We start from the raw sequence: 121,896 nt of genomic DNA, 5'->3' as shown, positions 1-121,896 counted from the left end.
AATGTCAAAGAATTGAAGATACTCTAGGGCTATGCACTGAAGCTGAGTAGCCAGAGCAGGTGGGACCTTGTTAGGGGTCTGTTCAATATGGCTCTGACGTGATGACTCATTTCACGCTGTTGAACCTATAGGCTGTTGCTATGTTGATGCACGACTGGGCCAATAATCAGTTTCGCTTGGACGTTTTTGATGTGTAAAATACATGTGTTAAGAGATTCATTAAAAAAGACAATAGACCAGCATTGATGATTTTTTCATTTTAATTTACAATAATAAATATATTTAATCTGAGGCAAGGTTAGTCTCTCAATAGACTTGGATTGATGTGCATCAATAGGCCTACATTCGAAATATTTAGTGACATATCATATTAATCGTATTACAATGTATAACAATTGTGTACTAGTAGAAATACAGATATGTTTTTAGATTGATCCCACAGATAAAAACAATTGAATATAGCCCTATAGTACCGACAGGTACATACTGCCCTACTAAACATTATGTACTAGTTGGATCATGTACAGACATGATAGGAAATATAATATATATCATGACAACAGCAGTAGTTTCAGCGTTCTCCACACAATATCTACTGTAATCCCAGTTATTAAGACATTCAGTACAATTTGATCCTCCCAAGTTCCCACAATCACTATTAAAATAAGTACCAGGCTCCCCTATCAACGTAGCTCCACTGTCATCACTGGCAGAGCCAAGCCAGACACAGATTCTAATTAAACCAGTGTAATCACACTAATTGCATTAAAACAAATGCCTAATCAAGACCCTGAACATCTGTTTATCAATCAACTGGTCAGCATAATGAGAGCCTTGACAGAAGAAGGAGGAGGAGGAGGAGGAGGAGGAGGAGGAGGAGGAGGAGGGTGGACACAGATGTCTGCTTGGGGAAGCAGATTCGGAGGGGAAGCAGATCTGTCATGTGAATATCATCTGCGTAGGAGCCACTTCAGGGTTATGTTCATTCAGGACGTGCAATGGAAAGTCTTTTCAAACATTTTCTAACGGATAATAATATCAAGCAAAAATCTATATCGAGCATTGATGATCAACTATTGTAAATAGTATTAACATATGTATCTACTACTATAGATTGGATAAATTATTAATGTTGTCAGAAATATGTGATGTTTGACAGGAGATAGGAAATATTTGCAAACAAATAAATAACAAGATTTGTGTATCACTGTAACTCAATGCTAATTGGAAATGCATACTCATTCCTCCAGACTTCAGAGATAAGAGCAGAACACTTAAAATAACCTACATTGTACAACACACTGATTTTACAAGTTGTCTGTCAAGAGGGGGAGAAAGAGAGATAGAGAGAGAGATGGAGAAAGGGGGGAGATCAAAATAGGTACAGTAGAACAAGCACTTCTATGTTCAAGTATGGTTTGTTCAAGAATGCTGAATCCAATTGTCATCAATAACAATTTCAATAAATACAAAGCCCCTTTGTATAGCAATACGTTACACCCTGCCGATATCTTGTGCAGTAGAATAGCACATTGGAATTGTACGTTTCAAGATGAGAACATTTTGCGATATAAGATTCATAAATAGACAGTATTCTTATCTGAAGGTTCTATAGAACTAGAATCTGCCAGAGATTCATTTTGAGTAAGTGCTTGTCTGTGGTCCCTTCTCCTGGCTAGGTGTTGTGTCAGTTTGTGCTCCCTTGTTCAAACTAGCCTCCACCTCCTTTGTTCGTGCTTGGTCGTCCTGCTTAACGGTGGGTGTTTGTCTCCTCTTTGGGGCTTGGGTTCTCTGGTTTGGGTCCTTCTGTGTCTAGTTTGGGCCCAGTCTGGTCCACTTTTGGCCCTGTCTGGTCCACTTTGGGCCCTAATTTCTCCACTTCAGGCTCTGTAGTCGTATCCTGTTTTGGAGTAAACATCCATGCGAGGGCGGCGTTAGCCGTGCCGTCCCCACTCTGACGTGAGAAACACAGGAAGGTGGCCCAGACGAAGGCACAGCACCCTGTGAAGGTGGTTCGCATGTACAGAGGCACCATGGAAAAGTTCAGGAACTAGGAGAGAGGGGAAGGAAGAGATGAGGGGAGAGGAGGAAGAGTGGGAGGTAGGTGAGAGAGCAAAGTCTTGTTCATTGTACATTTGTAAATGTTCATGGGATAGAGTAAATATATCATGAAACCATAATGATTGACATTGTTCAAGTTAGTAGTACTGGGTGGACAGGATGTGCGTTGTTCAAGGCTTTCATATACACTAAGATATGATTATACAAAGACAGTAATTTACCTGCATGAATGGCCAGAACATGAGTCCAGTCTGCAAGAGAAAAGCGTAGCAACCATTACAAGATCAGACTTTGTCCATGTTTTTAGACTTTGGGCTGTTTTTAGACATCCCAAAGGCACTGCATCGCATCACTACAGATCCAGGTTTGATCCCTGGCTGTGTCGCAGCTGACTGTGACCGGGAGACCTATGAGGCAGTGCACTATTGGCCCAGCGTCGTCCGGGTTAGGGGAGGGTTGGCGGCTGGGAAGTCCTTGTCCCATCGCGCTCTAGCGACTCCTTGTGGAGGGCCGGGCGCATGCACGCTGACTTTGGTCGCCAGCTGTACGGTGTTTCCTCCAACACATTGGTGCGGCTGGCTTCCGGGTTAAGCGAGCAGTGTGTCAAGAAGCAGGTCGGCTTGGCGGGGTCGTGTTTCATAGGACGCATGGCTCTCGACCGTCGCCTCTCCCGAGTCCATATGGGAGTTGCAGCGATGGGACAAGACTGTAACTACCAATTGGATATCACAAAATTTGGGCGAAAAAGGCGTGAAAAGTACCCCCCCCCCCCAAAAAAAAAGGAAAAAAAGAAGGGGGGCTGACTATATGTGATAAAGTGAAAATCTAACACGCAAATATAGAAAATGCATTGTAGGCTACAGTCAAAGATGGGCGGAAACAATTTTTGGACAGTTTGTGCAGGATTCTTTTGTTGCATGGTTTAGATATGTTTCTGCTTATAATTTTCAACATTTTGGTAGACTATTTGTTAGTCAACTTGTCTATAATTAGATACATTCAGCTTCTCTTCTGTCATTATATGTTGCCCTAGAAGACTAAATAAATCCTTGCTCACCAGAATGTCATAAATCGATAGAATGAATGCTTCAATCTAGTTGACATCGGTAAAGTTTTCTCTGACATCTTCTTTCACGGAGCAAAGATGTTTAGGGACCGGGGAGAAAACGCAATAACTCAACAAAAAACTAAATGGGAATGATTTTCTGTGCGAAATGTCCAAATGGTATCAGTTTGACTGGTTGTAAGGAAATAGAAAGCTGTGAAAACGACCCAACATGTTTCTGATAAGATTTCAGTTAGGCTTGCATATTTTATGTGGTTGAAATACTAAGATGTTATGATGCTGATAAAGATACCACCTCTACAGATGATATCTAACTGAGCATTCTCATTCTCTCAAGATGCTGAAAAAAATAAATCATATTTCTCCACTCCTGTTCCCAAGTCAACATTTTGCCTACATTCGGTGTATTATTTTACTGCAAGGTTATCAGTGGTGTAAAGTACTTAAATAAAAATACTTGAAAGTAATACTTGTGTAGTTTTTTGGGGCATCTGTACTTTACATATTTTTGACTACTTTCACTTTTACTTCACTACATTCTTACAGAAAATAATGTACTTTTTCTCTATACATTTTCCTTGACACTCAAAAGTACTTATTACATTTTGAATGCTTAGCAGGACAGGAAAATTGTCAAATTCACGCACTTATCAACAGAACATCCCTGGTCATCCCTACTGCCTCTGATCTGGCAGACTCACTAAACACACATGCTTCATTTGTAAATTATGTTGGAATGTGCCTCTGGTGGCTATCTGTAAATAAATACAAAATTAGAAAATGGTACTATCTGGTTTGCTTATTAAAAGGAATTTTAAAGGATTTATACTTTTATTTTGATACTTAAGTAATTACATTTACTTTGATACTTAAGTATATTCTAAACCAAATACTTTTACTCAAGTAGAGTTTTACTCAAGTATGACAACTGGGTACTTTTTCAACCACTGGAGGTTATAGACCTACAGTCAGTGTCCAGATTCTTTTTTTACCTTTATTTAACCAGACAAGTCAGTTGAGAACAAACTCTTATTTTCAATGATGGCCTCGGAACAGTGCCTTGTTCAGGGGCAGAATGACAGATGTTTACCTTGTCAGCTCGGGGATTCGAGCTTCCAAACTTTCAGTCACTAGTCCAACGCTCTAACCACTAGGCTACCTGCCGCCCCGATTTCAGCTTCCATTTAACCCATCTGAACAGCAGGCTATAGTTCCCTTGAACTTCCCTATTTAAAGTCCCCGTCTTGTGACTATCGAATTTGTATAGCGCCTCTCAATCATCACGCATAACATAGCAGGCACTGCGGGTTATGAGTCAACCTGCGCATGACACACCAGGGTATTTCCTAACCAACTCACTGACCTGACCAGTAAAATAGGACCCTATAACGGCAGGCATGATTGGAATTTCTCTTCAGACTATAGACTCACCTTATATGTATTCAGGAACTTCTCCCTCCAGTCCTGGAAAATGTCCTCTTTGCCCTCCAAGAAACTCACCCCTAAGGGAGAACACAGCTCAGTGTGTTTGGTCTAATATCTATTAGCCTACATTTAGAGACAACAATTGACTTGAATGGCTACTTTATTTAGTTGAAACCAGCATTAGTAGGTTTTAAATATCAGATATGTCATATATGGAGCTCACATCTGTTCAAGTATTTCACGTGACCTCAGTTAGGCCTACATACAGACAGAGTGAACTTTGCGAATAGATTACCAATTACAGAATGAACAGTTTAAGGTCCAATTGTTACATATTCACAGAAAGGGCCTAGAACACGTGCTGGAAGTGAACAATTAACTGTCAAGAATATATCACATAGGCTAGCTATGCGGAATTGTTTGTTAATCATCAAATCAAATCAAATGTATTTATATAGCCCTTCTTACATCAGCTGAAATCTCAAAGTGCTGTACAGAAACCCAGCCTAAAACCCCAAACAGCAAGCAATGCAGGCGTAGAAGCACGGAGTGTTCTCGATCGTTCTGACTAACCTGTGTAGAATACACTAGTGGCCAGAGGAGCGGCTGTGGTCTGGTCCAAGAAAAGTTTACGCACAACCATCCTGACCGAATTCCCGGGAAATCTGCGCTCCAAAAACCGCATCCAGAAGAAGTTAAAGTTGCCATGGAAACTGAAAGCGACCACTGCCACATTGCGTGTGTGCCTCCAGTCCATTTTGTCATTCCGCGAGAACAACTGGTGAACGAAATCCCCACCGGCAAACAAGCAACCGTAGAGTGTTACGTTGGTAAGCCACGGAAACCTTTTGACGTGTTTTATGAATGCCTTTCTCATGTTGTCGACATCAGAATAAAGAACCTTGAATAGAATATGACAAATGGAACGAGGTCGATTTCAAGCAGTAGGTGGATGGGGTCTTCGCCGTCTTCTGTCTGAAAAGCCCATTTGGTATCATCTCTCACTCACACATAGGCATTTCGAATGTAACATACATTTCAAATCAATTATATTTTGACAAAATATCAACGAATTCCACTAAATAAGGCTAAATTAATCTAAAGCAAGAACATAATACTGGTGAAACCAGCAGAGGGGTTTCGTGCGTAAAATCCGAAACGTCAAGTGACACCATAGCGCCGTACTGAATTATGCATAAAATGGGAACGCCCCCCGTGACGTAAAATCAGAGCAGAATACGCCATATTCAGGTGGAGCTTATTGGCCACTGTATTACAGTCCAGTACACAGATCTCAAGCAGACGATCATTTAAAGATGATATCTTTATTATACAATGAACCTTTATAATATAATTAGATTTTTATCTTAAATGTAAAAAAATGCACAAAGCCCATAATGTGCACAGTGCAAAGCCAACTGAGTTTTTCAATGCTATACAACACCAGTCTCCACTGTAAAATGTGCAGAATAAAAATATAGACAACAGGAACTTCAGGATTAAATAGTTACAAAAAACGGAAATATTCTGCATAAATGTGACTTTTTGCTAATCTTTACTTTTGTCTCCTTCTGTTCCTGAAACAGTCTTTCAAACTCAGCTTTCAGCTCGTACTGCTTCTGCACACCACTGTCCACCTCTGCTTTCAGCTCATATTGTTTTTGCATGTCCACCTCTGCTTTCAGCTCATTTAGTTCCTGGTTCTGCTTAGGTCTGCTTTCAGCTCATTTAGTTCCTGGTTCTGCTTAGGTCTGCTTTCAGCTCATGTAGTTCCTGGTTCTGTTTAGGTCTGCTTTCAGCTCATGTAGTTCCTGGTTCTGTTTAGGTCTGCTTTCAGCTCATTTAGTTCCTGGTTCTGTTTAGAACCAGTTCCTCTTTTAGCCTCTTAAACGTGTCTTCTGCATCTTCAGTCACTTAAAATGGGAAAAAACACAGACAACATACATGAATACAGAAACTACTATATTAATATAAATGAAGTTTATAATGGTACAGCCAGAAAAGGACTGGCAACCCTCTGAGCCTGGTTTTCTGCCCACTGTGCTTCTGCTTCTGCATTGCTTGCTCTTTGGGGTTTTAGACTGGGCATCTGTAAAGCACCGTGTGACTACTGCTGATGTAAAAAGGACTTTATAAAGGAATAAAATATAAATCATTTGATTGATTGATTGCAATACTCATCCATCATTATTGGACTGTTTCAACAGAACAACATTTGTATGCAGAGCTCAGGGAGTTGCCCCAAGCCACATTAGTTGGGATTTATTGTAACGTTACCTCTGTATTTAGCTAGTGTCATTAATTCATATGCACATTTGGGGGGAGCAACCCGTACCTTCCCGCCTCTTCAATCCAGGTTTCCATGTTGACCCCCCACTATGACCCCCAGACTCAGCCATGTTTTGACCCCCCACTATGACCCCCAGACTCAGCCATGTTTTGACCCCCCACTATGACCCAGCTATGTTTCGACCCCACACTATGACCCCTAGACCCAGCTATGTTTCGACCCCCCACTATGACCCCTAGACTCAGCTATGTTTCGACCCCCCACTATGACCCCTAGACTCAGCTATGTTTCGACCCCCCACTATGACCCCCAGACTCAGCTATGTTTCGACCCCCCACTATGACCCCCAGACTCAGCTATGTTTCGACCCCCCACTATGACCCCTAGACTCAGCTATGTTTCGACCCCCCACTATGACCCCTAGACTCAGCTATGTTTCGACCCCCCACTATGACCCCCAGACTCAGCCATGTTTCAATCTAATTTCACCCCCTTTATATCTTCTTACCAGTGGTTGCTGTTTATGGCCTGCTGTTTATGGCCTGCTGTTTATGGCCTGCTGTTTATGGCCTGCTGTCGGCCGTTTCCTTGCGTGCCATGTTTCTTTGTTTTGTCCTCATTACACCAGTGCCCTACGATCCTGTGCTCGAGATTGGCACCTGCACGGACCGAAAGGTGAAAATATTTATTTTGGATTATCATACAGGTTTGAGCATGAATTGGAATAATAGTATGACCAACAGAAGTTCAAGATCAAGAATGATGTTGCAGTGCAATGTGAGGAGCAAGCTGCACATGTGTTCTGCTACATTTTTGGTTAGAGTATATTTTCTTTAAAAAAAAAATCTGATTATGTATATAATTTTTTAAAACATATTGTCAGATGAGAAAAAAGAAGGAACCCGCACAATGCTCTTGCTAGTATCACTACTCTTTATTAAGCTTTACGTAACGACCTCACGGCCTTCCTCAGAGCTTTTGTGAGTTTTTTTTATTAGCACCCTTATGTAGACATAGCTCCACCCGCATTGCATAGAATGGGGTTGTAGTCGATGGAAAATAAGTGTTACCAAATATAACAATGTGCATTTCATAAGTATTCGAATAAAGGGTGTACATATAACATATTAAACACGTCTGTAACATATTGTGAGCAAATGTGTTAATTTAAACAATCATAATATGAAAACATTTAATTTAATTTAGAGAAAACATTCAAACAAAGACACATAGGCTTCTTATTTATTTAAAAAAAAAAACTTTTCTCATTGAGATAATACCTTTTTTCCAAGAGAGACCTGGTCCAATAGCAGCAGGGGGAACAATGTTTCAGACAAAACAACTTACATACACTAACACAACATTAAACAAAACTATAAACACACATACAGTACAACACTTACATATTACATTAAAAACACAAACATCTTGACTTCTATATTAGGATTTGTGTTTTTTTTTAATATCAGAAATAACAAAAAGAAAAAACATTTATAGCTCAATAAATCATATTAAAGATGAATTAAATTTAGAATAGAATGTCCAGTGCAGTCCTGGTTAGCTGGGTACCAGGGTGCACTGTGATAAGGTGGGTCTAGTGAGCGACTGAGTGCAGACTTTTGAGTGAACAAATACAGTATGGGAAAACTGTGGGTCAACAGAGGAAATTCTGTGGTGATACATATTTGAAATAAAGTACAATATGAAAACAGAACCGTTTTGAATTCATCCTTACAATGTATATCACCTTTTGTTTTTACTGCAAAAGAGTATATGTATACTGCTCAAAAAAATAAAGGGAACACTTAAACAACACATCCTAGATCTGAATGAAAGAAATAATCTTATTAAATACTGTTTTCTTTACATAGTTGAATGTGCTGACAACAAAATCACACAAAAATAATCAATGGAAATCCAATTTATCAACCCATGGAGGTCTGGATTTGGAGTCACACTCAAAATTAAAGTGGAAAACCACACTACAGGCTGATCCAACTTTGATGTAATGTCCTTAAAACAAGTCAAAATGAGGCTCAGTAGTGTGTGTGGCCTCCACGAGCCTGTATGACCTCCCTACAACGCCTGGGCATGCTCCTGATGAGGTGGCGGATGGTCTCCTGAGGGATCTCCTCCCAGACCTGGACTAAAGCATCCGCCAACTCCTGGACAGTCTGTGGTGCAACGTGGCGTTGGTGGATGGAGCGAGACATGATGTCCCAGATGTGCTCAATTGGATTCAGGTCTGGGGAACGGGCGGGCCAGTCCATAGCATCAATGCCTTCCTCTTGCAGGAACTGCTGACACACTCCAGCCACATGAGGTCTAGCATTGTCTTGCATTAGGAGGAACCCAGGGCCAACCACACCAGCATATGGTCTCACAAGGGTTCTGAGGATCTCATCTTGGTACCTAATGGCAGTCAGGCTACCTCTGGTGAGCACATGGAGGGCTGTGCGGCCCCCCAAAGAAATGCCACCCCACACCATGACTGACCCACCGCCAAACCGGTCATGCTGGAGGATGTTGCAGGCAGCAGAACGTTCTCCACGGCGTCTCCAGACTCTGTCACGTCTGTCACATGTGCTCAGTGTGAACCTGCTTCATCTGTGAAGAGCACAGGGCGCCAGTGGCGAATTTGCCAATCTTGGTGTTCTCTGTCAAATGCCAAACGTCCTGCACGGTGTTGGGCTGTAAGCACAAGCCCCACCTGTGGACGTCGGGCCCTCATACCACCCTCATGGAGTCTGTTTCTGACCGTTTGAGCAGACACATGCACATTTGTGGCCTGCTGGAGGTCATTTTGCAGGGCTCTGGCAGTGCTTCTCCTGCTCCTCCTTGCACAAAGGCGGAGGTAGCGGTCCTGCTGCTGAGTTGTTGCCCTCCTACGGCCTCCTCCACGTCTCCTGATGTACTGGCCTGTCTCCTGGTAGCGCCTCCATGCTCTGGACACGACGCTGACAGACACAGCAAACCTTCTTGCCACAGCTCGCATTGATGTGCCATCCTGGATGAGCTGCACTACCTGAGCCACTTGTGTGGGTTGTAGACTCCGTCTCATGCTACCACTAGAGTGAACGCACCGCCAGCATTCAAAAGTGACCAAAACATCAGCCAGGAAGCATAGGAACTGAGAAGTGGTCTGTGGTCCCCACCTGCAGAACCACTCCTTTATTTGGGGTGTCTTGCTAATTGCCTATAATTTCCACCTGCTGTCTATTCCATTTTCACAACAGCATGTGAAATTTATTGTCAATCAGTGTTGCTTCCTAAGTGGACAGTTTGATTTCACAGAAGTGTGATTGACTTGGAGTTACATTGTGTTGTTTAAGTGTTCCCTTTATTTTTTTGAGCAGTATATTTGTGTGTATCATACTGTACTGGAGTTGGTGAAACGTGAGGTTTCACTCACTTTTTCAGGAAGGCTTTCTCATGTGATTGACAGTGATGTAGTTTGGCAGCATGCCTTGCTCCTGATGAGTCAGGAACTCTCTGATGAGCTTTCTCTGTAAGACAGGCCATCATTAGCTCTGGAACCAGTGAGCAGAGAGCGAACAGGCAATTCATTTGAACACATGGATGTCGCTGGCTACTGTAGAGCACAGCATTAATTCAATACTAATCAAGGTAACACTACCCATGTAGAATCGTTCATATTTGCTCCAAAATGTAACCAGGAGACCAGTAAAAACACAAGCTTTCTCTAGAGAAAACTAAACTAAAACGGCAGTAACTGGGCTGAAAACTGCTAAGTCACAAATAAGACCTATACATCAACAAATACAAGCAACACAAGCGGTGTGAATAGCAGTCAATGTAAAATGTATTTGAAACTCAAAATTAGAGTCCAGTAATTTACGCAATAATCGACATTGACTCGTTTGTATTATGACATCACCACTAGATGGCGCGCGTTGACAATAAATAAAATACATTCACTGCTGAAGGACAGCGTTGTATTCTTCATCTCTTTCCGTTAAGGTAGACTACCCTGTGTGACAGAAATAGAAAAACGCTGCATAATGTGAAATCTTATCCAAAATATCCACCTAAAAAAACCACATTGGTTGGAAACATCAAGTTTATTCAATTTTCGTCCAATAGCTTCGTTTCATACTAATGAAAACAAGTTGATTACGAAACCCAAGTGAATTAATTGTACACAGATAGCCTGGACAAACAATAATTCATAATCAATTGCAAAACAAACTGTCGTAAGTCTACATAAAACAATCAGCTGTTCAAATAAATTCTCTCTTGAATGTAGGCCAACCCCAAATAGGTTACATGTTCGTGATTAACAGTGATCAAATAAACTATCTGCACGAACATTTACACGCTGTAACCACAGGATAAGGCACCTGCCTCCACAAACACTTTCTGCCTGCAACACCTGTCCCCACCACCACAGTCTCCCTGTCGATCCCGGCCATCCCTCTTAACCCATCCCCGCCTCTCTCTTCGCTGCTCCAGCAGTGCCAGGCTAGTATCTTTATCTGTGTGGTTTGGGCCTGCCGGCATGCCATCCCGCTGGGGAAAGAGCAACTCCGCGAGCCACCAGATTTTTCACAGTCGGTGTGGCGTAACCAGCGGGGCCAGAACACTGGAGCTAACTTTACCCACTGGTAGCGCATTCCACAGGTGGCCGAGCGGACCAGCCAGTCACGCAGAGTGCTGGCAACGTCTGCAGGAAGTTCACTCAAGTCCAAATCCTCTGCGTCGTTTTGTAGTTTTCGTTGGTAGCGCGCTGCACCCTCTGTCAGCTCTGGAGACGCGCCGAAGTTGAACCCCTCGTTGGTGGTGTAGTTTGGTAAGGCGGGAGGAGCGGGCGGGTCACCACGAGACGCAGTTTGACCAGCAGACGCATCGGTGTCGACCCTTGCTTCGGCTGGGCGTTCTATGGACATCCAGAACGGATCGAAAGACGAGCCCAAAATGCGCAGGAGCCGGTTGTGCCGCAGGTGTTTGGGTTTCGGCGCGTAATGGTAATCCCCCTCATTCATCGAGAGTGAATATGGCCGAATCGGCTGCGAGGAAGATACGAAACTACTTGATCTGGTCCGTAGAAAGGATACATCATCGAAATCCGTGTCCTTTTGGCCCACAGGGGTTTCACTGCGCACCTGCTCCTGGTTGGGAATCATTGAAGTTGCGCGGGTGAGAAAGACAACCAGATATGTCCAGAACAGTAAAACGCTCCTTAACCAATTTATCAATACATTCATTTTCCAAAGAATGGATGTCTAAAGTGAACTCAATCACAGTTGTAATAGGCTTAGGGCATTGAATCAATAGGTACAAAGGACTGTCCCACTTCACTGGCTCCTCTCCATTAGCTCCGGCAAGTCTAATGTGGTTTCTCCTTCTTCCTCTCATAATACATGGTTGTTTTGTAGTCTTCATGAACCCATCCAGTCAGTGTATCAGTGCACACATCCTTGAACAAGGACACAACAATACACAAATAGAGCTGATGTCAATAAAGTAGGAGCTGGGAGGAGTCTCTCTTATCACCTGAACAGGGATTTTATCGGCTATGGCTGGAACAGGCAATACTGTCCACACAGTCTCTCTCTCTGGTATGATCACTCAGTCAAAGACCTAGTGTTGAAACACCATAGGCAGGAAAGGAGAGAGAACGCTAGAGTGGCGATGGTTTGCAGTGGTGAGAAGCGTGAAGGAAAGGTGTGAGTTGTTGACCTTCATTTTATCACAATGGCCTTACAGTACTGGAAACAGTAGATAATTCCTCATACCATCCCATGTATGTAGCTACAGTAGGCTACTAGGAACAGGTGGGAAACCCTGTGGCCAGGGGAGTGTCATGCGAGGTCATAATCACACAAGTTCCTGATACATCACAAACATAACTAGTATCTGCAACGTGTGGATCACCCTGAGTCTGAGAGACTGAAACATAAACAAACTGGCAGCCCAGACCAAATATGTTTGTCAGGACAAGAGCCCCTTTCATTTACGGTTCCTGGAATCACCTCTTCATGGTCAAAGCCACACAATAGCACAACAACATAACATATCAAGACTGAGGTTTCACTATAATAAATAATAATACTGTACTATTGTTTTCAAATATCAATTTATTTTATTTTCATTCATAATACTAGGCATATATATATATATATACACATATACACACACATACACACACACACATACACAGTGCAGTATATGAACTATCAAACTTCAGAATTAGAATTAACTGTGAATCTCCATTAAAAAGGTTGATATTGCTTTCTGCATTGATTCAACTGGTCTCAGCATTCAGGAAATCTACATAGTGTATATTTACAATCTGTGCTGAGTGTACAAAACATTAAGAACACCTGCTCTTTCCCTGAGACTGACCAGGTGAAAGCTATGATCCCTTATTGAGGTCACTTGTTAAATCAAATCAGTGTAGATGAAGGGGAGGAGTCAGGTTAAATAAGGGTTTTTAAGCCTTGAGACAATTGAGACATGGATTGCGTATGTGTGCCATTCAGAGAGTGAATGGGTAAGACAAAATATTTAAGTGCATTTGAATGGGCTATGGTAGTAGGTACCAGGCGCATCGGTTTGAGTGTGTCAAGAAGTGCAACACTGTTGGGTTTTTCACACTCAACAGTTTCCTGTGTGTATCAATGGTCCACCACCCAAAGGACACCATCCAACTTGACACAACTGTGGGAAGCATTGGAGTCAACATGGACAGCATCCCTGTTGAACGCTTTCGACACCTTGTAGAGTCCATGCCCTGACGAATTGACGCTGTTCAGGGGGATCAATATTAGGAAGGTGTTCTTAATGTTTTGTACCCTCAGTGTATAGGCTTTGAATGATGTGATACCCGAGTGGGGGCTCCCAAGTGGCGCAGCGGTCTAAGGCACTGCATCTCAGCCCTCGAGGCGTCATTAGACACCCTGGTTTGAATCCAGACTGTATCACAACCGGCTGTGATTGGGAGTCCCAATTAGGCCGGTGTAGGCCATCATTGAAAATAAGAATTTGTTCTTAACTGACTTGCCTAATTAAATAAAGATTCAATATTTTTTTTTTTAAATACCACCACGCAGTGTGTGTGTAACCAAGCACGCATACTCAGGTGATATATATATATATATATACATACACCTTGATAAGGTAAAGTAAAGTGCCACCACAGCATAACCGATTGTCATCATGTCATAGACTTTAACTACAGCAACAGCACAAAGTGAAGACTGAAAAAGATCTTCATTTCAAAGTAGAAGCACTATGATTAAAAAGGTAGCAAGGCACTGTGCGTGTTCATCCTATGTGTTGGCTAGAACTGTGCGTCCACCTGTGAGTCCACCTCTGCTGTGCGTGTGCCGTTCTCTCAGAGTGAGAAAAGCTGGTCATGGGAGCTCTCCTGTGGCCGGGCGGATTGTGGCGGGGGCCTGGACGAGACGGGGGGCAGGCTGCGTGTTGAGGGAATGTGGTCGGCCACCTTCGCCCTTTCCTCCAGAAACTTGTCAAACTCTGAGAGGGAGGGACAGAGAGAGAGTTAATGGTGTGGGTATTTTGCAACACTGATTTCTACTGGCACAGGATGAAATAGGATCTTGGCAATGAAGATGGTTAAAAAGGGAAGAAGGAAAAAAGACTTACCCTCACAGGGCAGCCCTTCCCTGTCCCCAGCCTCTGGTTGCTGTAACATGAAACAGGTTCACGTAGCAACTCATGGCAACCCATTCATGTTTGTTGAAACGTCAAGAAAACACACCACATTAAAAAGTCACCGTCTTACCGTTTCTGTGTCCGCAGACAGCAATCTGTCAATGTCTTCCAGGGTGGAGTTCTTAGGGCTAGGCTTAGACGAAGGAATCTGAGGGGGAGGGAGAGAAACAAAACAAAGAAGAAGGGTAGAAAGGAAACAGAGGAATGTTTGAGTCTTAGTAGAACGGCACAAGGCAGATGTTTCTAGTGGGGTCTAGTCCTCAGGGCCTCAGTGTGTGAATGCATGTTTTCATTCAAACCCATTTCTGCATCATCGCTAATAGAGTAGCTCCTTAACTGTTATTTAACTGGGACTGTGTGTTGGACATTGGCTCATTGCTGTTGTCTGCATTGAAACAGTCCCTTCCGGAAAGTTACACCCTTATTGCTGACAATAACAGTATGATTCAGAATGTAAATCAACAGTAAATTGAAGGCCTTTAAGTCAGTATTTTTAGACCAAAATATATATATCCTACCCTGTGATTTCCGTAGGATATGTTATGTTGACCGTAGATAATGAATGAGAAACATTACCGCTCCAGTGACCTGTAACCTGGTGTCCAGGGCTCCAGCCAGTCCTTCCACTGCTCCTGGGTCCTCGTACCGCATACTGGACACACACAAGACTACATCAGTGGAGGCTGCTGAGGGGAGGACGGCTTATAATAATGGCTGGAACGGCGCAAATGGAATGGCATCAAACACATGGAAACCATGTGTTTGGTGTATTTGTTACCATTCCACTGATTCCGCTCCAGTCATTACCACGAGCCTGTCCTCCCCAATTAAGGTGCCACCAACTTCCTGTGGACTACATACCATAATATGTATAATAGTTGCCCTTGGTGTACATTTCTTCGGTGTGTTTCGATATTTGTATACTGATAGAACACCCTACAGCACTACAGTGAAGGTGTCTCACCTCTTCCTCTGATCGGCCAGAGAGCTGCCCCTGGTCTGGGCAAACATGTCAAACTCATCCTCCTCTGGTGCACCTGACACACAGAGACAGGCTGTGAGACAGAAACCAACATCACCTTCTCTTATTCAATGACCACGGCCTCAGAGTAGGAATGCTGATCTAGGGTCTGTTTTGCCTTTTAGATCATAATGAATACCATTATATGGACAGGGAGGATCTGATCCTGGATCAGCACTCCTACTCTTGAGACTTTTTGAATACGTGCTCTGTTTTTTTGTGTAGATGCTTTTTGTCAATGTTTTTTCATACTTTGGTAATGTTAAAGAGAGATTAAGACATGGAGTCCGACAAGCCTTGAGTTTTAATGCAAAACAGATGCTACTCACTGTGGTTGGCTGCCTGCCTCTGATCGGAGGGAGCGCTGAATGCGGGTTGGCTGGCGGCCGCAGAGGTGGTTGCTGGTTGGCTGAGGGACTGGGGCACAGGGCTGAGGTCAATGAGGTTGGCCCTGGCAGGAGTCTGCTATAGGGCAGAGGGAGAGGACACATTGGGTCGTGTTCAGGATGGTGCAGCGGATTGAACGTTGCAATTAAAGAGAGCTGAAATTACTGCTTACTGTACACGTCAGTGAGGCATGTCTGAACATTGTGCCCTACTGAACTAGATGTAAAACACAAAAACAAAAGATGACTGTACCTGCTCTGTAGCTGTTCTCTGGGCCTTATTGAGTCTGTCAAACCTAAACAACATGGGAGAAAAAGAGAAAGTACAGACTTCAGAACATGGACACTCTGTACTGTGTAATACATGTGCCTCATTTTCAATGTCTTTCTGACTGCAAGTAGCCGAGTATGTGTGTGTGTCAGACCTAGGTTCAAATAATATTTAGGGTATTTCAATTATTTTCAAAGATATTTGGAAGTAAGTACCTGGATATTTGAAAAGACAAGTAGTTGAATATTGGAATGTACAGCATTTGGAAATACACTTAGAAAGTATTGGCATGCATTTGAAAATACTCATATACAGTAGTTCTCTGACTCAAATACAATCCCATGCATTTAACACATGTATTTGAAAATAGTATTCGAAATAAGTATTTGAAAATACTTCCAAGAGAAGTAGTTGATTCGAGCCACATTATTTCAAAATACTCAAATACACAGAACATAAGTAACCCAAGTCTGGTGTGTGTGTGTGCGCGCACGTATTTGTGTGTGTGTCCCCGCCTTACCTGTCGTAGCGGATGAAGGCATTGTTTAAGTCATCGTTGACGACCAGCAGCTCCTCTATGAGGCCCTCGTCCACCAGCCTGGGGATCAGCTCCACCACACGGCTCTGCATCTCCCTACACACCTGGTACAACTGCTGCTCACACAAACAGAGGGGGTTAGAGGGAGAAGAAGAGAGAAAAAGACAGTGCGGCAGATGGGGGGGGGGGGGGGGGGGGGGGGTCAGAGAACATCCAGGATTCACTCCCTGATAACACTGAATTGGAATATATGACAGAGGCGCATTTGAATACATGAAAGCAATAACCAGGGAAAGAGACCGCAAGAAGAAACAGAGCGAGAGAAAGAGAGGGAGTAGAGAGGCAGGAGAGGAAGAAAGACATGCAGACAGACCTGCAGTAGCTCAGAGTCCTCCTGCTGGCTCTGTCCAGGCGTCAATTGGTTCAACATCTCAGTCATCACAGTCAGGTTCCCCCTGACCAGAGCCAGGTCAACTCTCAGCTTCTGGGCCTGAAAGTTCATCAACAGTAGCATCCTTAGGCTCTTTGTCAATGCTTTCTCAAATGAGGCTTTGGGGAAAGACATGAGGAGAGGAGGCAAAGAATCATAGAGGCTACGGAGTTGTCATGGATGGCCTTACCTCTTTAACCACGATGGTACATACAGAAGTTTCCCCTAGGCTCTTTTTCCAACAATTTGAAGAGATAAGTCAAAAGTGGTCTTAAACAGAACCAACACTTTAAACACAGGTAACCACTGTTTAACTGTAGCTAGTACTTACTCACACTGTGTGTACATGAGTATTACCACAATATCAAAAGGGTAATGCGTTTATGATCTATTCAGTACCTGTTCAGGTGAGATGGAGATGGGTCCATCGCTGAGTTGTGGGGGCACGGCAGCCAATGCAGCCTGGGTAGGGGACGGGGCAGCAGGGCCACGGGGAGTCTGACCCTGAGGTGGTGGAGCTGGCACTGTAACAGAGGAGTGGTTCTCTGGAATGCTCTAGGAAACAACAGAAATAGAGCCACGTAATAATAGAGCCAGTTAGCACATGATCTGATCCAAAACAGCAGACGTGTGGCTCATGCAGAAATGCAAACATCATGCTCCAACCAACTGAGCTATCGGAGCCTCAACATAGTAAAGAGTATGTTTTGTGGGAAGGCGGTGTGTGTGTGTGTAAGATAAATAGTGGTCTATCCAGAGATAAGACATGGAAGGTCAAAGTTCACCATAGAATTACATAACAAATCACCAATAAATTATAGGATCTCTATGAGCCTTACCCTGAGGGGGGTGTGGATGGGGGAGAGGGCGTCCAGGTCGGTCATAGGGAACTCCAGGCCCCGCCTCCTCAGATCCTCGTACACACAGACCACACCTCCCAGAGAGGGAGAGCTACGGAACGCATCGGCCCACGCCTGAGAGACAGAGAGAGAAACAGAGAGATAGAGACAGAGATAGATAGAAAGACAGACAGAGAGGCAGGGAGATAAAGAGAGGACAATAGTTTGAGAGGGGAGGAGCAAAAGAAGATACTTTATGAATGAACAGAGAAAACGTGCATTTGTCTACCATAAAGCTCTGAGTTTGTAATGAATGTTGTCATTCCAACCAATTTCTCCATCATCTTTAATTGATCAATGACTTTATATTATGTATGAATGACCATAGACGATTGACGTGATAATTAACTCACTGCATTAACCCCATCATAGCCTATAACAAGGGACTCTACAGTCTTGCAATAGTGGGATAATATCCAAGCTAAATCAACAGTCAATAAACAGCGGAGTGGTACAGTGCCTGTATATGATCCAAATGGATCGTTAGAAATGACCCCCTATTCACCAGAGCCCAAACGTGGTGCACTATATACGTAGGGAAAAGGATGCCATTTCACACTCTACCTGTGAGATGCAACCCACCTGTATGAGGCTCAGCACCCGGTCGTGCAGGGTGGTGGGAGGGTTGTTCTTGGGCAGGATGGCTCGGACCAGAATCCCCTCCACAAAGTCCTGGGACGCCACTAGAACATGGAACCGGTGGCCACAGTTCTTTACACATGCCTCCAGAACCTAAAGATAGATACAGGAGGAACGACTGAGAACACACCTCGCAGTATGTACTGTATATAACCCCATTTAGTTCAGTCACTCCCTGAAGTCACTCAGTTCCCGTTTTCTTCAATCCCCAGTGAGAGACCCAGATGATTCAACATTCCCCATCAAGAGAACTCCAAAAATAACACTCACTGTCAGAGCCAACATGATCTCCCTGAAGCTCTTATTACCAACAATCCTCTTCTTTATGGCTTTGACTGCATCTTTGGGTCTAGGGAGGAAAACCACACATACGCACTTCCAGCATCAACTCCCAGAAAGACTGTATTTATTGTCATCATATTATCAGTATGGCTAACTGTTTGACATCGAAAATGACACAGTACAAAACAGTCATCAATATAAACACCATAGAAAACAAAATGGCCTATGTGACTCCATCCATAGTTACCCTTCGTCTGTCTCGTTGATGATGTCACATATCTCCATGTTAAGGGCCCAGTCCTCTGAATGCAGCGCGGCGCTGGTGGCTCGTTCTGTCAACATCAACAGGAGATATTATCCCCTTATTATGACTGTCTGAGACGACAAACAATATGATATTATACTCTTATTATGACTGTCTGAGACGACAAACAATATGATATTATACTCTTATTATGACTGTCTGAGACGACAAACAATATGATATTATACTCTTATTATGACTGTCTGAGACGACAAACAATATGAATATTATACTCTTATTATGACTGTCTGAGACGACAAACAATATGATATTATACTCTTATTATGACTGTCTGAGACGACAAACAATATGATATTATACTCTTATTATGACCGTCTGAGACGACAAACAATATGATATTATACTCTTATTATGACTGTCTGAGACGACAAACAATATGGATATTATACTCTTATTATGACTGTCTGAGACGACAAACAATATGATATTATACTCTTATTATGACTGTCTGAGACGACAAACAATATGAATATTATACTCTTATTATGACTGTCTGAGACGACAAACAATATGATATTATACTCTTATTATGACTGTCTGAGACAACAAACAATATGATATTATACTCTTATTATGACTGTCTGAGACGACAAACAATATGATATTATACTCTTATTATGACTGTCTGAGACAACAAACAATATGATATTATACTCTTATTATGACTGTCTGAGACAACAAAGAACATGGATGATTAATCATGCCTAATGTATGCAGATAGACACACAACATGGATGATTATGCAGATAGGCAGACTACAAAGTCACATTTTATAACCCAGCATTATCGATTCTTATCAATACAGCTCGGTATCAAGATAACACATAGAATACCACCTAGCCTATTAGCGACCGTAAACATAGGCCTACTGTAAAATCTATTCAGCAGGCATTGACCTACATGTAATTGTTAAACAAATGCTGGTTGATTTTAATTGAATAATGATTCAGTTTAAAGTATTTACAATCCAGCAAATGATCTAAACTCAGCTAAATGGCATTTATTGAGGAATGTTTGTTCCCATTTCATCCTCTTCGTACTCCTCTGTGTGGCCTCTTGAGTTGGTCCTTATAATTCTCTGCTAATCTCCCTCTCAATCTCTCACCCACACCTTCCCCCACTCAATTCAATTCAAGGGGCTTTATTGGCATGGGAAACACATGTTAACATTGCCAAAGCAAGCCACTCTCTCTCTCCCCCTATTTCATGTGACTGTCAACTGCTTCTGTTCGCATTCCTTCCAGGGTAGTCTATGCATATATGCCATGTGAGAGAGAGGGCAAAGTGGATGAAGTAAGAGGAGTGTGTGTGATGTCAGGAACATAAGGTCAGCAAGGATGTCAACACTTTCACTAGACTGGACTGTAGACATAACTTTCCATAGCTCATCTCCATCAAAACACCTGTGACACAAAAACATGATCTGCATTTGATATAGACAGTTTGTTGATATCAATGACATAATCTGTTTATGTATGCCATAAAGGCCCTTCAAGACATGATGTGGAAGTTGACCAACTTTGACTGCAATAATGCTATGTCAGTTAAGAAACCAGATATCTAGGATTTAAATTCTTTGGGCATAAATTGTGAAATGTTCATTGGTTTGGCTGATAATAATTTCAGTCTTGAAATGGAGCCTAGTTTAAACGGTTTGTGAGCCAAGGTTTTGAATAAGGAACTAATCAACAACTTCTATGCCCCTAAACCCACCCATTGGCATCAGTGATTCGTCAATATTGCTGTCATGTCACCATAGATTACGAATCACATGAGCGATAAGAGTAATTTAGGCTGCTTCTAGTATTTTATTGGTTTGAGAACACATCTTTCAAGGCAGATATCGACCATAAGTTCACATTAACGTTCGTATATAGTACTAATGCAAATAAAAGTAGCTGAAATTCCTATTTTTCTGTCTGAACCTCTATAACAAAACAGCCCTGTAACTTTCACAAAATGTATTAAACGTTTGAACAGAAATAAATAGCTAGCTGGATAGATACAATTTGCAAGTTTCTAAAGTTTAGTTGCGATGTCATTCAACGTTGCAGATCGAAAGACGCATAATTAGCTTGATGGCTCCGCTTTGAACAACTTTCTGCAATATTTCTCCCGACTTACCAATTCGTTGTCCAACAGGAGAAGAGAAGGGGCTTCCTATGAGAAACTCCATATTTTCCACGAAGTCGTAATTCCAAAACGGTACTTTTTTCACTCCCAATTCCCCGTTATTTCCCCGTTCGTAAGTAGACCTGTATGACGCTAGACATAATAAGGATTAGCCACAATAGTGGATTTTAGTGGCCTTCAAAATAAAGGTTCCCCCTGGAAAGTAATGTAAACGGATACAAACAGTGTAATCATGCCATATTTGGACTAGATAATGCTAAACAAGGTTATCATTTTGTTACATAATTTAAAATGAAGTGAAATAATGCATTATTTGTGTCAATAAACATATATATATATATTTAAGTCCCGCTGTGGCTGTATTCGACCACATAATTGCCTTTGGTGCATACTAATATGCACTGTACAGCCTAAACTAGAGATTGTGCTCCCTTGAAATGGGGTGTTAGCCTACTCAGTGACACCCACAGAAAACAACTTTGCTCTTATTAGGGAACTTTAACTGTGGGAAATCAGCTCACTATACAGCCTATTGAACATTCATATTGGACTGTGCAAGAGCTAAGACACAACTATTTGTGTAAAGTCTACACATTTGTGTTCGGTGAGTGTCAGTGAGTTGGCTGATACCCCATTTCATGGGTGCACAATCTATAGGTTACGCTGTACAGTGTAATATGAATGTCCAATATGCACAATAGACTCACAGATCACTGCACCTGTACATAGCCCATCTGTAAACAGCCCATCTATCTACCTACCTCATCCTCATCCCCATACTGTATTTATTTATTTATCTTGCTCCTTTACACCCCAGTATCTCTACTTGCACATTCATCTTCTGCACATCTACCATTCCAGTGTTTAATTGCTATATTGTAATTACTTCGCCACCATGGCCTATTTATTGCCTTAACTCCCTTATCCTACCTAATTTGCACTCACTGTATATAGACTTTTTGTTTTCTTTTGTTCTACTGTATTATTGACTGTATGTTTTGTTTATTCCATGTGTAACTCTGTGTTGTTGAATGTGTCGAACTGCTTTGCTTTATCTTGGCCAGGTCGCAGTTGCAAATGAGAACTTGTTCTCAACTAGCCTACCTGGTTAAATAAAGGTGAAATAAAAATAAATGAAAAAATACTGACTGGAAAGGTGATTTCCCTCAGTCAAGTCCTGCAATAAGAGCAAAGATGTGAATATTTGTGTAAACTCTACACAGTTGTGTTCTGTGAGTGTCACTGAGCAGGCTGATACCCCATTTCATGGTCCCAATATCCATATGTTAGGCTGTACAGTGCATGTAAGTATACCACCAGTGCTATTCTAAAGTCTAATACATACACAGTGCGATTTCAACTGAATTTAACTTTTTGGTGTGAAATTAACAAATTATTGTATTTAAAAAAAAAAGTATAATACAACATTCCGACCTTGTTTAGCATGATCTAGTCCAAATATGGCATGAATCAACGATTTGTATTGTTTTGAATCACTTTCAATGGGGGACATTTATTTTGAAGGCAAACCGCAAATTCCCCTATTGTGGCTAGCTTCACACAGATTGTAGGTTGATCTTTGGACGCGCGGTCACGTGAATACCACCAGGCCAGGCTATGGTTATAAATAAGAAGGATTACATACTATACTGTATTATAAAGTGGATGTGTGGACAGGACAGAATACACACTCTTTTCACAGCACTTCGATACAAAGTGATTTTCGTAGCAGGCTAAGAGAGCATTTTTGCTAACCCTAACCCTTTCCCCAACCTTTAACCTCGGTCTTCTAACCTGTTACGCATATTCTCCTAACCTGTTAAGTTTTCCTAGCCTCTACTAAAAAGTAACTTTGGAATCGAAGTGTCATGAAAATAGTTTTTCCCGCGTGGACACTCAGCAGTTGAAGGGCTGTTGAAGGGAGGACGGCTCATAATAATGGCTGGAACATTCCATTCATTCTTCTCCGTCCATTACCACGAGCCCGTCCTCCCCAATCAAGGTGCCACCAACCTCCCGTGGTGGACAGTCTGCAGAAGCAGTGATGACAGTCAGTGAGCTATGCCCTCATGTGTTAATATCTTGTCTTTAGGTATAAAAAAAGACTTATTCAAACAAATACCGAAGAGGGCAATTGAGACAGACTGGTATAGAAGCCTACATGGCCTAGGTCCCAATACTGTACTCAATTTCCTATAAAGAAAACACCCAAACACAAAATATTAAAATGTTCTCCACTTTATTCAGCACTTATGTGCAAGACAGTAGTCAAAGTGGTATCAACAAGGTTTGTTTGCATACAAACTGTGATGTCCTCACTCTTTCTAAACCCCTCCTTGGAAGATTGTTATCATCACTAAATCAATCAATACAAATCTATGACAGTATTGACTATCAGCAATAGTTACACTACGAACAGGAAACAATAATTTAATATTTATGGCTATAATACATTGCAGATAAATGATAATGTGCGCTTTAGCCTACCTAATACTACAAAACGGATAAAGATTAATACATTTATGATACAATACATTTGCGGTTTTAGCACCATTCTTTGTGATATTGTGTTGAGCAATTTACATTAGCAGGCCCCTATAACCACAGGACTCAGTTCCTATATGCGTCTAGCTTCTCCTCAATATTACAAAAGCTTTGATCAGACATGCCTTTTCTTACATTACCCAAAACATATAGTTACAGCCGGCACTATGAGTACTGTAGCTACCAATTTCACTTGTGGCTGGTCTCGCAAAGTCCCATAACTCGGTCTGCTCCCTAAAACGTGGACGAAACCTGTTTGTGTTTGTTTTCTATGCCCTTATAAGGACACTGTTGGGAGTGGTTGATCCCTTCTCAAGAATGTAGCTTCATGATGGTGAAATGGAAGAGAGTATATTCTCTCTCTCCAGTTTACATAGTAAAGAGTCTGTTTAGAAGGGAGGTGGTCCATAGTATGCGGTGTATGCTGCAACGATGCCTGCTGTCTCCGCCATGTGCTCACAGGCCAGGTTGAGCTCGCACACCTCACTCAGACTGGACGAGAGAGAGAGAGAAAGTTGGGGTTAATTGACTTCTCATCAATTACACATAACTGTAGGATAAATGTACTTTATCAATTTGTTTCATGTGATTTTTTTTACAAAACAGCAGTGATATTCTGCATATTTGGCTCCAGTCATTTGGCTTGTATGAAGTACAGTAAGAGTGTTGCCTAAATGTAAACATGTGTAGGGTAAAATGTAAACAGATTATTTTTCTTCTTGGCGGTGACGATGCAATTAACATTCCACACACGTTTTCCCAAGTATCATTGCAACGTCACACATTCTAACACCAAATCATGTGAGGTAACACCCTTGACTGTTAAATGACTAAATGAGGCATTCAGGAAAAGCGAACATTTATAATAGGTCACATTTGACATGGTTGTGACAGCTGTTTGCTGGCAGATAGCCATAGTAGAGTGTGTGTAGTGTAGTGTTGAGTTATGGTAGCAAAAAGCTTGAGTAAAAGTGCTGTAGTATTGAAGTAGTGTACAGTATTGGTAGGGCATTTGTCTATTTGCTATAGAGAATGTTGTCTTAATGTAGAATAGTCTATTAGCTTGTACATTTGCTATAGAGCAATATTAGAGTAGTTCTGTGATGTGTTCTAAAAGTGTGTGTGTTCTAGAATTTCGAGTTCGAAAAGTGTATTGGAGCCTACCTCTCCACCTGGGTGAGGGTGAAGGCAGCAGCTGCAGGTCCAGTCGCTCTCTTCCTCCTCAGCAGCACTGAGGCCAGGTCTCTCTTCATAATCACGTCTGGCTCTGTAGCTGCAGTTGGGTCCTCTGCCGTAGCTGGAATACACACACGCACGCACGCACACACACACACACACACACACACACACACACACACACACACTTCAACCCTTACACAGTACAAATGTGGTTTTGCTTCCTTTTTCAGAGCCTATATTTATGAACAGTTTTACTTCCCATTTTTTGTAAATGTCAACACAAACCTGTACACATACTCTTACACATTTCCTTAAACTGACACCATTACAAATACAAACACAAAGAAGGCTACCCTCTTCCGTTTCCATGCAGATCTGCATACACTGCATACACTATCTGCTAGTATCAATGCATCTGTTAACTTTATACCAGCACACTGCTGAGCAATGACACCATTTAGAGTTAGTTAGAGAGATGCCAGACCTTCAGCACTAGCTGACTCTGAAGACGAAGACGAGGAAGAGGATGAGGAAGAGTCAGAGTCCGAGGAGTCTGAGGCAGAGGCTGATGAGTCGGAAGCCGAGGAGGAATCTGATGAAGATGCGGAGGAGTCTGCGGCTGGTGCTGGTTCAGCAGCAGGGTCAGGAGCAGGATCGAGAACCACATCAGGAGCCAGATCTGTTGAACAGAGAAAATCACATTGGCTCGTTGTAAGCATGTATGAGCGTTTATGTCTTATTATAAAACGTGTTACGTTAGTTCTCTTGTTAGTTAATCTCTTTCAGAATACATTGTCACAATCAGAAGTTATGATGACACAACACAATATGCTTTCCCAACTTACCGTTCATGGACAGAGAGACCGACAGAACGGCACAAATGGTCAGGAGAGTCAGAGACTTCATGTTGTTTTTGGGTTGTTGTCTTGCTGCTTTCTTGAACTACCAGTCAGTGGTAGTAGTCGAACTTCGGTTCTTTCTCTCCTTCTTTCAATGCCTTCTTCACTGTATATCCCTCCATGGTCAATATATACTGTAGTCATCCCCCTCCCAATCAGATACACACAATGGTCAGACTATGTGATTGGTTAGGGAATCGAATGTCAACTTGTACCACTTCCACTTCCCTGGACACTCATCACATAACAACCCACACACCCGACAGGCACAGGAACTGGCTAAAACACACCCACACAAACATACACACTCGATGTGGCATACATACATGTACACACAACCCATATAGCTAGCGGAACCAATAAAATGAAACAAGTAGGGATGTGTAAGAAGGTTTCTAAAAATGGAATTCCTCTTCTATGTAGCCCCTTTAATTGCACAGGGACTACTACATTTGATCTAGAATGGACCTTACATAATCATCACACCAAGAATATTGTGTCTGAAAACAGAAAAGTGCTGGTTTGAAAATTAGTATAGGCTTTGAGTTGAGAAATAGTATTAGAAACATAGGCTATTTCTGGCATAGTTATTGTTGTAGTGTACAGGTAACTGCCAAAATAAAGGAAACATCCTCATAAAACATCTTCATTAAATTTAGTTGAGTCAAAGATCTCAGATCTTGTCACAAACAAAATTAAGGTCAACTGGGCCTGCTCAGCTTTTTTTATACATGACCCTAAGCATGATGGGGACCAGGAACCACACCTGTGTGGAACTGGTTTTAATGTCTATGGTGTGGAAGCACCTGCTTTCAATATACATTATATCCCTCATTTATGCAAGTGTTTCCTTTATTTTGGCAGTTACTTGTATGTGCATGCTAAATTAAATCCTGTAAGAGTTATATTCATTCACGCCAATTATTCTGAATTCCACCGATAATTTCCCCCCATTTGGGTCTAAATGGAATCAATCCTGAAATTCTCCTGAATTCGATTCCATCCCCACCTGTCACGTCCTGACCAGTATAGGGGTTATTTTTTTATTGTAGTTTGGTCAGGACGTGGCAGGGGGTATTTGGTTTATGTGGTTCAGGATGTGTGTGTATGTAGAGGGGTAGTTGATTTATGTGTTCCAGGGTTTTTGGTCACTGTTCTATGTTTACGTATTTCTATGTTCTATCTAGTTTAGTCTGTTTCTATGTGTAGGTAATTGGGGTGTGGACTCTCAATTGGAGGCAGGTGTTTTCTAGTTGCCTCTGATTGAGAGTCCTATAAATAGGTATGTGTTTGTGGTTGTAGTTTGTGGGAGGTTGTTCTTGTTTTGCTGTATGTTGCCTTCAAGACTGGTTTTTCGGCGTTCATCGTTTTTGCTTGTTAAACCGCTTACATCTAGACGTTCCGCTAGCGGAACACCTGCTCCAATATCCAATGATAGGCGTGGCGCGAATTACAAATTCCTCAAAAATCCCAAAACTTCAATTTTTCAAACATATGACTATTTTACACCATTTTTAAAGACAAGACTTTCCTTTATCTAACCACACTGTCCAATTTCAAAAAGGCTTTAAGTGAAAGCAAAACATTAGATTATGTCAGCAGAGTACCCAGCCAGAAATAATCAGAGACCCATTTTTCAAGCTAGCATATAATGTCACAAAAAACAAAACCGCAGCACTAACCTTTGATGATCTTCATCAGATGACACGCCTAGGACATTGTTATACAATACATGCATGTTTTGTTCAATCAAGTTCATATTTATATCAAAAACCAGCTTTTTACATTAGCATGTGACGTTCAGAACTAGCATTCCCACCGAACACTTCCGGTGAATTTACTAAATTACTCACGATAAACGCTCGCCATCACAGGCTAGCTATTTTGACACCCACCAAGTTTGACCCTCACCAAACTCAGATTTACTATAAGAAAAATTGGATTACCTTTGCTGTTCAAATCAAATCAAATCAAAATCAAATCAAATTTATTTATATAGCCCTTCGTACATCAGCTGAAATCTCAAAGTGCTGTACAGAAACCCAGCCTAAAACCCCAAACAGCAAGCAATGCATGTGAAAGAAGCACGGTGGCTGGGAAAAACTCCCTAGGAAAAACTCCTGAGAAAGGCCAAAAACCTAGGAAGAAACCTAGAGAGGAACCAGGCTATGAGGGGTGGCCAGTCCTCTTCTGGCTGTGCCGGGTGGATATTATAACAGAACATGGTCAAGATGTTAAAATGTTCGTAAATGACCAGCATGGTCAAATAATAATAATCATAGTAATTGTCGAGGGTGCAACAAGCACGTCCGGTGAACAGGTCAGGGTTCCGTAGCCCCAGGCAGAACAGTTGAAACTGGAGCAGCAGCATGGCCAGGTGGACTGGGGACAGCAAGGAGTCATCATGCCAGGTAGTCCTGAGGCATGGTCCTAGGGCTCAGGTCCTCCGAGAGAAAGAAAGAAAGAGAGAAAGAGAGAATTAGAGAGAGCATATTTACATTCACACAGGACACCGGATAAGACAAGAGAATACTCCAGATGTAACAGACTGACCCTAGCCCCCCGACACATAAACTACTGCAGCATAAATACTGGAGGCTGAGACAGGAGGGATCAGAAGACACTGTGGCCCCATCCGATGATACCCCCGGACAGGGCCTGTTCTTCGTCAGAATGCACTCCCAGGACTTCTACTTCAATAACAAATGTTGGTTTGGTTCAAAATAATCCATAGTTATATCCAAATAGCGGCGTTTTGTTTGTGCGTTCAAGACACTATCCAAGGGTGACGAAGGGTTACATGCCCAACGCATTTCGTGACAAAAAAATTCTAAATATTCCATTACCGTACTTCAAAGCATGTCAACCGCTGTTTAAAATCAATTTTTAATGCTATTTTTCTCGTGAAAAAGCAATAATATTCCGACCGGGAGTTGTTGTTTTCGTTCAAAGACGAAAGAATAAAAACATGGGGTCGCCTCGTGCACGCGCCTCCAGTCTCTGTTCTCTGATCGACCACAATCTAAATGCGCTAGTGTTTTTCACCTAGGGCCTGCAAAGCCACCATTCAGCTTTTTGCCGCCTTCTGAGAGCCTATGGGAGCCGTAGGAAGTGTCACGTTACAGCAGAGATCCCCTGTTTTGCATAGAGATGATCAAGAAGGCCAAGAAATGGTCAGACAGGGTACTTCCTGTACAGAATCTTCTCAGGTTTTGCCTGCCAAATGAGTTCTGTTATACTCACAGACACCATTCAAACAGTTTTAGAAACTTTGGAGTGTTTTCTATCCAAAGCTAATAATTATATGCATATTCTAGGTTCTGGGCAGGAGTAATAATCAGATTAAATCGGGTACGTTTTTTATCCGGCCGTGAAAATACTGCCCCCTATCCATAACAGGTTAATAAGTGTTCATATTAAAATTTCATTATGAGCACTCAACCTGCTGCGCCTTGGTCCATTCCTCATGACGAACGTTACAGAACCTCCCACCAAACCCGGACCAAGCAGCGGAGGAAGGAGCAACAGGTTGACTTTGAGGAGCAAGGATCTTGGGCCAGGGAGAGAAGAGAGTGGCGAACATCATGGACATGGGAGGAGATAATGGCAGGGGACAAGACCCTGCCATGGAAACAGGTTGAGAAGGCAAGAGAGGAACGGAGAAAGTGGAATAAAGACCGGGACATTTACTTGGGTACACAGTTGGCATTTAAGCCGGAGAGGCAGCCCCAATAAAAACAAATTGGGGGGGGGGGGGGGCACACGGGTAGTTTGGCGGGGCCTGGATTGGGCCGCAAGCCAACTACCTGTGCTTATTGGGGCCAGACTATTACTGGTCAGGTCCCGTGCGTTGGAGTGATGCGCACGGCGTCGAGGCCAAGCATTTATAGGCCGGTGTGCGCGGTACCAGCGCCCCGTATTTGCCAGGGGAAAGCGGGTATCCAGCCAGGAAGGGTGGAGCCAGTACTACGCTCAAAACTGCCAGTGCGCCTTCACGGTCCAGTCTATCCTGTTCCTGCTCCTCGCACTAGCCGTGAAGTGCGTATCTCTAGTCTGGCGCAGCCCAAGCCAGCACCAAGCACTAGGCTTCCAGTGCATCAACCTAGTCCAGTATGTCTGGTTTCCGCTCCTCGTACTAGCCTTGAAGTGCATGTCTCCAGTCTGATACCTCCAGTACCAGCACCATGCACTAGGCTTCCAGTACATCAGCCCAGTCCAGTATGTCCGGTTCCCGCTCCCCGCACTAGCCCTGAGGTGCATGTCTCCAGTCTGATACCTCCAGCACCATGCACCAGGCTCCAGTGCGTCAGCCCAGTCCAGCTCGTCATGTCCCTACTCCTCGTACTAGCCCTGTGGTGCGTATCATTAGTCTGGCGCATCCTAAGCCAGCCCCACGCACCAGGCCTTCCGGCAACAGTGCCTCGTCCAGAACCTCCGGCAACAGTGCCTCGTCCAGAACTTCCGGCAACAGTGCCTCGTCCAGAACTTCCGGCAACAGTGCCTCGTCCAGAGTGTCCGACGACAGTGCTCTGTCCAGAGTATCCGGCAACAGCCCACTGTCCGGAACCGAGTGAGTCTGCCTACAGTCCAGAGCTCCTAGAGTCGCCCTACAGTCCGGGGTCGACAGAGAGGGACATCGCTGTAGTGACAGTATGTGAGTGGAGTGAGCCAGGGGTGGAGTGGGGTCTGCGTCCAGCTCCTGAGCCACCTCCTGACGGGGGAGTATTGGGGTTAGGGGGGGTGTTGCAGGAGCACCGTTGAAGGTTGCCACCCTCCCTTCCCTCCCATGTACTTTTGGGATTTATTTTGTTTTGGGGGTTATTTGTTGTTGTTTTTTTGTGTGAGGTGCACCCTGGGTCTGCACCTTTTTTTTTGGGGGGGGGGGGGTACTGTCACGGTCACGTCCTGATCAGTATAGGGGTTATTTTTTATTGTAGTTTGGTCAGGACGTGGCAGGGGGTATTTGGTTTATGTGGTTCGGGCTGTGTGTCTATGTAGAGGGGTAGTTGATTTATGTGTTCTGGGGTTTTTGGTCACTGTTCTATGTTTATGTATTTCTATCTAGTTTAGTCTATTTCTATGTGTAGGTAATTTGGGTGTGGACTCTCAATTGGAGGCAGGTGTTTTCTAGTTGCCTCTGATTGAGAGTCCTATAAATAGGTATGTGTATGTGGTTGTAGTTTGTGGGAGGTTGTTCTTGTTTTGCTGTATGTTGCCTTCAAGACTGTTTTTTTTTTGTTGGTCATTCATCGTTTTGTTGTTTTTGTTTAAGTGTTCACATTAAAATTTCATTATGAGCACTCAACCCGCTGCGCCTTGGTCCATTCCTCATGATGAACGTTACACCACCATTCATCAATGTAGTATAAATAATCCCAACAGAAATATCTCAAAGCCAAACGGGTCAGAATAGAAGCAATATATGCCTCTAAATAAGACATTGTCTATAAGTTGTGACTGGATTTAAATCAGGCCAGTGGCGTGTAGCGGATGACCTTGGATCTGAGTTGCTGAGAGGCTCTGCTCCTCGGCTGCTCGCCTCAAACTCCCACCCCCACAAACCCCAAACTACAGCCCAGGTCTACCACACACTACTAATCGAGTGACTGGGAACAGCACCGAGACTCATTATGTGACAGAGATTAATTACAGCCTACCAGTGTCCCACTGAAGCCACAGCCGTTCACTATATAAAGGCTGGGGCCATTCAATTCCAGACAGATCAACAGCCACACGGTTTAAACTAACTTAATGACCCAACTGTTACAGCCACACTTGATGTATTTTTGCATAGGCACAGGTATAAACAGCTTGCCTGTGTTGCCCATATGTTAAATGCACACTGATGTGTGTGATATGCATATGGATTGGATAGATTTGTTTTGGTGCGGGCCTAATATAGACTGTGGTTGGTTGATATATAGAGATACAAGCTTGCATCTGATATCGGCTGATTTCAATTTCCAGACTGTGGACAGGGAGTAAAGCCATATTGAAAGGTAAATATGGTAGATAATCCAATATGTCTTGATGTATATATTTATATATCTCGGCGCTGACACCAGAGGCCTGGTTCTGTGTTACAATGAGAAATACCATTGCCCTCTGCTGTAGCAGACTGATCTTGTTGTCAATCTCTTGCTGGTCTGTTCTTGATGTTAAAGGGGCAATCTGTAGTTGCTACATCCATTTTTTGACAAATGATATGGTATGTACCCATTGATTCTTGAAGAATATAACTTATAAATGCCTCATGAGCTTAGTTCAACTGTCAAACCCCATACAGAACCCAAAATATGAGCTTGTTATACTCCAATGTCTCCACAATTTGAGACTGGTTATATTTCTCCAATCCCATCACTCAGCTTTTTACCGAAACTGGGAGAACGCCTTGTTTTGTTTCAACTGTTTGGTTATGGTTTCAACTGCTGATTGCCGCTTTAAGGGTTTTTCTTGGATAGTGTGGGGTGTAATTTCAATGTCTGGTCCAGCATCCATTTTTGTGAACGCGTTTCAATGCAGGAGGACTAAGTTTGAGAAAACATTTGCCACAAAATCCCCGGTCGAATAAACAAAGATGTTAAGAGTCTAGGCTTTTCTGCAGGATCAGGTCTGTTTTAGTGTGCATTTTCATCCTGAAAATCACATACAGTGCAAGCCACATAGTAATCTGGACAAAATGTTTTACGGTTCTCCCAGTGCCGAAAGTGACACAGTTACAGACAGAGACAAGTGGCCCTTAACTCATTCCAGACAGACAAGTGGCCCTTAGCTCATTACAGACAGAGATAAGGAGCCCTTAGCTCATTACAGACAGAGATAATGGGCCCTTAGCTCATTCCAAAGACACAAAACTCTGCTTCTTTTATTTTGCATACATTGTAAAGTTTAAACAAAGTAGCTGACGGTTTTGTTAGTGCATGTCTCCCCTAGGGGACAATGTGGCAGTGTGCTATATAGTAACTATAATATTGTAATTTTGTATTTGTAGTATGAGATGCTTCCATAGTCCTACTTGTTAAAACCATACACTCATTAATTCAAAGGCCTTATGTATATAATCTTAAAGAGTGTTCAGTCAGCAATGACTGATTTAAGAGGGGTTTTGAAATACCCTGTTGGACATTTTAGTAACTACACTGCTATTATTACACACCTAAGGGTAGAGATGAGTAGGCCTAATTATTTGAAGCATCCTTGCACATTGACCCTGTACAATATTCCCAGCCGTTCTCTGAGTGCAACTTCACTCTATAGTCGGTCATTAAAACACAAGGGAATTGGAGTTTCTGACCTTACAGAGTTGAGGCCAGTTGTATGACTAGAAACAGTGAAGTACACTCCTTTACAGAACCTGTGTGAATTGTTTGCTTAAAAATAAAAATCTGGTCTTGCAAAGAGGGTAAGCTGGTTGAGGTGTAGGTTTTAGACTGTGTCTGCAGGAGGAAATCTAGGGGTCTGAGGTGTAAAACAGAATACAGATGAGTCTTAATGTAATGTCACATGCCTATTTTGATATCTATTTCTCATACCTCTTTATTTTTCACTATATATTTTACCTCTTGGGGATGTCATTCGAAAACATAATGTTAAATTTCACTGCTATGCGGACGACACACAGCTGTACATTTCAATGAAACATGGTGAAGCCCCAAAATTGCTCTCGCTAGAAGCCTGTGTTTCAGACATAAGGAAGTGGATGGCTGCAAATTTTCTACTTTTAAACTCGGACAAAACAGAGATGCTTGTCCTAGGTCCCAAGAAACAAAGAGATCTTCTGTTGAATCTGACAATTAATCTGGATGGTTGTACAGTCGTCTCAAATAAAACTGTGAAGGACCTCGGCGTTACTCTGGACCCTGATCTCTCTTTTGAAGAACATATCAAGACTGCTTCAAGGACAGCTTTTTTCCATCTACGTAACATTGCAAAAATCAGAAACTTTCTGTCCAAAAATGACGCAGAAAAATTAATCCATGCTTTTGTTACTTCTAGGCTCGACTACTGCAATGCTCTACTTTCCGGCTACCCGGATAAAGCACTAAACAAACTTCAGTTAGTGCTAAATACGGCTGCTAGAATCCTGACTAGAACCAAAAAATTTGATCATATTACTCCAGTGCTAGCTTCCCTACACTGGCTTCCTGTTAAGGCAAGGGCTGATTTCAAGGTTTTACTGCTAACCTACAAAGCATTACATGGGCTTGCTCCTACCTATCTTTCCGATTTGGTCCTGCCGTACATACCTACACGTACGCTACGGTCACAAGACGCAGGCCTCCTAATTGTCCCTAGAATTTCTAAGCAAACGGCTGGAGGTAGGGCTTTCTCCTATAGAGCTCCATTTTTATGGAATGGTCTGCCTACCCATGTGAGAGACGCAGACTCAGTCTCAACCTTTAAGTCTTTACTGAAGACTTATCTCTTCAGTAGGTCCTATGATTAAGTATAGTCTGGCCCAGGAGTGTGAAGGTGAACGGAAAGGCTGGAGCAACGAACCGCCCTTGCTGTCTCTGCCTTGTCGGTTCCCCTCTTCCCACTGGGATTCTCTGCCTCTAACCCTTTTACAGGGGCTGAGTCACTGACTTACTGGTGTTCTTCCATGCCGTCCATGGGAGGGGTGCGTCACTTGAGTAGGTTGAGCCACTGACGTGGTCTTCCTGTCTGGGTTGGCGCCCCCCCCTTGGGTTGTGCCGTGGCGGACATCTTTGTGGGCTATACTCGGCCTTGTCTTCGGACGGTAAGTTGGTGGTTGTAGATATCCCTCTAGTGGTGTGGGGGGCTGTGCTTTGGCAAAGTGGGTGGGGTTATATCCTGCCTGTTTGGCCCTGTCCGGGGGTATCATCGGATGGGGCCACAGTGTCTTCTGATCCCTCCTGTCTCAGCCTCCAGTATTTATGCTGCAGTAGTTTATGTGTCGGGGGGCTAGGGTCAGTCTGTTACATCTGGAGTATTCTCTTGTCTTATCCGGTGTCCTGTGTGAATGTAAATATGCTCTCTCTAATTCTCTCTTTCTTTCTTTCTTTCTCTCGGAGGACCTGAGCCCTAGGACTACCTGGCATGATGACTCCTTGCTGTCCCCAGTCCACCTGGCCATGCTGCTGCTCCAGTTTCAACTGTTCTGCCTGCGGCTACGGAACCCTGACCTGTTCACCGGACGTGCTTGTTGCACCCTCGACAATTACTATGATTATTATTATTTGACCATGCTGGTCATTTACGAACATTTTAACATCTTGACTATGTTCTGTTATAATATCCACCCGGCACAGCCAGAAGAGGACTGGCCACCCCTCATAGCCTGGTTCCTCTCTAGGTTTCTTCCTAGGTTTTTGGCCTTTCTCAGGAGTTTTTCCTAGGGAGTTTTTCCCAGCCACCGTGCTTCTCTCACATGCATTGCTTGCTGTTTGGGGTTTTAGGCTGGGTTTCTGTACAGCACTTTGAGATTTCAGCTGATGTACGAAGGGCTATATAAATAAATTTGATTTGATTTGATTTCTCTTTGTCGCTAGCTCTCTCTCATTTTGTTTTTCTCCTTTCTCTCTCTCTCTCTCTCTCTCTCTCTCTCACACAGCAGTGGGTCTCTACCAGTCAGAGGTGAAGGGGCACATCCTGCTCTTCATCAACAGGGGGAGTGGTGACTATGAAGTGCTCAAGGACCGGCTAGTTCAGGAGCTCTGGCCCCAGAATTCGTTGAAAAGGTGAGAGCAGGCAAGCAGCTACTGGACCTGAAAAGAGCGACTCAACAAAACCTCTATTATATTGGCTATTTGATTCAGATCTTAAGATAATGTCCATAAACCACTATTTGGAACAAGTTATTTTGAATCAACTCTTTAATTGCAGCTTGAATTGAATTTGTAAATTGATTCATTGGAGTCAGATGTTTTAAACTGCTCTGTGAACTGAGAAAACCCTTACCAAATGCAGGAGATAAGGAACTGCCCATCAACAAAATTAATATATATATATATATATATATATATATATATATTTCATATATATATATATATATATATATATATATATATATATATATATATATATATATATATATATATATATATATTGAACTACTGTTGACATTGGTCTCGTTCAATAAAACCACAGATTTTAGTTTTAGTTTCGGTTGTAGAACATTTTGCTACGTTGTGCCCTACTGAACATAACTATGATTTATTTGTCACAGTTCCTGTTTGTGCTGGTAAACAGGGTGAAGTCCAATGAAAAATCTCTGAGCTACTTCAGCCTGATGTCACGTGACCTTTCCCGCGTGGGCATTTACGACGGCGTGTCAGACATGAAATGGCTCATGCCCGAGGGAGAGATCTCCACTCACTTATAAGAGGCGATCTCAAGGTTTGAGGTGAAAACAAACCTGAGTTCAAATAGTATTGGTTTTCTTTGAGGGTTGATTGAGCCTGCCTGGAGTGACAGATAAAGTCAATTAAGAGCAGCTAAAAAAGTATTTCAAAGAAACAAATTCTATTTGAACACATGTCTATGGAGCAGTATACGTTTAAGTGGCTTTGATAATATATAGAAAGCAGCAGTAAATTATACTGAGTTGCCTCTTTATAATGTATCTATATTGCTTCTCAAATACTTTTTTCTTAATTTTAGGAAGTGAAGCAGGCAGTAGTACCTGATCCTAAAACTGAGTTGTAAAACAAACAAATAAATGAATGTAAATAATAATTGTGTCTGTTTTGGAGTCAGTATTGATTTCTACCTGAATCGTATGTAGGCTATGTGTGTGCTCTGGTGGGCATGGTGTGTCTTTATGTGAGGTCAAGTCCTGGAGGGTCCTAGGGCCTGGAGGGTCTAACAGAAAGAAGAATTGGAATCTGTCTTCAGAAAAAAGAACAGTTGAGGATTTCAAATGAAATCACAAAGAAAAAACAAATACAATAGAATATGATGCAGTATATTACAATACAATACATATTTGTGTATTTTCATGCAAATGCTACATTTAAGCGCAGACCTGTGTTCAAAAACATGTGTATTTCAGGATCTTGTAATACACAGCCCCCCCTCCCCCCAAAAAACATATTTTTGTATTTGAATGCTTATTTGTAAAAACCAAATAGTCTGACAAATTGTATTATTTGACAGTATTTTCAAATACTTTGCAGTGGAGTGTATTTGAGTGTGTGAATTTGAGTTTTTCTAAATCTTTCCAAGTGTATTTCCAAATACATAAAAGCATTTAACTACTTATCTTTTCAAATAAAAGATCAAAATACTTACTTTGAATGTATGTGAAATTAATTGAAATATTTTAAATAGTATTTGAACCCAGGTCTGATTAATGTGACATACATTTGTGTTCCAGTTACAGTAGGCCAGCCTATAGCAGTGGAAGAGGGGAGTGAGTGCAGATTTCTAGACATTAAGGGCTGTATAATAAAGTAAAGAAGGATTGGAGCACTTGGGGTGAATATAAAAGAACAGATTGTCTGCCTGCTGTGCTTAAACAAACAGGAGAAGAAAAGGAGATGGGAATTTTCAAGGCACAGACTTGGAATCAAGTATAATTATCAGGGATGGAGTGCAAAGTGGAAACATCAGTCGGAATAGGGAAAACACTATTTGGCAGATTTAAGGGGGCTGGAGATATATGCATAGCTATCTAAACAGTTGCATTCCAGTTTATGTGTTTGTGGATGTGTACTACAATCAAAGTTGAGACAACATTGGAAGAAAATGCTTCCACAAAGGAGGGTAGACGGTCAGAGGATGATGAGATGGGTTGTTGTCTTGTGTTTTATTTCATCCACATGAGTGAGACATTTTATGGAGATAGTGGGCACCTTCGAGCTGATCACTATTGTCAAGTCGGTGACAATTGTTGGTCACCGCCTTTCAAAGTGTGTTGCGTTCTGGGAATAAAACATTTCCGACGTGAGTATATATGTGGACTGCATGAACTTTACAAAAATCTCTGCTCTTCACCAACTTCATCCTGCAGCCGTCACCTGTCACGTGGAGGCTCCGTCGTGTGGTGGCTAATTTCTGCATTACTAAATGAGGAGAGTTACAAACTTCACACACCAGTCAGAGTTATACTTAAAACTACATCTTTAATAATTAAGATGCTTTTGCAAAAGCACTTGACTTTCAATGATGCGCTATCTCTAATGAACCATTGAAAAGTGACTACACAGAAGTACAAAGATCTTTTATAGCCAAGATACAAGATACATGACGAACCACAGATACATAGAATGGGTCACAAGGTTAAGTTTTGTATGAAAGATATCTATAAAACATAGCAGACAGCAACTGCTGTGTCAACAGTGTTCATTGTATAGACCATTGTCTGGTCCTCCTACCCCAAACTGGAACCGTCTCTCCCTGGCACGATATAGAACAGAACCATTAGCTCATCCAATGGCATAAATCAATTGACAACTCTAGATACTCTCATCTCAAGTAAACCCGCTCTTGACTCCACTCCTGGACAAGCTCACTGAGGGGAGTGAGCCTCTAGGTCATACACTATCCCAAGATAAGTGTAACATCAGAGAGGACATACAATGGTCCAGACACTGCCATACACCTTCCCCCAATGCCAAAGGAGGGAGTGACTTGTACACAGACATTGTGGAGACAAGTAATTGGTTCCCCATTAATCACGCCATCCCTTCACATGGTTTAACAGATACATTCACATATGACAAGTATCTCACATGAGCATATTATGCAAATAAAACACCTTAATTATCTATGTTACCCAACTAATTCTGATTCATCCGCCACAATTGTCAACCAATCATTAGTGTTTTTGTTTGACCCATGCGAACAAAAACATGACTGAAACAGGAACCAATTTGCTGCAGTTAATGTGTAGCCTACAGTGCATAAATGAATGATGTGATTGAGGCTCTCTCTCATTTATTGATTGTATAATGTACACACAAATGATTTCAGTTTGTGAGTGGGTGTTGGAGACATGTTTTTTGACATTATAAAGGAAACCTTTTATAAACAATGGCAACACTGCCATGGTGATCTGAGCCTTGCTGTTGGAAAATGACATTAGTATCCGAATTTAGGTTGTGGCAGATGCACCTCTCCTGACTTTACTTCTTGACTTTGGTCTACAGTCAGTTGCTTTAGCCTTACCACTCAAATGAGCCCTACTATATGTTTGCGTCTGAAAAATGAAAGACTTAGATCATCAAAAGCATATGTGTGTGGTTTGTTTGCATAATGTGAGTGTTTAATTGGCGTCTGTCTGAATTCAGAATTTGTCCAAGATGTTGCGCTATGTACAACTGAAACTTGTTAACCATCTACTGTTGCTATGCTGAATGAAACACACTGTTTAAAAGAAGGCATGTGTAAAATAATGGTGCCTAACTGCTCATTTAGCCTCTAAACTTCAAATGAATCAAGGGAATTTTGTACAAGCAATAATTTTAACCCGATCGATGAAGTGCCAAGACAAAATGTGTTTCCTACTTGAGAGCAGGGGTGTCAAACTCATTCCATGGAGGGCCTAGTGTCTGTAGGTTTTTGTTTTTTCCTTTCAATTAAGACCTAGACAACTACTGTAGGTGAGGGGAGTAATTAGTGGCCCTAATTCAGCAATCAAGTACAAGGAAGGAGCAAAAACCCACAGACACTCGGGCCTCCGTGTAATGAGTTTGAAGCGCGCTTTAGAGTAAGGGCTGTCAAACCTGTCAGGAACTCAATTAGAGAATCAACCATACCTGAGTATATGTCTGAAATCCAAATCAACCCCTAGCCCCAAAACCTACCACTTAGTCACTTATGGGCATTTGAAACGATCAGATAGGTTATAGCAATATGGTAATTGCTTCACCTTGCCTTCTGATAGGCTGGATGCAATTGTGGCCATATTGCTTATACCTATTCAATCATTTCTGATTCACAGATGTGTTTAGGCCAGGGTGTAGGATTTAGGGGTCAATTTGGAATTAGGAATCAAATGTAGTTCAGGGGCTTACAGCTGTCCTTAATTAGCCAATGACATTAGAAGGGTCTGGGGATTTGTTTAAAAGGAGCAACCAAAAGCCTGCCAGATACAGCAAAAGGGATATTATGCTAGGGCTTATACTGACCATTAGTTCTGATTACTGGGGAGGTTTTGAAGCGCAAAGTGGCCATGATGATTGGAATCGCTTTCAGGTAGGTTTTTAAAAGTATTGATCTAGTTTGTTTCCCTTGTCCTTCAGGTGTTACAGGTAGCTATGTTTATAACAGACTTTCTTTTTTTTAAAGAGTTTCTTGGCTTTGTTGCCTGCTAATTGGAGGGATAACCTGTTCTACATCAAGTGAGTTTCTACACATTAATTTCAAATAACAGTTGCGGTTCCAGTAACTTCAAAGGCTGGCATTATACTTTACTTTTTCTAACCTAGGTGATGGGTATCCTGCACTAGGTTCTGATGCAGCATGGCTCTATGCAGGCTCACTTGGGTCTAAAGGATATGGTAATTGCAACTCTCCAACAGCTGAAATGCAAGCGCAGCTGACCGAAGAGCAACAGAAGCATCCGGCTGCCATCCTGCAAAAACAACTGGCCCCCATGCCCCAGGCACCTCAGAAAATGTGGTATCCAGCTCAAATGCCCCAGAAGCAACCAGCTACTGAACTTCAGCATCAGAAGGAACAGGCCTCCATACCCCAGCTACCTCAGCAAGTGTGGCATCCAGTTCAAATACCCCAGCAGCAAAAGCAACCAGCTACTGGTCCTCAGCAGCAGAAGGAACTGACCACCATGCCCCAGAAGCAACTGGCTCCAATGCCTATACCTCAGAACCAACCAACAGCTATGCCCCAGCAAGCATGGTATCCAGCCCCAATGCCTCCACCGCAGAAGCAACCGGCCACCATGCCCCAGCAAGTGTGGCATCCAGCTCAAATGCCCCAGCAGCAAAAGCAACCAGCTACTGAACCTCAGCAGCAGAAGGAACCGGCCGCCATAACTCAGCAAGTGTTGCATCCAGCTCAAATGCTGCTGAAGCAACTGACTGCCATGCCCCAGCAAGTGTGGTATCCAGCTCAAAAGCCCCAGAATCAACCAGTCCCTATGCGTCAACCGCAGAAGGAACTGACCGCCAATCCACCACAACTGTGGCAATCTGCTCAAATGCCCCAGCAGCATAAGCAACCGGCTGCCACGCTTCAGCAAGTGTGGCAAGCGGCCCCCATGCCCCAGCAGCCTCATGACGTGTGGTATCCAGCTAAAATGGTCCAGAAGCAACAAGCCTCTGCAACTCGGCGGCAGAAGGAACTGACCGCCATGCCTCAGCAAGAGTGGCATCCAGCTCAAATGCCCCAGAAGCAACCAACCGCTGAACCTCAGCAGCAGAAGCAACTGACCGCCTTGGCCCAGGAAGTGTGGACTCCAGCTCAATGTCCCCAGCAGCAGAAGCAACCGGCTGCTGAAACTCGGCAGAAAATTGAACCGACCGCCATGCCCCAGCCACCTCAGCAAGTGATGCATCCAGCTCAATTAACCCAGGAGCGGAAGCAACCAGCCCCAATGCCTTTACCGCAGAAGGAACTGACCGCCGTACCTCAGCAAGTGTGGTATTCAGCTCAAATGCCCCAGAAGCAACCGACTGCTGAACCTCAGCAGCAGAAGCAACCGACTGCTGAACCTCAGCAGCAGAAGCAACCGACTGCTGAACCTCAGCAGCAGAAGCAACCGACTGCTGAACCTCAGCAGCAGAAGCAAGCGTTGCATCCAGCTCAAATGCTGCAGAAGCAACTGACTGCCATGCCCCAGCAAGCATGGTATCCAGCTCAAAAGCCCCAGCTGCAGAAGCAACCGGCCGCTGAACCTCAGCAGCAAATTGAACTGACCGCCATGCCCCAGCCACCTCAGCAAGTGTGGCATCCAGCTCAAATGCCTCAGCAGCAAAAGCAACCAGCTACTGAACCTAAGCAGCAAATTGAACCGACCGCCGTGCCCCAGCCACCTCAGCAAGTGTGGCATCCAGCTCAATTTCCCCAGGAGCGGAAGCAACCAGCCCCAATGCCTTTACCGCAGAAGGAACTGACCGCCATACCTCAGCTAGTGTGGTATTCAGCTCAAATGCCGCAGAAGCAACCGACTGCTGAACCTCAGCAGCAGAAGCAACCGACTGCTGAACCTCAGCAGCAGAATGAATTGGCCACCATAATGCCGCAAGTGTTGCATCCAGTGCATATGCCCCAGCAGGCAGCGGCCACCATACCCCAGCAAGTTAGGTATCCAGCTCAAATGCCCCAGAAGCATCTGGCCTCCATGCCGCAGAAGCAACCGACCGCCGTGCCCCAGCAAGGCTGGCATCCAGCTCAAATGCTGCAGACACAACTGAACGCCGTGCCCCAGCTAACATGGTATCGAGCTCAAATTCTCCAGCAGCAGAAACAACTGACCGCCATGCCGCAGACACATCAGCAAGTGTGGCATCCAGCTCAATTTCCCCAGCAGCAGAAGCAATCGGCCTCCACGCCTCTTCCGCAGGAGCAACCGACCGCCGTACCCAAGCAAGTGTGGTATCCAGCTCAAATGTCCCAGCAGCAACTGGCCTCCATGCCTCTACCGCAGAAGCAACTGACCCCCATGCCTCAGCAATTATGGCATGTAGCTCAAATGCCCCAGAAGCAACTGGCCTCCATGCCTCTACCGCAGAAGCAACTGACCCCCATGCCTCAGCAATTATGGCATGTAGCTCAAATGCCCCAGAAGCAACTGGCCCCAATGTCTCAGCAGAAGCACTACGAAAGCACTGAAGATGGTGTCTCTGGTAGCTCTCAGGCCAGCATTGTTGAACAGTTGGGTGTCATCCCAATCTATTCCTACAGTTCCAAATCGCACTACGAGAAGGGCAGAACTGTCTTCTCCCAAACCCGCTACACTCCTAGGGAGGCTATGCCTGTTGACAGTGGAAATGCTCCCAAGGACAGTTATGTTGGCATTGGTGCACCAAGCATACATCCACCACTAGTGAAGGATTCTGCAAGGTAATGGATGACTTTAACCTTCTCTGAACTTTACTCTCTGACTTTGAAGTTCTTTGTACTAACCATGTGTTTATCAACAGGGAAATGTAATGGAGTCATCCTCTAGAAGCTCTAATGGTGAGAATTGTTTGACATTTGTTACTTAACATTCTGTATTGCTGACACTGTTTGCATTTCTTTCTGCTTTTGTTTCGACCAGGAAGTTGCTGGTGCTCTAGCGTGATGGAATCAATAAACAATTTTATTTTCAAAAATGTTTTGTCTCTGTGAAATAATGATTCTTGTGTCCATTACTTCTAATTGAGAACAGGTGGTGTGCAGTCTGTAGTAAAAATGACTGCGTTTAAGTTAATTCTTTGCTTTTCTAATCTTTTCACCTTTGCTACTGGTTGTTCAAAATAATAGCTTGGGTCTACATAAGAACATTTGTCAAGGGGTGACTTGTCAGACATTCCTCATGTTCATACTTCAGCTGTAGGCATGCATTGTATACAGTGAGACTGTCTTCAACCTCGGTCTAAGCTGTTGGTGAGTAAGCTAATGTATAGGGAATTGTTTTTAGATGGTCAGACCATGGCTCATTTGGCGTTAGAATTGAGTGACCTTTTAGTTTTAAACTTGCATTTGGCCTTATACTATAGCCCATATGGCAAAGTCAAATCAGTTTAGGTGTCTGTCCCACATCTAGGTCATGGCTCAAATGTTGTTTTGGACACTTCAACCCCAGACTACTTCATTTAATTTGTCACAATATGGAATTTGACACAATCTCAATGTGTCTGCAGCCTTTATGCACAACACATTTCTACCGGACCACTGAGGTTGCACCTGCAACAGCCCCTGGCAGGAACTTCATTAGCCTGCATTAAAAAGGTGCACTTGATTTAAGCTCACCCAGTGCAGTGGATAGTTGGCTTTCCCTCTATAAAAGCATCGGATCGGTCCATGATGTGCAAACCCTCCAGCACACCAGCTGAATGAAGTATAGCGCACCTAAACTCAATTGGGCCAATGGAAGTTAAGTTCAGTGGCTGGCAGGGTCTAGGATTCCTTTATAAGGTGCAGCAACAAAGATGATCAGCTACAATTAGGAAGATCTCCTTGTAATGCTTCTGGCTACCATTGGTTTTCATATTGAGGTGTGGATTTGAAAAAGGGCTGTGACTTTTGAACTACTTGAGTTGTATAGCTCTCGTTTGTTTCCCTCTTTGTTCCAGGTTTTACAGGTAGCTGTTAACTGAAGGATACATTTTTATTATTCCTTGGATTTGTTGCCTGTTAATTGGAGGGATAACCTGCTATGCTCCACCTAAAGGTGTTTGTGCTACACAAAGTAATTCAGTTAAAATAACACTTTGTATAGTGCCAATAACTTGAATATATGATGGCATTTTACTATGCAGAAATTTCTTGGCTCCTAGGTAATTATTGATATAAAGACACAAGGTCCTATTCTAAAGCAACAAGAGGGACCAGCTCCTATGCCCCAGCAAGAAGGCCTCCCGAGTGGTGCAGGAACTGCATCGCAGCGCTAGAGGCGTCGCTACAGACCCGGATTTGTTCAGTGCTGTATCACAAATGGCTGTGATCGGTTGTCCCATAGGGCAGCGCACAATTCGCCCAGCGTCGTCCGGGTTAGGGGAGGGTTTGGCCGGTGGGCTTCACAAGTAGGCGGTCACTGTAAATAAGAATTTGTTCTTAACTGACTTGCCCAGCTAAACAAAATAAACTGTCTTGTGTCCCAGCAACAAAAGGAGCCGCCTTGGCAGAAGCAACCAGCTACAATGTCTCAGCAAGTGTGGCAGCTAGCGCAAATATCTTCGGCGAAGCAACCGGCTGCTGTGCCTCAACAGCAGAAGCAACCGACTGCCATGCCACAGAATCCTTAGCAAGTGTGGCATCCAGCCCAAATTCACCCAGCAGCAGAAGCAACCGGCCCCCATTCCTCAGCAAGTGTGGCATGCCGCAGAAGCAACCAGCTGCCATGCCTCAAAGTGTGGCATCCAGCTCTGATCAAGCATCTGGCTCAAATGCCGCAGCAGCAGAATCAACCGGCCCCCAATCCCCAACAAGTGTGGCATCCAGCTCCAATGCCTCAGCAGCAGAAGCAACCGACTGCCGTGCCCCAACAAGTGTGACATCTGGTTTAAATGCCCCAGCAAAAAAAGCAACCGGCCACTGAGCCTCGGCGGCAGACGCAACCGACCGCCATGCCTTAGCAAGTGTGGCGTCCAGCTTGAATGCAGCAGAAACAACTGACTGCCATGCCTCAGCAGCAGAAGCAAGTGTGGCATCCAGCCCAAATTCCCAAGCAGCAGAATCAACCGGCCCCTATGCCCCAGCAAGTGCGGCATCCAGCTCCGATGCAAAAGCAGCTGGACGCTGATCCTAAGTAGCCTCCGCTAGTGTGGTATCCAGCTCCAATGCCCCAGCAGCAGAAGCAACTGACTGCCATGCCTCAGCAAGTCTGCCATCCAGCCCAAATGCCCCAGAAGCAACTGGCACCATGTCTCAGCAGAAGCACTACGAAAGTACTAAAGATGGTGGTTCTGGTAGCTCTCAGGCCAGCATCGTTGAACAGTCAGTTCTCATCCCAATCCGTTCCTACAGTTCCTGTTGACTGATTATGCCTGTTGACAGTGGAAATGCTCCCAATGACAGTGATGTTGGCATATTTGAACCAAGCACATAAAGGATCCTACAAGGTAACGTACAACTTTAATCTGATCTTAACTTTGCTTTCTGAATTTAAGTCCTTTTTTACTAAGCATGTATATGCCAACAGGAAAATATAATGGTGGAGTCATCCTTTAGAAGCTGGTGGTGAGACTTTTAATGTCAAATTGATTAAATAAGGTTCTGTTGCTGACACTGTTTTAATTTCTTTCAGGTTTTAGTCATGCTTTTGTTTTGACCAGGAAGTTGCCGGTACTCTTGCATGATTGAATCAATAAAAATGTGTCATTGAAATACTGAGGGTTCTCCTGTGCCCACTGTGCTTGCTGATTTCAAACAGATGATGTGGGTTGCCAGTGCAGGTTGTAGTAAAAGGGAATGTGGCTCAGTTTTCAAATATCTGGTGTTTACATTTGCTACTGGTTGTTCAAATTCAAAGATTGGCTCTACGTTAGTGTTGTCAAGTGGCGAATTGTCAGACCTTCCTCATGGTCCTATTTTGTGTATGTTGACACCCCTTCAAATTACTGGATTCGGCTAGTTTGGCCTCATCAGCGTATAAAATCGAGCACACAGCCATGCATGCAGCCTTACTGAAGAGCTCAGTGACTTTCAACGTGGCACAGTCACAGGATGACACGTTTCCAAGTGAGTTTGTCAAATGCTACCCCGGTCAAATAAGTCCTGTTAATGTGATAGGCCACACAAACTCTCAGAACAGTGCTGTAACGCATAATCGTCTGTCCTCGGTTACAACACTTGGTGTAAAGCTCGCTGCCATTGGACTCTAGCGCAATGGAAGTGAGTTCTCTGGAGAGACTGATCCCTCCCCCCATCGGGCAGGAAGAATCTGTGTTTTGCGGATGCCAGGAGAACGCTACCTGCCCAACTGCATAGTGCCAACTAAAGTTTGTTGGAGGAATAATGGTCTGGGGCTGTTTTTGATGGTTTGGGCTAGACCGCTTAGTTCCAGTGAAGGGAAATAGCAATAACATTCTAGACAATTCTGTGGTTCCAACTGTGGCAACAGTTTGGGGGGAAGGCCCTTTGCTGTTTCAGCATGACAATGCCCCTGTGCACAACGCAAGGTCCATACAGAAACGGTTTGAGATTGGTGTGGAAGAATTTGACGGGCCTGCAAATAGCCTTGACCTCAACCCTATCGAACACCTTTGGGATGAATTGGAACGCCGACTGCGAGCCAGGCCTAATCAATCAACATCAGTTTCTGACCTCATTAATGCTGTTGCGGCTAAATGGAAGGAAGTTCCCGCAGCAATGTTCAAACATCTAGTGGAACGTCTTCTCAGAAGAGTGGAGGCTTTTATAGCTGCAATTGGGGGGAGTAAACTCTATATTAATGCCCATGATTTTGAAATGAGATGTTCAACAAGCTGCTGTCCACATAATTTTGGTCATGTAGTGCACTTTAGATGTAGTTATGTAGGCATGCATTGTACACGGTGTTGACAATCCAGACGTATTCTTCAACCGCAGTCTGAGCCTTAGGGAGAGTACTAAGCTAACATAAGGAATTGTTTTAAACGTTCATACCATGATCAATTAGCTGTATACATTTTTGGGACACTTTAGGTATCAACATTTTATCACAATGTTTTGATAAAATATAGAATTTTGCCTTTGCTGCCCACAGAAACACATTGAATAACACCTTTTTATAAATGGCAAAGTTTTGAAGTCTGTCCAATATGTAGGTGATGGCACATATTTAACCCTTTATGTATGTTGACACAACTACCTCCATACATCCATTAGTTTGTATGGCTTACGTTCAGATGAGTCCGTGAAACTTGTTGGGGTCGTAGAGCAAAACGGAACCATATTCGTGAGTCTCCCCTTTCCATAGTGGTCATAATAGTTTGTAGGCCAAACCGTTCAGACGCCACAGATGCTTTCGTGAGAAGATGGATTTCTGTTATGTCACATGGTCTGACAAACTCCGCTGTAGCCCAGATGCGGAAGGGCGACATGGGCAGGCGGATAAAGTGGATCAAGATGCAGCCCATGCAAAAACCTGATATTTTTAGCTTAAATTTATCGATTTCTTTGTTGTTACCTATATTGATTCACATGAGCGTCAATAGATTTTTAACCTATAGCTCATTCCTCCTGCAAGTCCATTTATCGTACCACAGGGTCTTAAAAAATGGATTCAGCGTACTTGAACTTTACAATGCCTGGAACGGTTTAACCTATCAATTAACAAAGATATTCTCGAACAGACAATAGAACGTCAACAAAGCCTCCTTCACTCATGCTGCCAAACATGCCCTCATAAAACTGACTATCCTACCGATCCTTGACTTCGGTGATGTCATTTACAAAATAGCCTCCAACACTCTACTCAGCAAATTGGATGCAGTCTATCACAGTGCCATCCGTTTTGTCACCAAAGCCCCATATACTACCCACCACTGTGACCTGTGCGCTCTCGTTGGCTGGTCCTCGCTACATATTCGTCGCCAAACCCACTGGCTCCAGGTCATCTATAAGTCTTTGCTAGGTATAGCTCCGCCTTGTCTCAACTCACTGGTCACCATAGCAACACCCACCCTTAGCACGTGCTCCAGCAGGTATATTTCACTGGTCATCCCCAAAGCCAACACCTGGCTTTGGGGATGGTCGCAGTTGTAAATGAGAACTTGTTTTCAACTGGCCTAACTGCTTAAATAAAGGTTAAATAAAAAAAATAAAACAAGTACATTTTTCTAAACCAAGTATTGTTGGTGAAATCATCTAACTACATAGTATGAGAACTCAGACCTGAAATGGATCCATTTAAGTTCCAATGATGAAGCCGGCAAGGCACCAGCAGGGAAGCTTAGCTAGGATACATGGAACTCATTCACAAACATTGACACAAATGAACACATTTGCCTGCTGTAGTCGACTGCCTGTTTGGCCAAAGACTCATGACACGGGATAAAATTGTATACGCATTCAATGGTCTGCTTTTATGTAAAAAAATGTAATTCTGTGTTGTCGGACAATCTCTTGTCTACCATGCAGTAGCACTCAAATTTGGACACCCCTACTCATTCAAGAGTTTTCTTTATTTTTACTATTTTCTACATTGTAGAATAATGGTGAAGACATCAGAACTATGAAATAACACATATGTGACCCGATTCAGGGAACTAGGCGTATGTCGCAAGTCACGACTTCACAGGAGAGCCGTTTGAACGTAAAAATCTAAATGCGTTTTTTGGCAGAAATTCCTTCTCGAACATGTGAACTTTCATGTGCCTTAATAACAAACATGTATGCCATCTGTAAATACCAATACAATTGTTAAATTACGAGCCTTGCTGGTTAAGCCACAGTAAAAGTAAGCAAACTTCTCACTAGCCATGATTGTTTGAGATAATGAGTGGGCTGGACATGCCGAGAGAGGAGTTCGGATTGGTCTGCCGTATTGAAGTCGTCTGTCTATTTGAGTTCGTCAGTCTGTGTTGGTAATCCTGTCGAACGCTGCTTTTTAAAAAATGTTTTGTATAGTGGAGCTGCATAAGTGTTTCTCTCCGTTTTCTGGAGGATCAAGATTTGAAATCAGTGTAATTAGAGTATGATAGCTAAAGAGATGGAGAAAACACCTGTCTCCGGATAACATCTTCAAACCGTGCAACCGTGGTATGGCATTCCTGACAGGGAGACCATCCATGATGCATGTTTATAGTCTAGCATTAGCTAGCTACATTTTCAGATATGACACATTTCTAATTTTGACAAAGTGGTTTCATTTCAAGCTAAAGTGTACAGTTAGCTGGCTGGTTCCCTAGCTGACGTTATTATTTGTTTCCCAGAGCCATTTGCTTTTCTTGTTAGAGCCTAATGTTAGCTAGCTAACATTGGACCTGGTTGGTTAGCTCCCAGCACTGTGGCATTGTTGCCACTTTGTTCATTGTTGTTTATCTAGCTAACGTTACGTGACATGTGTACAACACCCGTTGAATATGGCCGATGTCAGTAAACGTCTGCAAGAAAGCATCATGAAATTGTTTCCAGCAGAATTGGTTAGGCTGTTTTCATGTTAACCAGAGGTAAACAAATCATCGTGAACGATGCTGAATGGGTGTAGACAAAGAAGAGCTCTAAACTAGATACCAAAACATTCAAAGGTGATTTTCTCAAAAGTGAGATTAAAAGTTGATCAACTGTCATGATATACCATTTTGAAGCTCTGAGTCTCTACTTTTAGCAGATGTAAAATAAAAATAAAACATAATTTCACATTTTACTACATAAGATCGAATCCAGGTGGTGAGTCACATATGGAATCATGTAGTAACCAAAACAAGTGTTAAAAAAATCTAAATATATTTTATATTTGAGATTCTTCAAAGTAGCCACCCGTTTCCTTGATGACAGCTTTGCACACTCTTGGCATTCTCTCAACCAGCTTCATGAGGTAGTCACTTGGAATGCATTTCAAGTAACAGGTGTGCCTTGTAAAAAGTTAATTTGTGGAATTTCTTTCCTTCTCAATGCGTCAGTTGTGTTGTGACAAGGTAGGGGTGGTATACAGAAGATAGCCCTATTTGGTAAAAGACCAAGTCCATATTATAGTGAGAACCATTCAAATAAGCGAAGGGAAACGACAGTCGGGAACATTTCAAGAACTGAACGTTTCTTCAAGTGCATCAAGAGCTATGATGAAACTGGCTCTCATGAGGACCACCACAGGAAAGGAAGACCCAGAGTTGCCTCTGCGGAAGAGGATAAGCTCATGAGAGTTACCAGACTCAAAAATTGCAGCCCAAATAAGTGCTTCACAGAGGTCAAGTAACAGACAGATCTCAACATCAACTGTTCAGAGGAGACTGCGTGAATCAGGCCTTCATGGTCGAATTGCTGCAAAGAAACCACTACCCAAAGAAACCAATAAGAAGAGACTTGCTTGGGCCAAGAAACAAGAGCAATGGACATTAGACCGGTGTAAATCTGTCCTATGGTCTGATGAGTCAAAATTAGAGATTTGTGGTTCCAACCGCCGTGTCTTTGTGAGACGCAGAGTAGGTGAACGGATGATCTCCGCATGTTTGGTAACCACCATGAAGCATGGAGGACGAGGTGTGATGGTGTGGGGCTGCTTTGCTGGTGACACGGTCTGTGATTTATTTAGAATTCAAGGCACGCTGGCTACCACAACATTCTGTAGCTATACGCCATCCCATCTGGTTTGCGCCTAATGGGACTATCGTTTGTTTTTCAATAGGACAATGACCCAACACATCTCCAGGCTGTGTAAGGTCTATTTGACCAAGAAGGAGAGTGATGGAGTGCTGCATCAGATGACCTGGCCTCCACAATCACCCAACCTCAACCCAATTGAGATGGTTTGGCATGAGTTGGACCATAGAGTGAAGGAAAAGCAGCCAACAAGTGCTCAGCAAATGTTGGAACTCCTTCAAGACTGTTGGAAAAGCATTCCAGGTGAAGCTGGTTGAGAGAATGCCAAGAGTGTGCAAAGCTGTCATCAAGGCAAAGTGAGGCTACTTTGAAAAATCAAAAATATATTTTTGCATATCACACTTCTACCGGACCACTGAGGTTGCACCTGCAAAAGCCCCTGGCAGGATCTTAATTAGCATGAAATAAAAGGTGCACTTGATTAAGCTCACCCAGTGCAATGGGTAGGTAGAGTTCACTCTTTAAAACCATTGGATTTGTCCATGATGCGCAAACCCTCCAGCACACCAGCTGAATGAAATCAAGCTCCCCTAATCTCAATTGGGAAATTGGACCAATGGAAATGATGTTCAGTGGCTTGCAGATGTACCTAATTAACCAGCCAGATTAGAAGGGTCTAGGATTCCTTTGTAAGGCGCAGCAAGAAAGACAATCAGATACAATATCAGGGATCTCCTGGTAAGGCTTCTGGCTACCATTAGTTCTGAATACTGAGGTTTTGATGAGAAAAATGGCTGTGAGTTTTGAAATGTCTTTGAGGTAAGTTGTATGGCTCTAGTTTGTTTCCCTTGTCTTCCATGTTTTACAGGTAGCTGTATTTAACTGACTAGGATGTTTTTATTTTTCTTTAGAATTTCTTGGATTTGTTGCCTGCTAATTGGAGGGATAACCTGTTATCCTCCACCTAAAGGTGTGTTTTGTTCTACACATTTTAATTCAGTAAAAGTAACACTGTATAAATCCCAGAACTTCAAATGCTGGCATTTTACGATTTGTAACTTTCTTTTATTTCGCAGGTAACTATAGATATATTCCCCAAAATAAATTAAAAGGAACCACGACTGGCCCAAATACTTTAGGTGGAGCAACTGGATCCCGTACCGAAGCAGCCCCCCACAATGCCTCAGCAAGTGCCACGACTGGCCCAAATACTTTAGGTGAAGCAACTGGCCACAGTGCCTCGCAAGCGGCCCCCCATAATGCCTCGGCAGCGCAAGCGGCCACACATAATGCCACGGCAAGTGTGGTAACTGGCCCAAATACCTTAGGTGAATCATCTGGCCACAATGCTTCATCAGGTGTCAGGGCGGGCCCAAATGCCTTGGGTGAAGCAGCAGCAGCAACCCGAAATGCCTCAGCAAGCGTTACGGCTGGGCCAAATACCTTAGGTGAAGCAACTGGCCACGGTTCCTCGGAAGCAACTGGCCACGGAGCCTCGGCAGCAGAAGCAACTGGCCACAGTGCCACCCACAATGCCTCGGCAAGTGTGTCAACTGGCCCAAATACCTTAGGTGAAGCACCTGGCCACAATGCTTCATCAGGTGTCACGGCTGGCCCAAATACCTTGGGTGAAGCATCCGACTCCCGTGCCTCAGCAGAAGCAGCCACCCACAATGCCTCAGCAAGCGTCACGGCTGGCCCAAATACCTTATGTGAAGCAACCGGCCACTTTGCCTCATCAAGTGCGGAATCTGGTTCAAATGCTTCGGCAGGAGCGACAGGCGCCCTTGCCTCGGCAGGAGCGACAGGCGCCCTTGCCTCGGCAGGAGCGACAGGCGCCCTTGCCTCGGCAGGAGCGACAGGCGCCCTTGCCTCGGCAGGAGCGACAGGCGCCCTTGCCTCGGCAGGAGCGACAGGCGCCCTTGCCTCGGCAGGAGCGACAGGCGCCCTTGCCTCGGCAGGAGCGACAGGCGCCCTTGCCTCGGCAGGAGCGACAGGCGCCCTTGCCTCGGCAGGAGCGACAGGCGCCCTTGCCTCGGCAGGAGCGACAGGCGCCCTTGCCTCGGCAGGAGCGACAGGCGCCCTTGCCTCGGCAGGAGCGACAGGCGCCCTTGCCTCGGCAGGAGCGACAGGCGCCCTTGCCTCGGCAGGAGCGACAGGCGCCCTTGCCTCGGCAGGAGCGACAGGCGCCCTTGCCTCGGCAGGAGCGACAGGCGCCCTTGCCTCGGCAGGAGCGACAGGCGCCCTTGCCTCGGCAGGAGCACAGCCTTGAACAGGAGGGCCAACTCCTCAAGCAACATGGATTTTAGCAGCAGTGATGTTTCTCAGGATTTTGTGTCTGATGGTGACAATGAAAGCACCTAATGTGTCAGCTCCAGCAGCGTTCAAGGCAGCATCGTTGAACAGTCAGTTCTCATCCCAATATAGTTACAAATCGGTTTATGAGAATGGCAGAACTGTCTACTCCCAATCCTGCCACACCACTGGGGAGGTTATACCTTTTTGATAGCGGAGAAGCATATCCCCACCTGCTAAAAACTCTCAACCTGCTAAAGGAACCCCACCACAAGGCTACGGCTACTGGGATGCAATGTAATGTATAACTTTTACACATCTGAACTTTGCGTTCTGATTTTGAAATCCTTTGTACTAATCAGCTATCAACAGAATTGTAAATGTAGATTCATCCTTTGGATGACATTTCTGAGTTATTGCTGACACTTTCTTTAAGCTTCCACTGTATGCTTTTGCGATGGCCAGGGAGTTGCTGCTGCTCATGCTACCCTGCATTACTTGTAAAACAATAAAATATTGTACCTTTAAAAGGGCCTCCTTGTGTTTTTGAAATGCTGTGTGTTTGTCTACCTTTGGCTTGTTGGTTGAGAACAGTGTTGGTTGCCAGTGCAATTTGTAGTAAAAGGGAATGTGGTTCACAGTTCCTAATCTTTTGGATTTCAAATGTATAAATTCTTTGCTGGTTGGCTCTACATTAAAGCCACTGAACCCACCTTTACATGGATACTGAAGTATTTATTTTGTGTTGACATGTAAACATCAAATCCTGTTTTACAAAAACCTGGAAGCTTGTACCCCGGAGATGGGCTACTGTGGCATGTAAACATCTTAATTCTGTGTTTTGTAGTATGCACAGGCTCCGTTTCGCATCTCATGGTTGTCTGACTCTGTCAAAGAAATCAATTTAAAGTTGGCTACCTGCTCAGTTTGATCCACCATAACTGAGTTTAATGGCTACTTTCACCCCTAATTTAGACAAGCTTCTGCTTACTTACATTAGGTAGGCCATTTGTCAACTAGTTTAATACATGCAGCTTCTCTTCTGTCACAACTTGTTGCCCCTTAAGACTAAAGTAGTGCTCACAAATGTCTTGCGTTGATAGACTGAATGCATTAGTAATCTTAACAGGTAAAATGATTGAAGGAGCAGGTAGCATGCTAGAACACATTGGTCCTGTGCCAAATGTCATTTTGACAGATTATAAGGAAATGGAAAGCTGAGAATGGTAACTTCAGTTAGTCTTGGGTGTGTATTTTATGTGGTTGAAATGCTGTCTGTTAGCAAAGATGACAACACGTGCATTCGCATTTTCCCTGAGACGCTGATAGAAATATCAACTCCTGTTCCCAAGACAATTTAAAGATACATTTTTATCATTTCACTGCAAATGAAGTTAAAATAAACTCAAAAGAAACATCCTCTCGCTGTCACCTGTTTTTATTTTCAGCAAACTAAACTTGTAAATATTTGTATGAACATAAGATGAGACATAAACTGAACAAGTTCCACAGACATGACTAACAGAAATGGAATTATGTGTCCCTTAACAAAGGGGGATTCAAAAGTAATAGTATCTGGTGTGGCCACCTGCTGCATTAAAACCTCTCTAGGGTAGGGGGCAGTATTTTCACAGCCGGATAAAAAAAACGTACCCGATTTAAACTGGTTACAACTCTTTTCCAGAAACGAGAATATGCATATAATTGGTCGATTTGGATAGAAAACACAAAAGTTTATAAAACTGTTTGAATGGTGTCTGTGAGTATACCAGAACTCATATGGCAGGCCAAAACCTGAGAAGATTCCACACAGGAAGTGCCCTCTCTGACCATTTCTTCTGCTTCTGTGGCATCTCTGTCGAAAATACAGGATCTCTGCTGTAACGTGACAATTTCTAAGGCTCCCATAGACTCTCTGAAGGTGCCAGAAAGTGGAATGAGATCTCTGCTGTCTCTGGGCTAGGTACAGGAGCACTGTTTGTGAGTGGTCAGGCTGGTGGCTCAGAGACAGGAGATGCGCGGCCCCGAGAAGTGGCCATGTTTTTCTTTCAGCCTTTGAACGAAAACAGCGTCGCCCGGTTGGAATATTATCGCTATTTTACGAGAAAAATAGCATAAAAATGTATTTTAAACAGCGTTTGACATGCTTCGAAGAACGGTAATGGAATATTTTGAATTTTTTTGTCACGACATGCGTCCGCGCATCTCCGTTCGGATAGGGACCTGAACGCACGGACAAAACGGAGGATATTTGAACATAACTATGGATTATTTTGAACCAAAACAACATTTGTGGTTGAAGTAGAAGTCCTGGGAGTGCATTCTGACGAAGAACAGCAAAGGTAATCTAATTTTTCTTATAGTAATTCTGAGTTTAGTGAACGCCAAACTTGGTGGGTGTCAAATTAGCTAGCCCGTGATGGCGAGCTATCTACTCAGAATATTGCAAAATGTGCTTTTGCCGAAAAGCTATTTTAAAATCTGACATAAAGGAGTTCTGTATCTATAATTCTTTAAATAATTGTTATGTATTTTGTAAACGATTATCAAGAGTAATTTAGTAAATTCCCCGGAAGTTTTCAGTGTGTTTGCTAGTTCTGAACATCACATGCTAATGTAAAAAGCTGGTATTTGATATAAATATGAACTTGATTGAACAAAACATGCATGTATTGTATAACATAATGTCCTAGGAGTGTCATCTGATGAAGATCATCAAAGGGTAGTGCTGCATTTAGCTGTGGTTTGGGTTTTTGTGACATATATGCTTGCTTGAAAAATGGCTGTGTGATTATTTCTGGCTGGGTACTCTCCTAACATAATCTAATGTTTTGCTTTCGTTGTAAAGCCTTTTTGAAATCGGACAATGTGGTTAGATTAACGAGAGTCTTGTCTTTAAAATGGTGTAAAATAGTCATATGTTTGAGAAATTGAAGTTATAGCATTTTTAAGGTTTTTCGTATTTCGCGACACTTGATTCCACTGGCTGTTGACTAGGTGGGATTTCGTCCCACATACCCGAGAGAGGTTAAGTACTGCAGTGCATCTCCTCCTCATGGACTGCACCAGATTTGCCAGTTCTTGCTGTGAGATGTTACCCCACTCTTCCACCAAGGCACCTGCAAGTTCCCAGACACTTCTAGGGGGAATGACCTTAGCCCTCACCCTCGGATCCAACATGTGCCAGAAGTGCTCAATGGGATTGAGATCCGGGCTCTTTGCCTGCCATGACAGAACACTGACATTCCTGTCTTGCAGGAAATCACGCACAGAACGAGCATATGGATTACTGGAACCATGTCCTGTGGTCTGATGAGACCAAGATAAACTTATTTGGTGCAGATGGTGTCAAGCGTGTGTGGCGGCAACCAGGTGAGGAGTACAAAGACATGTGTGTCTTGCCTACAGTCAAGCATGGTGGTGGGAGTGTCATGGTCTGGGGCTGCATGAGTGCTGCCGGCACTGGGGAGCTACAGTTCATTGAGGGAACCATGAATGTCAACATGTACTGTGACATACTGAAGCAGAGCATGATCCCCTCCCTTTGGAGACTGGGCCACAGGGCAGTATTCCAACATGATAACGACCCCAAACACACCTCCAGGACGGCCACTGCCTTGCTAAAGAAGCTGAGGGTAAAGGTGATGGACTGGCCAAGCATGTCTCCAGACCTAAACCCTATTGAGCATCTGTGGGGCATCCTCAAATGGAAGGTGGAGAAGTGCAAGGTCTCTAACATCCACCAGCTCCGTGATGTCGTCATGGAGGAGTGGAAGAGGACTCCAGTGGCAACCTATGAAGCTCTGGTGAACTCCATGCCCAAGAGGGTTAAGGCAGTGCTGGAAAATGATGGTGGCCACACAAAATATTATATATATATATTTCTTCAGTGTTGTCACATGAAAAGATATACCCAAATATTTACAAAAATGTGAGGGGAGTACTCACTTTTGTGAGATACTGTATATATTGAACTACTGTTGACATTGGTCTCGTCCAATAAAACCACAGGTTTTAGTTTCCGTTGCAGAACGTTTTGCTACGTTGTGCCCTACTGAACATAACTATGATTTATTTGTCACAGTTCCTGTTTGTGCTGGTAAACAGGGTGAAGTCCAATGAAAAATCTCTGAGCTACTTCAGCCTGATGTCACGCGACCTTTCCCGCGTGGGCATTTACGACGGCGTGTCAGACATGAAATGGCTCATGGCCGAGGGAGAGATCTCCACTCACTTATAAGAGGCGATCTCAAGGTTTGAGGTGAAAACAAACCTGAGTTCAAATAGTATTGGTTTTCTTTGAGGGTTGATTGAGCCTGCCTGGAGTGACAGAAAAAGTCAATTAAGAGCAGCTAAAAAAGTATTTCAAAGAAACAAATTCTATTTGAACACATGTCTATGGAGCAGTATACGTTTAAGTGGCTTTGATAATATATAGAAAGCAGCAGTAAATTATACTGAGTTCCCTCTTTATAATGTATCTAAATTGCTTCTCAAATACTTTTTTCTTAATTTTAGGAAGTGAAGCAGGCAGTAGTACCTGATCCTAAAACTGAGTTGTAAAACAAGCAAAAAAATGAATGTAAATAATAATTGTGTCTGTTTTGGAGTCAGTATTGATTTCTACCTGAATCGTATGTAGGCTATGTGTGTGCTCTGGTGGGCATGGTGTGTCTTTATGTGAGGTCAAGTCCTGGAGGGTCCTAGGGCCTGGAGGGTCTAACAGAAAGAAGAATTGGAATCTGTCTTCAGAAAAAAGAACAGTTGAGGATTTCAAATGAAATCACAAAGAAAAAACAAATACAATAGAATATGATGCAGTATATTACAATACAATACATATTTGTGTATTTTCATGCAAATGCTACATTTAAGCGCAGACCTGTGTTCAAAAACATGTGTATTTCAGGATCTTGTAATACACAGCCCCCCCTCCCCCCAAAAAACATATTTTTGTATTTGAATGCTTATTTGTAAAAACCAAATAGTCTGACAAATTGTATTATTTGACAGTATTTTCAAATACTTTGCAGTGGAGTGTATTTGAGTGTGTGAATTTGAGTTTTTCTAAATCTTTCCAAGTGTATTTCCAAATACATAAAAGCATTTAACTACTTATCTTTTCAAATAAAAGATCAAAATACTTACTTTGAATGTATGTGAAATTAATTGAAATATTTTAAATAGTATTTGAACCCAGGTCTGATTAATGTGACATACATTTGTGTTCCAGTTACAGTAGGCCAGCCTATAGCAGTGGAAGAGGGGAGTGAGTGCAGATTTCTAGACATTAAGGGCTGTATAATAAAGTAAAGAAGGATTGGAGCACTTGGGGTGAATATAAAAGAACAGATTGTCTGCCTGCTGTGCTTAAACAAACAGGAGAAGAAAAGGAGATGGGAATTTTCAAGGCACAGACTTGGAATCAAGTATAATTATCAGGGATGGAGTGCAAAGTGGAAACATCAGTCGGAATAGGGAAAACACTATTTGGCAGATTTAAGGGGGCTGGAGATATATGCATAGCTATCTAAACAGTTGCATTCCAGTTTATGTGTTTGTGGATGTGTACTACAATCAAAGTTGAGACAACATTGGAAGAAAATGCTTCCACAAAGGAGGGTAGACGGTCAGAGGATGATGAGATGGGTTGTTGTCTTGTGTTTTATTTCATCCACATGAGTGAGACATTTTATGGAGATAGTGGGCACCTTCGAGCTGATCACTATTGTCAAGTCGGTGACAATTGTTGGTCACCGCCTTTCAAAGTGTGTTGCGTTCTGGGAATAAAACATTTCCGACGTGAGTATATATGTGGACTGCATGAACTTTACAAAAATCTCTGCTCTTCACCAACTTCATCCTGCAGCCGTCACCTGTCACGTGGAGGCTCCGTCGTGTGGTGGCTAATTTCTGCATTACTAAATGAGGAGAGTTACAAACTTCACACACCAGTCAGAGTTATACTTAAAACTACATCTTTAATAATTAAGATGCTTTTGCAAAAGCACTTGACTTTCAATGATGCGCTATCTCTAATGAACCATTGAAAAGTGACTACACAGAAGTACAAAGATCTTTTATAGCCAAGATACAAGATACATGACGAACCACAGATACATAGAATGGGTCACAAGGTTAAGTTTTGTATGAAAGATATCTATAAAACATAGCAGACAGCAACTGCTGTGTCAACAGTGTTCATTGTATAGACCATTGTCTGGTCCTCCTACCCCAAACTGGAACCGTCTCTCCCTGGCACGATATAGAACAGAACCATTAGCTCATCCAATGGCATAAATCAATTGACAACTCTAGATACTCTCATCTCAAGTAAACCCGCTCTTGACTCCACTCCTGGACAAGCTCACTGAGGGGAGTGAGCCTCTAGGTCATACACTATCCCAAGATAAGTGTAACATCAGAGAGGACATACAATGGTCCAGACACTGCCATACACCTTCCCCCAATGCCAAAGGAGGGAGTGACTTGTACACAGACATTGTGGAGACAAGTAATTGGTTCCCCATTAATCACGCCATCCCTTCACATGGTTTAACAGATACATTCACATATGACAAGTATCTCACATGAGCATATTATGCAAATAAAACACCTTAATTATCTATGTTACCCAACTAATTCTGATTCATCCGCCACAATTGTCAACCAATCATTAGTGTTTTTGTTTGACCCATGCGAACAAAAACATGACTGAAACAGGAACCAATTTGCTGCAGTTAATGTGTAGCCTACAGTGCATAAATGAATGATGTGATTGAGGCTCTCTCTCATTTATTGATTGTATAATGTACACACAAATGATTTCAGTTTGTGAGTGGGTGTTGGAGACATGTTTTTTGACATTATAAAGGAAACCTTTTATAAACAATGGCAACACTGCCATGGTGATCTGAGCCTTGCTGTTGGAAAATGACATTAGTATCCGAATTTAGGTTGTGGCAGATGCACCTCTCCTGACTTTACTTCTTGACTTTGGTCTACAGTCAGTTGCTTTAGCCTTACCACTCAAATGAGCCCTACTATATGTTTGCGTCTGAAAAATGAAAGACTTAGATCATCAAAAGCATATGTGTGTGGTTTGTTTGCATAATGTGAGTGTTTAATTGGCGTCTGTCTGAATTCAGAATTTGTCCAAGATGTTGCGCTATGTACAACTGAAACTTGTTAACCATCTACTGTTGCTATGCTGAATGAAACACACTGTTTAAAAGAAGGCATGTGTAAAATAATGGTGCCTAACTGCTCATTTAGCCTCTAAACTTCAAATGAATCAAGGGAATTTTGTACAAGCAATAATTTTAACCCGATCGATGAAGTGCCAAGACAAAATGTGTTTCCTACTTGAGAGCAGGGGTGTCAAACTCATTCCATGGAGGGCCTAGTGTCTGTAGGTTTTTTGTTTTTTCCTTTCAATTAAGACCTAGACAACTACTGTAGGTGAGGGGAGTAATTAGTGGCCCTAATTCAGCAATCAAGTACAAGGAAGGAGCAAAAACCCACAGACACTCGGGCCTCCGTGTAATGAGTTTGAAGCGCGCTTTAGAGTAAGGGCTGTCAAACCTGTCAGGAACTCAATTAGAGAATCAACCATACCTGAGTATATGTCTGAAATCCAAATCAACCCCTAGCCCCAAAACCTACCACTTAGTCACTTATGGGCATTTGAAACGATCAGATAGGTTATAGCAATATGGTAATTGCTTCACCTTGCCTTCTGATAGGCTGGATGCAATTGTGGCCATATTGCTTATACCTATTCAATCATTTCTGATTCACAGATGTGTTTAGGCCAGGGTGTAGGATTTAGGGGTCAATTTGGAATTAGGAATCAAATGTAGTTCAGGGGCTTACAGCTGTCCTTAATTAGCCAATGACATTAGAAGGGTCTGGGGATTTGTTTAAAAGGAGCAACCAAAAGCCTGCCAGATACAGCAAAAGGGATATTATGCTAGGGCTTATACTGACCATTAGTTCTGATTACTGGGGAGGTTTTGAAGCGCAAAGTGGCCATGATGATTGGAATCGCTTTCAGGTAGGTTTTTAAAAGTATTGATCTAGTTTGTTTCCCTTGTCCTTCAGGTGTTACAGGTAGCTATGTTTATAACAGACTTTCTTTTTTTTAAAGAGTTTCTTGGCTTTGTTGCCTGCTAATTGGAGGGATAACCTGTTCTACATCAAGTGAGTTTCTACACATTAATTTCAAATAACAGTTGCGGTTCCAGTAACTTCAAAGGCTGGCATTATACTTTACTTTTTCTAACCTAGGTGATGGGTATCCTGCACTAGGTTCTGATGCAGCATGGCTCTATGCAGGCTCACTTGGGTCTAAAGGATATGGTAATTGCAACTCTCCAACAGCTGAAATGCAAGCGCAGCTGACCGAAGAGCAACAGAAGCATCCGGCTGCCATCCTGCAAAAACAACTGGCCCCCATGCCCCAGGCACCTCAGAAAATGTGGTATCCAGCTCAAATGCCCCAGAAGCAACCAGCTACTGAACTTCAGCATCAGAAGGAACAGGCCTCCATACCCCAGCTACCTCAGCAAGTGTGGCATCCAGTTCAAATACCCCAGCAGCAAAAGCAACCAGCTACTGGTCCTCAGCAGCAGAAGGAACTGACCACCATGCCCCAGAAGCAACTGGCTCCAATGCCTATACCTCAGAACCAACCAACAGCTATGCCCCAGCAAGCATGGTATCCAGCCCCAATGCCTCCACCGCAGAAGCAACCGGCCACCATGCCCCAGCAAGTGTGGCATCCAGCTCAAATGCCCCAGCAGCAAAAGCAACCAGCTACTGAACCTCAGCAGCAGAAGGAACCGGCCGCCATAACTCAGCAAGTGTTGCATCCAGCTCAAATGCTGCTGAAGCAACTGACTGCCATGCCCCAGCAAGTGTGGTATCCAGCTCAAAAGCCCCAGAATCAACCAGTCCCTATGCGTCAACCGCAGAAGGAACTGACCGCCAATCCACCACAACTGTGGCAATCTGCTCAAATGCCCCAGCAGCATAAGCAACCGGCTGCCACGCTTCAGCAAGTGTGGCAAGCGGCCCCCATGCCCCAGCAGCCTCATGACGTGTGGTATCCAGCTAAAATGGTCCAGAAGCAACAAGCCTCTGCAACTCGGCGGCAGAAGGAACTGACCGCCATGCCTCAGCAAGAGTGGCATCCAGCTCAAATGCCCCAGAAGCAACCAACCGCTGAACCTCAGCAGCAGAAGCAACTGACCGCCTTGGCCCAGGAAGTGTGGACTCCAGCTCAATGTCCCCAGCAGCAGAAGCAACCGGCTGCTGAAACTCGGCAGAAAATTGAACCGACCGCCATGCCCCAGCCACCTCAGCAAGTGATGCATCCAGCTCAATTAACCCAGGAGCGGAAGCAACCAGCCCCAATGCCTTTACCGCAGAAGGAACTGACCGCCGTACCTCAGCAAGTGTGGTATTCAGCTCAAATGCCCCAGAAGCAACCGACTGCTGAACCTCAGCAGCAGAAGCAACCGACTGCTGAACCTCAGCAGCAGAAGCAACCGACTGCTGAACCTCAGCAGCAGAAGCAACCGACTGCTGAACCTCAGCAGCAGAAGCAAGCGTTGCATCCAGCTCAAATGCTGCAGAAGCAACTGACTGCCATGCCCCAGCAAGCATGGTATCCAGCTCAAAAGCCCCAGCTGCAGAAGCAACCGGCCGCTGAACCTCAGCAGCAAATTGAACTGACCGCCATGCCCCAGCCACCTCAGCAAGTGTGGCATCCAGCTCAAATGCCTCAGCAGCAAAAGCAACCAGCTACTGAACCTAAGCAGCAAATTGAACCGACCGCCGTGCCCCAGCCACCTCAGCAAGTGTGGCATCCAGCTCAATTTCCCCAGGAGCGGAAGCAACCAGCCCCAATGCCTTTACCGCAGAAGGAACTGACCGCCATACCTCAGCTAGTGTGGTATTCAGCTCAAATGCCGCAGAAGCAACCGACTGCTGAACCTCAGCAGCAGAAGCAACCGACTGCTGAACCTCAGCAGCAGAATGAATTGGCCACCATAATGCCGCAAGTGTTGCATCCAGTGCATATGCCCCAGCAGGCAGCGGCCACCATACCCCAGCAAGTTAGGTATCCAGCTCAAATGCCCCAGAAGCATCTGGCCTCCATGCCGCAGAAGCAACCGACCGCCGTGCCCCAGCAAGGCTGGCATCCAGCTCAAATGCTGCAGACACAACTGAACGCCGTGCCCCAGCTAACATGGTATCGAGCTCAAATTCTCCAGCAGCAGAAACAACTGACCGCCATGCCGCAGACACATCAGCAAGTGTGGCATCCAGCTCAATTTCCCCAGCAGCAGAAGCAATCGGCCTCCACGCCTCTTCCGCAGGAGCAACCGACCGCCGTACCCAAGCAAGTGTGGTATCCAGCTCAAATGTCCCAGCAGCAACTGGCCTCCATGCCTCTACCGCAGAAGCAACTGACCCCCATGCCTCAGCAATTATGGCATGTAGCTCAAATGCCCCAGAAGCAACTGGCCCCAATGTCTCAGCAGAAGCACTACGAAAGCACTGAAGATGGTGTCTCTGGTAGCTCTCAGGCCAGCATTGTTGAACAGTTGGGTGTCATCCCAATCTATTCCTACAGTTCCAAATCGCACTACGAGAAGGGCAGAACTGTCTTCTCCCAAACCCGCTACACTCCTAGGGAGGCTATGCCTGTTGACAGTGGAAATGCTCCCAAGGACAGTTATGTTGGCATTGGTGCACCAAGCATACATCCACCACTAGTGAAGGATTCTGCAAGGTAATGGATGACTTTAACCTTCTCTGAACTTTACTCTCTGACTTTGAAGTTCTTTGTACTAACCATGTGTTTATCAACAGGGAAATGTAATGGAGTCATCCTCTAGAAGCTCTAATGGTGAGAATTGTTTGACATTTGTTACTTAACATTCTGTATTGCTGACACTGTTTGCATTTCTTTCTGCTTTTGTTTCGACCAGGAAGTTGCTGGTGCTCTAGCGTGATGGAATCAATAAACAATTTTATTTTCAAAAATGTTTTGTCTCTGTGAAATAATGATTCTTGTGTCCATTACTTCTAATTGAGAACAGGTGGTGTGCAGTCTGTAGTAAAAATGACTGCGTTTAAGTTAATTCTTTGCTTTTCTAATCTTTTCACCTTTGCTACTGGTTGTTCAAAATAATAGCTTGGGTCTACATAAGAACATTTGTCAAGGGGTGACTTGTCAGACATTCCTCATGTTCATACTTCAGCTGTAGGCATGCATTGTATACAGTGAGACTGTCTTCAACCTCGGTCTAAGCTGTTGGTGAGTAAGCTAATGTATAGGGAATTGTTTTTAGATGGTCAGACCATGGCTCATTTGGCGTTAGAATTGAGTGACCTTTTAGTTTTAAACTTGCATTTGGCCTTATACTATAGCCCATATGGCAAAGTCAAATCAGTTTAGGTGTCTGTCCCACATCTAGGTCATGGCTCAAATGTTGTTTTGGACACTTCAACCCCAGACTACTTCATTTAATTTGTCACAATATGGAATTTGACACAATCTCAATGTGTCTGCAGCCTTTATGCACAACACATTTCTACCGGACCACTGAGGTTGCACCTGCAACAGCCCCTGGCAGGAACTTCATTAGCCTGCATTAAAAAGGTGCACTTGATTTAAGCTCACCCAGTGCAGTGGATAGTTGGCTTTCCCTCTATAAAAGCATCGGATCGGTCCATGATGTGCAAACCCTCCAGCACACCAGCTGAATGAAGTATAGCGCACCTAAACTCAATTGGGCCAATGGAAGTTAAGTTCAGTGGCTGGCAGGGTCTAGGATTCCTTTATAAGGTGCAGCAACAAAGATGATCAGCTACAATTAGGAAGATCTCCTTGTAATGCTTCTGGCTACCATTGGTTTTCATATTGAGGTGTGGATTTGAAAAAGGGCTGTGACTTTTGAACTACTTGAGTTGTATAGCTCTCGTTTGTTTCCCTCTTTGTTCCAGGTTTTACAGGTAGCTGTTAACTGAAGGATACATTTTTATTATTCCTTGGATTTGTTGCCTGTTAATTGGAGGGATAACCTGCTATGCTCCACCTAAAGGTGTTTGTGCTACACAAAGTAATTCAGTTAAAATAACACTTTGTATAGTGCCAATAACTTGAATATATGATGGCATTTTACTATGCAGAAATTTCTTGGCTCCTAGGTAATTATTGATATAAAGACACAAGGTCCTATTCTAAAGCAACAAGAGGGACCAGCTCCTATGCCCCAGCAAGAAGGCCTCCCGAGTGGTGCAGGAACTGCATCGCAGCGCTAGAGGCGTCGCTACAGACCCGGATTTGTTCAGTGCTGTATCACAAATGGCTGTGATCGGTTGTCCCATAGGGCAGCGCACAATTCGCCCAGCGTCGTCCGGGTTAGGGGAGGGTTTGGCCGGTGGGCTTCACAAGTAGGCGGTCACTGTAAATAAGAATTTGTTCTTAACTGACTTGTCCAGCTAAACAAAATAAACTGTCTTGTGTCCCAGCAACAAAAGGAGCCGCCTTGGCAGAAGCAACCAGCTACAATGTCTCAGCAAGTGTGGCAGCTAGCGCAAATATCTTCGGCGAAGCAACCGGCTGCTGTGCCTCAACAGCAGAAGCAACCGACTGCCATGCCACAGAATCCTTAGCAAGTGTGGCATCCAGCCCAAATTCACCCAGCAGCAGAAGCAACCGGCCCCCATTCCTCAGCAAGTGTGGCATGCCGCAGAAGCAACCAGCTGCCATGCCTCAAAGTGTGGCATCCAGCTCTGATCAAGCATCTGGCTCAAATGCCGCAGCAGCAGAATCAACCGGCCCCCAATCCCCAACAAGTGTGGCATCCAGCTCCAATGCCTCAGCAGCAGAAGCAACCGACTGCCGTGCCCCAACAAGTGTGACATCTGGTTTAAATGCCCCAGCAAAAAAAGCAACCGGCCACTGAGCCTCGGCGGCAGACGCAACCGACCGCCATGCCTTAGCAAGTGTGGCGTCCAGCTTGAATGCAGCAGAAACAACTGACTGCCATGCCTCAGCAGCAGAAGCAAGTGTGGCATCCAGCCCAAATTCCCAAGCAGCAGAATCAACCGGCCCCTATGCCCCAGCAAGTGCGGCATCCAGCTCCGATGCAAAAGCAGCTGGACGCTGATCCTAAGTAGCCTCCGCTAGTGTGGTATCCAGCTCCAATGCCCCAGCAGCAGAAGCAACTGACTGCCATGCCTCAGCAAGTCTGCCATCCAGCCCAAATGCCCCAGAAGCAACTGGCACCATGTCTCAGCAGAAGCACTACGAAAGTACTAAAGATGGTGGTTCTGGTAGCTCTCAGGCCAGCATCGTTGAACAGTCAGTTCTCATCCCAATCCGTTCCTACAGTTCCTGTTGACTGATTATGCCTGTTGACAGTGGAAATGCTCCCAATGACAGTGATGTTGGCATATTTGAACCAAGCACATAAAGGATCCTACAAGGTAACGTACAACTTTAATCTGATCTTAACTTTGCTTTCTGAATTTAAGTCCTTTTTTACTAAGCATGTATATGCCAACAGGAAAATATAATGGTGGAGTCATCCTTTAGAAGCTGGTGGTGAGACTTTTAATGTCAAATTGATTAAATAAGGTTCTGTTGCTGACACTGTTCTAATTTCTTTAAGGTTTTAGTCATGCTTTTGTTTTGACCAGGAAGTTGCCGGTACTCTTGCATGATTGAATCAATAAAAATGTGTCATTGAAATACTGAGGGTTCTCCTGTGCCCACTGTGCTTGCTGATTTCAAACAGATGATGTGGGTTGCCAGTGCAGGTTGTAGTAAAAGGGAATGTGGCTCAGTTTTCAAATATCTGGTGTTTACATTTGCTACTGGTTGTTCAAATTCAAAGATTGGCTCTACGTTAGTGTTGTCAAGTGGCGAATTGTCAGACCTTCCTCATGGTCCTATTTTGTGTATGTTGACACCCCTTCAAATTACTGGATTCGGCTAGTTTGGCCTCATCAGCGTATAAAATCGAGCACACAGCCATGCATGCAGCCTTACTGAAGAGCTCAGTGACTTTCAACGTGGCACAGTCACAGGATGACACGTTTCCAAGTGAGTTTGTCAAATGCTACCCCGGTCAAATAAGTCCTGTTAATGTGATAGGCCACACAAACTCTCAGAACAGTGCTGTAACGCATAATCGTCTGTCCTCGGTTACAACACTTGGTGTAAAGCTCGCTGCCATTGGACTCTAGCGCAATGGAAGTGAGTTCTCTGGAGAGACTGATCCCTCCCCCCATCGGGCAGGAAGAATCTGTGTTTTGCGGATGCCAGGAGAACGCTACCTGCCCAACTGCATAGTGCCAACTAAAGTTTGTTGGAGGAATAATGGTCTGGGGCTGTTTTTGATGGTTTGGGCTAGACCGCTTAGTTCCAGTGAAGGGAAATAGCAATAACATTCTAGACAATTCTGTGGTTCCAACTGTGGCAACAGTTTGGGGGGAAGGCCCTTTGCTGTTTCAGCATGACAATGCCCCTGTGCACAACGCAAGGTCCATACAGAAACGGTTTGAGATTGGTGTGGAAGAATTTGACGGGCCTGCAAATAGCCTTGACCTCAACCCTATCGAACACCTTTGGGATGAATTGGAACGCCGACTGCGAGCCAGGCCTAATCAATCAACATCAGTTTCTGACCTCATTAATGCTGTTGCGGCTAAATGGAAGGAAGTTCCCGCAGCAATGTTCAAACATCTAGTGGAACGTCTTCTCAGAAGAGTGGAGGCTTTTATAGCTGCAATTGGGGGGAGTAAACTCTATATTAATGCCCATGATTTTGAAATGAGATGTTCAACAAGCTGCTGTCCACATAATTTTGGTCATGTAGTGCACTTTAGATGTAGTTATGTAGGCATGCATTGTACACGGTGTTGACAATCCAGACGTATTCTTCAACCGCAGTCTGAGCCTTAGGGAGAGTACTAAGCTAACATAAGGAATTGTTTTAAACGTTCATACCATGATCAATTAGCTGTATACATTTTTGGGACACTTTAGGTATCAACATTTTATCACAATGTTTTGATAAAATATAGAATTTTGCCTTTGCTGCCCACAGAAACACATTGAATAACACCTTTTTATAAATGGCAAAGTTTTGAAGTCTGTCCAATATGTAGGTGATGGCACATATTTAACCCTTTATGTATGTTGACACAACTACCTCCATACATCCATTAGTTTGTATGGCTTACGTTCAGATGAGTCCGTGAAACTTGTTGGGGTCGTAGAGCAAAACGGAACCATATTCGTGAGTCTCCCCTTTCCATAGTGGTCATAATAGTTTGTAGGCCAAACCGTTCAGACGCCACAGATGCTTTCGTGAGAAGATGGATTTCTGTTATGTCACATGGTCTGACAAACTCCGCTGTAGCCCAGATGCGGAAGGGCGACATGGGCAGGCGGATAAAGTGGATCAAGATGCAGCCCATGCAAAAACCTGATATTTTTAGCTTAAATTTATCGATTTCTTTGTTGTTACCTATATTGATTCACATGAGCGTCAATAGATTTTTAACCTATAGCTCATTCCTCCTGCAAGTCCATTTATCGTACCACAGGGTCTTAAAAAATGGATTCAGCGTACTTGAACTTTACAATGCCTGGAACGGTTTAACCTATCAATTAACAAAGATATTCTCGAACAGACAATAGAACGTCAACAAAGCCTCCTTCACTCATGCTGCCAAACATGCCCTCATAAAACTGACTATCCTACCGATCCTTGACTTCGGTGATGTCATTTACAAAATAGCCTCCAACACTCTACTCAGCAAATTGGATGCAGTCTATCACAGTGCCATCCGTTTTGTCACCAAAGCCCCATATACTACCCACCACTGTGACCTGTGCGCTCTCGTTGGCTGGTCCTCGCTACATATTCGTCGCCAAACCCACTGGCTCCAGGTCATCTATAAGTCTTTGCTAGGTATAGCTCCGCCTTGTCTCAACTCACTGGTCACCATAGCAACACCCACCCTTAGCACGTGCTCCAGCAGGTATATTTCACTGGTCATCCCCAAAGCCAACACCTGGCTTTGGGGATGGTCGCAGTTGTAAATGAGAACTTGTTTTCAACTGGCCTAACTGCTTAAATAAAGGTTAAATAAAAAAAATAAAACAAGTACATTTTTCTAAACCAAGTATTGTTGGTGAAATCATCTAACTACATAGTATGAGAACTCAGACCTGAAATGGATCCATTTAAGTTCCAATGATGAAGCCGGCAAGGCACCAGCAGGGAAGCTTAGCTAGGATACATGGAACTCATTCACAAACATTGACACAAATGAACACATTTGCCTGCTGTAGTCGACTGCCTGTTTGGCCAAAGACTCATGACACGGGATAAAATTGTATACGCATTCAATGGTCTGCTTTTATGTAAAAAAATGTAATTCTGTGTTGTCGGACAATCTCTTGTCTACCATGCAGTAGCACTCAAATTTGGACACCCCTACTCATTCAAGAGTTTTCTTTATTTTTACTATTTTCTACATTGTAGAATAATGGTGAAGACATCAGAACTATGAAATAACACATATGTGACCCGATTCAGGGAACTAGGCGTATGTCGCAAGTCACGACTTCACAGGAGAGCCGTTTGAACGTAAAAATCTAAATGCGTTTTTTGGCAGAAATTCCTTCTCGAACATGTGAACTTTCATGTGCCTTAATAACAAACATGTATGCCATCTGTAAATACCAATACAATTGTTAAATTACGAGCCTTGCTGGTTAAGCCACAGTAAAAGTAAGCAAACTTCTCACTAGCCATGATTGTTTGAGATAATGAGTGGGCTGGACATGCCGAGAGAGGAGTTCGGATTGGTCTGCCGTATTGAAGTCGTCTGTCTATTTGAGTTCGTCAGTCTGTGTTGGTAATCCTGTCGAACGCTGCTTTTTAAAAAATGTTTTGTATAGTGGAGCTGCATAAGTGTTTCTCTCCGTTTTCTGGAGGATCAAGATTTGAAATCAGTGTAATTAGAGTATGATAGCTAAAGAGATGGAGAAAACACCTGTCTCCGGATAACATCTTCAAACCGTGCAACCGTGGTATGGCATTCCTGACAGGGAGACCATCCATGATGCATGTTTATAGTCTAGCATTAGCTAGCTACATTTTCAGATATGACACATTTCTAATTTTGACAAAGTGGTTTCATTTCAAGCTAAAGTGTACAGTTAGCTGGCTGGTTCCCTAGCTGACGTTATTATTTGTTTCCCAGAGCCATTTGCTTTTCTTGTTAGAGCCTAATGTTAGCTAGCTAACATTGGACCTGGTTGGTTAGCTCCCAGCACTGTGGCATTGTTGCCACTTTGTTCATTGTTGTTTATCTAGCTAACGTTACGTGACATGTGTACAACACCCGTTGAATATGGCCGATGTCAGTAAACGTCTGCAAGAAAGCATCATGAAATTGTTTCCAGCAGAATTGGTTAGGCTGTTTTCATGTTAACCAGAGGTAAACAAATCATCGTGAACGATGCTGAATGGGTGTAGACAAAGAAGAGCTCTAAACTAGATACCAAAACATTCAAAGGTGATTTTCTCAAAAGTGAGATTAAAAGTTGATCAACTGTCATGATATACCATTTTGAAGCTCTGAGTCTCTACTTTTAGCAGATGTAAAATAAAAATAAAACATAATTTCACATTTTACTACATAAGATCGAATCCAGGTGGTGAGTCACATATGGAATCATGTAGTAACCAAAACAAGTGTTAAAAAAATCTAAATATATTTTATATTTGAGATTCTTCAAAGTAGCCACCCGTTTCCTTGATGACAGCTTTGCACACTCTTGGCATTCTCTCAACCAGCTTCATGAGGTAGTCACTTGGAATGCATTTCAAGTAACAGGTGTGCCTTGTAAAAAGTTAATTTGTGGAATGTCTTTCCTTCTCAATGCGTCAGTTGTGTTGTGACAAGGTAGGGGTGGTATACAGAAGATAGCCCTATTTGGTAAAAGACCAAGTCCATATTATAGTGAGAACCATTCAAATAAGCGAAGGGAAACGACAGTCGGGAACATTTCAAGAACTGAACGTTTCTTCAAGTGCATCAAGAGCTATGATGAAACTGGCTCTCATGAGGACCACCACAGGAAAGGAAGACCCAGAGTTGCCTCTGCGGAAGAGGATAAGCTCATGAGAGTTACCAGACTCAAAAATTGCAGCCCAAATAAGTGCTTCACAGAGGTCAAGTAACAGACAGATCTCAACATCAACTGTTCAGAGGAGACTGCGTGAATCAGGCCTTCATGGTCGAATTGCTGCAAAGAAACCACTACCCAAAGAAACCAATAAGAAGAGACTTGCTTGGGCCAAGAAACAAGAGCAATGGACATTAGACCGGTGTAAATCTGTCCTATGGTCTGATGAGTCAAAATTAGAGATTTGTGGTTCCAACCGCCGTGTCTTTGTGAGACGCAGAGTAGGTGAACGGATGATCTCCGCATGTTTGGTAACCACCATGAAGCATGGAGGACGAGGTGTGATGGTGTGGGGCTGCTTTGCTGGTGACACGGTCTGTGATTTATTTAGAATTCAAGGCACGCTGGCTACCACAACATTCTGTAGCTATACGCCATCCCATCTGGTTTGCGCCTAATGGGACTATCGTTTGTTTTTCAATAGGACAATGACCCAACACATCTCCAGGCTGTGTAAGGTCTATTTGACCAAGAAGGAGAGTGATGGAGTGCTGCATCAGATGACCTGGCCTCCACAATCACCCAACCTCAACCCAATTGAGATGGTTTGGCATGAGTTGGACCATAGAGTGAAGGAAAAGCAGCCAACAAGTGCTCAGCAAATGTTGGAACTCCTTCAAGACTGTTGGAAAAGCATTCCAGGTGAAGCTGGTTGAGAGAATGCCAAGAGTGTGCAAAGCTGTCATCAAGGCAAAGTGAGGCTACTTTGAAAAATCAAAAATATATTTTTGCATATCACACTTCTACCGGACCACTGAGGTTGCACCTGCAAAAGCCCCTGGCAGGATCTTAATTAGCATGAAATAAAAGGTGCACTTGATTAAGCTCACCCAGTGCAATGGGTAGGTAGAGTTCACTCTTTAAAACCATTGGATTTGTCCATGATGCGCAAACCCTCCAGCACACCAGCTGAATGAAATCAAGCTCCCCTAATCTCAATTGGGAAATTGGACCAATGGAAATGATGTTCAGTGGCTTGCAGATGTACCTAATTAACCAGCCAGATTAGAAGGGTCTAGGATTCCTTTGTAAGGCGCAGCAAGAAAGACAATCAGATACAATATCAGGGATCTCCTGGTAAGGCTTCTGGCTACCATTAGTTCTGAATACTGAGGTTTTGATGAGAAAAATGGCTGTGAGTTTTGAAATGTCTTTGAGGTAAGTTGTATGGCTCTAGTTTGTTTCCCTTGTCTTCCATGTTTTACAGGTAGCTGTATTTAACTGACTAGGATGTTTTTATTTTTCTTTAGAATTTCTTGGATTTGTTGCCTGCTAATTGGAGGGATAACCTGTTATCCTCCACCTAAAGGTGTGTTTTGTTCTACACATTTTAATTCAGTAAAAGTAACACTGTATAAATCCCAGAACTTCAAATGCTGGCATTTTACGATTTGTAACTTTCTTTTATTTCGCAGGTAACTATAGATATATTCCCCAAAATAAATTAAAAGGAACCACGACTGGCCCAAATACTTTAGGTGGAGCAACTGGATCCCGTACCGAAGCAGCCACCCACAATGCCTCAGCAAGTGCCACGACTGGCCCAAATACTTTAGGTGAAGCAACTGGCCACAGTGCCTCGCAAGCGGCCCCCCGTAATGCCTCGGCAGCGCAAGCGGCCACACATAATGCCACGGCAAGTGTGGTAACTGGCCCAAATACCTTAGGTGAATCATCTGGCCACAATGCTTCATCAGGTGTCAGGGCGGGCCCAAATGCCTTGGGTGAAGCAGCAGCAGCAACCCGAAATGCCTCAGCAAGCGTTACGGCTGGGCCAAATACCTTAGGTGAAGCAACTGGCCACGGTTCCTCGGAAGCAACTGGCCACGGAGCCTCGGCAGCAGAAGCAACTGGCCACAGTGCCACCCACAATGCCTCGGCAAGTGTGTCAACTGGCCCAAATACCTTAGGTGAAGCACCTGGCCACAATGCTTCATCAGGTGTCACGGCTGGCCCAAATACCTTGGGTGAAGCATCCGACTCCCGTGCCTCAGCAGAAGCAGCCACCCACAATGCCTCAGCAAGCGTCACGGCTGGCCCAAATACCTTATGTGAAGCAACCGGCCACTTTGCCTCATCAAGTGCGGAATCTGGTTCAAATGCTTCGGCAGGAGCGACAGGCGCCCTTGCCTCGGCAGGAGCGACAGGCGCCCTTGCCTCGGCAGGAGCGACAGGCGCCCTTGCCTCGGCAGGAGCGACAGGCGCCCTTGCCTCGGCAGGAGCGACAGGCGCCCTTGCCTCGGCAGGAGCGACAGGCGCCCTTGCCTCGGCAGGAGCGACAGGCGCCCTTGCCTCGGCAGGAGCGACAGGCGCCCTTGCCTCGGCAGGAGCGACAGGCGCCCTTGCCTCGGCAGGAGCGACAGGCGCCCTTGCCTCGGCAGGAGCGACAGGCGCCCTTGCCTCGGCAGGAGCGACAGGCGCCCTTGCCTCGGCAGGAGCGACAGGCGCCCTTGCCTCGGCAGGAGCGACAGGCGCCCTTGCCTCGGCAGGAGCGACAGGCGCCCTTGCCTCGGCAGGAGCGACAGGCGCCCTTGCCTCGGCAGGAGCGACAGGCGCCCTTGCCTCGGCAGGAGCGACAGGCGCCCTTGCCTCGGCAGGAGCGACAGGCGCCCTTGCCTCGGCAGGAGCACAGCCTTGAACAGGAGGGCCAACTCCTCAAGCAACATGGATTTTAGCAGCAGTGATGTTTCTCAGGATTTTGTGTCTGATGGTGACAATGAAAGCACCTAATGTGTCAGCTCCAGCAGCGTTCAAGGCAGCATCGTTGAACAGTCAGTTCTCATCCCAATATAGTTACAAATCGGTTTATGAGAATGGCAGAACTGTCTACTCCCAATCCTGCCACACCACTGGGGAGGTTATACCTTTTTGATAGCGGAGAAGCATATCCCCACCTGCTAAAAACTCTCAACCTGCTAAAGGAACCCCACCACAAGGCTACGGCTACTGGGATGCAATGTAATGTATAACTTTTACACATCTGAACTTTGCGTTCTGATTTTGAAATCCTTTGTACTAATCAGCTATCAACAGAATTGTAAATGTAGATTCATCCTTTGGATGACATTTCTGAGTTATTGCTGACACTTTCTTTAAGCTTCCACTGTATGCTTTTGCGATGGCCAGGGAGTTGCTGCTGCTCATGCTACCCTGCATTACTTGTAAAACAATAAAATATTGTACCTTTAAAAGGGCCTCCTTGTGTTTTTGAAATGCTGTGTGTTTGTCTACCTTTGGCTTGTTGGTTGAGAACAGTGTTGGTTGCCAGTGCAATTTGTAGTAAAAGGGAATGTGGTTCACAGTTCCTAATCTTTTGGATTTCAAATGTATAAATTCTTTGCTGGTTGGCTCTACATTAAAGCCACTGAACCCACCTTTACATGGATACTGAAGTATTTATTTTGTGTTGACATGTAAACATCAAATCCTGTTTTACAAAAACCTGAAAGCTTGTACCCCGGAGATGGGCTACTGTGGCATGTAAACATCTTAATTCTGTGTTTTGTAGTATGCACAGGCTCCGTTTCGCATCTCATGGTTGTCTGACTCTGTCAAAGAAATCAATTTAAAGTTGGCTACCTGCTCAGTTTGATCCACCATAACTGAGTTTAATGGCTACTTTCACCCCTAATTTAGACAAGCTTCTGCTTACTTACATTAGGTAGGCCATTTGTCAACTAGTTTAATACATGCAGCTTCTCTTCTGTCACAACTTGTTGCCCCTTAAGACTAAAGTAGTGCTCACAAATGTCTTGCGTTGATAGACTGAATGCATTAGTAATCTTAACAGGTAAAATGATTGAAGGAGCAGGTAGCATGCTAGAACACATTGGTCCTGTGCCAAATGTCATTTTGACAGATTATAAGGAAATGGAAAGCTGAGAATGGTAACTTCAGTTAGTCTTGGGTGTGTATTTTATGTGGTTGAAATGCTGTCTGTTAGCAAAGATGACAACACGTGCATTCGCATTTTCCCTGAGACGCTGATAGAAATATCAACTCCTGTTCCCAAGACAATTTAAAGATACATTTTTATCATTTCACTGCAAATGAAGTTAAAATAAACTCAAAAGAAACATCCTCTCGCTGTCACCTGTTTTTATTTTCAGCAAACTAAACTTGTAAATATTTGTATGAACATAAGATGAGACATAAACTGAACAAGTTCCACAGACATGACTAACAGAAATGGAATTATGTGTCCCTTAACAAAGGGGGATTCAAAAGTAATAGTATCTGGTGTGGCCACCTGCTGCATTAAAACCTCTAGGGTAGGGGGCAGTATTTTCACAGCCGGATAAAAAAAACGTACCCGATTTAAACTGGTTACAACTCTTTTCCAGAAACGAGAATATGCATATAATTGGTCGATTTGGATAGAAAACACAAAAGTTTATAAAACTGTTTGAATGGTGTCTGTGAGTATACCAGAACTCATATGGCAGGCCAAAACCTGAGAAGATTCCACACAGGAAGTGCCCTCTCTGACCATTTCTTCTGCTTCTGTGGCATCTCTGTCGAAAATACAGGATCTCTGCTGTAACGTGACAATTTCTAAGGCTCCCATAGACTCTCTGAAGGTGCCAGAAAGTGGAATGAGATCTCTGCTGTCTCTGGGCTAGGTACAGGAGCACTGTTTGTGAGTGGTCAGGCTGGTGGCTCAGAGACAGGAGATGCGCGGCCCCGAGAAGTGGCAATGTTTTTCTTTCAGCCTTTGAACGAAAACAGCGTCGCCCGGTTGGAATATTATCGCTATTTTACGAGAAAAATAGCATAAAAATGTATTTTAAACAGCGTTTGACATGCTTCGAAGAACGGTAATGGAATATTTTGAATTTTTTTGTCACGACATGCGTCCGCGCATCTCCGTTCGGATAGGGACCTGAACGCACGGACAAAACGGAGGATATTTGAACATAACTATGGATTATTTTGAACCAAAACAACATTTGTGGTTGAAGTAGAAGTCCTGGGAGTGCATTCTGACGAAGAACAGCAAAGGTAATCTAATTTTTCTTATAGTAATTCTGAGTTTAGTGAACGCCAAACTTGGTGGGTGTCAAATTAGCTAGCCCGTGATGGCGAGCTATCTACTCAGAATATTGCAAAATGTGCTTTTGCCGAAAAGCTATTTTAAAATCTGACATAAAGGAGTTCTGTATCTATAATTCTTTAAATAATTGTTATGTATTTTGTAAACGATTATCAAGAGTAATTTAGTAAATTCCCCGGAAGTTTTCAGTGTGTTTGCTAGTTCTGAACATCACATGCTAATGTAAAAAGCTGGTATTTGATATAAATATGAACTTGATTGAACAAAACATGCATGTATTGCAAGTTCCCAGACACTTCTAGGGGGAATGACCTTAGCCCTCACCCTCGGATCCAACATGTGCCAGAAGTGCTCAATGGGATTGAGATCCGGGCTCTTTGCCTGCCATGACAGAACACTGACATTCCTGTCTTGCAGGAAATCACGCACAGAACGAGCATATGGATTACTGGAACCATGTCCTGTGGTCTGATGAGACCAAGATAAACTTATTTGGTGCAGATGGTGTCAAGCGTGTGTGGCGGCAACCAGGTGAGGAGTACAAAGACATGTGTGTCTTGCCTACAGTCAAGCATGGTGGTGGGAGTGTCATGGTCTGGGGCTGCATGAGTGCTGCCGGCACTGGGGAGCTACAGTTCATTGAGGGAACCATGAATGTCAACATGTACTGTGACATACTGAAGCAGAGCATGATCCCCTCCCTTTGGAGACTGGGCCACAGGGCAGTATTCCAACATGATAACGACCCCAAACACACCTCCAGGACGGCCACTGCCTTGCTAAAGAAGCTGAGGGTAAAGGTGATGGACTGGCCAAGCATGTCTCCAGACCTAAACCCTATTGAGCATCTGTGGGGCATCCTCAAATGGAAGGTGGAGAAGTGCAAGGTCTCTAACATCCACCAGCTCCGTGATGTCGTCATGGAGGAGTGGAAGAGGACTCCAGTGGCAACCTATGAAGCTCTGGTGAACTCCATGCCCAAGAGGGTTAAGGCAGTGCTGGAAAATGATGGTGGCCACACAAAATATTATATATATATATTTCTTCAGTGTTGTCACATGAAAAGATATACCCAAATATTTACAAAAATGTGAGGGGAGTACTCACTTTTGTGAGATACTGTATATATTGAACTACTGTTGACATTGGTCTCGTCCAATAAAACCACAGGTTTTAGTTTCCGTTGCAGAACGTTTTGCTACGTTGTGCCCTACTGAACATAACTATGATTTATTTGTCACAGTTCCTGTTTGTGCTGGTAAACAGGGTGAAGTCCAATGAAAAATCTCTGAGCTACTTCAGCCTGATGTCACGCGACCTTTCCCGCGTGGGCATTTACGACGGCGTGTCAGACATGAAATGGCTCATGGCCGAGGGAGAGATCTCCACTCACTTATAAGAGGCGATCTCAAGGTTTGAGGTGAAAACAAACCTGAGTTCAAATAGTATTGGTTTTCTTTGAGGGTTGATTGAGCCTGCCTGGAGTGACAGAAAAAGTCAATTAAGAGCAGCTAAAAAAGTATTTCAAAGAAACAAATTCTATTTGAACACATGTCTATGGAGCAGTATACGTTTAAGTGGCTTTGATAATATATAGAAAGCAGCAGTAAATTATACTGAGTTCCCTCTTTATAATGTATCTATATTGCTTCTCAAATACTTTTTTCTTAATTTTAGGAAGTGAAGCAGGCAGTAGTACCTGATCCTAAAACTGAGTTGTAAAACAAGCAAAAAAATGAATGTAAATAATAATTGTGTCTGTTTTGGAGTCAGTATTGATTTCTACCTGAATCGTATGTAGGCTATGTGTGTGCTCTGGTGGGCATGGTGTGTCTTTATGTGAGGTCAAGTCCTGGAGGGTCCTAGGTCCTGGAGGGTCTAACAGAAAGAAGAATTGGAATCTGTCTTCAGAAAAAAGAACAGTTGAGGATTTCAAATGAAATCACAAAGAAAAAACAAATACAATAGAATATGATGCAGTATATTACAATACAATACATATTTGTGTATTTTCATGCAAATGCTACATTTAAGCACAGACCTGTGTTCAAAAACATGTGTATTTCAGGATCTTGTAATACACAGCCCCCCCCCCCCAAAAAAACCTATTTTTGTATTTGAATGCTTATTTGTAAAAACCAAATAGTCTGACAAATTGTATTATTTGACAGTATTTTCAAATACTTTGCAGTGGAGTGTATTTGAGTGTGTGAATTTGAGTTTTTCTAAATCTTTCCAAGTGTATTTCCAAATACATAAAAGCATTTAACTACTTATCTTTTCAAATAAAAGATCAAAATACTTACTTTGAATGTATGTGAAATTAATTGAAATATTTTAAATAGTATTTGAACCCAGGTCTGATTAATGTGACATACATTTGTGTTCCAGTTACAGTAGGCCAGCCTATAGCAGTGGAAGAGGGGAGTGAGTGCAGATTTCTAGACATTAAGGGCTGTATAATAAAGTAAAGAAGGATTGGAGCACTTGGGGTGAATATAAAAGAACAGATTGTCTGCCTGCTGTGCTTAAACAAACAGGAGAAGAAAAGGAGATGGGAATTTTCAAGGCACAGACTTGGAATCAAGTATAATTATCAGGGATGGAGTGCAAAGTGGAAACATCAGTCGGAATAGGGAAAACACTATTTGGCAGATTTAAGGGGGCTGGAGATATATGCATAGCTATCTAAACAGTTGCATTCCAGTTTATGTGTTTGTGGATGTGTACTACAATCAAAGTTGAGACAACATTGGAAGAAAATGCTTCCACAAAGGAGGGTAGACGGTCAGAGGATGATGAGATGGGTTGTTGTCTTGTGTTTTATTTCATCCACATGAGTGAGACATTTTATGGAGATAGTGGGCACCTTCGAGCTGATCACTATTGTCAAGTCGGTGACAATTGTTGGTCACCGCCTTTCAAAGTGTGTTGCGTTCTGGGAATAAAACATTTCCGACGTGAGTATATATGTGGACTGCATGAACTTTACAAAAATCTCTGCTCTTCACCAACTTCATCCTGCAGCCGTCACCTGTCACGTGGAGGCTCCGTCGTGTGGTGGCTAATTTCTGCATTACTAAATGAGGAGAGTTACAATCTTCACACACCAGTCAGAGTTATACTTAAAACTACATCTTTAATAATTAAGATGCTTTTGCAAAAGCACTTGACTTTCAATGATGCGCTATCTCTAATGAACCATTGAAAAGTGACTACACAGAAGTACAAAGATCTTTTATAGCCAAGATACAAGATACATGACGAACCACAGATACATAGAATGGGTCACAAGGTTAAGTTTTGTATGAAAGATATCTATAAAACATAGCAGACAGCAACTGCTGTGTCAACAGTGTTCATTGTATAGACCATTGTCTGGTCCTCCTACCCCAAACTGGAACCGTCTCTCCCTGGCACGATATAGAACAGAACCATTAGCTCATCCAATGGCATAAATCAATTGACAACTCTAGATACTCTCATCTCAAGTAAACCCGCTCTTGACTCCACTCCTGGACAAGCTCACTGAGGGGAGTGAGCCTCTAGGTCATACACTATCCCAAGATAAGTGTAACATCAGAGAGGACATACAATGGTCCAGACACTGCCATACACCTTCCCCCAATGCCAAAGGAGGGAGTGACTTGTACACAGACATTGTGGAGACAAGTAATTGGTTCCCCATTAATCACGCCATCCCTTCACATGGTTTAACAGATACATTCACATATGACAAGTATCTCACATGAGCATATTATGCAAATAAAACACCTTAATTATCTATGTTACCCAACTAATTCTGATTCATCCGCCACAATTGTCAACCAATCATTAGTGTTTTTGTTTGACCCATGCGAACAAAAACATGACTGAAACAGGAACCAATTTGCTGCAGTTAATGTGTAGCCTACAGTGCATAAATGAATGATGTGATTGAGGCTCTCTCTCATTTATTGATTGTATAATGTACACACAAATGATTTCAGTTTGTGAGTGGGTGTTGGAGACATGTTTTTTGACATTATAAAGGAAACCTTTTATAAACAATGGCAACACTGCCATGGTGATCTGAGCCTTGCTGTTGGAAAATGACATTAGTATCCGAATTTAGGTTGTGGCAGATGCACCTCTCCTGACTTTACTTCTTGACTTTGGTCTACAGTCAGTTGCTTTAGCCTTACCACTCAAATGAGCCCTACTATATGTTTGCGTCTGAAAAATGAAAGACTTAGATCATCAAAAGCATATGTGTGTGGTGTGTTTGCATAATGTGAGTGTTTAATTGGCGTCTGTCTGAATTCAGAATTTGTCCAAGATGTTGCGCTATGTACAACTGAAACTTGTTAACCATCTACTGTTGCTATGCTGAATGAAACACACTGTTTAAAAGAAGGCATGTGTAAAATAATGGTGCCTAACTGCTCATTTAGCCTCTAAACTTCAAATGAATCAAGGGAATTTTGTACAAGCAATAATTTTAACCCGATCGATGAAGTGCCAAGACAAAATGTGTTTCCTACTTGAGAGCAGGGGTGTCAAACTCATTCCATGGAGGGCCTAGTGTCTGTAGGTTTTTGTTTTTTCCTTTCAATTAAGACCTAGACAACTACTGTAGGTGAGGGGAGTAATTAGTGGCCCTAATTCAGCAATCAAGTACAAGGAAGGAGCAAAAACCCACAGACACTCGGGCCTCCGTGTAATGAGTTTGAAGCGCGCTTTAGAGTAAGGGCTGTCAAACCTGTCAGGAACTCAATTAGAGAATCAACCATACCTGAGTATATGTCTGAAATCCAAATCAACCCCTAGCCCCAAAACCTACCACTTAGTCACTTATGGGCATTTGAAACGATCAGATAGGTTATAGCAATATGGTAATTGCTTCACCTTGCCTTCTGATAGGCTGGATGCAATTGTGGCCATATTGCTTATACCTATTCAATCATTTCTGATTCACAGAAGTGTTTAGGCCAGGGTGTAGGATTTAGGGGTCAATTTGGAATTAGGAATCAAATGTAGTTCAGGGGCTTACAGCTGTCCTTAATTAGCCAATGACATTAGAAGGGTCTGGGGATTTGTTTAAAAGGAGCAACCAAAAGCCTGCCAGATACAGCAAAAGGGATATTATGCTAGGGCTTATACTGACCATTAGTTCTGATTACTGGGGAGGTTTTGAAGCGCAAAGTGGCCATGATGATTGGAATCGCTTTCAGGTAGGTTTTTAAAAGTATTGATCTAGTTTGTTTCCCTTGTCCTTCAGGTGTTACAGGTAGCTATGTTTATAACAGACTTTCTTTTTTTAAAAGAGTTTCTTGGCTTTGTTGCCTGCTAATTGGAGGGATAACCTGTTCTACATCAAGTGAGTTTCTACACATTAATTTCAAATAACAGTTGCGGTTCCAGTAACTTCAAAGGCTGGCATTATACTTTACTTTTTCTAACCTAGGTGATGGGTATCCTGCACTAGGTTCTGATGCAGCATGGCTCTATGCAGGCTCACTTGGGTCTAAAGGATATGGTAATTACAACTCTCCAACAGCTGAAATGCAAGCGCAGCTGACCGAAGAGCAACAGAAGCATCCGGCTGCCATCCTGCAAAAACAACTGGCCCCCATGCCCCAGGCACCTCAGAAAATGTGGTATCCAGCTCAAATGCCCCAGAAGCAACCAGCTACTGAACTTCAGCATCAGAAGGAACAGGCCTCCATACCCCAGCTACCTCAGCAAGTGTGGCATCCAGTTCAAATACCCCAGCAGCAAAAGCAACCAGCTACTGGTCCTCAGCAGCAGAAGGAACTGACCACCATGCCCCAGAAGCAACTGGCTCCAATGCCTATACCTCAGAACCAACCAACAGCTATGCCCCAGCAAGCATGGTATCCAGCCCCAATGCCTCCACCGCAGAAGCAACCGGCCACCATGCCCCAGCAAGTGTGGCATCCAGCTCAAATGCCCCAGCAGCAAAAGCAACCAGCTACTGAACCTCAGCAGCAGAAGGAACCGGCCGCCATAACTCAGCAAGTGTTGCATCCAGCTCAAATGCTGCTGAAGCAACTGACTGCCATGCCCCAGCAAGTGTGGTATCCAGCTCAAAAGCCCCAGAATCAACCAGTCCCTATGCGTCAACCGCAGAAGGAACTGACCGCCAATCCACCACAACTGTGGCAATCTGCTCAAATGCCCCAGCAGCATAAGCAACCGGCTGCCACGCTTCAGCAAGTGTGGCAAGCGGCCCCCATGCCCCAGCAGCCTCATGACGTGTGGTATCCAGCTAAAATGGTCCAGAAGCAACAAGCCTCTGCAACTCGGCGGCAGAAGGAACTGACCGCCATGCCTCAGCAAGAGTGGCATCCAGCTCAAATGCCCCAGAAGCAACCAACCGCTGAACCTCAGCAGCAGAAGCAACTGACCGCCTTGGCCCAGGAAGTGTGGACTCCAGCTCAATGTCCCCAGCAGCAGAAGCAACCGGCTGCTGAAACTCGGCAGAAAATTGAACCGACCGCCATGCCCCAGCCACCTCAGCAAGTGATGCATCCAGCTCAATTAACCCAGGAGCGGAAGCAACCAGCCCCAATGCCTTTACCGCAGAAGGAACTGACCGCCGTACCTCAGCAAGTGTGGTATTCAGCTCAAATGCCCCAGAAGCAACCGACTGCTGAACCTCAGCAGCAGAAGCAACCGACTGCTGAACCTCAGCAGCAGAAGCAACCGACTGCTGAACCTCAGCAGCAGAAGCAACCGACTGCTGAACCTCAGCAGCAGAAGCAACCGACTGCTGAACCTCAGCAGCAGAAGCAAGCGTTGCATCCAGCTCAAATGCTGCAGAAGCAACTGACTGCCATGCCCCAGCAAGCATGGTATCCAGCTCAAAAGCCCCAGCTGCAGAAGCAACCGGCCGCTGAACCTCAGCAGCAAATTCAACTGACCGCCATGCCCCAGCCACCTCAGCAAGTGTGGCATCCAGCTCAAATGCCTCAGCAGCAAAAGCAACCAGCTACTGAACCTAAGCAGCAAATTGAACCGACCGCCGTGCCCCAGCCACCTCAGCAAGTGTGGCATCCAGCTCAATTTCCCCAGGAGCGGAAGCAACCAGCCCCAATGCCTTTACCGCAGAAGGAACTGACCGCCATACCTCAGCTAGTGTGGTATTCAGCTCAAATGCCGCAGAAGCAACCGACTGCTGAACCTCAGCAGCAGAAGCAACCGACTGCTGAACCTCAGCAGCAGAATGAATTGGCCACCATAATGCCGCAAGTGTTGCATCCAGTGCATATGCCCCAGCAGGCAGCGGCCACCATACCCCAGCAAGTTAGGTATCCAGCTCAAATGCCCCAGAAGCATCTGGCCTCCATGCCGCAGAAGCAACCGACCGCCGTGCCCCAGCAAGGCTGGCATCCAGCTCAAATGCTGCAGACACAACTGAACGCCGTGCCCCAGCTAACATGGTATCGAGCTCAAATTCTCCAGCAGCAGAAACAACTGACCGCCATGCCGCAGACACATCAGCAAGTGTGGCATCCAGCTCAATTTCCCCAGCAGCAGAAGCAATCGGCCTCCACGCCTCTTCCGCAGGAGCAACCGACCGCCGTACCCAAGCAAGTGTGGTATCCAGCTCAAATGTCCCAGCAGCAACTGGCCTCCATGCCTCTACCGCAGAAGCAACTGACCCCCATGCCTCAGCAATTATGGCATGTAGCTCAAATGCCCCAGAAGCAACTGGCCTCCATGCCTCTACCGCAGAAGCAACTGACCCCCATGCCTCAGCAATTATGGCATGTAGCTCAAATGCCCCAGAAGCAACTGGCCCCAATGTCTCAGCAGAAGCACTACGAAAGCACTGAAGATGGTGTCTCTGGTAGCTCTCAGGCCAGCATTGTTGAACAGTTGGGTGTCATCCCAATCTATTCCTACAGTTCCAAATCGCACTACGAGAAGGGCAGAACTGTCTTCTCCCAAACCCGCTACACTCCTAGGGAGGCTATGCCTGTTGACAGTGGAAATGCTCCCAAGGACAGTTATGTTGGCATTGGTGCACCAAGCATACATCCACCACTAGTGAAGGATTCTGCAAGGTAATGGATGACTTTAACCTTCTCTGAACTTTACTCTCTGACTTTGAAGTTCTTTGTACTAACCATGTGTTTATCAACAGGGAAATGTAATGGAGTCATCCTCTAGAAGCTCTAATGGTGAGAATTGTTTGACATTTGTTACTTAACATTCTGTATTGCTGACACTGTTTGCATTTCTTTCTGCTTTTGTTTCGACCAGGAAGTTGCTGGTGCTCTAGCGTGATGGAATCAATAAACAATTTTATTTTCAAAAATGTTTTGTCTCTGTGAAATAATGATTCTTGTGTCCATTACTTCTAATTGAGAACAGGTGGTGTGCAGTCTGTAGTAAAAATGACTGCGTTTAAGTTAATTCTTTGCTTTTCTAATCTTTTCACCTTTGCTACTGGTTGTTCAAAATAATAGCTTGGGTCTACATAAGAACATTTGTCAAGGGGTGACTTGTCAGACATTCCTCATGTTCATACTTCAGCTGTAGGCATGCATTGTATACAGTGAGACTGTCTTCAACCTCGGTCTAAGCTGTTGGTGAGTAAGCTAATGTATAGGGAATTGTTTTTAGATGGTCAGACCATGGCTCATTTGGCATTAGAATTGAGTGACCTTTTAGTTTTAAACTTGCATTTGGCCTTATACTATAGCCCATATGGCAAAGTCAAATCAGTTTAGGTGTCTGTCCCACATCTAGGTCATGGCTCAAATGTTGTTTTGGACACTTCAACCCCAGACTACTTCATTTAATTTGTCACAATATGGAATTTGACACAATCTCAATGTGTCTGCAGCCTTTATGCACAACACATTTCTACCGGACCACTGAGGTTGCACCTGCAACAGCCCCTGGCAGGAACTTCATTAGCCTGCATTAAAAAGGTGCACTTGATTTAAGCTCACCCAGTGCAGTGGATAGTTGGCTTTCCCTCTATAAAAGCATCGGATCGGTCCATGATGTGCAAACCCTCCAGCACACCAGCTGAATGAAGTATAGCGCACCTAAACTCAATTGGGCCAATGGAAGTTAAGTTCAGTGGCTGGCAGGGTCTAGGATTCCTTTATAAGGTGCAGCAACAAAGATGATCAGCTACAATTAGGAAGATCTCCTTGTAATGCTTCTGGCTACCATTGGTTTTCATATTGAGGTGTGGATTTGAAAAAGGGCTGTGACTTTTGAACTACTTGAGTTGTATAGCTCTCGTTTGTTTCCCTCTTTGTTCCAGGTTTTACAGGTAGCTGTTAACTGAAGGATACATTTTTATTATTCCTTGGATTTGTTGCCTGTTAATTGGAGGGATAACCTGCTATGCTCCACCTAAAGGTGTTTGTGCTACACAAAGTAATTCAGTTAAAATAACACTTTGTATAGTGCCAATAACTTGAATATATGATGGCATTTTACTATGCAGAAATTTCTTGGCTCCTAGGTAATTATTGATATAAAGACACAAGGTCCTATTCTAAAGCAACAAGAGGGACCAGCTCCTATGCCCCAGCAAGAAGGCCTCCCGAGTGGTGCAGGAACTGCATCGCAGCGCTAGAGGCGTCGCTACAGACCCGGATTTGTTCAGTGCTGTATCACAAATGGCTGTGATCGGTTGTCCCATAGGGCAGCGCACAATTCGCCCAGCGTCGTCCGGGTTAGGGGAGGGTTTGGCCGGTGGGCTTCACAAGTAGGCGGTCACTGTAAATAAGAATTTGTTCTTAACTGACTTGCCCAGCTAAACAAAATAAACTGTCTTGTGTCCCAGCAACAAAAGGAGCCGCCTTGGCAGAAGCAACCAGCTACAATGTCTCAGCAAGTGTGGCAGCTAGCGCAAATATCTTCGGCGAAGCAACCGGCTGCTGTGCCTCAACAGCAGAAGCAACCGACTGCCATGCCACAGAATCCTTAGCAAGTGTGGCATCCAGCCCAAATTCACCCAGCAGCAGAAGCAACCGGCCCCCATTCCTCAGCAAGTGTGGCATGCCGCAGAAGCAACCAGCTGCCATGCCTCAAAGTGTGGCATCCAGCTCTGATCAAGCATCTGGCTCAAATGCCGCAGCAGCAGAATCAACCGGCCCCCAATCCCCAACAAGTGTGGCATCCAGCTCCAATGCCTCAGCAGCAGAAGCAACCGACTGCCGTGCCCCAACAAGTGTGACATCTGGTTTAAATGCCCCAGCAAAAAAAGCAACCGGCCACTGAGCCTCGGCGGCAGACGCAACCGACCGCCATGCCTTAGCAAGTGTGGCGTCCAGCTTGAATGCAGCAGAAACAACTGACTGCCATGCCTCAGCAGCAGAAGCAAGTGTGGCATCCAGCCCAAATTCCCAAGCAGCAGAATCAACCGGCCCCTATGCCCCAGCAAGTGCGGCATCCAGCTCCGATGCAAAAGCAGCTGGACGCTGATCCTAAGTAGCCTCCGCTAGTGTGGTATCCAGCTCCAATGCCCCAGCAGCAGAAGCAACTGACTGCCATGCCTCAGCAAGTCTGCCATCCAGCCCAAATGCCCCAGAAGCAACTGGCACCATGTCTCAGCAGAAGCACTACGAAAGTACTAAAGATGGTGGTTCTGGTAGCTCTCAGGCCAGCATCGTTGAACAGTCAGTTCTCATCCCAATCCGTTCCTACAGTTCCTGTTGACTGATTATGCCTGTTGACAGTGGAAATGCTCCCAATGACAGTGATGTTGGCATATTTGAACCAAGCACATAAAGGATCCTACAAGGTAACGTACAACTTTAATCTGATCTTAACTTTGCTTTCTGAATTTGAAGTCCTTTTTTACTAAGCATGTATATGCCAACAGGAAAATATAATGGTGGAGTCATCCTTTAGAAGCTGGTGGTGAGACTTTTAATGTCAAATTGATTAAATAAGGTTCTGTTGCTGACACTGTTTTAATTTCTTTCAGGTTTTAGTCATGCTTTTGTTTTGACCAGGAAGTTGCCGGTACTCTTGCATGATTGAATCAATAAAAATGTGTCATTGAAATACTGAGGGTTCTCCTGTGCCCACTGTGCTTGCTGATTTCAAACAGATGATGTGGGTTGCCAGTGCAGGTTGTAGTAAAAGGGAATGTGGCTCAGTTTTCAAATATCTGGTGTTTACATTTGCTACTGGTTGTTCAAATTCAAAGATTGGCTCTACGTTAGTGTTGTCAAGTGGCGAATTGTCAGACCTTCCTCATGGTCCTATTTTGTGTATGTTGACACCCCTTCAAATTACTGGATTCGGCTAGTTTGGCCTCATCAGCGTATAAAATCGAGCACACAGCCATGCATGCAGCCTTACTGAAGAGCTCAGTGACTTTCAACGTGGCACAGTCACAGGATGACACGTTTCCAAGTGAGTTTGTCAAATGCTACCCCGGTCAAATAAGTCCTGTTAATGTGATAGGCCACACAAACTCTCAGAACAGTGCTGTAACGCATAATCGTCTGTCCTCGGTTACAACACTTGGTGTAAAGCTCGCTGCCATTGGACTCTAGCGCAATGGAAGTGAGTTCTCTGGAGAGACTGATCCCTCCCCCCATCGGGCAGGAAGAATCTGTGTTTTGCGGATGCCAGGAGAACGCTACCTGCCCAACTGCATAGTGCCAACTAAAGTTTGTTGGAGGAATAATGGTCTGGGGCTGTTTTTGATGGTTTGGGCTAGACCGCTTAGTTCCAGTGAAGGGAAATAGCAATAACATTCTAGACAATTCTGTGGTTCCAACTGTGGCAACAGTTTGGGGGGAAGGCCCTTTGCTGTTTCAGCATGACAATGCCCCTGTGCACAACGCAAGGTCCATACAGAAACGGTTTGAGATTGGTGTGGAAGAATTTGACGGGCCTGCAAATAGCCTTGACCTCAACCCTATCGAACACCTTTGGGATGAATTGGAACGCCGACTGCGAGCCAGGCCTAATCAATCAACATCAGTTTCTGACCTCATTAATGCTGTTGCGGCTAAATGGAAGGAAGTTCCCGCAGCAATGTTCAAACATCTAGTGGAACGTCTTCCCAGAAGAGTGGAGGCTTTTATAGCTGCAATTGGGGGGAGTAAACTCTATATTAATGCCCATGATTTTGAAATGAGATGTTCAACAAGCTGCTGTCCACATAATTTTGGTCATGTAGTGCACTTTAGATGTAGTTATGTAGGCATGCATTGTACACGGTGTTGACAATCCAGACGTATTCTTCAACCGCAGTCTGAGCCTTAGGGAGAGTACTAAGCTAACATAAGGAATTGTTTTAAACGTTCATACCATGATCAATTAGCTGTATACATTTTTGGGACACTTTAGGTATCAACATTTTATCACAATGTTTTGATAAAATATAGAATTTTGCCTTTGCTGCCCACAGAAACACATTGAATAACACCTTTTTATAAATGGCAAAGTTTTGAAGTCTGTCCAATATGTAGGTGATGGCACATATTTAACCCTTTATGTATGTTGACACAACTACCTCCATACATCCATTAGTTTGTATGGCTTACGTTCAGATGAGTCCGTGAAACTTGTTGGGGTCGTAGAGCAAAACGGAACCATATTCGTGAGTCTCCCCTTTCCATAGTGGTCATAATAGTTTGTAGGCCAAACCGTTCAGACGCCACAGATGCTTTCGTGAGAAGATGGATTTCTGTTATGTCACATGGTCTGACAAACTCCGCTGTAGCTCAGATGCACCAGATGCGGAAGGGCGACATGGGCAGGCGGATAAAGTGGATCAAGATGCAGCCCATGCAAAAACCTGATATTTTTAGCTTAAATTTATCGATTTCTTTGTTGTTACCTATATTGATTCACATGAGCGTCAATAGATTTTTAACCTATAGCTCATTCCTCCTGCAAGTCCATTTATCGTACCACAGGGTCTTAAAAAATGGATTCAGCGTACTTGAACTTTACAATGCCTGGAACGGTTTAACCTATCAATTAACAAAGATATTCTCGAACAGACAATAGAACGTCAAACATGCCCTCATAAAACTGACTATCCTACCGATCCTTGACTTCGGTGATGTCATTTACAAAATAGCCTCCAACACTCTACTCAGCAAATTGGATGCAGTCTATCACAGTGCCATCCGTTTTGTCACCAAAGCCCCATATACTACCCACCACTGTGACCTGTGCGCTCTCGTTGGCTGGTCCTCGCTACATATTCGTCGCCAAACCCACTGGCTCCAGGTCATCTATAAGTCTTTGCTAGGTATAGCTCCGCCTTGTCTCAACTCACTGGTCACCATAGCAACACCCACCCTTAGCACGTGCTCCAGCAGGTATATTTCACTGGTCATCCCCAAAGCCAACACCTGGCTTTGGGGATGGTCGCAGTTGTAAATGAGAACTTGTTTTCAACTGGCCTAACTGCTTAAATAAAGGTTAAATAAAAAAAATAAAACAAGTACATTTTTCTAAACCAAGTATTGTTGGTGAAATCATCTAACTACATAGTATGAGAACTCAGACCTGAAATGGATCCATTTAAGTTCCAATGATGAAGCCGGCAAGGCACCAGCAGGGAAGCTTAGCTAGGATACATGGAACTCATTCACAAACATTGACACAAATGAACACATTTGCCTGCTGTAGTCGACTGCCTGTTTGGCCAAAGACTCATGACACGGGATAAAATTGTATACGCATTCAATGGTCTGCTTTTATGTAAAAAAATTTAATTCTGTGTTGTCGGACAATCTCTTGTCTACCATGCAGTAGCACTCAAATTTGGACACCCCTACTCATTCAAGAGTTTTCTTTATTTTTACTATTTTCTACATTGTAGAATAATGGTGAAGACATCAGAACTATGAAATAACACATATGTGACCCGATTCAGGGAACTAGGCGTATGTCGCAAGTCACGACTTCACAGGAGAGCCGTTTGAACGTAAAAATCTAAATGCGTTTTTTGGCAGAAATTCCTTCTCGAACATGTGAACTTTCATGTGCCTTAATAACAAACATGTATGCCATCTGTAAATACCAATACAATTGTTAAATTACGAGCCTTGCTGGTTAAGCCACAGTAAAAGTAAGCAAACTTCTCACTAGCCATGATTGTTTGAGATAATGAGTGGGCTGGACATGCCGAGAGAGGAGTTCGGATTGGTCTGCCGTATTGAAGTCGTCTGTCTATTTGAGTTCGTCAGTCTGTGTTGGTAATCCTGTCGAACGCTGCTTTTTAAAAAATGTTTTGTATAGTGGAGCTGCATAAGTGTTTCTCTCCGTTTTCTGGAGGATCAAGATTTGAAATCAGTGTAATTAGAGTATGATAGCTAAAGAGATGGAGAAAACACCTGTCTCCGGATAACATCTTCAAACCGTGCAACCGTGGTATGGCATTCCTGACAGGGAGACCATCCATGATGCATGTTTATAGTCTAGCATTAGCTAGCTACATTTTCAGATATGATACATTTCTAATTTTGACAAAGTGGTTTCATTTCAAGCTAAAGTGTACAGTTAGCTGGCTGGTTCCCTAGCTGACGTTATTATTTGTTTCCCAGAGCCATTTGCTTTTCTTGTTAGAGCCTAATGTTAGCTAGCTAACATTGGACCTGGTTGGTTAGCTCCCAGCACTGTGGCATTGTTGCCACTTTGTTCATTGTTGTTTATCTAGCTAACGTTACGTGACATGTGTACAACACCCGTTGAATATGGCCGATGTCAGTAAACGTCTGCAAGAAAGCATCATGAAATTGTTTCCAGCAGAATTGGTTAGGCTGTTTTCATGTTAACCAGAGGTAAACAAATCATCGTGAACGATGCTGAATGGGTGTAGACAAAGAAGAGCTCTAAACTAGATACCAAAACATTCAAAGGTGATTTTCTCAAAAGTGAGATTAAAAGTTGATCAACTGTCATGATATACCATTTTGAAGCTCTGAGTCTCTACTTTTAGCAGATGTAAAATAAAAATAAAACATAATTTCACATTTTACTACATAAGATCGAATCCAGGTGGTGAGTCACATATGGAATCATGTAGTAACCAAAACAAGTGTTAAAAAAATCTAAATATATTTTATATTTGAGATTCTTCAAAGTAGCCACCCGTTTCCTTGATGACAGCTTTGCACACTCTTGGCATTCTCTCAACCAGCTTCATGAGGTAGTCACTTGGAATGCATTTCAAGTAACAGGTGTGCCTTGTAAAAAGTTAATTTGTGGAATTTCTTTCCTTCTCAATGCGTCAGTTGTGTTGTGACAAGGTAGGGGTGGTATACAGAAGATAGCCCTATTTGGTAAAAGACCAAGTCCATATTATAGTGAGAACCATTCAAATAAGCGAAGGGAAACGACAGTCGGGAACATTTCAAGAACTGAACGTTTCTTCAAGTGCATCAAGAGCTATGATGAAACTGGCTCTCATGAGGACCACCACAGGAAAGGAAGACCCAGAGTTGCCTCTGCGGAAGAGGATAAGCTCATGAGAGTTACCAGACTCAAAAATTGCAGCCCAAATAAGTGCTTCACAGAGGTCAAGTAACAGACAGATCTCAACATCAACTGTTCAGAGGAGACTGCGTGAATCAGGCCTTCGTGGTCGAATTGCTGCAAAGAAACCACTACCCAAAGAAACCAATAAGAAGAGACTTGCTTGGGCCAAGAAACACGAGCAATGGACATTAGACCGGTGTAAATCTGTCCTATGGTCTGATGAGTCAAAATTAGAGATTTGTGGTTCCAACCGCCGTGTCTTTGTGAGACGCAGAGTAGGTGAACGGATGATCTCCGCATGTTTGGTAACCACCATGAAGCATGGAGGACGAGGTGTGATGGTGTGGGGCTGCTTTGCTGGTGACACGGTCTGTGATTTATTTAGAATTCAAGGCACGCTGGCTACCACAACATTCTGTAGCTATACGCCATCCCATCTGGTTTGCGCCTAATGGGACTATCGTTTGTTTTTCAATAGGACAATGACCCAACACATCTCCAGGCTGTGTAAGGTCTATTTGACCAAGAAGGAGAGTGATGGAGTGCTGCATCAGATGACCTGGCCTCCACAATCACCCAACCTCAACCCAATTGAGATGGTTTGGCATGAGTTGGACCATAGAGTGAAGGAAAAGCAGCCAACAAGTGCTCAGCAAATGTTGGAACTCCTTCAAGACTGTTGGAAAAGCATTCCAGGTGAAGCTGGTTGAGAGAATGCCAAGAGTGTGCAAAGCTGTCATCAAGGCAAAGTGAGGCTACTTTGAAAAATCAAAAATATATTTTTGCATATCACACTTCTACCGGACCACTGAGGTTGCACCTGCAAAAGCCCCTGGCAGGATCTTAATTAGCATGAAATAAAAGGTGCACTTGATTAAGCTCACCCAGTGCAATGGGTAGGTAGAGTTCACTCTTTAAAACCATTGGATTTGTCCATGATGCGCAAACCCTCCAGCACACCAGCTGAATGAAATCAAGCTCCCCTAATCTCAATTGGGAAATTGGACCAATGGAAATGATGTTCAGTGGCTTGCAGATGTACCTAATTAACCAGCCAGATTAGAAGGGTCTAGGATTCCTTTGTAAGGCGCAGCAAGAAAGACAATCAGATACAATATCAGGGATCTCCTGGTAAGGCTTCTGGCTACCATTAGTTCTGAATACTGAGGTTTTGATGAGAAAAATGGCTGTGAGTTTTGAAATGTCTTTGAGGTAAGTTGTATGGCTCTAGTTTGTTTCCCTTGTCTTCCATGTTTTACAGGTAGCTGTATTTAACTGACTAGGATGTTTTTATTTTTCTTTAGAATTTCTTGGATTTGTTGCCTGCTAATTGGAGGGATAACCTGTTATCCTCCACCTAAAGGTGTGTTTTGTTCTACACATTTTAATTCAGTAAAAGTAACACTGTATAAATCCCAGAACTTCAAATGCTGGCATTTTACGATTTGTAACTTTCTTTTATTTCGCAGGTAACTATAGATATATTCCCCAAAATAAATTAAAAGGAACCACGACTGGCCCAAATACTTTAGGTGGAGCAACTGGATCCCGTACCGAAGCAGCCCCCCACAATGCCTCAGCAAGTGCCACGACTGGCCCAAATACTTTAGGTGAAGCAACTGGCCACAGTGCCTCGGCAGCGGAAGCTACTGGCCACAGTGCCTCGCAAGCGGCCCCCCGTAATGCCTCGGCAGCGGAAGCGGCCACACATAATGCCACGGCAAGTGTGGTAACTGGCCCAAATACCTTAGGTGAATCATCTGGCCACAATGCTTCATCAGGTGTCACGGCGGGCCCAAATGCCTTGGGTGAAGCAGCAGCAGCAACCCGAAATGCCTCAGCAAGCGTTACGGCTGGGCCAAATACCTTAGGTGAAGCAACTGGCCACGGTTCCTCGGAAGCAACTGGCCACGCAGCCTCGGCAGCAGAAGCAACTGGCCACAGTGCCACCCACAATGCCTCGGCAAGTGTGTCAACTGGCCCAAATACCTTAGGTGAAGCACCTGGCCACAATGCGTCATCAGGTGTCACGGCTGGCCCAAATACCTTGGGTGAAGCATCCGACTCCCGTGCCTCAGCAGAAGCAGCCACCCACAATGCCTCAGCAAGCGTCACGGCTGGCCCAAATACCTTATGTGAAGCAACCGGCCACTTTGCCTCATCAAGTGCGGAATCTGGTTCAAATGCTTCGGCAGGAGCGACAGGCGCCCTTGCCTCGGCAGGAGCGACAGGCGCCCTTGCCTCGGCAGGAGCGACAGGCGCCCTTGCCTCGGCAGGAGCGACAGGCGCCCTTGCCTCGGCAGGAGCGACAGGCGCCCTTGCCTCGCAGGAGCACAGCCTTGAACAGGAGGGCCAACTCCTCAAGCAACATGGATTTTAGCAGCAGTGATGTTTCTCAGGATTTTGTGTCTGATGGTGACAATGAAAGCACCTAATGTGTCAGCTCCAGCAGCGTTCAAGGCAGCATCGTTGAACAGTCAGTTCTCATCCCAACATAGTTACAAATCGTTTTATGAGAATGGCAGAACTGTCTACTCCCAATCCTGCCACACCACTGGGGAGGTTATACCTTTTTGATAGCGGAGAAGCATATCCCCACCTGCTCAATCTCTCAACCTGCTAAAGGAACCCCACCACAAGGGAACGGCTACTGGGATGCAATGTAATGTACAACTTTTACACATCTTAACTTTGCGTTCTGATTTTGAAATCCTTTGTACTAATCATCGACATTTCTGAGTTGTTGCTGACACTTTCTTTAAGCTTCCACTGTATGCTTTTGCGATGGCCAGGGAGTTGCTGCTGCTCATGCTACCCTGCATTACTTGTAAAACAATAAAATATTGTACCTTTTAAAAGGGCCTCCTTGTGTTTTTGAAATACTGTGTGTTTAATGTCTACCTTTGGCTTGTTGGTTGAGAACAGTGTTGGTTGCCAGTGCAATTTGTAGTAAAAGGGAATGTGGTTCACAGTTCCTAATCTTTTGGATTTCAAATGTATAAATTCTTTGCTGGTTGGCTCTACATTAAAGCCACTGAACCCACCTTTACATGGATACTGAAGTATTTATTTTGTGTTGACATGTAAACATCAAATCCTGTTTTACAAAAACCTGGAAGCTTGTACCCCGGAGATGGGCTACTGTGGCATGTAAACATATTAATTCTGTGTTTTGTAGTATGCACAGGCTCCGTTTCGCATCTCATGGTTGTCTGACTCTGTCAAAGAAATCAATTTAAAGTTGGCTACCTGCTCAGTTTGATCCACCATAACTGAGTTTAATGGCTACTTTCACCCCTAATTTAGACAAGCTTCTGCTTACTTACATTAGGTAGGCCATTTGTCAACTAGTTTAATACATGCAGCTTCTCTTCTGTCACAACTTGTTGCCCCATAAGACTAAAGTAGTGCTCACAAATGTCTTGCGTTGATAGACTGAATGCATTAGTAATCTTAACAGGTAAAATGATTGAAGGAGCAGGTAGCATGCTAGAACACATTGGTCCTGTGCCAAATGTCATTTTGACAGATTATAAGGAAATGGAAAGCTGAGAATGGTAACTTCAGTTAGTCTTGGGTGTGTATTTTATGTGGTTGAAATGCTGTCTGTTAGCAAAGGTGACACATTACACGTGCATTCGCATTTTCCCTGAGACGATGATAGAAATATTTATTAACTCCTGTTCCCAAGACAATTTAATGATACATTTTTATCATTTCACTGCAAATGAAGTTAATATAAACTCCTCAAAAAAATTATTTTCAGGAAACTTAACTTGTAAATATTTGTATGAACATAAACTGAACAAGTTCCACAGACAAGACTAACAGAAATGGAATTATGTGTCCCTGAACAAAGGGGGATTCAAATGTAACAGTATCTGGTGTGCCCACCTGCTGCATTAAGTACTGCAGTGCATCTCCTCCTCATGGACTGCACCAGATTTGCCAGTTCTTGCTGTGAGATGTTACCCCACTCTTCCACCAAGGCACCTGCAAGTTCCCAGACATTTCTAGGGGGAATGACCCTAGCCCTCACCCTCGGATACAGCATGTCCCAGACGTGCTCAATGGGATTGAGATCCGGGCTCTTCGCCTGCCATGACAGAACACTGACATTCCTGTCTTGCAGGAAATCACGCACAGAATGAGCAGTATGGCTGGTGGCATTGTCATGCTGGAGGGTCATGTCAGGATGAGCCTTCAGGAAGGTTACCACAAAAGGGAGGAGGATGTCTTCCCTGTAACACACAGCGCCGAGATTGCCTGTAGTGACATTCTCAGTCCGATGATGCTGTGACACACCGCCCCAGACCATGACGGACCCTCCACCTCCAAATCGATCCCGCTCCAGAGTACAGGCCTCGGTGTAACACTCATTCCTTCAAGGATAAACGCGAATCCGACCATCACCCCTGGTGAGACAAAACCGCGACTCGTCAGTGAAGAGCACTTTTTGTCAGTCCTGTCTGGTCCAGCGATGCTGGGATTGTGCCCATAGGCAACGTTGTTGCCGGTGATGTCTGGTGAGGACCTGCCTTACAACAGGCCTACAAGCCCTCAGTCCAGCCTCTCTCAGCCTATTGCGGACAGTCTGAGCACTGATGGAGGGATTGTGCGTTCCTGGTTTTAATTATCATTTTTTATTTCACCTTTATTTAACCAGGTAAGCTAGTTGAGAACAAGTTCTCATTTACAACTGCGACCTGGCCAAGATAAAGCAAAGCAGTGCGACACAAACAACAACACAGAGATACACATGGAATAAACAAGCATACAGTCAATAACACAATAGAAAAAAAAGAAAGTCTATATACAGTGTGTGCAAATGGCGTGGGGAGGTAAGGCAATAAATAGTCCATAGTAGCGAAGTAATTACAGTTTAGCAAATTAACACTGGAGTGATAGATGAGCAGATGATGATGTGCAAGTAGAAATACTGTGTGCAAAAGAGCAGAAAAGTAAATAAAAACAATATGGGGATGCGGTAGGTAGATTGGGTGGGCTATTTACATATGGGCTATGTACACCTGCAGCGATCGGTTAGCTGCTCAGATAGCTGATGTTTAAAGTTAGTGAGGGAAATATAGGTCTCCAGCTTCAGTGATTTTTGCAATTCGTTCCAGTCATTGGCAGCAGAGAACTGGAAGGAAAGGCGGACAAAGGAGGTGTTGGCTTTGGGGACGACCAGTGAGATATACCTGCTGGAGCATGTGCTACGGGTGGGTGTTGTTATCGTGACCATTGAGCTGAGATAAGGCGGCGCTTTACCTAGCATAGACTTATAGATGACCTGGAACCAGTGGGTCTGGTGACTAATATGTAGCGAGGGCCAGCCGACTAGAGCATACAGGTCGCAGTGGTGGGTGGTATAAGGGGCTTTGGTGACAAAACGGATGGCACTGTGATAGACTGCATCCAGTTTGCTGAGTAGAGTATTGGAAGCTATTTTGGAAATGGCATCGCCGAAGTCGAGGATCGGCAGGATAGTCAGTTTTATGAGGGCATGTTTGGCGGCGTGAGTGAAGGAGGCTTTGTTGCGAAAAAGGAAGCCGATTCTAGATTTCATTTTGGATTGGAGATGTTTAATATGAGTCTGTGTCACGACTTCTGCCGAAGTCGGTTCCTCTCCTTGTTCGGGCGGTGTTTCGGCGGTCGACGTCACCGGTCTTCTAGCCATCGTCGATCTATTTTTCATGGTCCATTTGTTTTGTCTGGTTGTCGCACTCACCTGGTTTCAATTCCCTAATTACATATTGTATATGTTCCCTCTGTTTCCCCCATGTCCTTGTTGGGAAATGTTTATTGTAAGTACGTGGGCTTTATGTGACTGGTGCGATACGGGTTTTGTGCCCATGTGTTTTGCTATTTTTGTATGCCGGTAGTTATGTACATTAAACGGCTCCGGCTATTTACTAAGTTCTGCTCTCCTGCGTTTGACTTCCATGCCACCAGTTACGCCCCCCTGACAGAATTCCCGACCCCAATGGTCGACGAGATTTTCAGGGACCTGCACGGGCAGGGTGTAGTGGTGTATATCGATGACATTCTGGTATACTGTGCTACACGCGCCGAGCATGTGTCTTTGGTGCGCAAGGTACTTGGACGACTGTTGGAGCATGACCTGTACGTCAAGGCTGAGAAATGCCTGTTCTTTCAGCAAGCCGTCTCCTTCTTAGGGTATCGCATTTCCACGTCAGGGGTGGAGGTGGAGAGTGACCGCATTTCAGCCGTGCGTAATTGGCCGACTCCCACCATGGTAAAGGAGATGCAGCGATTTTTAGGGTTTGCCAATTACTACCGGAGATTTATCCGGGGTTTTGGTCAGGTGGCTGCTCCCATTACCTCACTGCTGAAGGGTGGTCCTGTACGTCTGCAGTGGTCAGTTGAGTCGGACAGGGCTTTTGGGCAACTAAGGGCTCTGTTTACCTCGGTGCCCGTGCTGGCCCATCCGGATCCCTCTTTGGCGTTCATAGTGGAGGTGGACGCGTCCGAGGCTGGGATAGGAGCGATGCTCTCTCAGCGCTCGGGTACGCCACCGAAGCTCTTCCCCTGTGCCTTCTTCTCGAAGAAGCTCAGCCCGGCGGAGCAAAACTATGACGTGGGGGACCGGGAGCTGTTGGCTGTAGTCAAAGCGTTGAGACATTGGCTTGAGGGGGCTAAACACCCTTTTCTCATCTGGACTGACCACCGCAATCTGGAGTACATCCGGTCAGCGAGGAGACTGAACCCTCGCCAGGCAAGGTGGGCCATGTTTTTCACCCGTTTTGTTTTCACCCTTTCATACAGACCAGGTTCCCAGAATGTTAAGGCAGACGCACTGTCCTGGGCAGTATGACACAGAGGAGCGGTCCATGGATCCCACTCCCCATACATCCGACTCTTGTTTGGTGGCGCCGGTAGTGTGGGAGCTGGACGCGGACATTGAGCGGGCATCACGTGCAGAGCCCACTCCCCCTCAGTGTCCAGTTGGGCCCACACGTCACCCTTCTTTGGTCATCCTGGGATTGGTCGGACAGTACGCTGTCTTAGTGGGAAGTACTGGTGGCCCACCTTGGCTAAGGATGTGAGGGTTTATGTTTCCTCCTGTTCGGTGTGCGCCCAGTGTAAGGCTCCTAGGCACCTGCCCAGAGGTAAGTTACAACCCTTACCCGTTCCACAACGGCCGTGGTCGCACCTGTCGGTGGATTTCATAAACTATTTTCCACCTTCACAGGGAAACACCACGACCCTGGTCGTTATGGATCATTTTTCTAAGTCCTGTCGTCTCCTCCCTTTGTCCGGTCTCCCTACGGCCCTACAGACTGCGGAGGCCCTGTTTACTCACGTCTTCCGGCACTATGGGTTGCCTGAGGATATAGTGTCTGATCAGGGTCCCCAGTTCACTTCGAGGGTCTGGAGGGCGTTCGTGGAACATCTGGGGGTCTCGGTCAGCCTTACCTCAGGTTTTCACCCCGAGAGTAAGGGGCAGGTGGAAAGAGTTAACCAGGATGTGGGTAGGTTTCTGAGGTCTTATTGCCAGGACCATCCAGGGGAGTGGGCAGCGTTCATGCCTTGGGCAGAGATGGCCCAGAACTCGCTCCGCCACTCCGCCACTCCTCCACTAACCTCTCTCCCTTTCAGTGTGTGTTAGGGTATCGGCCGGATCTGGCTCCTTGGAATCAGAGTCAGACCGAAGCTCCTGCGGTGGATGACTGGTTCCGGCGCGCGGAGGAGACATGGGATGCCGCCCATGTCCATCTTCAACGCGCCGTGCTGCGCCAGAAAGTGGGCGCAGACCGTCACCACAGTGAGGCCCCTGTGTTCGCACTGGGGGACCGGGTCTGGCTCTCGACCCGGAACCTACCCCTCTGCCTGCCCTGTTGAAAGCTGGGTCCACGGTTTGTGGGGCCATTTAAAGTCCTGAGGAGAGTGAACGAGGTATGTTATAGGTTACACCTTCCTCCTGATTACCGCATTAACCCCTCGTTCCATGTGTCTCTCCTCAGGCCGGTGGTGGCTGGTCTGCTCCAGGAAGCTGAGGTGCGGGAGGTTCCTCCACGCCCTCTAGACATTGAGGGTGCCCCAGCGTACTCCGTTCGATCCATCCTGGATTAGAGACGTCGGGTGAGGGGCCTTCAATACCTCGTGGACTTGGAGTGGTACGGTCCAGAGGAGAGATGCTGGCTTCCGGAGGAGGATGTGTTGGACCCTTCTATGCTGCGGGATATCCACCGTCTCCGCCCGGATCGCCCTGCGCCTCGTCCTCCGGGTCTTCCCCGAGGCCGGTCTCGGCGCACTGCTGGGGCCTCGCATCAGGGGGGTGTGGTGGGGGGGTGGGGAACTGTAACAACTTCTTCCGAAGTCGGTTCCTCTCCTTGTTCGAGTGGCGTTCGGTGGTCGACCTCACTGGTCTTCTAGCCATCATCGATCTATTTTTCATGTTCCATTTGTTTTGTCTGGTTGTCGCACTCACCTGGTTTGACTTCCATAATTACATGTTTTATATGTTACCTCTGTATCCCCCATGTCCTTGTCGGGAAATGTTTATTGTAAGTACGTGGCCTTTATGTGACTGGTGCGATACGGGTTTTGTGCCTGTGTTTTGTTATTTTTGTATGCCGGTAGTTATGTACATTAAACGGCTCTGACTATTTACCAAGTTCTGCTCTTCTGCGTTTGACTTCCATGCCACCAGTTACACACCCCTGACAGAATTCCCGACCCCAATGGTCGACGAGATTTTCAGGGACCTTCACGGGCAGGGTGTAGTGGTGTATATCGATGACATTCTGGTATACTCCGCTACTCGCGCCGAGCATGTGTCTTTGGTGCGCAAGGTACTTGGACGACTGTTGGAGTATGACCTGTACGTCAAGGCTGAGAAATGCCTGTTCTTTCAGCAAGCCATCACCTTCCTAGGGTACCAGCCTTGTTAAAACTACACCGTGGCATCACATCTTTGTATTTTTAGCCTTTCATGTTCAGTCATATAACCAGACTATACCTACAGACAGTTAATGTACTGTCACATGCCTATTTTGATATCTATTTCTCATACCTCTTTATTTCTCTTTGTCGCTAGCTCTCTCTCATTTTGTTTTTCTCCTTTCTCTCTCTCTCTCTCTCTCTCTCACACAGCAGTGGGTCTGTACCAGTCAGAGGTGAAGGCACACCTCCTGCTCTTCATCAACAGGGGGAGTGGTGACTATGAAGTGCTCAAGGACCTGCTAGTTCAGGAGCTCTGGCCCCAGAATTCGTTGAAAAGGTGAGAGCAGGCAAGCAGCTACTGGACCTGAAAAGAGCGACTCAACAAAACCTCTGTTTATATCGGCTATTTAATTGAATCTTGAATTTAATTTGAAAATTGGATCAATGGAGTCAGATGTTTTGAGTCCCAGAATATCAATGTACTGTATATTATATATAGTGCACTACTTTTGACATTGGTCTCGTCCAATAAAATCACAGATTTTAGTTTTAGTTTCTGTTGCCAAATGTATTTGCTACAGTGTGCTCTACTGAATATTACCATAATTGTTTTGTCACAGTTCCTGTTTGTGCTGGTACACGGGGTGAAGTCCAATGAGAAATCTCTGGGCTACTTTGGCCTGACGTCACGTGACCTTCCACGCGTGGGCATTTACGACCGCGACTCAGATATGAGGTGGCTCATGCCCGAGGGAGAGATCTCCACCAAATGTGTGCGGGAATTCTGCCAGTCACTCACACTAGGCAATCTCAAGGTCAGAGGTCAAAACAAACATGAGTTCAAATAGTATTGGTTCTCTTTCAAATGCCTTTGAGGGTTGATTGAGCCTGCCTGGAGTGCCAGATGGACAGGGTTTGCACTTTTTGGACTATTCTATTGGTTCCATTGTGCCAGGCAAGCTCAATTAAGAGCAGGTAAATACGTATTTGAAATAAAACTAATACTATTTGAACCCATGTCTATGGCGCAGTATACGTTTCAGTGGCTTTGATAATATGTAGAAAGCAGCAATAAATTATACTAAGTGGCCTCCATTTAATGTATGTATATTGCTTCTCAAAAACTTTTTCCATCTTTTTAGGAGGTGAAGCAGGCAGGAGAACCTAAAACTGAGTTGTAAAATAAACAAATAAATGAATGTAAGTAATTAGCTTTGTGACAGTTATTGTGTCTGTTTTGGAGTCAGTATTGTTTCCTGCCTGAATCTTATGTAGGCTATGTGTGTGTTCTGGTGGGCATGGTGTGTCTTTATGTGAGGGAAAGTCTGCCATCTGCGATCTGCGAGTTGACCACAGCTCAGTGGCTACTCACCACTGAAATTTTAGCCTAGTTTGTCAGCGTTGGCGCTGATCTGATGGTTACAATCACAACTGACTGACCTCAGAAGACTGGCAGGGCATGGAGGGTCTAACAGAGAAAGAAGAATCTGTCTTCTGAAAGAATAACAGTTGAAGATTCCAAATGCAATCACAAAGAAACAATACAATGCAAAATATTACAATACGTGTGTATTTTCATGCAAATGCAACATTTAAGTGCAGACCTGTGTTGAAATACATGTACAGGATATTTGAGTGTCTGGTATATAAAAAACTTTTTCAAATACGCAGCCCAAAACAATAACTTTTATTTTTGTATTTGAATGGTTATTTGTAAAAACCAAATAGTCTGCAAAATTGTATTATTTGACAGTATTTTCAAATTCTTATGTAAATTCATGAGAGTGTATTTGAGTTTTTCAAATCCTTTAAGTGCATTTCCAAATATATATTATCTTTTCAAATAAAAGATCAGAATACTATGAATATATGAGCAATTAGTTGAAATATTTTAAATACAGTGGCAAGAAAAAGTATGTGAACCGTTTGGAATTACCTGGATTTCTGCATAAATTGGTCATAAAATTTGATCTGATCTTCATCTAAGTCACAACAACTGACAAACACAGTCTGTTTAAACCAATAACACACAAACAATTATACGCTTTCATGTCTTTATTGAACACACTGTGTAAACATTCACAGTGCAGCGTCGAAAAAGTATGTGAACCCTTGGATGTAATAACTAGTTGACCCTCCTTTGGCAGCAATAATCTCAACCAAATGTTTTCTGTAGACCTGCACAGAGGTCAGGAGGAATTTTGGACAATTCATCTTTACAAATCTGTTTCAGTTCAGCAATATTATTGGATTGTCTGGTGTGAACCGCTCTCGAGGTCATGCCACAGCATCTCAATCAGGTTGAGGTCAGGACTCTGACTGGGCCACTCCAGAAGGCGTATTTTCTTCTGTTCAAGCCATTCTGTTGTTGATTTACTTGTGTTTTGGGTCATTGTCCTGTTGCGTCGCCCAACTTCTGTTGAGCTTCAACTGGCGGACAGATAGCCTAACATTCCCCTTTAAGATATCTTGATAAACTTGGGAAATCATTTTTCCATCAATGATAGGAAGTTGTCCAGGCCCTGAGGCTGTAAAGCAGCACCAAACCATGATGCTCCCTCCACCGTACTTTACAGTTGGGATGGGGTTTTGATGTTGGTGTGCTGTGCCTTTTTTTCTCTCCACACATAGTTATGTTATGAGTTCCTTCCAAACAAATCAACTTTAGTTTGACTCCTGACTCCAATTAGCTTTTGGAAAAGTCAATAGCCTAGGGGATCCCATACTTTTTCCAACCTACACTGTGAATGCTTAAATTATGTATTTAATATAGACAAGAAAAACACAATAATTTGTGTGTTATTAGTTTAAGCACACTGCGTTTGTCTATTGTTGTGACTAAGATGAAGATCCCGATAACATATTATGACTAATTTATGCAGAAATCCAGGTAATTCCAAAGGGTTCACATACTTTTTCTTACCACTAGTATTTGAACCCAGATCTGATTAAGTTACATACAGTTGAAGTCGGAAATTTACATAAACCTTCGCCAAATACATTTAAACTCAGTTTTCCACAATTCCTGACATTTAATCCTAGTAAAAAAATCATGTTTTAGGTCAGTTAGGATCTCCACTTTATTTTAAGAATGTGAAATGTCAGAATAAAAGCAGAGAAAATCATTTATTTCAGCTTTTATTTCTTTCATCACATTCCCAGTGGGTCAGAAGTTTACATACACTCAATTAGTATTTGGTAGCATTGCCTTTAAATTGTTTAACTTGGGTCAAATGTTTCGGGTAGCCTTCCACAAGCTTCCCACAATAAGTTGGGTGAATTTTGGCCCATTCCTCCTGACAGAGCTGGTGCAACTGAGTCAGGTTTGTAGGCCTCCTTGCTTGCACGTGCTTTTTCAGTTCTGCCCACAACTTTTCTATAGGATTGAGGTCAGGGCTTTGTGATGGCTACTCCAATACCTTGACTTTGCTATCCTTAAGACATTTTGCCACAACTTTGGAAGTATGCTTGAGGTCATTGTCCATTTGGAAGTCCCATTTGTGGCCAAGATTATCTTCCTGACTGATGTCTTGAGATGTTGCTTCAATATATTCACATAATTTTTCTTCCTCATGATGCCATCTATTTTGTGAAGTGCACCAGTCCCTCCTGCAGCAAAGCACCCCCACAACATGATGCTGCCACCCCGTGCTTCATGGTTGGGATGGTGTTCTTCGGCGTGCAAGCCTCCCTCTTTTTCCTCTAAACATGACGATGGTCATTATGTCCAAACAGTTCTATTTTTGTTTCATCAGACCAGAGGACATTTCTCCAAAAAGTACGATCTTTGTCCCCACGTGCAGTTGCAAACCATAGTCTGGCTTTTTTTATGGCAGTTTTGGAGCAATGGCTTCTTCCTTGCTGAGCGGCCATTCAGGTTATGTTGATATAGGACTCGCTTTACTGTGGATATAGATACTTTTGTACCTGTTTCCTCCAGCATCTTCACAAAGTCCTTTGCGGTTGTTCTGGGATTGATTTGCACTTTTCGCACCAAAGTACGTTCATCTCTAGGAGACAGAACGCGTCTCCTTCCTGAGCGGTATGACAGCTGTGTGGTCCCATGGTGTTTATACTTGTGTACTATTGTTTGTACAGATGAACGGGGTACCTTCAGTTGTTTGGAAATTGCTTCCAAGGATGAACTAGACTTGTGGAGGTATACAATTATTTTCTGAGGTCTTGGCTGATTTCTTTTGATCTTCCCATGATGTCAAGTGAAGAGGCACTGAGTTTGAAGGTAGGCCTTGAAATACATCTACAGGTACACCTCCAGTTGAATCAAATTATGTAAATTAGCCTATCAGAAGATTCTAATGCCATGACATCATTTTCTGGAATTTTCCAAGCTGTTTAAAGGCACAGTCAACTAGGTGCATGTAAACTTCTGACCCACTGGAATTGTGATACAGTGAATTATAAGTGAAATAATCTGTCTGTAAACAGTTGTTGGAAAAATGACTTGTGTCATGCACAAAGTAGATGTCCTAAATTTGTGGAGTGGTTGAAAAACAAGTTTTAATGACTCCAACCTAAGTGTATGTAAACTCCCGACTTCAACGGTACATGAAAGATCCAGTCACTGTAGGCCAGCCTATAGCAGTGGAAGAGGGGAGTGAGTGCAGATTTCTAGACATTAAGGGCTGTATAATAAAGTAAAGAAGGATTGGAGCACTTGGGGTGAATATAAAAGAACAGATTGTCTGCCTGCTGTGCTGAAACAAACAGCAGCAGTAAACAACACACTCCAAAGAGAAAGAAAAGTTGAACGGTTGATCCAAATAAATTCCTTAAAAAGTGGATGGGAATTTTCAAGGCAAAGACTTGGAATCAAGGATAATTAGTAGGGATGGAGTGCCAAGCGGAAACATCAGACGGAATTGGGAAACCACTATTTGGCAGATGTTGAGTTTGAAAGGGCTGGAAATATATGCATAGCTACAGTATCTAAACAGCTGCATTTGAGTGTTTGTGGATGTGTACCGCAATCAAAGTTGAGACAACATTGCAAAAAATACATCCACAAAAGAGGGTAGACGATCAGAGGATGATGTGATGGGTTGTTGTCTTGTGTTTTATTTCATCCACACGAGGGAGACATTTTATGGAGATAGTGCCTTCTAGGGGAGATAGTGCCTTCTAGGGGAAGTCAAGTCAAGTCAGTGACAATTGCTGGTCACCTCTTTTCAAAGTGTGTTGCATTCTGGGGCTAAAACATTTCTGACGTGGGTCTATATGTCGACTGCATGAACTTGACAAAAATCATGTGATCAAAGGTCATGAAGATTTGACTCCAAGTTTCTGCAGTTGCTCGTCACCAACTTCCTCCTGCATCCATCACCTGCATTGTGGGCGGCTCCATTGTCAACCAATCATTAGTGTTTTTGTTTGACCCATGCAAATGTGACCAAAAACATGACTGAAACAGGAACCAACTTGCTAATATTCATGTGTAGCCTACAGTGCAAAAATGAATGATGTGATTGAGGCTTTCTCTCATTTATTGATTTTATAATGTACACACAACTTATTTCAGTTTCTGAGTGGGTGTTGGAGACATGTTTTTTTGACATTATAAAGGAAACCTTTTATAAACAATGGCAACACTGCCATGGTGATCTGAGCCTTGCTGTTGGAAAATGACATTAGCATCCGAATTTCGGTTGTGGCAGATGCACCTCTCCTGACTTTACTTCTTGACTTTGGTCTACAGTCAGTTGCTTTAGCCTTACCACTCAAATGAGCCCTACTATATGTTTGCGTCTGAAAAATTAAAGACTCAGATCATCAAAAGCTTATGTGTGGTGTGTTTGCATAACGTGAGAGTTTAATTGGTGTCTGTCTGAAATCAGAATTTGTCCAAGATGTTGCACTTTGTGCAACTGAAACTGTTAACCATATACTGTTGCTATGCTGAATGAAACACACTGTTTAAAAGAAGGCATGTGTAAAATAATGGTGCCTAACTGCTCATTTATCTTCAAATTAACCAAGCTAATTTTGTACAAGCAATAATTTAAACCCGATCAATGAAGTGCCAACACAAAATGTGTTTCCTACTTGAGAGCAGGGGTGTCAAACTCACTCCATGGAGGGCCTAGTGTCTGTAGGTTTTTGTTTTTTCCTTTCAATTAAGACCTAGACAACTACTGTAGGTGAGGGAAGTAATTAGTGGCCCTAATTCAGCAATCAAGTACAAGGAAGGAGCGAAAACCCACAGACACTCGGCCCTCCGTGTAATGAGTTTGAAGCGTGCTTTAGAGTAAGGGCTGTCAAACCTGTCCGGAACTCAATTAGAGAATCAACCACACCTGAGTAATTTTCTGCATTCCAAATCAACCCCAAGCCCCTACACCTACCGCTTAGTCACTTATGGGCATTTGAAATGATCAGATAGGTTATAGCAATATGGTAATTGCTTCACCTTGCCTTCTGATAGGCTGGATGCAATTGTGGCCATATTGCTTATACCTATTCAATCATTTCTGATTCACAGAAGTGTTTAGGTCAGGGTGAGGATTTAGGGGTCAATTTGGAAATAGAAAATGAATGTAGTTCAGTGGCTGACAGCTGTCCTTAATTAGCCAACGACATTAGAAGGGTCTGGGATTCATTTAAAAGGAGCAACCAAAAGTCTGGCAAATATAGTAAATGGGATAATCTGGTAGGATGTATGCCTATCATTAGTTCTGAATACTGGTGAGGTTTTGAGGGCAAAATGGCTGTGATGATTGGAATTGCTTTAAGGTATGTTTATAAAAGTCTTGATTTAGTTTGTGTAGCTTGTCCTTCAGGTGTTACAGGTAGCTATGTTCATAACATACTTCTTTTTCCTTAAGAGTTTCTTGGCTTTGTTGCCTGCTAATTGGAGGGATAACGTGTTCTACATCAGGTGAGTATATTTCAAATAACAGCTACTTAGTTCCATAACCTTCGAAGGCTGGCATTTTACAGTTTATTTATTTTTACCTAGGTGATTGGTCTCCTGCACTGGGTTCTAATGCAGCATGGCTCTATGCAGGATCACTTAAGTCTCTAGGAAGTGGCAATTATAAGTCTCCAACTGCTCAAAGGCAAGCGCAACAGAAACATCCGGCCACCATCCTGCGGAATGAACTGGCCCCCAAGTCCCAGCAACCTCAGCAAGTGTGGTATCTAGCTCAGATGGCCCAGAATCAACCAGCCACTGCAGTTGAGAAGCGGAAGCAACTGACTGCCATGAACCAGCAAGTGTGGCATCCAGCTCCAATGCCCCTGCAGCAGAAGCAACCGGCCGCAGAACCTCAGCAGCAGAAGCAACTGACCGCCGTGCCCCAGCAAGTGTGGCATCCAGCTCAAATGCTGCAGAAGCAACTGACCGCTGTGTGGCTTCCAGCTCAAATGCCCCTGCAGCAGAAGCAAGTGCCCGCCGTGCCCCAGCAAGTGTGGCATCCAGCTCACATGCTGCAGCAGAAGCAAGAGCCCGCCGTGCCCCAGCAAGTGTGGCATCCAGCTCAAATGCTGCAGCAGAAGCAAGCGCCCGCCGTGCCCCAGCAAGTGTGGCATCCAGCTCACATGCTGCAGCAGAAGCAAGCGCCCGCCGTGCCCCAGCAAGTGTGGCATCCAGCTCACATGCCCCTGCAGCAAAAGCAAGCGACCGCCGTTCCCCAGCAAGTGTGGTGGCCAGCTCACATGCCCCTGCAGCAGAAGCAACCGACCGCCGTGCCCCAGCAAGCGTGGCATCCAGCTCAAATGCCCCTGCAGCAGAAGCAACTGACCGCCGTGCCCCAGCAAGCGTGGCATCCAGCTCAAATGCCCCTGCAGCAGAAGCAACCGACCGCCGTGCCCCAGCAAGCGTGGCATCCAGCTCAAATGCCCCTGCAGCAGAAGCAACCGACTGCCGTGCCCCAGCAAGCGTGGCATCCAGCTCAAATGCCCCTGCAGCAGAAGCAACCGACGGCCGTGCCCCAGCAAGCGTGGCATCCAGCTCAAATGCCCCTGCAGCAGAAGCAACCGACGGCCGTGCCCCAGCAAGCGTGGCAGCAAGCGTGGCATCCAGCTCAAATGCCCCTGCAGCAGAAGCAACCGACGGCCGTGCCCCAGCAAGCATGGCATCCAGCTCAAATGCCCCTGCAGCAGAAGCAACCGACGGCCGTGCCCCAGCAAGCGTGGCATCCAGCTCAAATGCCCCTGCAGCAGAAGCAACCGACGGCCATGCCCCAGCAAGCGTGGCAGCAAGCGTGGCATCCAGCTCAAATGCCCCTGCAGCAGAAGCAACCGACGGCCGTGCCCCAGCAAGCGTGGCATCCAGCTGAAATGCCCCTGCAGCAGAAAAAACCGACGGCCGTGCCCCAGCAAGCGTGGCATCCAGCTGAAATGCCCCTGCAGCAGAAGCAACCGACGGCCGTGCCCCAGCAAGCGTGGCATCCAGCTGAAATGCCCCTGCAGCAGAAGCAACCGACCGCCGTGCCCCAGCAAGCGTGGCATCCAGCTCAAATGCCCCTGCAGCAGAAGCAACCGACGGCCGTGCCCCAGCAAGCGTGGCATCCAGCTCAAATGCCCCTGCTGCAGAAGCAACCGACCGCCGTGCCCCAGCAAGCGTGGCATCCAGCTCAAATTCCCCTGCTGCAGAAGCAACCGACCGCCGTGCCCCAGCAAGCGTGGCATCCAGCTCAAATGCCCCTGCTGCAGAAGCAACCGACCGCCGTGCCCCAGCAAGCGTGGCATCCAGCTCAAATGCCCCTGCAGCAGAAGCAACCGACGGCCGTGCCCCAGCAAGCGTGGCATCCAGCTCAAATGCCCCTGCAGCAGAAGCAACCGACGGCCGTGCCCCAGCAACCGTGGCATCCAGCTCAAATGCCCCTGCAGCAGAAGCAACCGACGGCCGTGCCCCAGCAAGCGTGGCATCCAGCTCAAATGCCCCTGCAGCAGAAGCAACCGACGGCCGTGCCCCAGCAAGCGTGGCATCCAGCTCAAATGCCCCTGCAGCAGAAGCAACCGACGGCCGTGCCCCAGCAAGCATGGCATCCAGCTCAAATGCCCTTGCAGCAGAAGCAACCGACGGCCGTGCCCCAGCAAGCGTTGCATCCAGCTCAAATGCCCCTGCAGCAGAAGCAACCGACGGCCGTGCCCCAGCAAGCGTGGCATCCAGCTCAAATGCCCCTGCAGCAGAAGCAACCGACCGCCGTGCCCCAGCAAGCGTGGCATCTAGCTCAAATGCCCCTGCAGCAGAAGCAACCGACCGCCGTGCCCCAGCAAGCGTGGCATCCAGCTCAAATGCCCCTGCAGCAGAAGCAACCGACCGCCGTGCCCCAGCAAGCGTGGCATCCAGCTCAAATGCCCCTGGAGCAGAATCAACTGGCCCCTATGCCCAAGAATCGACCAGCCATTGAACCTCAGCAGCAGAAGCAACTATCCAACACACCCCAGCAAGCGTGGCATCCAGCTCAAATGCCCCTGCAGCAGGAGGAACTGGCCGTCGAGCCCCTGCAGCAGGAGGAACTGGCCGTCGAGCCCCTGCAGCAGGAGGAACTGGCCGTCGAGCCCCTGCAGCAGGAGGAACTGGCCGTCGAGCCCCAGCAAGCGTGGCATCCAGCTCAAATGCCCCTGGAGCAGAATCAACTGGCTCCTATGCCCAAGAATCGACCAGCCATTGAACCTCAGCAGCAGAAGCAACTATCCAACACACCCCAGCAAGCGTGGCATCCAGCTCAAATGCCCCTGCAGCAGGAGGAACTGGCCGTCGAGCCCCTGCAGCAGGAGGAACTGGCCGTCGAGCCCCAGCAAGCGTGGCATCCAGCTCAAATGCCCCTGGAGCAGAATCAACTGGCTCCTATGCCCAAGAATCGACCAGCCATTGAACCTCAGCAGCAGAAGCAACTATCCAACACACCCCAGCAAGCGTGGCATCCAGCTCAAATGCCCCTGCAGCAGGAGGATCTGGCCGTCGAGCCCCTGCAGCAGGAGGATCTGGCCGTCGAGCCCCTGCAGCAGGAGGAACTGGCCGTCGAGACCCTGCAGCAAGTTAGGTATCCAGCTCAAATGCCCCAGCAGCAACCGAACCCCATTCCTCAGCTATTATGGCATGTAGCTCAAATGCCCCAGCAGCAACTGGCCCCAATGTCTCAGCAGAAGCACTACAAAAGCACTGAAGATGGCGCCTCTAGTAGCTCTCAGTTCCAAATCACACTACGAGAATGGCAAAACGGTCTTCTCCCAAACCCACTACACTCCTGGGAGGCTATTCCTATTGACAATGGTAATGCTCCCAATGACAGTGATGTTGGATCATTTGAACCAAGCACATACCCACCACTAGGAAAGGATCCTCCAAGTTAACGTACGACTTTAATCTGGTCTTAACTTTGCGCTCTGAATTTGAAGTCCTTTGTACTAGCCATGTATCTGCCAACAGGAGAATCTAATGGTGGATTCATCCTTTAAAAGCTGTTAGTGTAACTTTTTTTGTCAAATTGATTAAATAAGATTCTGTTGCTGACACTGTTCTAACTTTCAGGTTTCAGTGATGCTTTTGTTTTGACCAGGAAGTTGTCAGTGTTCTTGCTACTCTTGCATGACTGAATCAATAAACAATTTTACTTTCCAATATCTAGTGTCTTTGCAATACTGAGGGTACTCTTGTGCTTGCTGATTTCAAACAGAAGGTGTGGATTACCAGTACAGTTGTCAGTAGAAGAGAATGTGGTTGTCTTCAAATAGCTGGTTTTTACCTTTGCTACTGGTTGTTCAAATTCCAAGTTTGGCTTTACATTAGTGTTGTCAAGTGGTGACATGTCAGACCTTCCTCATGTTCATACTTTTGTATGTTAACACCCCTTCAAATTACTGGATTCGGCATTTTGGCCACACCTGTTGCTGACGCGTATAAAATCGAGCACACAGCCATGCAACCTCCATATTCAAACATTGGCAGTAGAAGGGCCTTGATCAGTGACTTTCAATGTGGTAGTCATAGGATGACACTTTTCCAAGTCAGTTTGTGAATTTCCACCCTGCTGAAGCAACCCCGGTCAAATAAGTCCTGTTAATGTGATAGGCCACACAATCTCAGAACAAGGCTGTAGTGTGTAGTCCTCAGTTGCAACACTTAACGTTCTAAACTGCCTCTGGAAGCATTGTCAGCACCAGAACTGTTCAGGAGCTTCATGCTGTGAATGAACAGCTGCACACAAGCCTACAATATGTGCAATTCCACTTGTCTGCGGGAGTGGTGTAAAGCTCGGTGAAACTGGACTCAAGCGCAATGGAAATGCCTTGTCTGGAGAGACTAATCACTCACTCTGGCAGGATGAATCTGGGTTTCACAGATGCCAGGAGAACACTACCTGCCCGTTTGCGTAGTGCCAACTAAAGTTTGTTGGCGGAATAATGGTCTGGGGCAGTTTATGATGGTTTGGGCTAGGCCCCTTAGTTCCAGTGAAGGGAAGTCTTAACGCTACAGCATAAAATAACATTCTAGACAATTCTGTGCTTCAAACTTTGTGACAACAGTTTGGGGGAAGGACCTTTCCTGTTTCAGTATGACAATGCCCCTGTGCACAACGCAAGGTCCATACAGAAGCGGTTGGTGTGGAAGAATTTGACGGGCCTGCAAAGAGCCTTGACCTCAACCCTATTGAACACCTTTGGGATGAATTGGAATGCCGACTGCGAGCCAGGCCTAATCAATCAACATCAGTTTCTGACCTCATTAATACTGTTGTGGCTGAATGAAAGCAAGTCCTCACAGAAATGTTCAAACATCTAGAAGAGTGAAGGCTTTTATAGCTGCAATTGGGGGGCGCAAACTCCATATTAATGCCCAATATTTTGAAATTAATTGTTCAACAAACTGCTGTCCACATAATTTTGGTCATGTAGTGCACTTTAGATGTAGTTATGTAGGCATGCATTGTACACGGTGTTGACAATCCAGACTTATTCTTCAACTTCAGTCTGAGCCTTAGGGAGAGTACTAAGCTAACATAAGGAATTGTTTTAAACGTTCATACCATGATCAATTAGCTGTATGTCTTTTTGGGACACTTTTAGGTGTCTATTTTATCACAATGTTTTGATAAAATATAGAATTTTGCTGCTATAGTCCACAAACACATTGAATAGCACCTTTTTATAAATGGCAAAGTTTTGAAGTCTGTCCAATGTCTAGGTGATGGCACATATTTAACCCTTTATGTATCACATGTTGCCACATAAGTGAGTAATATATGGAATCAAGTAATAACCAAAACAAGTGTTAAACAAATCAAAATATATTTGGCATTCAAAGTAGCCACCCTTTGCCTTGACAGCTTTACAAATTCGTGGCATTCTTTCAACCAGCTTCATGAGGTAGTCACTTGGAATGCATTTCAATTAAAGAGAGCTGCCAGCTCAAGTAGGCTTTCCACTTTCCTTATGTATTTATTTAGCAAAGGCGATAACACATAATGAAAATGAGACCATTTTTCAGTCTGATCATATAGGCTAATAATAGCAGCTGCGTACAGCCTATGCGCCATGTCCATCTGGTTAGGGTAAACAAATTGGCAACGTTATGTATTTATAGTTTATTTGTGTGTCAAGAGAAAATGTGATTAAATTTGGTTTACATTCAAACTTGGGCTGGCCAGGCTGCCTATTAGTTTTCAATCCAAAATTAGTAACTGGAATGAATCAATCAACATAATAGTGATGACAGGTGTGAGTTAATGTTTTGTTAGGATTACAGTTGCATAGCTCTGCATGATGCAAACAGGGCTGGCCCTCCCATTAGGCAAGATTATGCGGCCGCCATTTTGGCAATTGGCTGCCACCCTCCGGTGCCCCTGATCGGCTTCTAAACCGCCCGCACTCCAGCCACCAGCTCATAGCCATTGCTGCAGTTCCCGCCCCCACCCTATTCTCTCTTCTCCCGAAGTTCACTCTTACTATCTTTGGTAGCTATGGTGATGTGTGTTTTATATGGGATTATTCAACTGTGAAACATTAATAAAAATTAATCTGCTAATTCAATTATTGTATTGTTTTTTTTGTTTGTGTGATGAAGATGGTTGGTGATTAAGGCAGTAGCCTAGCCTATCCTGTTAATGTTAGCTAGCTCATACTAGTAGATATCATCAGCTAAAAGTAAGCTACAGAGATTTGAAACAAATTTGCTACCATATCTAAGAGACAAAAATGAATGAAGTGAATAAAAATAAAGAATGACAAAAGAGGCACAATCTCTAAACCAAAGAAATTCGCTGCTGAAATTGATCAGCGTGCAGCAATGTCCATCAGCCGGTATAGAGAACGACAAGCCTCCGGGGACAGGCGTTCATTCGCCGAGATGGACGAGCCCCCGTTCGCTGGTTCTAGCAGTGAAGAGGGCGTACCGGAGGAGCCATCCACTTTCACCAATGATGAGAGCTCACTGGGTGAACAAGTAACACACCAGTTCTAGCCACACATGCAAACAATGCTGGCGGAGACCCTACTATCTTGGACCCTGACTCAGATTCGTCGCACCCCAACCCCGATGACAGTGGTGCTGCTGCTAAATCCGAGGGAAGGAACCAAGGACTGGAAGAATCTGTGCCACCACCTCAGCTTGCATGAGAAGTCGCATGACCACCTAGATAGTTTCCAGAGGTGGAAGGAGCTGGAGATCAGGCAGGTGTACAAGCAAACTATCGATGCCCAAGCCCAACGGGCTATTGACAGAGAGACTCCCAACTGGCAGCAGCTGCTACAGAGGCTCATAGCCCTGATACGCTTAATGGCCACACGGAATATTGAGCTATGTGGGACCACCGACTGGCTGAACAAGCCAAATAATGGGAACATTCTGAAGTTTGTGGAAATGCTGGGTATCTTTGATGGAATCATGAAGAAGCATGTAAGGAGAGTACAGTCCAAAGAAACACATGTGCACTACCTTGGTAAAAGAATCCAGAACAAAATCATTGACATGCTGGCACAAGACTTCCAGTAGACAGTGTGCAGTGAGCTAAAAGCAGCCAAATATGTTTCTATAATTTTGGACTGCACACCAGACAAGAGCAAAACAAATCAGATGACGACAGTGGTGCATTTTGTTTCAACCGAGGATGATGGGTCAGTGCGCACGAGAGAGCACTTCCTGGAGTTTAGTGAACTGCTTGACGCAACGGGCTTGGCATGACAGAGTTGCTCATCTCAAAACTCCAGAAACATGGCATCGCCATCATGGACATGAGAGGGCAGGGGTATGACAATGGGGCAAATATGCGGGGGAGGCACAGCGGAGTTCAAAAAAGAGTGCATGATATCAATACAAAGGCATTTTTGTTGTGCCATGGAGCGCACACTCACTGAATCTGGTTCTCTCTGATGCATTATCGTGTTGCTTGGAGGCAGCTGAGTTTTTTAACACCATCCAAGAAATGTAGACATTTTTATCTGGAGCTACACACAGCTGGGACGTGCTGAAAGAGCACGTAAAAGATGGACTCACAGTGAAACCTCTCAGATGGGTGAGCCGGGTGGAGGCTGTGAAACCTGTGCAGTACCAACCACGGGGAGATTTATGATTTCATGTGCTAAAACAAGGTTGGAGGCAAACAGCATTGCCGCCAAGATGAACAAATTTGGCTTCATGTGCGCAGTGGTCGTTTGGTATGACACATTGTTCAAAGTGAAATCACCAGAAAGAGTTAGCAGGTGGTGAGTTTTAACCTTTCACAAGCAGTGGCTCAACTGAACTCAACCAGGGTATTCCTCCAAGACTACCACTCCGATGCAGCTTTCGCTGGCGCATTAGCAAGCGCAAATGAGTTGGCAGAGGAGATGTGTATTGTGCCCTGTTTCCGAGTGCAGCCCATTGTCCGTCCCAGGAAGAAAAGGAGTCTGTTTTGGCTTCGAGGGAGAGGATGAGCCTGTGACTGACCCTCAGCAGAAATTCAAAGTACATTTCTTTAATCAGTTTCTTGATTCTGCTATCCAGTCCGTCAAAGAGGGCTTTACGCAGCTCAAAGAGCACAGCAGTGTTTTCAGCACCCTGTACAACACCCCACCGTCAAGGACATGGACACTGTAGTGCTTACCAGGGATTGCGCAACACTCGAGAGGGCCCTTACGTATGGGGATTCCAGGGACATCAATGCAAAAGAGCTGTGTAATGAGCACAAAGTCTTGAACAGGAGACTGGTCAGTGAGGCAAAACCACTCGACGCACTGGAGTATATATCCAGACACCAAATGGCCTCCTTGTATCTCAATGGCTATGTTGCCCTGAGAGTTCTTCGCACTCCCAGTGACAGTGGCAGGGGGAAAGCACACATTCTCCAAGCTCAAACGACCTGAGCTCTACTATGAATCAAGAGACTCAATGGACTCGCCACCATATCAATTGATCATGAATTGTCTTACAAAATCAACCTCCAACAAGCAGTGCATGCGTTTGCTTCCAGGATGGCCATGTGAGTCAACTTGTCTTTGAATGAAGGGAAGTGTTGATCATACAGTCATATTCATTCTATCACTGAGTAATTTATTAAGATTCATTATTTATTGCTTGTTTACGTTGTATTTTTTAAATTTAAATAGACTACATCCTAATCTCAGTCTCTCTCTGTCTCTCTGTCTCTCTCTCTTCCTGTCTCTCGCTCTCTCTTCCTTTGTCGCTCTCTCTCTCACACTCACTCTATCGATTTGATTTGAGGACCATGGACAGCTAGAAAGAAAACATCGCTGACTGCAATGCAGCTCAACAGCAGAGGATAGAGGCCACTCTATGTGGGCCACGAAATAAAGAAATGCTGAAACTGATGTTAGACAATGAAATTCAATATGTAAATAAAAGGAATTTGTTAAGGCTGGGTCATTGACTTAAAGCTTTTTTTACACTGCTCCAACAAAACGAGGCACTTGCTTGCAAAGCTCAAATGATCTCACTCTTTTTTACAGTTCTACAGGAATATTAAATTATATGTTAAATAAAAGTGTTATTTTTATTGTGTCGTGGCATGTGTGATAACAGGTGGCATTTTATTAGTAAGAAACTCAGTTTCCTCATATAGGGAGTTGGCTGCATATTGATTGCAACATTGTAACTTTCCGGTAAGGGACCGCCTATATGTGCACACGAGCACCAACCATCTAATTACATATATAACTGGAGCCTATTTCTTCCTATTCAAAAAAAGAAGTGGTAAGCCTACCTGTTTGACAGACATAATTATGCTATCCATAGATGTCGGTATAGCCAAATCCTCCAATACTGCATGTACTCCTTAAATACCTCCGTGAAGGGTTTGGTGTGTTTGGTTAAAACCAGGGCTCAAATTGAGTGAGGGGATCCCACACCCTTTGTAAAGAAAAGGGTATCTATTGTTCGCTTTAAATGTAGAAAAAAATACATACAAGGAATCCAGATTATATAAAGCGTTCTATAACAATGCTCTGTGATGCCTTATGGTAGAAACAAGCTTTCAGTGATTAATCAGTTGTAAAAGGTCTTATATGGGTAAAAGAGGTGACTCCGATGCAAATGAGGATGTATTGATTCCTCTCTATGCCATTCTGAAGCTGAGCTGCAGCCTATAATATTCAATGAGCTACTCTGTCCCTATTTAAAAAAGATGTTTGTTTGAACCCAGGAAGGTTTTAGGGAAGCACTTCTGTTGTTGGGTTGTACAACGGACAAGTAGCCAGCAGTGGAAGCTTACATTTTTCTGCATCGGTAGAGCCTCTGTCTGGGTGGAAAGGGAACTTTTGAAAGTGCCATGATTAGATTCTTAAGGATGTCTAAGATGTAATTATTTGCAAACAGCATTGCAAACAAGACACTCTGGTTAGACATTGGAGAAATGGTAAGTTTGTTTATTTCTCTGTCCATTCTTCTTTTCTTCTACTTCTATTTTCATTATCCACTTTTCTTTTGAGACTTTATCAGCACAACATTTTCTCTTGACTTCAAGCTGTTTTTCCCCAATCCCCTCATAAAGATTTCATGTCACTAATGTAATAGTGACATTGGTGATTTTATCAATGTAATAATTAGGCTATGTTATTGACATTGGATTGATTATATAGCCTACTAACCAGATTTGTTAAAAATTGTGTTTCATTTGTAGAATATGCCTATGAATTGGGCTGCTATTATGTTCTGTTGTCACGTCCTGACCATAGTGAGTGTTATTTTCTATGGTAGATTAGGTCAGGGCGTGACAGGGGGTGTTTGTCTGGTTTTGTATGTCTATGTTTTGGTTCTAGGTTTGCATTTCTATGTTGATGTTATTTGGCATGACCTCCAATTAAAGACAGCAGGTTGTCGTTGTCTCTAATTGGAGGTCCTATTTATGTTTAGGTTTGTCCCACAGGTGTTTGTGGGTGATTGTTCTTCGTGAGGTTTATGTTCCTCCAGCGTCACGGTTTGTTGTTTTGTATTTACTTAAAGTGTTAATTGTTGCATTCGGTGTCACTGATTTAAATAAAACATGTGGAACTACGAAAACGCTGCATCTTGGTCCGCTCATTCAAACAGCCGTGACAGAATTACCCACCAAAGAAGGACCAAGCAGCTTAAGAAGGAGCAGCAGGAGGAATGGACATGGGAGCAGATATTGGATGGCAAGGGATCCTGGACATGGGAGGAGATCCAGAAGGGATGGAATCGCCGTCCATGGGAAGAAGTGGAGGCAGCAAGAGCAGAGCGGCGACGTGAGGAGGCTCTAAATGCACCTAAAGGCAAGACTGAGAGGCAGTCCCAAAAAATGTTTAGGGTGGGGCACAAGGGGAGTTGGGCAGGGTCAGGATGGAGTCCTGAGACAACTTCCCGGGCTTACTATGAGGAGCAAGTGATGGAGCAGACACCGTATTTTGCGGTGACGTGCACTGTGTCGTCAGGGCGCATACAAAGGCCGGTGCGAACTGTGCCTGCATCCCGCAGTGATCGAGCGGAGTTGAATATCCAGCCAGGGCGGGTTGTGCAGGCCGTGAGCTCCAGACCTCCAGCGCGCCTCCAAGACCCAGTGTACCCTGTGCCTGCTCTGCACACTCTACCTCCAGTGCGCCACCATAGCCCAGTACGCCCTGTTCCTGCTCCCCGCACTAGCCTGAAGGTGTGTGTGACTAGCATGGCGCCTCCTATACCAGTCCCACGTAGCAGACCTCCAGTGCATCACCAGAGCCCAGTACGTCCTGTTCCTGCTCCCCGCACTAGCCTGAAGGTGTGTGTGACTAGCCTGGCGCCTCCTATGCCAGTCCCACGTAGCAGATCTCCAGTGCGCCTCCATAGCCCGGTAAGGCCAGTGCCTGCTTTGAGCAGTTATATTATTTTTATAATAATAAAAATCTGTCAATCAACCATATGTATTTTTTAAAAGCCCTTTAATGCATCAGCTGTTGTCAAAGTGTTTTAGAGATACCCAGTCTAAAAATCTAAGACCCATCAATGCATATGTCGAAGCACAGCATCTAGGAAACACTCCCTAGAAGTCATAAACCGAGGATTATAACTAGAGAGGAACTGTACATGTGCCCCTTATTGTTATTCAAGACGTTCCAATGATCGTAGATGACTGTCACGACTCCCGCCGAAGTCGGCCCCTCTCCTTGTTCGGGCGGCGTTCGGCGGTCGACGTCACCGGCTTACTAGTTGCCACCGATCGATGTTTCACTGTTCGTTTGGTTTTGTCTTTATTGTGTACACCTGTTTTTCATTTCGCTAATCATGTTCATTATTTAACCTCTGCATTTCCTGTTTGTCTTACATTTACATTTACATTTAAGTCATTTAGCAGACGCTCTTATCCAGAGCGACTTACAAATTGGTGCATTCACCTATAATATCCAGTAGAACAACCACTTTACAATAGTGCATCTAAATCTTTTAAAGGGGGGGGGTTAGAAGGATTACTTTATCCTATCCCAGGTATTCCTTAAAGAGGTGGGGTTTCAGGTGTCTCCGGAAGGTGGTGATTGACTCCGCTGTCCTGGCATCGTGAGGGAGCTTGTTCCACCATTGGGGTGCCAGAGCAGCGAACAGTTTTGACTGGGCTGAGCGGGAACTGTGCTTCCTCAGAGGTAGGGAGGCGAGCAGGCCAGAGGTGGATGAACGCAGTGCCCTTGTTTGGGTGTAGGGCCTGATCAGAGCCTGAAGGTACGGAGGTGCCGTTCCCCTCACAGCTCCGTAGGCAAGCACCATGGTCTTGTAGCGGATGCGAGCTTCAACTGGAAGCCAGTGGAGAGAGCGGAGGAGCGGGGTGACGTGAGAGAACTTGGGAAGGTTGAACACCAGACGGGCTGCGGCGTTCTGGATGAGTTGTAGGGGTTTGATGGCACAGGCAGGGAGCCCAGCCAACAGCGAGTTGCAGTAATCCAGACGGGAGATGACAAGTGCCTGGATTAGGACCTGCGCCGCTTCCTGTGTGAGGCAGGGTCGTACTCTGCGAATGTTGTAGAGCATGAACCTACAGGATCGGGTCACCGCCTTGATGTTAGTGGAGAACGACAGGGTGTTGTCCAGGATCACGCCAAGGTTCTTAGCACTCTGGGAGGAGGACACAAGGGAGTTGTCAACCGTGATGGCGAGATCATGGAACGGGCAGTCCTTCCCCGGGAGGAAGAGCAGCTCCGTCTTGCCGAGGTTCAGCTTGAGGTGGTGATCCGTCATCCACACTGATATGTCTGCCAGACATGCAGAGATGCGAAAGGAGAAGATTAATTGTGTGTCGTCTGCATAGCAATGATAGGAGAGACCGTGTGAGGATATGACAGAGCCAAGTGACTTGGTGTATAGCGAGAATAGGAGAGGGCCTAGAACAGAGCCCTGGGGGACACCAGTGGTAAGAGCACGTGGTGCGGAGACAGATTCTCGCCACACCACCTGGTAGGAGCGACCTGTCAGGTAGGACGCAATCCAAGCGTGGGCCGTGCCGGAGATGCCCAGCTCGGAGAGGGTGGAGAGGAGGATCTGATGGTTCACAGTATCAAAGGCAGCAGATAGGTCTAGAACAGTGGTTCTTAACCTGGGTTCGATCGAACCCCAGGGGTTCGGTGAGTCAGTCTCAGGGGTTCGGCACACACCCGACTCATATGATTCGTGATGCTGGACATAAAAACGAAGAAAAGTAACAGACTTTGTTGCGAAAATGACATGAGAGTGGCACTTGCCAAGGTGAAGCTGCGCATTTCTGAACTGGTCTCTGAAAGGCAACAGCAGAAGTCACACTGATTTGCAGTAAATATTCATTATTATGTTTTTGTTTTTGTGTGAAATCATGTTTTAATGGTTTTGTTCTTTGAACACTGATGTTGATGCACGGTTCATTTTGTGCACCAGTAAAATATATACCTATGTTTTGAATTTTATTTTTCCAATTAAGAAGGGTTCGGTGAATGCGCATATGAAACTGGTGGGGGTCAGTACCTCCAACAAGGTTAAGAACCACTGGTCTAGAAGGATGAGAGCAGAGGAGAGAGAGTTAGCTTTAGCAGTGCGGAGAGCCTCCGTGACACAGAGAAGAGCAGTCTCAGTTGAATGCCCAGTCTTGAAACCTGACTGATTAGGATCAAGAAGGTCGTTCTGAGAGAGATAGCAGGAGAGCTGGCCAAGGACGGTCTTGTCGGTGATTGTTTTTCTGTTTTGTGTAGTTGGAGGTGTTTCTCCAAACAATGTATTTTTCTATGAGAAGATTTATTGATATTTTTAGTAAACATGTTTGTTTACATTTATCCCTGTGTCCTGCGCTTGACTCCTCCACTTCTCTAAGAAAACCATTACAATGACCATCAGGGTCATATAATAATCAGGGTGGCTATAGAGGGGGCAAAAGTTCAACACTCAGGAGTCAATGTCATGTCTTTTGTCTTTTTTCATAGCCTGAGAGAGAGAGGATCTATTACATAAAGTTATCACAGATGCACACTATGTGACACATTACATTAATAATTCCCTAGAAATTGGATATCATTGTCTTTCATAACTGTTGCAATACAAAACATTGAAACCTTGTT

The 121,896-nt window shown here is 44.5% G+C and overlaps 9 protein-coding genes and 5 long non-coding RNA genes across 17 annotated transcripts; 10 read left to right on the top strand and 4 right to left on the bottom strand.

Moving 5' to 3' along the window:
• Positions 1 to 242: 242 nt before the first annotated feature.
• Positions 243 to 5,740, bottom strand: LOC115178055 (mpv17-like protein). Its single transcript, XM_029739080.1, has 4 exons — positions 5,126 to 5,740; positions 4,559 to 4,629; positions 2,283 to 2,312; positions 243 to 2,050 (listed from the first exon to the last, which is right to left on the bottom strand). Exons 1-4 carry the CDS (start codon positions 5,427 to 5,429, stop codon positions 1,751 to 1,753), a joined length of 705 nt encoding a protein of 234 aa, XP_029594940.1. The 5' UTR covers positions 5,430 to 5,740; the 3' UTR covers positions 243 to 1,750.
• A 5,165-nt stretch (positions 5,741 to 10,905) lies between these two features.
• Positions 10,906 to 12,351, bottom strand: LOC115178124 (noggin-2-like). The gene has a single exon (XM_029739155.1). The coding sequence runs from the start codon at positions 12,065 to 12,067 to the stop codon at positions 11,159 to 11,161; it is 909 nt and encodes a 302-aa protein (XP_029595015.1). The 5' UTR covers positions 12,068 to 12,351; the 3' UTR covers positions 10,906 to 11,158.
• Positions 12,352 to 14,069: 1,718 nt separating this feature from the next.
• Positions 14,070 to 21,612, bottom strand: LOC115178123 (target of Myb protein 1). Of its 2 annotated transcripts, none has more exons than XM_029739153.1 (15): positions 21,456 to 21,612; positions 19,254 to 19,338; positions 18,995 to 19,073; positions 18,668 to 18,817; positions 18,026 to 18,160; positions 17,586 to 17,741; positions 17,130 to 17,246; positions 16,739 to 16,872; positions 16,201 to 16,243; positions 15,891 to 16,026; positions 15,505 to 15,577; positions 15,117 to 15,192; positions 14,611 to 14,688; positions 14,472 to 14,511; positions 14,070 to 14,342 (listed from the first exon to the last, which is right to left on the bottom strand). In XM_029739153.1, the coding sequence occupies exons 1-15, from the start codon at positions 21,505 to 21,507 to the stop codon at positions 14,200 to 14,202; spliced, it is 1,497 nt and encodes a 498-aa protein (XP_029595013.1). In that variant the 5' UTR covers positions 21,508 to 21,612; the 3' UTR covers positions 14,070 to 14,199. The 2 variants fall into 2 exon arrangements, with proteins under 2 accessions (XP_029595013.1, XP_029595014.1); XM_029739154.1 differs by having other exon boundaries at positions 15,891 to 16,023.
• Positions 21,613 to 23,686: 2,074 nt separating this feature from the next.
• LOC115178057 (osteocalcin 2b) lies at positions 23,687 to 26,344 on the bottom strand. The gene is made up of 4 exons (XM_029739084.1): positions 26,033 to 26,344; positions 25,672 to 25,866; positions 25,173 to 25,305; positions 23,687 to 24,500 (listed from the first exon to the last, which is right to left on the bottom strand). Exons 1-4 carry the CDS (start codon positions 26,091 to 26,093, stop codon positions 24,398 to 24,400), a joined length of 492 nt encoding a protein of 163 aa, XP_029594944.1. The 5' UTR covers positions 26,094 to 26,344; the 3' UTR covers positions 23,687 to 24,397.
• Positions 26,345 to 35,592: 9,248 nt separating this feature from the next.
• On the top strand, positions 35,593 to 36,981 carry LOC115178058 (uncharacterized). The gene is made up of 2 exons (XR_003872542.1): positions 35,593 to 35,787; positions 36,276 to 36,981. It is a non-coding gene; the product is annotated as an uncharacterized LOC115178058 (long non-coding RNA).
• Positions 36,982 to 40,135: 3,154 nt separating this feature from the next.
• On the top strand, positions 40,136 to 40,877 carry LOC115178690 (uncharacterized). Its single transcript, XR_003872664.1, has 3 exons — positions 40,136 to 40,246; positions 40,340 to 40,392; positions 40,480 to 40,877. It is a non-coding gene; the product is annotated as an uncharacterized LOC115178690 (long non-coding RNA).
• A 13-nt stretch (positions 40,878 to 40,890) lies between these two features.
• On the top strand, positions 40,891 to 43,331 carry LOC115178689 (ataxin-2 homolog). The gene is made up of 3 exons (XM_029739961.1): positions 40,891 to 43,075; positions 43,156 to 43,192; positions 43,275 to 43,331. The coding sequence occupies exons 1-2, from the start codon at positions 40,893 to 40,895 to the stop codon at positions 43,163 to 43,165; spliced, it is 2,193 nt and encodes a 730-aa protein (XP_029595821.1). The 5' UTR covers positions 40,891 to 40,892; the 3' UTR covers positions 43,166 to 43,192; positions 43,275 to 43,331.
• An 8,250-nt stretch (positions 43,332 to 51,581) lies between these two features.
• On the top strand, positions 51,582 to 52,752 carry LOC115178444 (uncharacterized). The gene is made up of 3 exons (XR_003872629.1): positions 51,582 to 51,721; positions 51,814 to 51,872; positions 51,979 to 52,752. It is a non-coding gene; the product is annotated as an uncharacterized LOC115178444 (long non-coding RNA).
• Positions 52,753 to 61,142: 8,390 nt separating this feature from the next.
• On the top strand, positions 61,143 to 61,884 carry LOC115178703 (uncharacterized). The gene is made up of 3 exons (XR_003872669.1): positions 61,143 to 61,253; positions 61,347 to 61,399; positions 61,487 to 61,884. It is a non-coding gene; the product is annotated as an uncharacterized LOC115178703 (long non-coding RNA).
• Positions 61,885 to 61,897: 13 nt separating this feature from the next.
• LOC115178702 (transcription factor SPT20 homolog) lies at positions 61,898 to 64,254 on the top strand. Its single transcript, XM_029739976.1, has 3 exons — positions 61,898 to 63,998; positions 64,079 to 64,115; positions 64,198 to 64,254. Exons 1-2 carry the CDS (start codon positions 61,900 to 61,902, stop codon positions 64,086 to 64,088), a joined length of 2,109 nt encoding a protein of 702 aa, XP_029595836.1. The 5' UTR covers positions 61,898 to 61,899; the 3' UTR covers positions 64,089 to 64,115; positions 64,198 to 64,254.
• Positions 64,255 to 72,496: 8,242 nt separating this feature from the next.
• LOC115178385 (apomucin) lies at positions 72,497 to 94,884 on the top strand. Of its 3 annotated transcripts, none has more exons than XM_029739552.1 (4): positions 72,497 to 72,644; positions 72,737 to 72,795; positions 72,902 to 73,042; positions 93,639 to 94,884. In XM_029739552.1, exons 1-4 carry the CDS (start codon positions 72,607 to 72,609, stop codon positions 94,406 to 94,408), a joined length of 1,008 nt encoding a protein of 335 aa, XP_029595412.1. In that variant the 5' UTR covers positions 72,497 to 72,606; the 3' UTR covers positions 94,409 to 94,884. The 3 variants fall into 3 exon arrangements, with proteins under 3 accessions (XP_029595412.1, XP_029595413.1, XP_029595411.1); XM_029739553.1 differs by lacking the exons at positions 72,497 to 72,644; positions 72,737 to 72,795; positions 72,902 to 73,042 and adding exons at positions 93,093 to 93,240; positions 93,333 to 93,391; positions 93,498 to 93,560; XM_029739551.1 differs by lacking the exons at positions 72,497 to 72,644; positions 72,737 to 72,795; positions 72,902 to 73,042 and adding exons at positions 93,093 to 93,240; positions 93,333 to 93,391 and having other exon boundaries at positions 93,498 to 94,884.
• On the top strand, positions 81,642 to 82,380 carry LOC115178386 (uncharacterized). Its single transcript, XR_003872614.1, has 3 exons — positions 81,642 to 81,752; positions 81,846 to 81,898; positions 81,986 to 82,380. It is a non-coding gene; the product is annotated as an uncharacterized LOC115178386 (long non-coding RNA).
• LOC115178384 (transcription factor SPT20 homolog) lies at positions 82,397 to 84,867 on the top strand. Its single transcript, XM_029739549.1, has 3 exons — positions 82,397 to 84,611; positions 84,692 to 84,728; positions 84,811 to 84,867. Exons 1-2 carry the CDS (start codon positions 82,399 to 82,401, stop codon positions 84,699 to 84,701), a joined length of 2,223 nt encoding a protein of 740 aa, XP_029595409.1. The 5' UTR covers positions 82,397 to 82,398; the 3' UTR covers positions 84,702 to 84,728; positions 84,811 to 84,867.
• Positions 94,885 to 107,595: 12,711 nt separating the features above from the next.
• On the top strand, positions 107,596 to 111,255 carry LOC115177927 (histone-lysine N-methyltransferase 2D). Its single transcript, XM_029738921.1, has 3 exons — positions 107,596 to 107,685; positions 107,778 to 107,830; positions 107,912 to 111,255. The coding sequence occupies exons 1-3, from the start codon at positions 107,657 to 107,659 to the stop codon at positions 111,253 to 111,255; spliced, it is 3,426 nt and encodes a 1,141-aa protein (XP_029594781.1). The 5' UTR covers positions 107,596 to 107,656.
• Positions 111,256 to 121,896: the final 10,641 nt, after the last annotated feature.

This window comes from Salmo trutta, chromosome 38 (assembly GCF_901001165.1).
Source record: "Salmo trutta chromosome 38, fSalTru1.1, whole genome shotgun sequence".
NCBI classification, from domain to species: domain Eukaryota; kingdom Metazoa; phylum Chordata; class Actinopteri; order Salmoniformes; family Salmonidae; genus Salmo; species Salmo trutta.
Note: the sequence above shows the minus strand (reverse complement) of the source record. Positions and strands in the feature narration are given on the sequence as shown.

What these genes read in the sequence shown, in the direction of transcription:
- LOC115178385 (XM_029739552.1), top strand. Translation starts at nt 72,607, where the DNA reads ATGAGAAAAATGGCTGTGAGTTTTGAAATGTCTTTGAG. An exon ending in CTGTTATCCTCCACCTAAAG is followed by an intron (nt 72,796 to 72,901) that starts GTGTGTTTTGTT and finishes TTTATTTCGCAG; the next exon opens with GTAACTATAGATATATTCCC. An exon ending in GACTGGCCCAAATACTTTAG is followed by an intron (nt 73,043 to 93,638) that starts GTGAAGCAACTG and finishes CAAATACTTTAG; the next exon opens with GTGAAGCAACTGGCCACAGT.
- LOC115178123 (XM_029739153.1), bottom strand. Translation starts at nt 21,507, where the DNA reads ATGGAGTTTCTCATAGGAAGCCCCTTCTCTTCTCCTGTTGGACAACGA. An exon ending in CCATCCACACCCCCCTCAGG is followed by an intron (nt 17,742 to 18,025) that starts GTAAGGCTCATA and finishes GTTGTTTCCTAG; the next exon opens with AGCATTCCAGAGAACCACTC. An exon ending in CTGGCCGATCAGAGGAAGAG is followed by an intron (nt 15,193 to 15,504) that starts GTGAGACACCTT and finishes GTGTGTGTCCAG; the next exon opens with TATGCGGTACGAGGACCCAG.
- LOC115177927 (XM_029738921.1), top strand. Translation starts at nt 107,657, where the DNA reads ATGGCTGTGATGATTGGAATTGCTTTAAG. An exon ending in ATGATTGGAATTGCTTTAAG is followed by an intron (nt 107,686 to 107,777) that starts GTATGTTTATAA and finishes TTTTTCCTTAAG; the next exon opens with AGTTTCTTGGCTTTGTTGCC. An exon ending in GATAACGTGTTCTACATCAG is followed by an intron (nt 107,831 to 107,911) that starts GTGAGTATATTT and finishes ATTTTTACCTAG; the next exon opens with GTGATTGGTCTCCTGCACTG.
- LOC115178055 (XM_029739080.1), bottom strand. Translation starts at nt 5,429, where the DNA reads ATGAGAAAGGCATTCATAAAACACGTCAAAAGGTTTCCGTGGCTTACC. An exon ending in CACTAGTGTATTCTACACAG is followed by an intron (nt 4,630 to 5,125) that starts GTTAGTCAGAAC and finishes GTTCTCCCTTAG; the next exon opens with GGGTGAGTTTCTTGGAGGGC. An exon ending in AGTTCCTGAATACATATAAG is followed by an intron (nt 2,313 to 4,558) that starts GTGAGTCTATAG and finishes TTTCTCTTGCAG; the next exon opens with ACTGGACTCATGTTCTGGCC.
- LOC115178124 (XM_029739155.1), bottom strand. Translation starts at nt 12,067, where the DNA reads ATGAATGTATTGATAAATTGGTTAAGGAGCGTTTTACTGTTCTGGACA.
- LOC115178384 (XM_029739549.1), top strand. Translation starts at nt 82,399, where the DNA reads ATGCCCCAGCAAGCATGGTATCCAGCCCCAATGCCTCCACCGCAGAAG.
- LOC115178689 (XM_029739961.1), top strand. Translation starts at nt 40,893, where the DNA reads ATGCCCCAGCAAGCATGGTATCCAGCCCCAATGCCTCCACCGCAGAAG.
- LOC115178702 (XM_029739976.1), top strand. Translation starts at nt 61,900, where the DNA reads ATGCCCCAGCAAGCATGGTATCCAGCCCCAATGCCTCCACCGCAGAAG.
- LOC115178057 (XM_029739084.1), bottom strand. Translation starts at nt 26,093, where the DNA reads ATGAAGTCTCTGACTCTCCTGACCATTTGTGCCGTTCTGTCGGTCTCT. An exon ending in GGTCTCTCTGTCCATGAACG is followed by an intron (nt 25,867 to 26,032) that starts GTAAGTTGGGAA and finishes TCTGTTCAACAG; the next exon opens with ATCTGGCTCCTGATGTGGTT. An exon ending in ACCCTCACCCAGGTGGAGAG is followed by an intron (nt 24,501 to 25,172) that starts GTAGGCTCCAAT and finishes TCTCTCGTCCAG; the next exon opens with TCTGAGTGAGGTGTGCGAGC.